At 39.7% G+C, this 144179-nt stretch overlaps 7 protein-coding genes, 2 long non-coding RNA genes and 1 pseudogene across 12 annotated transcripts; all 10 read left to right on the forward strand.

Annotated features, from left to right (window-relative positions):
* Positions 1 to 14502: 14502 nt before the first annotated feature.
* On the forward strand, positions 14503 to 15326 carry LOC117481393. Its single transcript, XR_004555774.1, has 3 exons — positions 14503 to 14585; positions 15014 to 15113; positions 15217 to 15326. It is a non-coding gene; the product is annotated as an uncharacterized LOC117481393 (long non-coding RNA).
* A 3416-nt stretch (positions 15327 to 18742) lies between these two features.
* On the forward strand, positions 18743 to 24965 carry LOC117481390. The gene is made up of 5 exons (XR_004555769.1): positions 18743 to 19009; positions 20252 to 20522; positions 21766 to 22036; positions 23278 to 23543; positions 24787 to 24965. It is a non-coding gene; the product is annotated as an uncharacterized LOC117481390 (long non-coding RNA).
* Positions 24966 to 26536: 1571 nt separating this feature from the next.
* On the forward strand, positions 26537 to 28365 carry LOC117481372 (zinc-binding protein A33-like). The gene has a single exon (XM_034129043.1). The coding sequence runs from the start codon at positions 26607 to 26609 to the stop codon at positions 27786 to 27788; it is 1182 nt and encodes a 393-aa protein (XP_033984934.1). The 5' UTR covers positions 26537 to 26606; the 3' UTR covers positions 27789 to 28365.
* A 1963-nt stretch (positions 28366 to 30328) lies between these two features.
* On the forward strand, positions 30329 to 114259 carry LOC117481369 (nuclear factor 7, ovary-like). 4 transcript variants are annotated; one of them, XM_034129038.1, is made up of 3 exons: positions 30329 to 30508; positions 110381 to 110655; positions 111943 to 114259. In XM_034129038.1, exon 3 carries the CDS (start codon positions 111981 to 111983, stop codon positions 113403 to 113405), a length of 1425 nt encoding a protein of 474 aa, XP_033984929.1. In that variant the 5' UTR covers positions 30329 to 30508; positions 110381 to 110655; positions 111943 to 111980; the 3' UTR covers positions 113406 to 114259. The 4 variants fall into 4 exon arrangements, 3 of the variants coding, with proteins under 3 accessions (XP_033984929.1, XP_033984930.1, XP_033984931.1); XM_034129039.1 differs by lacking the exon at positions 30329 to 30508 and adding an exon at positions 94571 to 94729; XR_004555768.1 differs by lacking the exons at positions 110381 to 110655; positions 111943 to 114259 and adding an exon at positions 31754 to 31942.
* LOC117481373 (zinc-binding protein A33-like) lies at positions 31962 to 33799 on the forward strand. The gene has a single exon (XM_034129044.1). It carries the CDS (start codon positions 32058 to 32060, stop codon positions 33237 to 33239), a length of 1182 nt encoding a protein of 393 aa, XP_033984935.1. The 5' UTR covers positions 31962 to 32057; the 3' UTR covers positions 33240 to 33799.
* LOC117481388 (NXPE family member 3-like) lies at positions 44010 to 51086 on the forward strand. Its single transcript, XM_034129057.1, has 7 exons — positions 44010 to 44076; positions 46976 to 46996; positions 47884 to 48327; positions 48516 to 48818; positions 49501 to 49573; positions 49897 to 50103; positions 50187 to 51086. The coding sequence occupies exons 1-7, from the start codon at positions 44026 to 44028 to the stop codon at positions 50735 to 50737; spliced, it is 1650 nt and encodes a 549-aa protein (XP_033984948.1). The 5' UTR covers positions 44010 to 44025; the 3' UTR covers positions 50738 to 51086.
* LOC117481357 lies at positions 57122 to 76987 on the forward strand (annotated as a pseudogene).
* On the forward strand, positions 57278 to 59726 carry LOC117481368 (zinc-binding protein A33-like). Its single transcript, XM_034129036.1, has one exon. The coding sequence runs from the start codon at positions 57335 to 57337 to the stop codon at positions 58757 to 58759; it is 1425 nt and encodes a 474-aa protein (XP_033984927.1). The 5' UTR covers positions 57278 to 57334; the 3' UTR covers positions 58760 to 59726.
* Positions 94723 to 99874, forward strand: LOC117481370 (tripartite motif-containing protein 35-like). The gene is made up of 2 exons (XM_034129041.1): positions 94723 to 96448; positions 99792 to 99874. The coding sequence occupies exon 1, from the start codon at positions 94764 to 94766 to the stop codon at positions 96162 to 96164; it is 1401 nt and encodes a 466-aa protein (XP_033984932.1). The 5' UTR covers positions 94723 to 94763; the 3' UTR covers positions 96165 to 96448; positions 99792 to 99874.
* Positions 114260 to 124700: 10441 nt separating the features above from the next.
* On the forward strand, positions 124701 to 132818 carry LOC117481389 (NXPE family member 3-like). Its single transcript, XM_034129058.1, has 8 exons — positions 124701 to 124813; positions 127709 to 127729; positions 128618 to 129064; positions 129253 to 129557; positions 130240 to 130310; positions 130634 to 130840; positions 130924 to 131331; positions 132074 to 132818. Exons 1-8 carry the CDS (start codon positions 124733 to 124735, stop codon positions 132223 to 132225), a joined length of 1692 nt encoding a protein of 563 aa, XP_033984949.1. The 5' UTR covers positions 124701 to 124732; the 3' UTR covers positions 132226 to 132818.
* Positions 132819 to 144179: the final 11361 nt, after the last annotated feature.

Raw genomic sequence — 144179 nt, forward strand, 5'->3', positions numbered from 1 at the left:
TAGAAAGTCTTCAGGTTCAAATCAGAGACAGTGATCATACGGTTGTGTTGCCTCTTCAGATAAAGAAGTGTATTGCTTGCCCTGTCTACATTTGGAAAGAGAGAGGCAGTGTTAGTAGTTATACAAATGCCCCTTCAATCACATTAGTATGCATAAAAAGTGACAGGTCACACCTGCTATGTCCCGCCTCCTACTTATGCTAATGAGCCCCTTTGTTCGAGGTGTTATCACGTGTAGGTGTGATTTCACAGATAGGTGTGATATCCTTTGTTGTGAGGGGGTGAGGTGTTGTAGCTTGTAGGTGTGATATTCCCCATTGTAGTAGATCCTTTGTTGTGTAATCTAATTAGCCTTTGATGTCTGACCCTTTGTTGTCTATCCTTTGATGTGAGGTGTTTGTGACATGTAGGTGTGAACTCCCCATTGTAGTAGATCCTTTGTTGTGTAATCTAATTAGCCTTTGATGTCTGACCCCTTGATGTTTATCCTTTGATGTGAGGGGTGAGGTGTTTGTAACATGTAGGTGTGCATTCCCCATTGTAGAAGATCCTTTTGTTGTGTAATCTAATTAGCCTTTGATGTCTGACCCCTTGATGTCTATCCTTTGATGTGAGGGGTGAGGTGTTTGTAACATGTAGGTGTGAATTCCCCCTTGTAGTAGATCCTTTTGTTGTCTATCTAATTAGCCTTTGATGTCTGTCCTTTGATGTAAGGGGGTGAGGTGTTGTAACATGTAGGTGTGATATCGCACCGGCGTGTTATAAGCCTTTGATGTCACTCTAATTAGCCCTTTGATGTATGTCCTTTGATGTGAGGGTGGTGAGGTGTTGTCACATGTCTCGCACCCCATCCCCCTCGCACCCCGTCCCCCCTCTCATCCCTTCCTGTCACCCCATCCCCCTCGCACCCCATCCCCCTCTCACCCCTTCCTGTCACCCCATCCCCCTCGCACCCCGTCCCCCCTCTCACCCCTTCCCCCTTCCTTTTGCTGTGATGTCAGAAGATAGTGAGGGGTGGAGTTAGATAAAAAAAAGAAATCCGTGCAAACTAGATACAAAGCCACTCACCAAGTCACCTAAACTTTCAAAAACGAAAATGGCAAAGAGACGCATCGATATGGGTTTAATCAGCGAGACGCCTGTGACAACTTACCGCCATCCGTCGGGAGCGCCAGTCAAGAAACGGGTGCAGTATCTGTGCCGGGTTCAGACCCTCCGTCTGAGGCTCTTCATGAAAAATGGAGTCTGGATGTGTGAGACTGTCTCCCCTCACAAGGTTAAGTACCTTGTATGGAATTGGGTTTTCTTTAGAGCTGTTTTCAGTGAGACAATGCAGTTTCTGATCATTTTAAGTTTTCAAGTTTCAAGGCTTTATGGCATATGCCCATTAGCTACAGTGTAGATATGTCAATGAAAAACATAGGTCACAGGCTCCTCCAACAGTGCACATAAAACAGATAAAATATTGCAATAGAATGTTTTGATATGACAGATTTGTGCGTAATTCTCTCACAAAGGAAATGTAAGATACACGTTTATGTATGGAAAACTTTATAACTTGGTAAAATATTCATTCATTTGTAATGAATTGAGTTTTCTTCAAGAATCAAACTCTAAATGGAGAGTTTGTGATTTTAACACTGTTTCGATGAAACAATGCAGTTTTGATAACTTGACTTGACTAACATTACTTTTTTTAAATATATGTTTTTAGATGCTTTACTTTTGATTTCTTTCATGTTATTTTAACACATTACTTTTTTCATATTTTTCAACATACTGTGATATTTGTTTTTTTCTCTCCTTTTTTCCATTATATTTTTGAATATACAGACATTCAACGCAATAAGTCCCACCCCAATTAGCAAATCATCCAAAACTAAGGACCCCCACTAAGACGAACAGATTTTCTTTGAGACTGTGACTCTTAAAGGCATTTTGGGATTTTAGTAAAACAATCCAGTTTTCTGGAAATAACTTAAATGATTTTCGTTTTTTCTCCTACAAAGATACTTATAGTTACACTTTAATGGATGCAAAACTTTATAACTTGGTAAAATATTCATTAATTTGTAATGAATTGAGATTCTTAAAGAATCAAACTCTAAATGGAGAGTTTGTGATTTTAACACTGTTTCGATGAAACAATACCGTTTTGATAACTTGACTTGACTAACATTACTTTTTTAAATATATGTTTTGTTAGATGACTTTACTGATTTTTGCTTTTTTCTTCCTTGCTTTTGTTTGTGTTACTAGGATACTTTTAGATACACTTTGAAGTGTGCAACATTTTACAACTGATAGAATAGTACTTTGTAAGGAATTCGTTTTCTTGGTAGAATATAAAGTACTTTTGTAAGGAATTGGGTTTCTTAACAATCCTGCTCCACCATTAAATCACTTAATCTGCTACTTCCAGGCAAAAGCTTTTAAAACTTGCATCGTGTATTAAGTCATGTCTTGGCAAAAATGAGAGTCCTGGGTGCTTTAAAACATTTCTTAGAACATTTTGATATATTCAAACACATAATGAACTGCAATGACTCACTGCTGCATCAAATTTATTTTACACTGTTGGGAGGACAAAACTGTGAGACTCTCAGACCCTTTTGTTGTCAATCTAATTAGCCTGTCCTCATTTTAACTAAAGTAATTTAACCTAAGTGGAGCCAACCTAAGGAGTGGGCCCTACAGTCTGGGACTAGCTTACTTTTTAACATTCTACTCAAAGGGCCCGTAAATATTATCTCCGCCAATATGCTATATTAAAATATCATTTAAAAAATAAAATAAAAAATAAAACTCATTTCATGTCAATGTTGTGTTAACACAAACAAAAGTTCTGTTTTATATGTTGAAATATAATTTAAAAAACAACGATATAGTATTTTCAAGTCTTACTTTAGTATGGTAAAATTAAGAATAAGTCACATTAAAGTTTGTCATGATTTTCCGTAAAATTCAAGTATAGTTTGTCAAAAGAATATGAAAAAATCATTTTGTAGAGTAGTATGTTGAAAATCTCAGTGTTTAACTGAACACACCTACATGTGATAACACCTCGAACAAAGGGGTAATTAGCATACAAAGGGGGGTCACTAGCATCAGTGGGGGAAAGGTGCTACGGAAATGAACTTTGAGGAGGGGGAACTTGTAAGAATTTCCAAGGCGAGAGGGGTCTTTGATAAAAAAATATGAACAGAGTTATACTGACTAATTATTTACGGCGTCCGAACGCATACCTCGTCAACCATCTGTTTACAAACTCAAAGATTATGATGGAGAAGAGATCAAGGGGACTTTTTTTTGAGAAAGAGTTAAGAAAAGTGAAGGTAATACTTTTTTCTGAACAGATTTTCTTTAAGACTGTGACTCTTAAAGGCATTTTCTAGTAAGACAATCCAGTTTTCTGGAAATAACTTGAATGATTTTTGTTTTTTCTCCTACAAAGATACTTATAGTTACACTTTAATGGATGCAAAACTTTATAACTTGGTATTCATTAATTTGTAATGAAATTAGTTTCTTAAAGAATCAAACTCTAAATGGAGAGTTTGTGTTTTTAACACTGTTTCGATGAAACAATGCGGTTTTGATAACTTGACTTGACTAACATAACTTTTTTTTAAATATATGTTTTTAGATGCTTTACTTTGATTTCTTTCATGTTATTTTAACACAACATTACTTTTTTTATATTTTTCAACATACTGTGATATTTGTTTTTCTCTCCTTTTTTCCATTATATTTTTGAAAAACTACACAGTGATTTTTATCAAAATACAACATGCAACTAATACATTATACAATATTACGACTTTTTGCGATATTTTCAACACAATATACTTGTACCTTTTTCTGTAGGGCTTCAGGATATTTGGCATGTCATGCATAAAACCGGTGTCATCTTTCCTGAAACTGACGTGCTGTCCGTTTTACAAACAAGTTATCTTTCTGCTTCTTCACCCTCTGAATTTTCCTCCCCCGTCCCTCTTCCTTCAGCCATCACAACAACAATCAAGTCAGATCTGTGAAATTAAACACCTCTTCCCAAAGCGTGACTTCCCTATTGAGGGGGTGGGGCAGTAGGGCCTAACCCGATTGGCCTAATATACTAACATGCAGAACGTATGGTATGTTTGAAAAAAGACTAACCATCTATCCAGTTCAAGCTGTCTTTAAGATGCGACATCGAGCTCTGACTTTTTCCGTAAAATCGTGACAAACTATTACTTATTCTTAAATTTTGACCTCTTGCTGCTTGGTTGAAAATGATAGATGAAAAAGCTACAACGCTTAAAGAACTTCTAAAAACTCTCAATTCTACAGATGAATCCCCCCACTCAACGCAATAAGTCCACCCCCCACTCAGCAAATCATCTAAAACGAAGGACCCCACTAAGACGACCGTTGAAAACTAGCCAGGGATCTGAGAAAAACCAAGTCTCCCCCCGCGAGTTGCAGCCAGGAACAAACTCCTGTCTCCTATCATCACCACCATTGTGGACACCCACATATTGCAGTACTACTGCTGCTGATGTTACTCCTGGGGCCAAGACGTCTCTGTTTATGAACATAGTGAAATCGGAGTTGGTTGATATTGTGGAGAGGGTGCTGCATCGGTACAGAGAAAAAATCTGCAATGGATGCCGAGTCAGTCACCCCGGCCAGAGGCAACACGATTGTCTGAATGACATTCCAGAATATTTCTTCAGAAACAATTACAACGCGTTAATGAAAAGTATTTGGCTCGCCGACTTCATTACAGTGAATGACCAGAGTCTTAATGATAAAAAAAAAAAAAACATTTACACGGCTGAATGGAGGATCCAAGGCGCTTCGAGGCTTTTCTGTACAATCTCAAAAACTGCAGACGCCTCAAGGAGAGACTTGAAAAGATCCATGCCGAGCTGGATGGATAGGAAGAAGACTAATAACCAGCGGTTGATTGAAGCCGGGGATTTTTTTTTTTTCGATACTTTGACTTTTCTTTAAAGTAAAATAAAAATGGGTAACTACTATGGAAAACAATCTGTATATATCTATCAGAATGCAGTCAATACCTGTTTAATAAGTGTGTTGTTGATGACGATTGAAAACAGAATGAATAGTGATCCCCGTGTAAACAGAACGGCTGTAGTTTGTAAACTAGAAGACATTTTGGATATCGTTCATTCTGGCAGTACTATTCCGGGTCATTGGGAAACGATTGTAAACAAAACTTTTAAAGTGGTACTGGAATCTTCATTTTCCGAAACATTCTGTAACATTACCGAAGAAATGAAACAAACACCAAAAGTGTATCATGTGCTCGCATTGTATGCTCTGTTTGTAGATGTAATGCATCTTTGTGTCAAAAACAGCATACACATGAATACTTTGGCCGAAGTGCAAAAACTCCATTATAATATTTCCCTTCATCTGGGGGATGTTGCAATCAGTATAAATGTATTACTGCTTCCTATGGGGTGAAAACCATAAATTGTAAATATGAAATTCTGCAAATAATAAAAAGTGTTTTTACATTTAAAAAAACTTTTGTCTTCAAATCATAGTATAGTATTTCCTACATATAATTTAAAAAAAAGAGTCACAGTATAGAATGTCTTAACATTTATTTTTAAAAGTACTAGTATATACTATACTGTGACTCTTTTTTAGATTAGATTGACAACAAAAGGGTCTGAGAGTCTCACAGTTTTGTCCTCCCAACAGTGTAAAATAAATTTGATGCAGCAGTGAGTCATTGCAGTTCATTATGTGTTTGAATATATCAAAATGTTCTAAGAAATGTTTTAAAGCACCCAGGACTCTCATTTTTGCCAAGACATGACTTAATACACGATGCAAGTTTTAAAAGCTTTTGCCTGGAAGTAGCAGATTAAGTGATTTAATGGTGGAGCAGGATTGTTAAGAAACCCAATTCCTTACAAAAGTACTTTATATTCTACCAAGAAAACGAATTCCTTACAAAGTACTATTCTATCAGTTGTAAAATGTTGCACACTTCAAAGTGTATCTAAAAGTATCCTAGTAACACAAACAAAAGCAAGGAAGAAAAAAGCAAAAATCAGTAAAGTCATCTAACAAAACATATATTTAAAAAAGTAATGTTAGTCAAGTCAAGTTATCAAAACGGTATTGTTTCATCGAAACAGTGTTAAAATCACAAACTCTCCATTTAGAGTTTGATTCTTTAAGAATCTCAATTCATTACAAATTAATGAATATTTTACCAAGTTATAAAGTTTTGCATCCATTAAAGTGTAACTATAAGTGCCTTTAAGAGTCACAGTCTTAAAGAAAATCTGTTCGTCTTAGTGGGGGCCCTTAGTTTTGGATGATTTGCTAATTGGGGTGGGACTTATTGCGTTGAATGTCTGTATATTCAAAAATATAATGGAAAAAAGGAGAGAAAAAAACAAATATCACAGTATGTTGAAAAATATGAAAAAAGTAATGTGTTAAAATAACATGAAAGAAATTAAAAGTAAAGCATCTAAAAACATATATTTAAGTCAAGTCAAGTTATCAAAACTGCATTGTTTCATCGAAACAGTGTTAAAATCACAAACTCTCCATTTAGAGTTTGATTCTTGAAGAAAACTCAATTCATTACAAATGAATGAATATTTTACCAAGTTATAAAGTTTTCCATACATAAACGTGTATCTTACAGTTCCTTTGTGAGAGAATTACGCACAAAGTGAGGGGAGACAGTCTCACACATCCAGACTCCATTTTTCATGAAGAGCCTCAGACGGAGGGTCTGAACCCGGCACAGATACTGCACCCGTTTCTTGACTGGCGCTCCCGACGGATGGCGGTAAGTTGTCACAGGCGTCTCGCTGATTAAACCCATATCGATGCGTCTCTTTGACATTTTCGTTTTTGAACGTTTAGGTGACTTGGTGAGTGGCTTTTTATCTAGTTTGCACAGATTTCTTTTTTTTATCTAACTCCACCCCTCACTATCTTCTGACATCACAGCAAAAGGAAGGGGGAAGGGGTGAGAGGGGGACGGGGTGAGAGGGGGACGGGGTGCGAGGGGGATGGGGTGACAGGAAGGGTTGAGAGAGGGACGGGGTGCGACGGGGATGGGGTGACAGGAAGGGATGAGAGGGGGGACGGGGTGCGAGGGGGATGGGGTGCGAGACATGTGACAACACCTCACCACCCTCACATCAAAGGACATACATCAAAGGGCTAATTAGAGTGACATCAAAGGCAGGCTTATAACACGCCGGTGCGATATCACACCTACATGTTACAACACCTCACCCCCTTACATCAAAGGACAGACATCAAAGGCTAATTAGATTAGACAACAAAAGGATCTACTACAAGGGGGAATTCACACCTACATGTTACAAACACCTCACCCCTCACATCAAAGGATATACATCAAGGGGTCAGACATCAAAGGCTAATTAGATTACACAACAAAAGGATCTACTACAATGGGGAATTCACACCTACATGTTACAAACACCTCACCCCTCACATCAAAGGATAGACATCAAGGGGTCAGACATCAAAGGCTAATTAGATTACACAACAAAGGATCTACTACAATGGGGAGTTCACACCTACATGTCACAAACACCTCACCCCTCACATCAAAGGATAGACAACAAAGGGTCAGACATCAAAGGCTAATTAGATTACACAACAAAGGATCTACTACAATGGGGAATATCACACCTACAAGCTACAACACCGCACCCCCTCACATCAAAGGATATCACACCTATCTGTGAAATCACACCTACACGTGATAACACCTCGAACAAAGGGGCTCATTAGCATATCAAAGGGGCTCATTAGCATAAGTAGGAGGCGGGACATAGCAGGTGTGACCTGTCACTTTTTATGCATACTAATGTGATTGAAGGTGCATTTGTATAACTACTAGTGTTTCAGCATTGATGATGGAATATAACGTAAATGTTTATTCCCTCTTCTCCTTGTGAAAGATCCAACAATCTTTCAGGGTCAGACATCACGTCGGTTACCTGCAAGTTTCTTTGATTCTTATTACAATGCTCATTAAGATATTCCTTTGCATTGAAGAGAAGACACCACTATGGTCCCCAAGCTCTCAGTAATAATACATCTATTCTCCATAAAGTCCTCAAGACGTTGAAGGGTCAAACTGAAACTTGTAGACAATGTTGGGCATGGAGGGACGAGGGGACCTCAAAGAGAGGTCAGTTCTCATCAACCAAATATCTGCTGCCTGAAGGAACTCTTCACAGTGGACGCTAGGACCAAAGTGACGGGGGACTAATGGTGTAGTGAGGCTCTCTTATATTCATCTCATTCATAAGTCATATCCAGAGGTGGGAGAAGAAGTATTCAAATCTAATACTTAAGTAAAAGTAGAAGTACCAGAGTGTAGGAATACTATGTTACTGTAAAACATTTTTTTAAACTTATATAAATATAGTTAAAGTAGCAAAAGCAAAAGTACTTATGATGCAGATTGGCCTATTTCGGGAGTAATATATATAACATATTTTGAATATAATTTTTGATGCAAAAATTTGTTTATCATTGCATGAAGTCATTTTTATTATTTTATTTACTTTAGTGTAGTTTGTGAATTTAGTCCAGGTCCAGATAAAAATACTTATTTAAGTGTTGATTATGTTCTATATCCTTAATCCAAATCTGCAAGGTAACTTAAAGTAATTAATACATGTAGTGGAGTAAAAGTACAATATTTACCTCTGAATTGTGGTGGGGTAAAAGTACAAAGTAGCAGAAAAAGGAGATACTCTCGTAAAGTACACAAACCTCAGAATTGTAGCTTAGTACATTACTTGAGTAAATGTACTTAGTTACTTTACACCACTGATAATATCAATGCAAAATCAAAATGTCACCTTAACTCATGTCATTAGTCAGTGCATGGTCTGGTAAAGGAACATATACGATGGTGATGGGGAACTGCGATGTCCAACTCCTCTCCATCTTTGAAATATGAAGTTGAAGTGTACGCTCTGACGCAGCTGCAGCATTCTGGTTGTGAAATACTTCATGTTGTTTGCATCAGTTCCAGTAACACGGTGGAGGGGGATTGTAGTGATGGGACTCTGCGATGTAGCAGCTGGTTTCGGTCTGGATCTCTGGGATGTTGTGACCTCTGGAGTGGAGCTGCTGGGTGAAGATCTTCATGTTGACCCAGTGGTTTGACCCAGGAGAGCGGAGCAGCCGGTGTCAGCGGTCTCACCTGGATCATCCTGAGGTGAAGCTGGAACCATGAAACAAGGAGGAGGTTCAGTGGAGACAGGTTTCATCAGGAGGGTTTCATGTTTCCTGTTGATGTTCTGCTGCTGATGCAAAAGAGTTCACTGTATATGTGACGTTCGCGAACAATCCATTTCTTTTGAACGGCTCTTTGGTACGAACGAAGGGAACCGAATCGTTCTTGGTGGGAGCCGTTCTTTTTATCGTTGGTTCCCTGCCTGCCATGAATCCACTCACCTAAAACATGTGCTCTTCCAGACTGTTGTGTTTGTGTGACTCTAAACATAAATACTGTATACTCCAACTATTATGGATGTAGCAGGAACACTGGGTTCAGGTAACTGTCCCACACTCATCTCTACACCCTGAACTCACCATCACCTAAAGTAGGTCAACTCCTCCCCCAGAGCCAACCCCTAATTAACTCAGGGGTATTTAAGGCACCTGTGGCATCATGGCAGCCTTTGTTTCGTTTGCTGTCTGCCTGTTGCCACATGGCCACCTTAATGGTAGGTACATTGTCATGTTTGATCAACAGCTTAATATTACTCATGTGCATCTTATATTAGCACTGAACTACATTCATTTGTATTAGCCTACTGTCAGCTTGTATCCTGGTCCACCTGGTGTTCCTTTGGTTTTTAGTTTGATGGTTGTTTTTACTTTACACGACACTGTTCAACCTGTGTTCAACACATCATTCTGCTTCACTCTTTCACTAAAGAAATGAAGACACCCGCGTTCTTGTAACACGTAGCCTAAATACTACGCTTCCTGTGTTTTGGTGCGGACTGCGTTCACACCAGCAATGAACCGCTCCAGAGTTCGCAAGCAAGCGTTCCGAGACCACCTATGTTAGTGGACCAGAATCCGGTTGTTTAGTTCACTTCAGAGGTCTCGGATTGTGTTCACACCGACCCAAATGAACCACACCAAGCGGCTAAACGTAGCAGGGTTCGATTCGACCGGACTATAAACGGCTGGTGTGAACGCACCAAGTTAAATGTGAAACTTTCTTTTAAAATAATGACAGTAAATAATTGTGCATTGTGAGCACGTGCTTGTGTAGTACATTTGAAATTAAGTCACATGTGCACACCGAAAAAGACACATAGCTAAAATTAACCAAAACAAGGTAAACATTTAACTTTACATTGTGGTGATTGACATTATTCACCCACGGGTTGGGGTATTGTTCCGCACGGACATATTAGTTAGCCGGACTTCCGGTTCCCGGGCTTGAAGCTGTTTACATGTTGTTCAGATGCTAAATAAAATACTAGCTTGTACCTTTGAAACCCCGAGCACTATGTTGTTGTGTTTCTCCTTAGAGTGAAGTGACTGCATCCATGGCTGGACGAGAGGATGGAGCTGCGAATAGCAGTGAAGATCCAATACGTTTGACACTTTTGTCCTCTTGTCAGACAATTGTGTCGGAAATAGGTTCATTTCTCGAAGCTTCAGTTACAGCGACCTCTCCTGGCGAAGTGCAAGGCTGCAGTGGGTTTAATGTTTCTATGGAGCTAATTTCCTGCCATAACTCCACAAACTAAACAGGTTTTTACAAATGCCACATGATTCACTAACAAACACAATGTGGTTTGCAAATACAAAACACCATCTACAAACTAATGCATTTAGTTTTGCAAAGAAAAAACGTATCTATCAAACAAACACATAACATCTCTGCATCTTCCCCTTTATGCAGGCCCCACGTCGTTTCCCTGGGCCCGGTGTGCCTTGGGGCGGTCTCTGGCTAAATGTCCTGGCTGACCACACCCCCAGCAGACCCTGTTACTTGGCCTGCATGAAGAATATGTTTCTCTGTTGTCCACGTTCATAAAGCATAAAACAGCATCAGAGCACGGTGCAGAGTCTCTAGATGAGTTTACAGTAGTCCCTCGTTCTTATTAAACATCCATGTTGTAGTCCGCTGTATAGAAAACTGTAGTTTCCATAGTTCCCCCACAGCAGCAGACGCACATTCATAAACACGTCGGATAGTGAAAGTGCAGTCGGATTCTCTAAAGTACCGCAGTCTCTTCTCCTAAGTCCTTTTGAATTCTCCTATCCACTATCCCGTAACCCCGTGACGTTTCACTCAGAGGTTAAGGAACAGACGATAGGGTTAGACGTTAGGAGCTGATTTTTGGATTATCCAACCGCAACCCTGGTCAGGTGGAAGAGCGCTCTCTCCTGACAGACTGGCTCAGATAACCTCAGCTCAGTGAGGTTAAGGCACACCTTGATATGATCATTATAGTTAAAAAAAAATAAGAGACTAAATGAAAAACAGGTATAAAATACTATATGACAGTAACAAAGAAGTTGTTAAACATAACAAGAATACAGTTTGAAAGGGGAGTGATTTGTAAAATATCCATAAAGAAAAAGAAAATCAGCTTGCAGGTCTGTTTCATATGGGTGTTGAGAGATGTATCCATCCATGTGTTATCAATTTAATATTTGTAAAATGATCCTCTCTGAAATTTCACATTGATTGAGTAAGCTGCAAATATGTTAAAGATGTTCTGCGTATGAAGTCCGATTTTTGGGACTAAAGTCTTTGTTGTGTGTAAATATTGTCCTTATTTATGTGATCAGAATCAGCTGCTCAATGAAGTTCAGAGGATGGTGAACTACAAGGAGGCCCGGTCCCACCTCAACACCTTGCTGGATGACAGAGAGGTGTTGAGGCAGACCATCAACGTCGTGAAACAGCGGATGGAGGCAGATGGAGGCCACCTGCCACCTGACAAAATCAGGGTGAGCTTTATTTCTCTATCATAAAGCTGAGCCCACGTTACTCGTATGAGTTAGACCACGGCATCGTTTGTGTTTACTGTACTTCAGGGACGTGCGCAGACATTTTGGGGGGAGGGAGCTCAAGTGAGAAAAAGGGCACTTCCCATAATCATTTATAAAAAAGTGTTTTAAAACAAAAAGTTAAATATAGTTGCACATCTCTGACTTACTGACCAATTTATTTTAATACCCTCACACTCACGCAATTGTTTAATACTCAACAGATTTCTACAAAATAATCAGCTAACACAGAGACAATGGCCTTCTTTAGTATTCACTACGCACAAGAGCAGACAACAAACAATGAATAGTTATTAAATGAGCAGCCAACAATCAAAATTATGAAGTTACTGTTTAAGGACATTACAGGCAAAAAGATAGTTTTTTCATGTACTTGTTATTTTGGTCTATTTTGCTTCCATGTTTTCGTTCACTCTAATGGAAATAAAACTTCCAAGAAACACATATAAATGGTGTTCGTTTTACTACCATGTCTGAATTCATCTATAGATTTAAAGCTAATCTGCATTTAAACATAACATTTCAGGGGAAAATACTGACTTGATGCGAGTAACTATCTGGGGAAGTTGTGAGGTGATTTGTTTTATCCTTTTCACCTGCAATGCCTTGGTAACTGCATGCAAATTAGCGCATTTTAATTAAGCCTAGTTAACGCCTAATTTGCATATCAATGTGGTGATTGTGATGACGTTATTAGATACACATTTTACTGTATTCACTTTAAGTGTCTGTCTCCCCTTAAGTACAGTACATTAGCCTGTATGCCCATGATAAATTGTCTTAGCTAAACCTTGAGCTAACTTATCCATTAGCTAGTAGCCTACCTTAGTTAACTATATTTGTTCTTGTCTTTTAGCTAATTAGCTGTAAACTCGAGGCACTGGCAGTTTAGTAATTTGTTCATCACCAGTCACCTTCAAACAAGCCAAGAAAAGCCGGCACAGTAAAGTGGGAGGTGCTGCTACCTGTCTGTCTGAAGGGACAGTAAAGTGAGAGGTGCTGCTACCTGTCTGTCTGAAGGGACAGTAAAGTGGGAGGTGCTGCTACCTGTCTGTCTGAAGGGACAGTAAAGTGGGAGGTGCTGCTACCTGTCTGTCTGAAGGCACAGTAAAGTGGGAGGTGCTGCTACCTGTCTGTCTGAAGGCACAGTAAAGTGAGAGGTGCTGCTACCTGTCTGTCTGAAGGGACAGTAAAGTGGGAGGTGCTGCTACCTGTCTGTCTGAAGGGACAGTAAAGTGGGAGGTGCTGCTACCTGTCTGTCTGAAGGGACAGTAAAGTGGGAGGTGCTGCTACCTGTCTGTCTGAAGGGACAGTAAAGTGAGAGGTGCTGCTACCTGTCTGTCTGAAGGGACAGTAAAGTGGGAGGTGCTGCTACCTGTCTGTCTGAAGTGACTGCCGATGTCCGCACCGCTGTGCAGGAGACGTGGAGGGAGGGTAGAGAGAGCATCGGAGCTTCACAGTCTAATCTCCCGACCTGATATTTAAATGTTGTATTCAATCAATATATTTTTGGAAAGGGAAACTGTGCGCAAACAGCAGTAGATATATATTCATTTATAAAAAATAAAAAAAGGGGGACAAAAGGGCACTTTCTCTGGAGGAAGAAAAAGGGCAGGGGCTCAAGCCCACTTTGATGTCTGTGTGCACGTGCCTGCTGTACTTGCTTCACTCAAACTAATCATGCTAGCGAGGAGGTGAGGCTTATCTCCATGTAGATGCCAACAACAACATTAACACATTTTGCCATAATTTATTTGTAATACACATTACATTACTTTTAGCTGAGGCTTTTATCCAAAGCGACTTACAATAAGTGCATTCGACCAAGAAGATACAAACTTGAAGAAAACAGAATCATATAAGTACATCAGGTTTCATAGAGCCAAAACATTTCAATTGCTACTCAACTGGCTTTAGATAATACAAATCAAAATAATACTACATACTGTTACCGGTTAGTAAAAACCATGAATTAAGTGTTCTTAAAAGACTGCAGACAAAAAACAGGTTTCTGATTGGAGATCGAATCGATCTGGCTAGACTAAGCTACCGTTGTATCTAGGGATGCTCCGATCGGCCGCCGAGTTGATCGAGTGTTGGAGACCCCTACAATAGACAGTCCATAGTTTGTACTTTTTATACAAACACTTATTTTTGTCCAGTTTCCCAACATATATATGGAACTCTGTGTGATGTCGCCCGAGCCAATGGCTGGTGTTTTTTTGGTTTTCTGATTCTAAAACGTCATTGACAACAGGCTGAGATTCTCACGGCTGATTGGCTTTTGCGAGAAATCGTCACGCCAGTGTTTCATTTTACAGGCTGCATACTCATTAAAAGAATCCACAAAACTGAGTAATCTACTTAACTGAATCCATTGCATATCAAAGTAAACTGTAAATGTTACAAAGAATCAATGTCTTGTTTTGCAATGTCCTTCCATGCAGCGGACCATCACCTTCATGCCGCTGAACCAACTGTTGGAGAAACGGAGATGGACCGCAGGTGAGTCTGACAACCTGCACTCACTGCATTTCACATATTCCAAACATGTTAAGACCAGCATTCATCCTACTCTGCCTTACACTAGCTTGAATAACCTGCCTATCAATTGTCATTCACACAACATTAAATGATGCCCAATAAAAAGCTGTGCTTTTATTTCCAGTCAGTCCTATACAGATTTTGTGACTAGATTTTTAGACGACTGGTCAGTCACTTTTTTTATTGGTCATTTGTTATGCTATGCTAAAGGATTTCTTTTCAAAATACGTTAGCACAGCATCATTCTTAAAAAAAAGGAGTAGATTAGTTGATTTTGTTGACTAAGAATTTCTTCAGTCAAGACCAGCGCTAAAATGAATAAGAGGAAACAATGAATTGATTATGGAGCTTATTGCAGCGATGGCTCAGAGTGATTCCTCTCTTCACAGGAATGCCGTGATAGCCGGCCTTTAGCAAACAGAAGAGCCGATTGATGGCATCACTACGCTAGCGGGTGCCAAGTGTGCCATTGGGCTCCTCGTGTCTGAGGTGAGCAAGTACTCAAAGATAATTTCAAATCACAACATCGTAATATATTATTCATATGTTGAGTTTGTGTTTCTGAAAAATCAACTGTTCCCTTTTCATTCAGCTGGTGTGTGCGAAGAGAGAACTGAAGCAGGCGAAGGAGAATGCGGCGGTAACACTATTATTTATGTTAACGTTATCGTCTTCCATCTGTTTCCATTATTTTAATGTAAAGTTAAAATATATAAATGTAAAATACAAGGTACTAGACTTAAAATCAACTGGGGGGAAAAAATACTTTTTGCTGTTTGTCACTATGGTGAAAAACACTTTTACATCAGAGTACTACCACACTTTCTACCTTTACTTAAGTACAAGATCTGAGTACTTATCCCACCTTTGATGTAACATTCAATAAAAGATCTTAGCTACACCCCCCTCTAGTCACTATGATATGAAATGGGTATGGGAGTTTAAACAGGGATTTTGATTGGGTGAGAAAGGGGGGATGGGGTAGTAATTTCATCCAATCAGAGTTCTTTGAATAATTAAACTGATCAACTTAATTAGCTCAATTAAGTTGATTTGACCACGGAACATTGCCATATGGCGCAAGGAAACAAAAGAGGGGGGAACTAATTCAAAGTAAAATAATGAGGATTTTAAATTAACTGGTTCCCCAGACGTCAGCAAGCGGGATGTGGAGTTGTAATTAAAACAACCTTCTACGACCCTGAACACATGACTCCCATCTGCACTCTCACAGACACTTTCACTGAGAAACTCTTCCCATATTTTTATATTGGAAAAGCTGGTGATGCTAAAACTGCTGATATCAAAATCTGTCAGAGTGAGATTCCTCTGTGATGCTCAGGAGTGTTGGTTCAGACTTTATTCTGACTTCACTGTCCGTCTACATCTCTTTGGAACAATCAAGAAAAGAATCAACAGATAATGAGATATTAATCTTTGCATGACATTTTTACACATTATAATCAAAGAGTCAGTGAAAAACAAAAACAAACAAAACAACTTGATTGTTTATTGCTATAGTTTATTTTGTATCATACTTTATTACAGTGTGTTTATAGTTTTCATTTAACTCACTGACACTTTATTAAAATCGGAAAATCATTTTAAAATATATTGAGGCATGATTGATGAATGTTCACATTTTGAATCCAAAAATCTTTAAAAGAATGAATTTATTTTCTGTTTTTCTTTGTAATGGATGAAATGAGAAAGTTTGATTAAGTTTTGTGTGAATTCTTGAAGAAATGTAAGAAGTTTGTATATCGTGCTGAAACGTCATGAAATCAACCAAACTAACAAATCAAAGCTGTCAGTTCTCCTTTTATCAACATCTAGTTTCTAGTCAAACATCATGTTATAGCAGGATAAGTTATCAGTTTAACTATTTTATATTTTTGGGTCTTTTGATGAATTATTTTTAGATATGTTGTTTTTCTGCAGGGAGCAAGTCATTTAATACATTTAGTTTAATTAATTATTTCATTCTTACAATGTTCTTTTGTTAGCCTACTGTATGTGACATTTTCAGTCCTATATAGATGGACAATAATATTTATGGTAATTGAAAATATCAATTTCTAATTAACCTAGAGGGAATAACAGCTGTATAATTAAGTGTAGTATTTGTAATGCTGCTTCAGATATCTTGTGATTAAATAACCAGCAGTTTAATTCAGAAATGTGTCTATGAGGTTGATTTCTGTTTCTGTAAATAAATAATCTGAACATCTTAATGATGTAATCTCTTCTTTAATGCATTGCATCCCTTCAAACATATGTTTTAACCTTTACATTCATAGATGCCAAACTCCTGAAATCTCTGTCTCCTTGTGTGAAGTCATGTGACGGATGAACCTGCTGTAAACAAAGAAGCTCCCACCCTGATGAAGGAGACTCAGCAGAAAACATGTGAGGGGTAAAGCATGGCATACTGGAGCTGTGCCACGTGTTTGATTTGATGGAGTTGTTTTGATTCTCTCTTAGAAACTGTCAGGAGTCACATTCACATTCTCCAACTCCACTGCAGCATTATAACAAATACAAAGTAGCTTCAACATTAAAAACAGTAATGCATTATTTATTCACTTTGATCATTTGTCTTCATTCACTTCAAACCCAAATGATCCAGTTGTAGAAAAAGAAGTAAGTAGAAGTACCAGAGTGTAGGAATACTATGTTACAGTAAAAGTCCTGCGTTACAAATGTTCCTCAAGTAAAAGTAGACAAGTATTCTCATCAAATTATACTTAAAGTAGCAAAAGCAAAAGTACTTATTATGCACATTGGCCTATTTCGGGAGTAATATATATAACATATTTTGAATATAATTTTTAATGCAAAAATATGTTTATCCTTGCATGAAGTAATTTGTATTTACTTTAGTGTAGTTTGTGAATTTAGCTTTGTACAGTACTTGAGTAAATTTACTTAGTTACTTTACACCACTGGTAATATCAATGCAAAAACAAAATGTCACCTTAACTCATGTCATTAGTCAGTGCATGGTCTGGTAAAGGAACATATACGATGGTGATGGGGAACTGCGAAGTCCAACTCCTCTCCATCTTTGAAATATGAAGTTGAAGTGTACGCTCTGACGCAGCTGCAGCATTCTGGTTGTGAAATACTTCATGTTGTTTGCATCAGTTCCAGTAACACGGTGGAGGGGGATTGTAGTGATGGGACTCTGCGTTGATGTAGCAGCTGGTTTCGGTCTGGATCTCTGGGAGATTGTGACCTCTGGAGTGGAGCTGCTGGGTGAAGATCTTCATGTTGACCCAGTGGTTTGACCCAGGAGAGCGGAGCAGCCGGTGTCAGCGGTCTCACCTGGATCATCCTGAGGTGAAGCTGGAACCATGAAACAAGGAGGAGGTTCAGTGGAGACAGGTTTCATCAGGAGGGTTTCATGTTTCCTGTTGATGTTCTGCTGCTGATGCAAAAGAGTTCACTGTTAAAGTAGTTCAATGTGAGAGGAGATTAAAGATGGCTGGACCTGTTGGTCTGTTTAAGCTGCTCTTCATGAATCATCCACCAGAGGGCAGAGTGTGAGAGTGACTGCTAGTTTCCTCTGTCCCTTCAAATAACTGGATAAGGTCACATCAGGTGAGGTGAGTTGGTGTCAGGTTGAAAAGTATCTCCATGTTTGTTCCTAATGTTAAATACATGAGTTATTTAAACATCATGTCATCCAGGAATAAAGCAAGATTACACATCTATGATTTCAAGGATATGTTAGATCATGATGAATGGATACCTTTATAATATATGGACACATCTGTTTTATTTCTTGATATCTTTAATAATAACTTGTGTTTATTAATAATGTATTTCTTTAACAATATCAGTAGATTTTATTTGAAAGGAACATGAAGATGTGAGGCAGGATAAAAGTTTAAGGAAAGTCATGTGACAGCGGCTGAAAGAAAATGATGTCAAACTGGTTTGACTGAACAGCCTGTTGATATGTTCCACCCTACTTCGACTCAAACACAACAACCATTTCCTTCTTGAATGCATTTGATGAGCTTTTAGATTTTGACGATATAAAACACCAAGAAAGATGAGCTTTAAAAGAAAAAGAATGTATTTAACCTCTTGTGTTTTTCTCCAACAGATACCTGGACAAAGTCATCATCCTGAACTGAATACCAAAGAACACTTCCCTCTGAAAGACATCCTGACTCCATCTGCTGGTGAATACATGACATAACTGCATTCCTGCTGTTGATCATTCATCCTGTGACGGAGGTGAGAGGAAACCAGAGACTGGATAAAGGAGGGAACCAAAGAAGATTTAGACATTGTTGGAGACGCCATCAGAGGAGGTGAGATCTCTGCTGGGAAACACACACTTGGAGAGAATAAAGAAAAGAAGTGGAGAGACTGTGAGTTGCTGAGTCCTGAACATATCTTTATGTTTCTTTTAACTACATCAACAGATTTGAATTGAAATGAACAATATGATTTCCAGCAGGATGGAAGTTAATCAATTAAACTAAGATAATGAGAAATCTGTATTTTCTTTAAATAGATTGAGGCTAAATACAATTAACTTTCATTTCCTGAAAACCCTGTTTTTTAAAAACCTGTTACTCTCCTATTTATACATTCTAAATATATGTTAGACATTAACTGAACATGCGTTGATGTTTCAAAAACAACTAGATCATTATTTATTTTGCAGGGGTTTGTCTCTAAAAAGGAAATCCAGAAAGTATTGAAATGAACTCATGTGGTGTGATCCTTGATACCAAGGAGAGGGTGAAGATATGATCACATGAATAAATGAGAGTGAGAAAGTGTCAGGAAGAAAAACACATGCACTCGAGTTGATAGACTTTAGACTATATCAGGATTATGATTTCTACATTAACTGAGATAAATGTTAAACATTAAATGAAGTTTGCTCTCATGCTTTGAAGAAATATTCACAAAATGAACTGAACATATTTGAGCCACTTTGACTTTTAATGACCGATAAAACACGATAAACAAATGAAAACTGAGCAACAGCTCTGGTTCCTAACAATTCACATGGAGAGAGATTATCTTTAGTTTCCACCTGTCTCATTTAAGGTCCCGCCCTCCCTAGCAGATAGATCATGTGACTTCATTATGATGTCCTCTAAATCCACACAACTGTAGACTGTGAAGGAAGGAGAAAGCACAAGGCCCATTTTAATTTACTAATCATATTATTAGAATTATTTCAGTTTAAATTGTTGAAAAAACTCGACTCTTTATTGTCATTTTCAAAAGGACATATTATTCTCATTTCAGGTTCATATTTTTTTATATCAAATCCTACAATGTAGCTGAGAAGTTGTGCGTGCATAAGTGAGTCTTGTAAGTGAATAATCTTTGGGGGAAGGAAGGAACATGAAGATGTGAGGCAGGATAAAAGTTTGAGGAAAGTCATGTGACAGCGGCTGAAAGAAAATGATGTCAAACTGGTTTGACTGAACAGCCTGTTGATATGTTCCACCCTACTTCGACTCAAATACAACAACCATTTCCTTCTTGAATGCATTTGATGAGCTTTTAGATTTTGACGATATAAAACACCAAGAAAGATGAGCTTTAAAAGAAAAAGAATGTATTTAACCTCTTGTGTTTTTCTTCAACAGATACCTGGACAAAGTCATCATCCTGAACTGAATACCAAAGAACACTTCCCTCTGAAAGACATCCTGACTCCATCTGCTGGTGAATACATGACATAACTGCATTCCTGCTGTTGATCATTCATCCTGTGACGGAGGTGAGAGGAAACCAGAGACTGGATAAAGGAGGGAACCAAAGAAGATTTAGACATTGTTGGAGACGCCATCAGAGGAGGTGAGATCTCTGCTGGGAAACACACACTTGGAGAGAATAAAGAAAAGAAGTGGAGAGACTGTGAGTTGCTGAGTCCTGAACATATCTTTATGTTTCTTTTAACTACATCAACAGATTTGAATTGAAATAAACAATATGATTTCCAGCAGGATGGAAGTTAATCAATTAAACTAAGATAATGAGAAATCTGTACTTTTTAAAAAGAATATGAGGCTAAATACAATTAACTTTCATTTCCTGAAAACCCTGTTTTTTAAAAACCTGTTACTCTCCTATTTATACATTCTAAATATATGTTAGACATTAACTGAACATGCGTTGTTGTTTCAAAAACAACTAGATCATTATTTATTTTGCAGGGGTTTGTCTCTAAAAAGGAAATCCAGAAAGTATTGAAATGAACTCATGTGGTGTGATCCTTGATACCAAGGAGAGGGTGAAGATATGATCACATGAATAAATGAGAGTGAGAAAGTGTCAGGAAGAAAAACACATACACTCGAGTTGATAGACTTTAGACTATATCAGGATTATGATTTCTACATTAACTGAGATAAATGTTAAACATTAAATGAAGTTTGCTCTCATGCTTTGAAGAAATATTCACAAAATGAACTGAACATATTTGAGCCACTTTGACTTTTAATGACCGATAAAACACGATAAACAAATGAAAACTGAGCAACAGCTCTGGTTCCTAACAATTCACATGGAGAGAGATTATCTTTAGTTTCCACCTGTCTCATTTAAGGTCCCGCCCTCCCTAGCAGATAGATCATGTGACTTCATTATGATGTCCTCTAAATCCACACAACTGTAGACCGTGAAGGAAGGAGAAAGCACAAGGCCCATTTTAATTTACTAATCATATTATTAGAATTATTTCAGTTTAAATTGTTGAAAAAACTCGACTCTTTATTGTAATTTTTAAACGGACATATTATTCTCATTTCAGGTTCATATTTTTTTATATCAAATCCTACAATGTAGCTGAGAAGTTGTGCGTGCATAAGTGAGTCTTGTAAGTGAATAATCTTTGGGGGAAGGAAGGAACATGAAGATGTGAGGCAGGATAAAAGTTTGAGGAAAGTCATGTGACAGCGGCTGAAAGAAAATGATGTCAAACTGGTTTGACTGAACAGCCTGTTGATATGTTCCACCCTACTTCGACTCAAATACAACAACCATTTCCTTCTTGAATGCATTGGATGAGCTTTTAGATTTTGACGATATAAAACACCAAGAAAGATGAGCTTTAAAAGAAAAAGAATGTATTTAACCTCTTGTGTTTGTCTTCCAACAGATACCTGGACAAAGTCATCATCCTGAACTGAATACCAAAGAACACTTCCCTCTGAAAGACATCCTGACTCCATCTGCTGGTGAATACATGACATAACTGCATTCCTGCTGTTGATCATTCATCCTGTGACGGAGGTGAGAGGAAACCAGAGACTGGATAAAGGAGGGAACCAAAGAAGATTTAGAGATTGTTGGAGACGCCATCAGAGGAGGTGAGATCTCTGCTGGGAAACACACACTTGGAGAGAATAAAGAAAAGAAGTGGAGAGACTGTGAGTGGCTGAGTGCTGAACATATCTTTATGTTTCTTTTAACTACATCAACAGATTTGAATTGAAATGAACAATATGATTTCCAGCAGGATGGAAGTTAATCAATTAAACTAAGATAATGAGAAATCTGTATTTTCTTTAAATAGATTGAGGCTAAATACAATTAACTTTCATTTCCTGAAAACCCTGTTTTTTAAAAACCTGTTACTCTCCTATTTATACATTCTAAATATATGTTAGACATTAACTGAACATGCGTTGATGTTTCAAAAACAACTAGATCATTATTTATTTTGCAGGGGTTTGTCTCTAAAAAGGAAATCCAGAAAGTATTGAAATGAACTCATGTGGTGTGATCCTTGATACCAAGGAGAGGGTGAAGATATGATCACATGAATAAATGAGAGTGAGAAAGTGTCAGGAAGAAAAACACATACACTCGAGTTGATAGACTTTAGACTATATCAGGATTATGATTTCTACATTAACTGAGATAAATGTTAAACATTAAATGAAGTTTGCTCTCATGCTTTGAAGAAATATTCACAAAATGAACTGAACATATTTGAGCCACTTTGACTTTTAATGACCGATAAAACACGATAAACAAATGAAAACTGAGCAACAGCTCTGGTTCCTAACAATTCACATGGAGAGAGATCATCTTTAGTTTCCACCTGTCTCATTTAAGGTTCCCGCCCTCCCTAGCAGATAGATCATGTGACTTCATTATGATGTCCTCTAAATCCACACAACTGTAGACCGTGAAGGAAGGAGAAAGCACAAGGCCCATTTAATTTACTAATCATATTATTAGAATTATTTCAGTTTAAATTGTTGAAAAAACTCGACTCTTTATTGTCATTTTCAAAAGGACATATTATTCTCATTTCAGGTTCATATTTTTTATATCAAATCCTACAATGTAGCTGAGAAGTTGTGCGTGCATAAGTGAGTCTTGTAAGTGAATAATCTTTGGGGGAAGGAAGGAACATGAAGATGTGAGGCAGGATAAAAGTTTGAGGAAAGTCATGTGACAGCGGCTGAAAGAAAATGATGTCAAACTGGTTTGACTGAACAGCCTGTTGATATGTTCCACCCTACTTCGACTCAAATACAACAACCATTTCCTTCTTGAATGCATTTGATGAGCTTTTAGATTTTGACGATATAAAACACCAAGAAAGATGAGCTTTAAAAGAAAAAGAATGTATTTAACCTCTTGTGTTTTTCTTCAACAGATACCTGGACAAAGTCATCATCCTGAACTGAATACCAAAGAACACTTCCCTCTGAAAGACATCCTGACTCCATCTGCTGGTGAATACATGACATAATTCCTGCTGTTGATCATTCATCCTGTGACGGAGGTGAGAGGAAACCAGAGACTGGATAAAGGAGGGAACCAAAGAAGATTTAGACATTGTTGGAGACGCCATCAGAGGAGGTGAGATCTCTGCTGGGAAACACACACTTGGAGAGAATAAAGAAAAGAAGTGGAGAGACTGTGAGTTGCTGAGTCCTGAACATATCTTTATGTTTCTTTTAACTACATCAACAGATTTGAATTGAAATAAACAATATGATTTCCAGCAGGATGGAAGTTAATCAATTAAACTAAGATAATGAGAAATCTGTACTTTTTAAAAAGAATATGAGGCTAAATACAATTAACTTTCATTTCCTGAAAACCCTGTTTTTTAAAAACCTGTTACTCTCCTATTTATACATTCTAAATATATGTTAGACATTAACTGAACATGCGTTGATGTTTCAAAAACAACTAGATCATTATTTATTTTGCAGGGGTTTGTCTCTAAAAAGGAAATCCAGAAAGTATTGAAATGAACTCATGTGGTGTGATCCTTGATACCAAGGAGAGGGTGAAGATATGATCACATGAATAAATGAGAGTGAGAAAGTGTCAGGAAGAAAAACACATACACTCGAGTTGATAGACTTTAGACTATATCAGGATTATGATTTCTACATTAACTGAGATAAATGTTAAACATTAAATGAAGTTTGCTCTCATGCTTTGAAGAAATATTCACAAAATGAACTGAACATATTTGAGCCACTTTGACTTTTAATGACCGATAAAACACGATAAACAAATGAAAACTGAGCAACAGCTCTGGTTCCTAACAATTCACATGGAGAGAGATTATCTTTAGTTTCCACCTGTCTCATTTAAGGTCCCGCCCTCCCTAGCAGATAGATCATGTGACTTCATTATGATGTCCTCTAAATCCACACAACTGTAGACCGTGAAGGAAGGAGAAAGCACAAGGCCCATTTTAATTTACTAATCATATTATTAGAATTATTTCAGTTTAAATTGTTGAAAAAACTCGACTCTTTATTGTAATTTTTAAACGGACATATTATTCTCATTTCAGGTTCATATTTTTTTATATCAAATCCTACAATGTAGCTGAGAAGTTGTGCGTGCATAAGTGAGTCTTGTAAGTGAATAATCTTTGGGGGAAGGAAGGAACATGAAGATGTGAGGCAGGATAAAAGTTTGAGGAAAGTCATGTGACAGCGGCTGAAAGAAAATGATGTCAAACTGGTTTGACTGAACAGCCTGTTGATATGTTCCACCCTACTTCGACTCAAATACAACAACCATTTCCTTCTTGAATGCATTGGATGAGCTTTTAGATTTTGACGATATAAAACACCAAGAAAGATGAGCTTTAAAAGAAAAAGAATGTATTTAACCTCTTGTGTTTGTCTTCCAACAGATACCTGGACAAAGTCATCATCCTGAACTGAATACCAAAGAACACTTCCCTCTGAAAGACATCCTGACTCCATCTGCTGGTGAATACATGACATAACTGCATTCCTGCTGTTGATCATTCATCCTGTGACGGAGGTGAGAGGAAACCAGAGACTGGATAAAGGAGGGAACCAAAGAAGATTTAGACATTGTTGGAGACGCCATCAGAGGACGGTGAGATCTCTGCTGGGAAACACACACTTGGAGAGAATAAAGAAAAGAAGTGGAAGAGACTGTGAGTTGCTGAGTCCTGAACATATCTTTATGTTTCTTTTAACTACATCAACAGATTTGAATTGAAATAAACAATATGATTTCCAGCAGGATGGAAGTTAATCAATTAAACTAAGATAATGAGAAATCTGTACTTTTTAAAAAGAATATGAGGCTAAATACAATTAACTTTCATTTCCTGAAAACCCTGTTTTTTAAAAACCTGTTACTCTCCTATTTATACATTCTAAATATATGTTAGACATTAACTGAACATGCGTTGATGTTTAAAAAACAACTAGATCATTATTTATTTTGCAGGGGTTTGTCTCTAAAAAGGAAATCCAGAAAGTATTGAAATGAACTCATGTGGTGTGATCCTTGATACCAAGGAGAGGGTGAAGATATGATCACATGAATAAATGAGAGTGAGAAAGTGTCAGGAAGAAAAAACACATACACTCGAGTTGATAGACTTTAGACTATATCAGGATTATGATTTCTACATTAACTGAGATAAATGTTAAACATTAAATGAAGTTTGCTCTCATGCTTTGAAGAAATATTCACAAAATGAACTGAACATATTTGAGCCACTTTGACTTTTAATGACCGATAAAACACGATAAACAAATGAAAACTGAGCAACAGCTCTGGTTCCTAACAATTCACATGGAGAGAGATCATCTTTAGTTTCCACCTGTCTCATTTAAGGTCCCGCCCTCCCTAGCAGATAGATCATGTGACTTCATTATGATGTCCTCTAAATCCACACAACTGTAGACCGTGAAGGAAGGAGAAAGCACAAGGCCCATTTTAATTTACTAATCATATTATTAGAATTATTTCAGTTTAAATTGTTGAAAAAACTCGACTCTTTATTGTAATTTTTAAAAGGACATATTATTCTCATTTCAGGTTCATATTTTTTTATATCAAATCCTACAATGTAGCTGAGAAGTTGTGCGTGCATAAGTGAGTCTTGTAAGTGAATCATCTTTGGGGGAAGGAAGGAACATGAAGATGTGAGGCAGGATAAAAGTTTGAGGAAAGTCATGTGACAGCGGCTGAAAGAAAATGATGTCAAACTGGTTTGACTGAACAGCCTGTTGATATGTTCCACCCTACTTCGACTCAAACACAACAACCATTTCCTTCTTGAATGCATTGGATGAGCTTTTAGATTTTGACGATATAAAACACCAAGAAAGATGAACTTTAAAAGAAAAAGAAAGTATTTAACCTCTTGTGTTTGTCTTCAACAGATACCTGGACAAAGTCATCATCCTGAACTGAATACCAAAGAACACTTCCCTCTGAAAGACATCCTGACTCCATCTGCTGGTGAATACATGACATAACTGCATTCCTGCTGTTGATCATTCATCCTGTGACGGAGGTGAGAGGAAACCAGAGACTGGATAAAGGAGGGAACCAAAGAAGATTTAGAGATTGTTGAACTGGGTAGCCATCAGAGGAGGTGAGATCTCTGTTGGAAAACACTTATTTGGAGTGAATAAAGAAGAGAAGTTGGTGAGTCCTGCTCTGTAGAAATAACTTTAATACCAAATGGCTGAGGCAGAAAAAGGAGAGAAGAAGGTGGAGGTGGTGTGTAGTAAACATCCAGAAGAGCCTAGATTGTTCTGTATGGATGAAGAGAGAGCTGTGTGTCCTTTCTGTGAGTTTTCTCTCCACCAGAGTCACAAGGTGGTTCCTGTAGAACAAGCAGTCAGTGAGCTGAAGGACCTGCTGAAATCTGACTTAGAGTCTCTGCAGGACAAGAGGGACAAATACAAAGGAGTGGAGACGACATACAATAAAGTGATTCAAGTGTCCAAGAAGCAGCTGCTGTCCACAGAGAGGCAGATCAGAGCAGAGTTCATCAAGCTCCATCAGTTCCTGAAAGAGGAAGAGGAGTCCAGACTGGCAGCTCTGAGGGAGGAAGAGGAGCAGAAAGGGAAGACTATCAGCAGAGAGATGAAGAGCATTCAGGAGCACATCTCCTCTCTGTCACACAGTATCTCTGCTGTTGAAGAAGAGCTGCAGAAACACAACGTGCCCTTCCTCAGCAGTTATAAAGCCACTCAGAGCAGAGCCAGAGTCCAGAGCTCACTGTCAGACCCACAGCTGCTCTCAGGAGCGCTGACAGATGTGGCCAAACACCTGGGCAACCTGTCCTTCAGAGTCTGGGAGAAGATGAAGGACCAGGTCCACTTCAGTCCTGTCCTTCTGGACCCAAACACTGCACACAGCCGGCTCTATCTGTCTGATGATCTGACCAGTGTGAGATTTGGAGACACAGATCAGCAGCTTCCTGATAATCCAGAGAGATGCACTAAGTATGCTGAAGTTCTGGGCTCTGAGGGCTTCAGCTCAGGGAAACACAGCTGGGAGGTGGAGGTGGGAGATCTTCCTTTCTGGCTTATAGGTTTGACTAAAGAGTCAGTTGACAGGAAGGGAGTGAGATTTTCCTCACCAGAAGATGGAATCTGGTGTTTATGGCATGACGATGGAAAATACACTAGTGGTGCTGGTGAGGCTGTCAGAGTGGAGAAGAATCTCCAGAGGATCAGAGTCCAGCTGGACTATGAGAGGGGGGAGGTGTCCTTCTACGACCCTGAACACATGACTCCCATCTGCACTCTCAGAGACACTTTCACTGAGAAACTCTTCCCATATTTTCATATTGGAAAAGCTGGTGATGCTAAAACTGCTGATATCAAAATCTGTCAGAGTGAGATTCCTCTGTGATGCTCAGGAGTGTTGGTTCAGACTTTATTCTGACTTCACTGTCCGTCTACATCTCTTTGGAACAATCAAGAAAAGAATCAACAGATGATGAGATATTAATCTTTGCATGACATTTTTACACATTATAATCAAAGAGTCAGTCAAAAACAAACAAAACAACTTGATTGTTTATTGCTATAGTTTATTTTGTATCATACTTTATTACAGTGTGGGTTAGGGTTAGGGTTTAACTTTTTTATATTTTTGGGTCTTTTGATGAATTATTTTTAGATGTGTTGTTTTTCTGCAGGGAGCAAGTCATTTAATACATTTATTTTAATTAATTATTTCATTCTTACAATGTTCTTTCGTTAGCCTATGTAACATTTTCAGTCCTATATAGATGGACAATAATATTTATGGTAATTGAAAATATCAATTTCTAATTAACCTAGAGGGAATAACAGCTGTATAATTAAGTGTAGTATTTTTGATGCTGCTTCAGATATCTTGTGATTAAATAACCAGCAGTTTAATTCAGAAATGTGTCTATAAGGTTGATTTCTGTTTCTGTAAATAAATAATCTGAATATCTTAATGATGTAATCTCTTCTTTAATTCATTGCATCCCTTCAAACATCTGTTTTAACCTTTACATTCATAGATGCCAAACTCCTGAAATCTCTGTCTCCTTGTGTGAAGTCATGTGACGGATGAACCTGCTGTAAACAAAGAAGCTCCCACCCTGATGAAGGAGACTCAGCAGAAAACATGTGAGGGGTAAAGCATGGCATACTGGAGCTGTGCCACGTGTTTGATTTGATGGAGTTGTTTTGATTCTCTCTTAGAAACTGTCAGGAGTCACATTCACATTCTCCAACTCCACTGCAGCATTATAACAAATACAAAGTAGCTTCAACATTAAAAACAGTAATGCATTATTTATTCACTTTGATCATTTGTCTTCATTCACTTCAAACCCAAATGATCCAGTTGTAGAAAAAGAAGTAAGTAGAAGTACCAGAGTGTAGGAATACTATGTTACAGTAAAAGTCCTGCATTACAAATGTTCCTCAAGTAAAAGTAGACAAGTATTCTCATCAAATTATACTTAAAGTAGCAAAAGCAAAAGTACTTATTATGCACATTGGCCTATTTCGGGAGTAATATATATAACATATTTTGAATATAATTTTTAATGCAAAAATATGTTTATCCTTGCATGAAGTAATTTGTATTTACTTTAGTGTAGTTTGTGAATTTAGCTTTGTACAGTACTTGAGTAAATGTACTTAGTTACTTTACACCACTGGTAATATCAATGCAAAAACAAAATGTCACCTTAACTCATGTCAGTCAGTGCATGGTCTGGTAAAGGAACATATACGATGGTGATGGGGAACTGCGAAGTCCAACTCCTCTCCATCTTTGAAATATGAAGTTGAAGTGTACGCTCTGACGCAGCTGCAGCATTCTGGTTGTGAAATACTTCATGTTGTTTGCATCAGTTCCAGTAACACGGTGGAGGGGGATTGTAGTGATGGGACTCTGCGTTGATGTAGCAGCTGGTTTAGGTCTGGATCTCTGGGAGATTGTGACCTCTGGAGTGGAGCTGCTGGGTGAAGATCTTCATGTTGACCCAGTGGTTTGACCCAGGAGAGCGGAGCAGCCGGTGTCAGCGGTCTCACCTGGATCATCCTGAGGTGAAGCTGGAACCATGAAACAAGGAGGAGGTTCAGTGGAGACAGGTTTCATCAGGAGGGTTTCATGTTTCCTGTTCATGTTCTGCTGCTGATGCAAAAGAGTTCACTGTTAAAGTAGTTCAATGTGAGAGGAGATTAAAGATGGCTGGACCTGTTGGTCTGTTTAAGCTGCTCTTCATGAATCATCCACCAGAGGGCAGAGTGTGAGAGTGACTGCTAGTTTCCTCTGTCCCTTCAAATAACTGGATAAGGTCACATCAGGTGAGGTGAGTTGGTGTCAGGTTGAAAAGTGTCTCCATGTTTGTTCCTAATGTTAAATACATGAGTTATTTAAACATCATGTCATCCAGGAATAAAGCAAGATTACACATCTATGATTTCAAGGATATGTTAGATCATGATGAATGGATACCTTATAATATATGGACACATCTGTTTTATTTCTTGATATCTTTAATAATAACTTGTGTTTATTAATAATGTATTTCTTTAACAATATCAGTAGATTTTATTTGAAAGGAACATGAAGATGTGAGGCAGGATAAAAGTTTAAGGAAAGTCATGTGACAGCGGCTGAAAGAAAATGATGTCAAACTGGTTTGACTGAACAGCCTGTTGATATGTTCCACCCTACTTCGACTCAAACACAACAACCATTTCCTTCTTGAATGCATTTGATGAGCTTTTAGATTTTGACGATATAAAACACCAAGAAAGATGAGCTTTAAAAGAAAAAGAAAGTATTTAACCTCTTGTGTTTGTCTTCCAACAGATACCTGGACAAAGTCATCATCCTGAACTGAATACCAAAGAACACTTCCCTCTGAAAGACATCCTGACTCCATCTGCTGGTGAATACATGACATAATTCCTGCTGTTGATCATTCATCCTGTGACGGAGGTGAGAGGAAACCAGAGACTGGATAAAGGAGGGAACCAAAGAAGATTTAGAGATTGTTGGAGACGCCATCAGAGGAGGTGAGATCTCTGCTGGGAAACACACACTTGGAGAGAATAAAGAAAAGAAGTGGAGAGACTGTGAGTTGCTGAGTCCTGAACATATCTTTATGTTTCTTTTAACTACATCAACAGATTTGAATTGAAATAAACAATATGATTTCCAGCAGGATGGAAGTTAATCAATTAAACTAAGATAATGAGAAATCTGTACTTTTTAAAAAGAATATGAGGCTAAATACAATTAACTTTCATTTCCTGAAAACCCTGTTTTTTTAAAAACCTGTTACTCTCCTATTTATACATTCTAAATATATGTTAGACATTAACTGAACATGCGTTGATGTTTTAAAAAACAACTAGATCATTATTTATTTTGCAGGGGTTTGTCTCTAAAAAGGAATCCAGAAAGTATTGAAATGAACTCATGTGGTGTGATCCTTGATACCAAGGAGAGGGTGAAGATATGATCACATGAATAAATGAGAGTGAGAAAGTGTCAGGAAGAAAAACACATACACTCGAGTTGATAGACTTTAGACTATATCAGGATTATGATTTTCTACATTAACTGAGATAAATGTTAAACATTAAATGAAGTTTGCTCTCATGCTTTGAAGAAATATTCACAAAATGAACTGAACATATTTGAGCCACTTTGACTTTTAATGACCGATAAAACACGATAAACAAATGAAAACTGAGCAACAGCTCTGGTTCCTAACAATTCACATGGAGAGAGATTATCTTTAGTTTCCACCTGTCTCATTTAAGGTCCCGCCCTCCCTAGCAGATAGATCATGTGACTTCATTATGATGTCCTCTAAATCCACACAACTGTAGACCGTGAAGGAAGGAGAAAGCACAAGGCCCATTTTAATTTACTAATCATATTATTAGAATTATTTCAGTTTAAATTGTTGAAAAAACTCGACTCTTTATTGTAATTTTTAAAAGGACATATTATTCTCATTTCAGGTTCATATTTTTTTATATCAAATCCTACAATGTAGCTGAGAAGTTGTGCGTGCATAAGTGAGTCTTGTAAGTGAATAATCTTTGGGGGAAGGAAGGAACATGAAGATGTGAGGCAGGATAAAAGTTTGAGGAAAGTCATGTGACAGCGGCTGAAAGAAAATGATGTCAAACTGGTTTGACTGAACAGCCTGTTGATATGTTCCACCCTACTTCGACTCAAACACAACAACCATTTCCTTCTTGAATGCATTGGATGAGCTTTTAGATTTTGACGATATAAAACACCAAGAAAGATGAACTTTAAAAGAAAAAGAATGTATTTAACCTCTTGTGTTTGTCTTCCAACAGATACCTGGACAAAGTCATCATCCTGAACTGAATACCAAAGAACACTTCCCTCTGAAAGACATCCTGACTCCATCTGCTGGTGAATACATGACATAACTGCATTCCTGCTGTTGATCATTCATCCTGTGACGGAGGTGAGAGGAAACCAGAGACTGGATAAAGGAGGGAACCAAAGAAGATTTAGAGATTGTTGAACTGGGTAGCCATCAGAGGAGGTGAGATCTCTGCTGGGAAACACTTATTTGGAGTGAATAAAGAAGAGAAGTTGGTGAGTCCTGCTCTGTAGAAATAACTTTAATACCAAATGGCTGAGGCAGAAAAAGGAGAGAAGAAGGTGGAGGTGGTGTGTAGTAAACATCCAGAAGAGCCTAGATTGTTCTGTATGGATGAAGAGAGAGCTGTGTGTCCTTTCTGTGAGTTTTCTCTCCATCAGAGTCACAAGGTGGTTCCTGTAGAACAAGCAGTCAGTGAGCTGAAGGACCTGCTGAAATCTGACTTAGAGTCTCTGCAGGACAAGAGGGACACATACAAAGGAGTGGAGACAACATACAATGTAGTGATTCAAGTGTCCAAGAAGCAGCTGCTGTCCACAGAGAGGCAGATCAGAGCAGAGTTCATCAAGCTCCATCAGTTCCTGAAAGAGGAAGAGGAGTCCAGACTGGCAGCTCTGAGGGAGGAAGAGGAGCTGAAAGGGAAGACTATCAGCAGAGAGATGAAGAGCATTCAGGAGCACATCTCCTCTCTGTCACACAGTATCTCTGCTGTTGAAGAAGAGCTGCAGAAACACAACGTGCCCTTCCTCAGCAGTTATAAAGCCACTCAGAGCAGAGCCAGAGTCCAGAGCTCACTGTCAGACCCACAGCTGCTCTCAGGAGCGCTGACAGATGTGGCCAAACACCTGGGCAACCTGTCCTTCAGAGTCTGGGAGAAGATGAAGGACCAGGTCCACTTCAGTCCTGTCCTTCTGGACCCAAACACTGCACACAGCCGGCTCTATCTGTCTGATGATCTGACCAGTGTGAGATTTGGAGACACAGATCAGCAGCTTCCTGATAATCCAGAGAGATGCACTCAGTATGCTGAAGTTCTGGGCTCTGAGGGCTTCAGCTCAGGGAAACACAGCTGGGAGGTGGAGGTGGGAGATCATCCTTTCTGGCTTATAGGTTTGACTAAAGAGTCAGTTGACAGGAAGGGAGTGAGATTTGCCTCACCAGAAGATGGAATCTGGTGTTTATGGCATGACGATGGAAAATACACTAATGGTGCTGGTGAGACTGTCAGAGTGGAGAAGAATCTCCAGAGGATCAGAGTCCAGCTGGACTATGACAGGGGGGAGGTGTCCTTCTACGACCCTGAACACATGACTCCCATCTGCACTCTCAGAGACACTTTCACTGAGAAACTCTTCCCATATTTTCATATTGGAAAAGCTGGTGATGCTAAAACTGCTGATATCAAAATCTGTCAGAGTGAGATTCCTCTGTGATGCTCAGGAGTGTTGGTTCATACTTTATTCTGACTTCACTGTCCGTCTACATCTCTTTGGAACAATCAAGAAAAGAATCAACAGATGATGAGATATTAATCTTTGCATGACATTTTTACACATTATAATCAAAGAGTCAGTCAAAAACAAAAACAAACAAAGCAACTTGATTGTTTATTGCTATAGTTTATTTTGTATCATACTTTATTACAGTGTGTTTATAGTTTTTATTTAACTCACTGACACTTTATTAAAATCGGAAAATCATTTTAAAATATATTGAGGCATGATTGATGAATGTTCACATTTTGAATCCAAAAATCTTTAAAAGAATGCATTTATTTTCTGTTTTTCTTTGTAATGGATGAAATGAGAAAGTTTGATTAAGTTTTGTGTGAATTCTTGAAGAAATGTAAGAAGTTTGTATTTCGTGCTGAAACGTCATGAAATCAACCAAACTAACAAATCAAAGCTGTCAGTTCTCCTTTTATCAACATCTAGTTTCTAGTCAAACATCATGTTATAGCAGGATAAGTTATCAGTTTAACTTTTTTATATTTTTGGATGAATTATTTTGAGATATGTTGTTTTTCTGCAGGGAGCAAGTCATTTAATACATTTAGTTTAATTAATGATTTCATTCTTACAATGTTCTTTCGTTAGCCTGTGTGACATTTTCAGTCCTATAAAGATGGACAATAACATTTATGGTCATTGAAAATATCAATTTCTAATTAACCTAGAGGGAATAACAGCTGTATAATTAAGTGTAGTATTTTTGATGCTGCTTCAGATATCTTGTGATTAAATAACCAGCAGTTTAATTCAGAAATGTGTCTCTGAGGTTGATTTCTGTTTCTGTGAATAAATAATCTGAATATCTTAATGATGTAATCTCTTCTTTAATGCATTGCATCCCTTCAAACATCTGTTTTAACCTTTACATTCATAGATGCCAAACTCCTGAAATCTCTGTCTCCTTGTGTGAAGTCATGTGACGGATGAACCTGCTGTAAACAAAGAAGCTCCCACCCTGATGAAGGAGACTCAGCAGAAAACATGTGAGGGGTAAAGCATGGCATACTGGAGCTGTGCCACGTGTTTGATTTGATGGAGTTGTTTTGATTCTCTCTTAGAAACTGTCAGGAGTCACATTCACATTCTCCAACTCCACTGCAGCATTATAACAAATACAAAGTAGCTTCAACATTAAAAACAGTAATGCATTATTTATTCACTTTGATCATTTGTCTTCATTGACTTCAAACCCAAATGATCCAGTTGTTGATCAGCTGTGTTATTTAAGGTGTAATAAAACAGCCTCATTGAAGAGGACATACTGAGGGGTTATACACACAGAGCATGACTGTCTGAATGATTTGCTCTGTAGGAGAGTCTTCACTCAAGATGTACTACTTTCACTACAACATGTATTCATTGTGTAACCTACAGTCTTCAAGGAGAACATATACAAATGTGCAAAATGTGCTCCACATCATAATATGTGATTGCATGGTCACGTTTCACTTCCCGTAAACACCACAAGATGAAGACAAAGTCAAGATGTGTTTAACAGCTGGATCATTTTGAACACTGAACATGTCATTTCTTTCACTTATTCACATGAATATTATTGTTTCATGCACAGGTTGATCAATAGCCATTTTTATTGTAATACATATCCTTCACAGAAACACCATCCTGTTTGACAGACATACTGTATGTCCAGGGAATGTAAGAGATGAATCTCTGCTGTGGCTCTCGTTGTGGCTTCATCAGGCACAAAGTGGTCCAATCATCTCAAACACATTCTTCAGATTGCATTATATCTTAGACATGAGTCTTTCAGCTCTTCACAGTCCAACTGTTGTTTTGAGCTGCTATCATGAAACCTGGTTGTACAAATTATTAACAGAACACTTTAAAAATACTTTTTGCGACAATCTTTTCATTTTCTGTTATCTCATTCCTTCCTTTGTTAACCGGAGTTAGAGAACAACTCAGCTGCTACAAACCTACTTACAGGGCAACATAAGTATCTGTATGAGTGCAGTTTGTCTTTCCTCATGCCAAACACTTTACACCACAAACATTTACTGTTCAAATACAAATCAGTGTCAGCTCCTGCACGTTCTCTTGAAGCCCCGCCTCCAGGAAGTAGTCTCTGTTTAATGAGCCAATTAGGCTTTCCCCTCTCATCCTGAACAGGTCACCCTCCTGGTCAAACGTCAGAGGAAGGCTGAAGATGGGAACTCCCTGGTAGATGGCCTCTTGAAGTGTGTTGGTGACCTTCTGATGTGACCACTCAAGCTCTGCTATCTCCTCAGTGTCAAATAATTGTTGATCTAATTCCTTTATTCATCTCTATAAACATACAAATATAATACATTAGAGTCTATACATTTTGATCTTAATCTCTTCATGTTAGGACACATTTAAGTACGCCTATATTTACATATATCTCCCTGTGTCACATTTTTCTCTCCAAAACATAGTCACGTGACGTAGACGTGAAGAAGTGTGGGCCCACAGCTGAGAGGAGTTACAGTAAGACTGGCCCAGTGTCCTCTGCCATGACAGGGAGATAGAAAGTCTTCAGGTTCAAATCAGAGACAGTGATCATACGGCTGTCTTGCCTCTTCAGATAAAGAAGTGTATTGCTTGCCCTGTCTACATTTGGAAAGAGAGAGGCAGTGTTTCAGCATTGATGATGGAATATAACGTAAATGTTTATTCCCTCTTCTCCTTGTGAAAGATCCAACAATCTTTCAGGGTCAGACATCACGTTGGTTACCTGCAAGTTTCTTTGATTCTTATTACAATGCTCATTAAGATATTCCTTTGCATTGAGGAGAAGACACCACTATGGTCCCCAAGCTCTCAGAAATAATACATCTATTCTCCATAAAGTCCTCAAGACGTTGAAGGGTCAAACTGAAACTTGTAGACAATGTTGGGCATGGAGGGACGAGGGGACCTCAAAGAGAGGTCAGTTCTCATCAACCAAATATCTGCTGCCTGAAGGAACTCTTCACAGTGGACGCTAGGACCAAAGTGACGTGGGACTAATGGTGTAGTGAGGCTCTCTTATATTCATCTCATTCATAAGTCATATCCAGAGGTGGGAGAAGAAGTATTAAAATCTAATACTTAAGTAAAAGTAGAAGTACCAGAGTGTAGGAATACTATGTTACAGTAAAAGTCCTGCATTACAAATGTTACTCAAGTAAAAGTAGAAAAGTATTAGCATCAAAATATAGTTAACCTGTTAAGCCCGAGAGACCCCGGTACCGGGGCACTCCCGCAACATCTTGCAGGAAACAGTGTATGAGGGCATGTTCATTTAATAAACTATGAATGTTTTATATCCATGTAACGGAAAGAAACTCATCTAACTGATCTTTTTTTTAATTTTTTTTTAAATAAAACCCACAATGCTAACGCTGAGCCTCTGAATTAGCAACGAGCGAAAAATGCTAACAGATTACTGCACCGAAAATCACTCACAAAACCTTATTATTTATCTTTTCTGCACATCCATGACATCGTTTCACATCGTGAGGTGACAGAATCGAAGGGTACCCTCATTATCACTCAATTATACGAACTCGCGACTTTATAAACAAAAACAGACATCAAAACATGTGGCGCTAGGTAGCTAAAAATGCTAACATGGTTTACCTTGAAACTGAGCAATCTCATTCCTCTGCATGTTTTTAAAGCTAGGCTAAATGAAATGCTCGTTGATACTTGTAAATGTCTATAACTATGTAAATGTATCCTGTAAATATAATGTATGATGTCCTTTATTGTTTTATGTTTCATGTGGAACCTATATGCTGCAGGTCTCCCTTGAAAAAGAGATCTATGATCTCAATAGGTGCGTTCACACCGGAGTACTTTGGTGTACTTTTCCCACAATAGTTAATCAGAACTACGATATATTTGCGTTCACACCAAAAAGCCCCAGGAACTAAAGTAGCTCAAATGAGTTCGTCCGACCCGCTTTTCAGTCCCTGCTACAGAGCAGGGACTGTCGTGGGAGAAAACAGTTCGTACGTCTGATTGGCTGTGCGGAATGCAAACCACGCCCATTTGACTCTGATTTTTTTTTTGGAAGCGGCCATTGTATTTGCTCGTTTACCCGAAGAGATTACTTTTGTGAAAGCAGTTATTATAGCAACACTAAATAAATCATCGGAGCGGTGGAATTGATGAGGATGTCTCGGCGCTTCTGGCGATTTACTCGGAGGACGCGAAGTGCATTCAGAAGCTTCTACTGCATGCAGTTTCAGTGGATCAGCAAAGTTAGCAGACCTGGCAAAGTCATGTCGTGACGACTACGAAGGTAAAATAAAATACATGCACTGCACTGTTTTAATCTGCACAATACTGGTCTTAGATGTACTTTTATTTGCTCAGTAGATCGAGCTAGCCATGCTAGAACTTGCTAACGTTAGGTCCAAGCTGGCTAACAACATCTAGCTAGCTAGCTATTCTCAGCCGTGCCCGCTATGAACACGTATTGACTTGTGAATAAGTGTGCAATGTTCTGTAATTTGCTTCACTAACTCATGGCACTAATCGTGTGTTTCAGGCGAGGTGTTTCTCTCAGGATTAGAAACTAGTTTTCCCCTCCGGGATAAAACGATAATATAACGTTAGCAATTAGCATGCTAGCTGGACCTCTGTGGCTACACTGAGGTAAACAATAGATTGTAGTTGCTATAATTTCAAGTAATTTGCAACATTCATTCTACATGTTAATGGTAAAAGCTTAAACAGTTGATTACCTGCATGCCACAAAGACTGATGTTCTAATATTTTTGCACATTTAAGTAGAAATGTAATTGAAATTCTATTTACTGCCTAAACATTGTTCCTTGTATTATCCTAAATAGTTTGACCTTGTTTCCTCAGAAGGCTTCTCAGACTACATGGAGGATCCCTCAGAGAAACACAGTTTCCACGTTCAGTCCCCCCCGCTGAGAGTAGGCAGTAGGCTACCATCCTGACCGCTGCTGCCATACTGCAGCAAACAGGAGGGAACGGAGGTGAAAACACACTTTATACATTTAGATATGTGGAGCACAAAGCATTGCTAAAAAACATTTAGCAGCTAAACTGTGGATAACAAGTAAACCACATTGGTTTGTTATTCAATATTCAAAAGCTTTTTGAATCATTACATGTCACTTGTTAGACGCTTTTATCCAAAGCTTACATACTCAATACTGTGGGGAATCCCCACAGGAGCACTTTGGGGTGAAGTGTCTCAGGGACACAACGACATGCTGACTGCAGTGGGGTTTGAACCTGTGCTCCCCTGATCCGAACACCAATGCACTTAACCACTGCGCCACACGCCTCCCTATCATGTCCTGAGAGCCCTCCATCCCCCAATTGCTAGTGCCTTCACCATTTAAAATGTTAATAGTCAAATCAAAGGTGTTCCCCGTGTTCCTCCTGTTGTGTGCCTGCAGAGACAGATTTGGACAATGTTGTCTCGTTGTTGCGATTAAACTGATCTTGTATCTTGCATATTTCAACTTAGGAAAGTGGGCACGCAATGACAGCTTCCTTGACACCATCATGGCGATGGACCGCCGTGCCATGGTCAGCAAGGAGAATGAGGACCTGCGTGCCAAGGAGATGCACGACGAACGGCTGCTGCATTCACACAAGGCCCAGGAATCGAGGTGGAGCAACAAAATACCTTTCTGGCTGGGCTTCTGGCAGTGCTAAGCGAGCTGATTAGATCCAACAGGCCTTCAATACAAAAATTAAGAAAAACTTGTCGTTGATAAACTGTACAATGACTTGTTGGGAGGCGTGTGGTGCAGTGGTCTGGTGCGTTGGTGTTCGGATCAGGGGAGCACAGGTTCAAACCCCACTGCAGTCAGGATGTCGTTGTGTCCCTGGGCAAAACACTTCACCCCAAATTGCCTACACCTGTGACAGTTAATTTTGTATTATTGTGATTATATATATATGCCACTGTTATTAATACTGACACCTAACTTTGCACTAAGGTGTGTCTGCTGCTGAGCCTACCTATTGTTATTATATATATATATATATATATATATATATATTGCCACTGTTATTATATTGTTTTGATACTACTGACACTTATTGATCTGCTGCTGATAAATAAAAGAGAACCTACATGCACGGCACTAGCATCATGACTGTCTTTGTTTAAACCAGCAGCAGTGCAGCGGTACACAGACTAACCTGTGTGTGTGTAACGTAGTTCTTCAGGTGTGCATGCTTAACATGTATGTTAACATGTATGTATACAAAAGCTTTTAAAGAGCTTTCAACCTCATCCCATTGTCTTTAACACACATTTAACATAATATACTCATTAATATACAAATATACAGTATGAGTACTGTTTTGATACTGACATTTAATCTTTGCACTAAGGTGTGTCTGCACTATTGTAATTGTGTCTGTTGACTGGTAAATAAAAGAGAACCAAATGCACTGTACAAAATATCAGCTTTATTGTCAATTTACAATTCCATGCTGTTCAGATGCCTCTCCACAACGTTGCTTCCAGGCGAATACAGAGGAGTTGAAAAGAGCCCTTGGACATTCGGAAATCTTCGATCCACTGCACATGTTGGCAACCACCTCCCACCAGGCCGACGTTCTATTGTTCACCCAGAGTTCCGTAGTATTCGCATATCTGGAACACATACAAAGACACAAATTAGCCCTACATAACTCCATAAATCCTACATTAGATAGTATTAATGTGATTTAATGAACGTACCATTGCTGTTCTTTGGGCGTGATAACGGCCATCATCCTCGGCTGTACAACGGCGAAACATGTCCATCGCGTGTGATTTCGTCGTCTAATCCTTTTGTTAAGGCTTCTTAACCGCCTTCGCCTCCGACTCAGCATTTCTATTGCATTTGAATGGTCGATCTGTATTTGTATTTGTGGCTGAGTTATTGGCTTAAATAACTCAGTTACGAAGCTGTATAACACGACCATCAAAACGTCAACTCCATACCGTGTCTGAGGTCGGAAGGTAAACAGAAGCATACAGCGGAAGCGGAAGTTTTTTTTCTTCTTCTCTCGGTTTTTTGGCGAATTGCAACTTTAAGGTGCATACCGCCACCTACTGTACTCGCCGTGAAGTTGTTTGCGGCCTGCCAGGAAAACCAAAGCAGAAGAAGAAGAAGTGACGTCAGCGGCTCATTTGCCTAATCCACCCCCAGGAACTCATTTTGGTGTGAACGCGATCTGCTTTAGTTCGTCAGAACTAAAAGAACTCTCATGAACTAAAGTTCTCATGAACTACTGTGGGAAAAGTACTTGGTGTGAACGCGCCTATTGGGACCAATCTGGTTAAATAAAGGTTTGAAATTAAATGAAATGAGGTTCGCTCTGATGCAAAACTGCATGCGCGAAGCCCCCACCTTTTTGTTGTACCATGTTAGTGAGTGGGGAGATTCCCCTTCGATTCTATTGGCTCTAACGGTCAGAAAGAGATGTCAATCACCAAAATTGACCAATGGGTTCCAGAGAAACGGTAAAACCCCCATTTCCACCCAAATCACCTCAGAGGTGGAGTTTTTTTTGCTAAACCTCTCTAAAAAGGTCAAATGTCACTTGTTTTGCATCAATCTTGATACAGGGTACTTATTATATGTTGTACTTTGGATTCCTAAAGCTTTTAGTCTACCTTACCATCATCCAAGGGTAGTTTTCACTATAAGTAAAAATGAATTTTTGGACGGACACTATAATTTACAGTTTTTTACTATATAAAATCTGAATTTTCTTTAAAATAAAAAACATCTATATTGATTCTGACTTTTCTACATCCAACTCACAGGTTTATCATTACTTTGAGAAAAAAGATTATTAATTTAACCCTTTTAGAAGGGAAGATATGGTCATTTGTTCTGGGAATGTCATTTTCGAGCCTGAGACCTGAAAAACAGGCTCAGGGCTAAACAGGTTAAAGGTGGGTTAGGTAATTTTGGAGAAACCAGAGGCCTGTACGACGAAGCCGGTTCAACATAACCTGGATATGTTTGAGTTAGCCGGTTGGCCTAATTCAAAACATACGCGCTCTCGCTAAGCGGTCCTACGACGCTGGTTATCAAGTGGATCACTCAAGCCAGCCGTGTCCTATCTAGTTAGGTGCGCGCTCACATGAAAGGGGTGGTATTTGGAGCATTCGACCAATCACAAACATGGACAAGCGTACTGACAGCGCAGCGTCATACTTCCTGAATGAAAAGTGAACTATAATATTAGTCAAATATGAAGAAGTTAAACTTTAAACATCCATGACTTAAACACTTTATCCAGGATAAAAGCCACATAGCTGCACTTGCAAGGTGAATACAGCTGGTAAAAGAAAAAGCGTTTGAATGCGTACATTAACAGGTTTATGAAATCACTGCCCCGTCTAAGACACGAGTGGATCTGACTTTAATTAGGAGAATTTGACTCGAGTGTTTCGTCAACTTAATGTGTTGCTTAAAATAATACTTCTGCATACAGTATGTGACACTGTGAGTGTTGCACGGCCAGATACGGCTCAAGAAGCTGACTCAGATAAGGAAATATATGATACATTATGATGTGATATGATATGAATGATAATGGGACACATCGACGTCTGCACTCACAGTGCCGCGGACTGTACTTAATGTTACTCTGATCCGGTTACTTATGTTGTGGCAGATATTTAAGTAAGCTTTCTTAACGCTAATGTTATAATAGTCAGATTGCTCTGAAGATGGGAGGGGATATTCTATTAATTTTCACGTTCACGCAGTCAGTTGATTTTTTGCCGGCCGTCTTTCCTGCAACGGCAGTTTTTCTGTATTTCCTCTATCCTGTAATATGACTTGATAGCTTTAAACTCTGCACACGGAGCTCTGATTGGTCAGCAGGCAGTGCTTTCACTGAGTTGATCTCTTAGCCTGCAACCTAACCTGCTCCCGAGGAGGTTAGCCGCTCAGCATAAGTTACCATGGAGATCTAGCCCGCTAAGAAGAGAACCAGCGTCGTAGGACCGGAAACCCCGAGTTTTCCCTGAAGTTAGCTCGCTAAGCAAAAATCCTGCCACTTCCTTACAGAGCCCCTCCTCCAACACACACGAACTGTCAGGGTGAGTGAAGCAGGCAGGACCCAAATGCAGATTTCACAGAAAATACCTTTATTTAAAGGTTAAAAAGAACAAACAGAACACTTCCCCGTGAACACAGTCAAGGACAAACAAGGATCTAACAATGACAGACAGAAAACCAGAACTTAAATACACACAAGACTAATCAAAGAAACAAGAGACATGAGGAGGGAGGAGAAAACACAGGGGCACAAGGTGAACACAATCGGGTAATCAGGCAGGAGGGAACACAGACAGAAAGCAACAGGCAAGACAGGGGGGTGAACACTTTTCAAAATAAAACAGGAAACCAAAGACAAGACAAAACACAACGCAGACAGATCGTGACACAAACGCGCACATGACCAATGAGGGCACGAGATAAGTTTGTGCACAGATGGAAGGCTGACAGGCAGGTAGGCCATCCAGTTATTTTAGCCGGGCCGGCTAAAATGATTGGTCGTACTTTTTACAGTACTACGGCTTCCACAGATGACATTTTTTTATGGATTCTTTGTCAAAGCATTTAAGATATTCATTGCTATTGGGATGTTAAGAGCATTCCATGGAATATAACAAGTGTATCTCGAGCCGGTTTCTCAAACTTACCTACCCCACCTTTAAAATTACAAAGTAATATCTTAAAGTCTTATAATAGTAATACACTTTTATATTACGAGTTACATATTTAATTACATATAATTAAAAAAATTACCTACTTCTGCATGTATTGAAAAGTGCAAAAATACTGTAAATATTATATAGTAAATTTACTTTAAAAAAAATGAAATAAACGTTATTTGTTGTTATTGTCAAAATACTTAAAATAATGTTTTGGGTTGTTAATTTATAGTTAATATCTGTAATTTTACAGGATTTTGCAAGTTATTTAAAAAAACATGATAATTACTATAAAAACGTAGTTATTTCCTGTAAAATTAGGATCTTTTTTTTACAGTGCAGGATAGTTACATAACAGTGCGAATGCAGGCATGTGCGCATTTTTTGTTGGCTTGGTCAGAGTCCAGGGGCCGTTTTTCAGTCCCAGTCCCTCCCTGATAGATCAACCCATACTAAAGTGTAGGATCACACTAAGACTTTCTTTCCATAATCTCCCAAACTACGCTAAGGTAAGGCCATACTCTCTAATACAGTAGGCCTATTTGGGGTTTCATTGTATTGGTAACATAACACTAAATGTTGCCTTTAACCTAATATCAATGTGTATTATTTTTAGGTACTTGCATTTATTTGGACTATTTCAATTGTTATGCTACTTTAAAGTTCTCGAGAAGATTGACAAATAAACAGTTTTTTAAATCATGCATTCAAAACTGCAAATAAGTGCAATAAAATATACATTAAGTACCAAAAGTAAAAAGTAATTATTATGTAGAAATTTGAGTTTATATTCAACTATAGAATTATTCTTGTAAAAATAAAAGACATGTTTCTAATGCTGCAGGTAAGAGTGGCTCTAATAAAATTATCTTTTTTCTAATTATAATTTATTTTATGATTACATGTTGTATTAACCTGGCATACATGTTTTATCATTTAATCCTGTACCAAAGGAAGTGGTCACCGTGTCAGGCTGGAGCTGGACAATATCATGAAGGAATCATCTTTTAAAGGAAGAAGATGTTTCACATCTTTCTCCTTCTGCTCACGGCTTTCTTAATATTCTTCCAGGTGAGAACTGTTATCTGGGATCACTATCAAATACTTATTTCCCACAGTTAAATGCATATCAATTTGTATCTTTTATATAATTTCAATTTCTGGATTTTCTTTTTTGATATTACTCTCACTGATAAAATAAACCTAGCATTAAAATGATAGACTGTTCATTTATTTGCATTGAAGACAAGAATGCTTAACTGTTCTCCTTCCTGGCAACCAGTGTGACAGCCCTCAACACCGGCAAACAAATAATCCGTATTTGCACCATGCACACATGGGGAGGCTTATAACTGCATCCTACTGCACCTAGGAGATGCTGTGAAGGAAGGGTATAGCAAGGTGTCAATACGTGTGGGGGGAAACTTCTGAAGCAATTGGAGTCAGGACTCAGAGAGACACGAGGAGAGCTGGAGCTTTGATGGCAAACACTGATGGGTTTATTTAGGAGCCTCGGCCGGAGAATTCACAAAATAAGTCAAAAAGTCAGAGGTTCTGACTTCACGGTAGAGTTGCCACGTCAATTCTGAAGAACTCTACCCCACACCTATGTATTTAGCTAGTTCAGAGAGAATAATCAACATTGTGCGTAACAAGATAGAATCATAACACCTCTATGAGCTGACGCCAACAGACAGGAACAGGGAGACAAAACACTGAGAGCACAGCAGCCAAGGTCACAGGTGCGTGTGCTCAGTCAGGACAGTATGAACTGATAAACTGGGTCACAGTTATGGGTCTTGGAAAATATTTCCCCAACAATACGCACAGTTGACACGGATGTGGTAGTACTGGCAGTCACAGCAGCCCAATCCCTCAACATCACTGCTGTGGGTTGCCTTTGGAGCTTGGAAGAGTTTTCGGCATTTAGCAGCTCATGAGATGGCGAGATCACTAGGTCCAGATCGATGCATAGCCTTACCAATGTTCCATGCATTTACTGGATGTGACACTGTGCCATATTTTGGTGGCAGGGGCAAGAAGACGGCGTGGGATACATGGATGACGTTTGATGATGTGAAAGAGGGGTGGAAGCAGGCCCGCCCATCCCTACACGCAGATCACGCAGACTGGGTGGGGCCTAACCTCGCGGAGAGGGCCTCACCCGTTCATAAAGTCAAGTACCCCTCGAAAGGTCCGGTTTATTTCATTTTAAGGATTCGCACCAAGCAACATCTCCAGGTGCTCCTTTGAGAACCAGGGCAAAAAAGTTATGTGCACCCCTGAATATTACATACATATTATGTAACAAGTATTACTTCACCATAATCAGAATCAGAAGAACCAGAATCAGAAACGGGTTTATTGCCAGGTAGGTTCACACGTACGAGGAATTTGACTTGATGTCATGGTGCATACATAAATATAAAACAATAATAATATGTTAATGGTTTTACTGTGTATTTTGTTCCCTGAATACCAGATACATGGAGTTAGCTACATTCTAGCATGTTGTAAATAGTACCACTGCATTCCTCATCCTTGAAAATGTAGGATTAGCCACCAGAATCAAGATCCTAGGTGGTCTAGAATAGATCCTAAGCTACCGGTAAAATAACAACCAATGGCGGCCATTTTCAAAATGGGGGCACACAGTTAGTGTAAAAGAAACAGATTATGTCTAAATTATGCTACACGTATACTTCAACGACAACAACAGCGCATAAATATGAGAGGATACATTTTTCGGAAATATAGGTACGAATTATTTGCAAAATACATTCAGGCAGTGGCGGCCGGCCCATAGGGGCGCTAGGGGCGCCGCCCCCCCTCTTCCCACATTAAAAATTAAAAAAATTAAAAAATATATATTTAAAAAATATATTTTTTATTTTTATTTTTAATAAACAAGGTAAATATTATATAATTGGTATCAGTAAAATGTATAATCTACAATAAAATCTCGTTTAAAATTGTGTTACGATGTCTAAAGTTACTGATAAGTCACATGTTTCCTGCCTGGCCTTGCCCGTGTATCATTACTCCCTCTCGTCTGGGCGCTGTTGTGCAGCAAGTGCAGCAGAAGCCAACTGTTGCTATCTTTAAACTATGCCGCCGAAACATAATTTCAGCCAATCTGCGTCGTCAAATCTGATGGTCACAGGGCTCCTACGTGAGCGCCCGGTGCAGTCTGTGAGTTGTTTGGACTCGTATCCAAGGAGACAAAACAGGAAGCTGTCATACACTCTGGAAGCTACCATTAGCAGCTAATGAAAACTCCGTTTTTGACATAAAAATGGAATTATGGATCATCAATCATTTTTTCAAAGTGACAGACACATTGGATTAACCTTCAGCTGCGTTTTTCTCGTTTTTGATCAGAATTGTTATTCTGCAAAAGGTGAGCATATCTCCGTGTTTTGCTACCTAAAGCTACGTCGTGTGATGTCTGTATTTGCTTCCCCTGTCGCAAGTTCTGATCGCTCAGTGATGATACTTATATTTTCTAGAATCTGTGGAATCTCAGCTTGTTAGCACAGTTTATGCTGTAGAAACTATGTCCAGGACAAGGTGTTTGGAAGATTTGGAAGATTCATAGCTAACCACACTGAAGTTATGGAGGTATTGATCAGTCTTCTCATATTTTTAAGCCTCAAATTGTCCTTCCCCCCCCCCCCCCCTAACATCACCAGAAGTCATAATTTAGGGGTCTTTTCTCAAAAAAATGCCCCCTAGTATTGTTTGATCACCATTTCCACAGCCCCACCTAAAATATTTTCCACCAGCCGCAGGTATTTATTCTTTACATATGCTTTTATTCAATTGGAATAAAAAGCATATTGTTTAATAAATAGATAATATAAAATAATAGAAATAAGGGTATCCATCAATTCCAATTTCTGAACTGCAGGAATGAATTGAATTCCAGAAATGTTTTATATTTGGCTAAAACGAATGTTTCCTTTTTCAGCTTAACATATGGGACACATTGGTGAGTTATTTTTGGATTTGTGTTGTGCATGAGCCATCCACAGTGTATGTTATATGTTTGAGTGTAATGTGTTAGCACAAGTGTTGCTGATTAGAAAAAAGTATCAGATTGTCTGCTCAAACGGAGAACATCAGATCATTTATCTATAATCACAGTCGAGTTAATGGCAATGGCACGAGGCATTACAGGGGATAGAAGAGATGCAAATCCAAAGGATTATTCTTTGTTCAGATTTAAGTTCAGCAATAATGCCACTTCATTACATCCCATCGTAGGCAGGATATTGTGAATGACATTTATGAAACACCATAAAGATTAAGAAATATCGAGATAACATTTATGTGGATAACATCATACAGAGGAATGAAGGGAAATGAACATGTGACACATTAGACAAGCAGTCTCTTAAACATGAGTAAATAATCAACATTGGACTCAGTAAATCTAAGGCAAATAACATAGTGAAATAGAACATCATGAAGGAGTGGCAACACAATTGGGACAAAAGAAACACAAGAAGACACCTATATGCACTGCAGCCAAAAACCAGTCAGGACAGTTAAAAGAACCATCAATTTGGATAATGTGTTAAGGCTTAGATTAGAACATACGTACTAGACTGAACACAACATTACATTATTCATAAGGAAAACATCTATCTGGATTAAATGAACACTGCCAGGTTGAGGAATCCGTAGAACATGTAATTCTGCAGTTTGCCAAATACAAAAAAGAGAAACTTTAAAGACAGAAATCAGGAAGCCTGGAATGGAGCAAACATTACACAACAACAGTTCTTATCAACCCCCTTAACAAATATTCATACATTTGCTGCATTTGTTTGACGTATCTACGTAAACTTCTCTCTGTCTCTCAACCCCTTCAAGTTTCAGCCTAAAATGAGCTCCACCATCGTCTACCCGAAAGCTACTACTGAACCTCCCAAAGTCCGCAGCATCTGCAACTTCCCACCATTGTCCCCTAAGGATGCTCTGGAGGAACGCCTGCTACTAGAATCTGTTGCTTGGCCTGAAACTCCTGCATTGCCATCTCCTCTTTCCCTGCAGCTGACCAGTGATCCAGCTCACAGCTCTTTCACCATTCTCCCAGCGAGAGGAGGAGGACAGTGGCACATAGGGGATCAGCTGGAAGTTAGCATCGCCATCTCTGACTTCAAGGGACAACCCAAGAAGTCTGGGGGGGACTTTTTATTAGCCCGGCTGCACAACCTAACGCTTGGTGCAGGTGTAGCTGGGAAAGTGGTGGACCATCTCAATGGGAGCTACTCTGCTGTCTTTCCTTTACTCTGGGAAGGAGCAGCTCAGGTTGAGGTGATGCTTAATACTATCTTTTTCTATGTGATTTTGCTGTAGGTGTGTCATTTGTCTTCCAGCTGATTACTCACAAAGCCCCACCCTCTTTTAACTAATGTTGATACGCATTTTTATTTCAGACAAAAGCAGAGTCTAGTCACCAATTGTACATTTTCAACAAAAACTCTTGTTTTCTACCCAATCAGGTGACGCTAGTTCATCCCAGTGAAGCTATCACAGTGCTGAACAGGTTGACGAGTGAACAACCTGACAGGATATTTTTCAAAAGCGTCTTGAGCTTAGGCTCACGCTCTCAAACCACCATCTGTAACATGTGCCTGCGTCAAACCATGGAGCCAATCTGCGACTTCACCGACCCTCGAACCGGCGATCCTTGGTTCTGCTACAATCCAAAGAACATGAGCTGTGATGCAAGGATCGCCCACAGCATGGCAGGATACAAACAAACTCCTGCACTGCTCAAGGCCAAGGAGGATAAGCTCTTTCAAGGGTAAGGAAGCAAAGAGACTGGTCATTTGTGTGACTTCTTATAAATACATACATCATTTTTCAGAAGTTTCAGAAGTTTGTCAGTACAGGCAGTTTAGATTAAAAGATAATATAAATGTAACCACTCAGTCTGAATCATAGTTGACCTTCATTCAAAAAAAAGTTTGATAGGATATAAATCTGGATTTTCTGTTTTAATTTTATAATGTTGTTTATTTGTACACATAACATCTACACATGTCTGTACCTCCTCAGAGAAGTAACCTTTCTCTCATTCTCCCCGAGGTTCTTCTATTTTTTCCCTTTAATCCCTCAATTGTGGGGTTTCTTTTAGTACATTTTTCCTTGTGCGCTGCGAGTGTGTGAGGACAGAGGGCGTTGTGTGCTCCAGAATACACTCTGTAAAGCAAATGAGACAAATGTGTGATATTTGGATTATTTTATCAATTCATAGTACTTCACTTCCGGACAGCTTTGGTCAAATACACTTTTATTATCTTTTGCAAAATGTTGTGCCATAAGGCTTAGTTCTAAGGTTTGAACCTTCCAAGTTCACACAAGGAAAAGTAGACCTTCTAAACTGTTTACCCCAGGTAAACCTCCATGCCATTCCACAACCACATGTAAGAAAAGCTGCATTTTGGATATTAATGTTTATTGTAGTATTGTGTGCTTTTCTTCAATCGTGTCAACTTGAAAGTCTGCATTCCGGCTTCAGGACCTGCTGGTGTCACTGTTTTACCAAAAAAGGAAGGTGAGGAATGCATTTATCACTGATGTCACGATCTAATGTGCTCCATGTACAGATGACGAAAGTATAGGGGCAGAACAAAACAACAACTCTTTCTTTTGGGTATCATTCTTCTGTTGAGAGATGTATTTAGCAGGCCAATTTGACAGGAGCAAAGGGAGCATGGAGCTCTCAGCTCAAACTTTGTCAACACGGCCCAGCTGCAGTGTCTAGTCTCTCAGGAGTAAGGCCATACAATGTTCATACATTCAGTCTATACCTTGATTTGGTTAAGGTCAGTAACAGACGTAAAACAACCCCCCTATTATCCTTCAACTTTCTCTCAGGTCAACCAGAAGTGGAGAGCAGCATTGTGAACTTTCAAGCCTCTGGCTATTACTACCAGGGTTTATGGCGAGCACTAGATGGCACCAAAGTTCGCCAATTGACCGGCGCATCTGCCATCACTCAGTGTCTAAAAGGCAAAGTGGTCCACCTGTATGGAGACTCTACCATCAGGCAGTGGTTTGAGTTCCTCAACGCAGCACTACCAGGTAACTAATCCACAGGGATTTCCGGCAACAGTTTCATTATGTTCACACTGCATCTTAATCTGTTCCCTCTGTAATACCTTTAGATCTTAAGGAGTTTAACCTGGGCAGCTCGAGGACAAATGGACCTTTCATGGCGTTAGACTATGAAAACAAAATCATGGTGACTTTCCGCCTCCATGGTCCTCCTCTCCGTTTTGTCGGCTCAATTGAAGAAATTCGTTACATTGCCAATGAACTAGATGACTTAATCGCGGGTCCCAACATTGTCGTCGTTTTTGGCATCTGGGCTCACTTTGGCTCTTTCCCCATCGAGCTTTACATCCGGCGGCTACAAAGGATCCGCAGTGCGGTGGTGCGGCTGTTGGACAGGGCTCCAAAAACGGTGATCATCATCAGGACTGCAAACTCCAAAGCTTTGTTGCTTGATGTGGCGATAAACAACAGCGACTGGTTCTCGGTGCAGTTTGATAAGGTGCTAAGAGCCATATTTAAAGGACTGAATGTTCATCTGATTGATGCCTGGGAGATGGTCCTCGCTCACCACCTGCCAAACAGCCTCCATCCACAACCTCCTATTATTACGAATATGATGGATGTTCTCTTCTCCTACACATGTCCTCAAAAGGGCGGCTAGATAATAATAATAATAATAATACATTTTATTTATCAAGCGCTTTATCAAGTGCTGAAAGACACAGAGGTAAGAAAAAAGATAATATAAAAAGTATATTTAAAATCGAGCAATAAAACCACAGTTGTCACAAGGACTTGTCATCAATCACACATTAAAAGCTAGTCTAAAAAGATGTGTGTTCGTTGCGGGGGAGGAGTGGAGATTTAAGTCCATACTGAGATTAAATGTTTCTATGTGTTTCTATCAAGTGCTGCATCTTTCGAACAGTCCATACAATAGATTGATGTTTTCAAATGTTTTTTCAATAACTCAAGTTGAGCGATATAACAAATTATAATACCAGCCTTAATATTAAATGACATCCAACATAACTTCAAAAGTGATACTGTATATTCATAAAAATATAGCTCAGAAGATTTGAATGTTTTTTTGAAGGAACAGAAACCGGTTATTTTGATTGTTAATGTATTACACATATCAAACAAGATGCTGTTTTGTCATCAGAATTTCTCCTCCCTCCTCACCTGTGTCTTGTTTGTGTGATTAGTCTTGTGTGCATTTAAGTTCTGTTTTTCTGTCTGTCATTGTTAGATCCTTGTTTGTCTTTGACTGTGTTCACGGGGAAGAGTTCTGTTTGTTACTATTTAGCCTTGAAATAAAGTTATTTTCTGTGAAATCTGCATTTGGGTCCTGCCTGCTTCGCTCAACCCTGACGGCCGGGGTCAAGTTGTGTTCCCTGGATGAACTGAGCAGGCAGAGTCCCTGTAGCTTCACGGAGCAGCTAGCAGAGAGACAAGAAGCTAACAGCAGCAGTCACTTGACAGAGCTGTCACTCAATGTGACCAAGCCCTAATTTATGCAAAAACTTTAAGACCTAATATAAATAAAAGGGATTCATAATCATGAAGGTGGAATCTAACTATATCCATAATAATATGTATTGCATCCAGGGGTAGAAACATGTTTTTTCTGCTGTAAAATTGGGCATTTTAACATGGGGGTCTATGGAAATTGCTCCTTTCTGCAGTCATCGCCTATCGGCCAATATATGAACTGCAGTTTGTGGCACTTCCGTATTGGCGTCCCGGCTCTTCCCCAGAGTTTGCCGCTTGGTTCAGAGTCCGGCGCACTTCCTGGGGGCTTGGTTGTACCCCCGTTTTTAGAGATTTGGGTACGGAGGAAAAGAGAGAGGGTTTTATTTTCTGACGCTGCGTGAGTTCCCTGACACACCGGGGACACATGTTATATGTATAAAAGACATCAAAAAGTGCATTTTTCATGATAGGTCCCCTTTAATATCTGTAATTCTACAGGATTTTGCAAGTTATTTAAAAAAACATGATAATTACTATAAAAATGTACAGTTGTTTCCTGTAAAGTTAGGATATTTTTTTACAAATAAATCAAACTTTAATGCAGATGATAATAAATGATATTGTTAGGCAGCACATGAAATGAAGCATTGTGCAGAAGATGACAGGGTAGCACAGCACTGCAACAGCAGCAAACAGATACATAATATGTCGCCCCCTACAGATAGTTCTATTTAATCACAAGTAAATAGAAAGAAAAACTCTTTATGACTGAATAGAAGTCTCATTTACTGTCTGGATTTTATTTTATTGACCGAAGGGACATACATGATCAGTGATCAAGTTTGTACCAGATTAAAGGTACAAGGTACGATCCCCTTGTTACTGAATCATGTTCACCAGGCTTCCACAAAAAGCCTTTCCTCTTGTTCACTTCTGCAGTCAAGCTCAGATTGCAGATGTGAATGTGTGTTTGATTTAAATCAATTCAGAAGGGATCTGCGGCTCCCACCACAGGTTTGCAATATTACATTGAAACAGGGTCGTTGGAAAATATAAGTGTTCCCTGATCCATGTCAGTGCTGGCAAAGTGAAGCTGAAGGTTTTTCAAATTCATCTTCACAATTTATTTAAAGCAATGTTTATGTATGACCTCCGAATGCAGGAGGGGGAAAAAGGCAAAAGAAATATGACCTTGACGTGCGGTTAAACCATTGACCAGGAGTGCTTTAGATATGTCCTGAAATGCAATGTTTAATATTCTCTCTGCTGCCATTGAATAAGCGTAACAGTAAACAGCAGAACATATTCAACTGTTCATGATATACAAAATACTTTGTATTCAATGAGACGTATAAATACTGAGGGAGAACCTCAGGTAAAGGTAATCAGGTCAATCTAAACACGTACTTGTTATACACACACACACTTCATCATATTTCTCTCTTGGGAGGTCAGGGAGGACTCTGTCTGACTGCAGTGTGTTATATACCTGGGAGCCATGGAGACCCTCAAGGCCCCTCCACCACATCAAAAATACAGCACACAGGGCCGGAGAGGAGCCAATCAAATATTCATTCATGGCCCCTCCTCTCTCCGTTTCTCTCAGCTCCGGTTCACTCCAGATAGTGAAAACACACACAGTCTCTGTTCACACCTTCCCCTCAGTGGAGAGGCTTTGCGTGTGTGTTCAGTTCCTGGGGGAGAGTTTGAGTAAAGTGTTACAGGGAACGAGAGCTCTGTTTAGGGTCAAATGCAGAACTGGGCAAGTCTGTCTGGTTCTGCAGTGTAATCGTGCACGTTCTAACCTGCACATGCACATAATAGATGAAGACATCAGATCTTTTTAAAAAGGAAAGGAAGCTAAATCAAAAAATACTGTTCCAACAAATGTCATGTATGCAGAGTAAAAATACCGACGTTTAAGCAAGAAATAGAACTTAAATATAAAAAATAAAAGTACTATCTAAAGCACATGTGTCAAACTCAAGGCCCGGGGGCCAAATCAGGCCCGTGGTGGATTTAATTTCGGTCCGCAGGATAATTTCTAATTACTTTTAGATCTGGCCCGCCGGTATATTGCACGCACACCTTCACTCAATCCTGAGGGTTTCCTCAGCTCAGAGCCTGAGCCCAAACATTGATGAACTTGCACCCAAGATGAGATGCCAAGTATCTGAACTAGCACCACAGAGCAGCACACTGAGTTTACATGGATGTTTCCTTCTGCACTTTGTTTCTTGAGACAACAGGGCATGTTTGGTTTTTTCTTTGAGGGGAATAGTTTTGTTGAAGCTGTTGTTGGCCTGTCTGTGGAAAAATGTAATCATAAGAAATGACTCCGTAAAAATTCAAGATAGAGCCATAAGAAATGAATGCAACTGATTATTTAATGTTTAATGTTGTTTTTATAGGCAATAATGTAAGCTTTGTTAGTCCCAGGTTTAATATGTGCAATAAGTTCATTTCAATACGTTTTTTTATTTATTTTTATTTAACCTTTATTTAACCAGATAAAAAACATTGAGATAAAATCTCATTTTCAATGCTGACCTGGCCAAGAAGGCAGCAACGTTACACATAACACATAACACAAACATATAAAATACAGAGAACATAAAGAAAACAAAAGACGAAAAAGCAGTCACTACATTGTGCACATTAGGACAATAAAAAAAGTACACTACTTGTTACTGCAAGAGCAGCTGGTGGTGAGGACTTCAGACAACTTCAATTTAAAACATGAAATAGAGACAATGCCCTCAGTTTAAGGCGTGATTGAAGGTCATTCCAAGACCAAGGACCATAATAAGAAAGACTCCTTTTTCCAGCCTCAGTCCGTACAGTAGGTACCTGGAACCGTATCCAGGCACTGGATCTGAGTTTGTAAGAGTCACAAACTGGGGCAAATCTGACACATATGTAGAGTGGAAGCTTACCTAAAATGGCTTTATACATTAATAAAAACCAGTGCTGCATCCTACGCATAGTAAGTGAGGACCATCCAGTTAGGCTATACAGTGTGCAATGATGAGTCCTATAGGGTGCATTTGATATATAACGCAGTGCAGCATGGTAAAGTGGGTCAGGTTTGGCCAAAACAGTGGGACAGGCAAATCTATAAATGGTATCACCGTAGTCCAGCTGGGACAGGAATAAGCCAGAGACCAACCTTTTACGGGATGAAATTGAAAAACAACATTTAAATCTGAAAAGGAAGCCAAGAGTGAATTTCAATTTCTTTGTTAAAACTTCAATATGGTGTTTAAAGTTCAGATTACTGTCCAACCAAAAGCCCAGATATTTGTAGGTATCAACAAATTCAACAGAAACGCCATCAAGGGTGTCAATGGAGAGGCAAGAGGAGGACGCTGACTTGGGAGCAAAAAGCATTGCTTTGGTTTTCTTACCGTTCAATAGCAGTTTAGAATCAAGAAGCGCATGCTGCAGCGTGATAAAATCTGATTTTAAATTGGAAACGGCCATATCCAGAGAAGGAGCACACGAGTATACAATAGTGTCATCAGCATACATATGATAGGTAGAAAATTGCATCTGATTACAAATATTGTTTACATATAATAAAAAGAGCAAGGGCCCCAAGATAGAGCCCTGTGGAACTCCCTTCTCCAAGGTGACAGGGTCAGAGACAGTACTACCCAACCTGACGCATTGAGTACGGTCGGTTAGATAACTCTGAAACCAGCAAATGGCATTGTGACCGAAACGAGACACCAACATAACATTAGACATAATGTGGTGATCTACAGTGTCAAATGCTTTGGCTAGGTCAATAAACAATGCAACACAAACTGATTTCTTATCCAAAGCAGCCTTAATATCGTCTAAGACTTTCAGACTGGCAGTCACAGTACTGTGCTTTGATCTGAATCCAGATTGCATAGGGTTAAGGATGTTGTGTGAATTTAAAAAAGGTTTTAGCTGAGTAGAAACAAGGGACTCAAGAATCTTTGATAACACAGAAAGATTTGAGATAGGACGATAGTTATTCAACTCCGTGGGATCACCAGCTTTCAAGAGGGGCGATACCAGAGCTTGCTTCCACACAGCTGGCAGTGTGTGAGTGGACAGGGAGAGATTAAAAATATCAGTTACTGGTTGTGCTATCATCTGAGCTGCAATTTTTAAAAAGAACGGGTCAAGGCCGTCAGGCCCGGCAGACTTTTAGGATCAATCGAGTGCAAACCCTGTAAGACTTCAGAGACCGAGAAATAAGCGAAATCAAAAACAGGGGAGTTCAACTCTTGACTATGGCTGTGAGTACGACCATTTAGAGAGTCATGACTTTGCTCATCAAAAATGTGACCAGCCTTTTTGAAGTGAGCATTAAAGGCATTAGACATACCATCTGAATCTGAAATAAAAGAATCATTGACCTTCAGTTTTTGTGGGAAACTAGAAACCTTCTTGTTCTGAAGTGATTTAATTGTTTTCCAGAATTTGGAATGGTCATTAAAACAATCAGTGGTTAAGCTCAGATAGTAATCAGCTTTAGCTTTTTTAATAAGGGCAGAACATTTATTTCTGCAGTTTTGCAATAAACATTGAACCAGTCCGGCCCTCGACTAGTACCCATTTTTTTATTTTGGCCCACTGTGTATTTGAGTTTGACACCCCTGATCTAAAGTGTTTACATTAAAATCATCTATACACATTTATATTGTATACACTGATCATAAATATGACATATAGATCTCAAATGAATGATAGCAGTAATATAAGATGCACTGTAGTAAAACAACAACAATACATAACAGGTAAATACCTCAATCCTTCAAATGTGTACTTAAGTGCAGTACTTCCTCCACTGTAACTACATCATGTGTCATGTTGGGTAGTATATGAAGACTGATGGTAAATAAACTCTTGTATATTTAAAGTGTATTTAATAAATTGTTTTAAGGTTTTTAAAGAGAAGCTTTACAGCAGGTAAGAATCTTGTTCTTGTTGACCTTCAGTGAGAAAGTTGATGGATAAGTGGATAGATCATGTGACTTCATTATGATGTCCTCTAAATCCACACAACTGTAGACCGTGAAGGAAGGAGAAAGCACAAGGCCCATTTTAATTTACTAATCATATTATTATAATTATTTCAGTTTAAATTGTTGATAAAAGCTCGACTCTTTATTGTAATTTTAAAGAGGACATATTATTCTCATTTCACGTTCATATTTGGATTTTGTGCTTTTACTGTGACATGTTTAAATGCTTTAATGTTCAATAAGTGCTATATTTGTCTCACTGCCATAGATTCTCCTTCCAGTGGAATGAAGATATAACGAAGTGAGTTTTTTTTGTGTCTCTGAGCTGCAACCACAGCTTCTGTTCGAGCTGCCTGCAGACATTCTGGGAACAAAGAACAAAAACTGTCCACTTCAAACTTTTATATATGAGCATTTTCCTTTTTATCCTACGTTGTTTTTTTTTTAAACGTGTTAAATTGTATGTGTTTTTCTTCAACAGATACCTGGACAAAGACACTGTCCTGAACTGAATACCAAAGGACACTTCCCTCTGAAAGACATCCTGACTCCATCTGCTGGTGAATAAATGACATAGCAGCATTTCCTGATGTTGATCATTCACCCTGTGACGGAGGTCAGAGAAAACGAAAGTGGATTTTGACATTGTTGAACAGCGCTGAGACGCCATTACAGGGTGTGAGATTTCTGCTCGGAGACACACGTTTGGAGTATATTTGGGGAGAAGTGGAGAGACTGTAAGTTGGTGAGTCCTGCTCTAGAAATAACTTTAATACAAAATGGCTGAGAAAATCGCTCTTGTTGAAAGTTTCCTGAGCTGCCATGTGTGTTCAGAGACTTTCAGAGATCCCGTGTCTCTGGGCTGTAACCACAGCTTCTGTTCGAGCTGCCTGCAGACATTCTGGGAACAAAGTAAGAACAAAAACTGTCCCATTTGTAAAAGAAAGTCCTCCAAAGATCCTGTGGGGAACTTTGCACTGAAGGAACTGTCTGACTCCTTTGCTGAGAGACAGAAAGCTGGATCATCTGAGACAGAAAAAGGAGAGAAGAAGGTGGAGGTGGTGTGTAGTAAACATCCAGAAGAGCCTAGATTGTTCTGTATGGATGAAGAGAGAGCTGTGTGTCGTGTCTGTGAGTTTTCTCTCCACCAGAGTCACAAGGTGGTTCCTGTAGAACAAGCAGTCAGTGAGCTGAAGGACCTGCTGAAATCTGACTTAGAGTCTCTGCAGGACAAGAGGGACAAATACAAAGGAGTGGAGACAACATACAATGAAGTGATTCAAGTGTCCAAGAAGCAGCTGCTGTCCACAGAGAGGAAGATCAGAGCAGAGTTCATCAAGCTCCATCAGTTCCTGAAAGAGGAAGAGGAGTCCAGACTGGCAGCTCTGAGGGAGGAAGAGGAGCAGAAAGGGAAGACTATCAGCAGAGAGATGAAGAGCATTCAGGAGCACATCTCCTCTCTGTCACACAGTATCTCTGCTGTTGAAGAAGAGCTGCAGAAACACAACGTGCCCTTCCTCAGCAGTTATAAAGCCACTCAGAGCAGAGCCAGAGTCCAGAGCTCACTGTCAGACCCACAGCTGCTCTCAGGAGCGCTGACAGATGTGGCCAAACACCTGGGCAACCTGTCCTTCAGAGTCTGGGAGAAGATGAAGGACCAGGTCCACTTCAGTCCTGTCCTTCTGGACCCAAACACTGCAAACCGCTGGCTCTATCTGTCTGATGATCTGACCAGTGTGAGACATGGAGACACAGATCAGCAGCTTCCTGATAATCCAGAGAGATTCACTAAGTATGCTAATGTTCTGGGCTCTGAGGGCTTCAGCTCAGGGAAACACAGCTGGGAGGTGGAGGTGGGAGATCATCCTGTCTGGGTTATAGGTTTGACTAAAGAGTCAGTTGACAGGAAGGGAAAGATATTTGTCTCACCAAAATATGGAATCTGGTGTTTAACACATAGCAGTGGAAAATACACTAATGGTGCTGGTAAGACTGTCAGAGTGGAGAAGAATCTCCAGAGGTTCAGAGTCCAGCTGGACTATGACAGGGGGGAGGTGTCCTTCTACGACCCTGAACACATGACTCCCATCTGCACTCACAGAGACACTTTCACTGAGAAACTCTTCCCATATTTCAGTATTGGAAAAGCTGGTGATGCTAAAACTGCTGATATCAAAATCTGTCAGAGTGAGATTCCTCTGTGATGCTCAGGAGTGTTGGTTCAGACTTTATTCTGACTTCACTGTCCGTCTACATCTCTTTGGAACAATCAAGAAAAGAATCAACAGATAATGAGATATTAATCTTTGCATGACATTTTTACACATTATAATCAAAGAGTCAGTCAAAAACAAAAACAAACAAAACAACTTGATTGTTTATTGCTATAGTTTATTTTGTATCATACTTTATTACAGTGTGTTTATAGTTTTCATTTAACTCACTGACACTTTATTAAAATCGGAAAATCATTAAAAAATATATTGAGGCATGATTGATGAATGTTCACATTTTGAATCCAAAAATCTTTAAAAGAATGAATTTATTTTCTGTTTTTCTTTGTAATGGATGAAATGAGAAAGTTTGATTAAGTTTTGTGTGAATTCTTGAAGAAATGTAAGAAGTTTGTATATCGTGCTGAAACGTCATGAAATCAACAAACTAACAAATCAAAGCTGTCAGTTCTCCTTTTATCAACATCTAGTTTCTAGTCAAACATCATGTTATAGCAGGATAAGTTATCAGTTTAACTTTTTTATGTTTTTGGGTCTTTTGATGAATTATTTTGAGATATGTTGTTTTTCTGCAGGGAGCAAGTCATTTAATACATTTAGTTTAATTAATTATTTCATTCTTACAATGTTCTTTCGTTAGCATATGTGACATTTTCAGTCCTATATAGATGGACAATAACATTTATGGTAATTGAAAATATCAATTTCTAATTAACCTAGAGGGAATAACAGCTGTATAATTAAGTGTAGTATTTTTGATGCTGCTTCAGATATCTTGTGATTAAATAAGCAGCAGTTTAATTCAGAAATGTGTCTATAAGGTTGATTTCTGTTTCTTTGGCTACATCTGTCAAATAGTCATGTGACAAATTACAGAGAATATAAATGATGAAAGACAATTGTACAAAAATATAAATAAATAATCTGAACATCTTAATGATGTAATCTCTTCTTTAATTCATTGCATCCCTTCAAACATCTGTTTTAACCTTTACATTCATAGATGCCAAACTCATGAACTCTCTGTCTCCTTGTGTGAAGTCATGTGACGGATGAACCTGCTGTAAACAAAGAAGCTCCCACCCTGATGAAGGAGACTCAGCAGAAAACATGTGAGGGGTAAAGCATGGCATACTGGAGCTGTGCCACGTGTTTGATTTGATGGAGTTGTTTTGATTCTCTCTTAGAAACTGTCAGGAGTCACATTCACATTCTCCAACTCCACTGCAGCATTATAACAAATACAAAGTAGCTTCAACATTAAAAACAGTAATGCATTATTTATGCACTTTGATCATTTGTCTTCATTGACTTCAAACCCAAATGATCCAGTTGTTGATCAGCTGTGTTATTTAAGGTGTAATAAAACAGCCTCATTGAAGAGGACATACTGAGGGGTTATACACACAGAGCATGACTGTCTGAATGATTTGCTCTGTAGGAGAGTCTTCACTCAAGATGTACTACTTTCACTACAACATGTATTCATTGTGTAACCTAGTCTTCAAGGAGAACATATACAAATGTGCAAAATGTGCTCCACATCATAATATGTGATTGCATGGTCACGTTTCACTTCCCGTAAACACCACAAGATGAAGACAAAGTCAAGATGTGTTTAACTGCTGGATCATGAAACTTGTAGACAATGTTGGGCATGGAGGGACGAGGGGACCTCAAAGAGAGGTCAGTTCTCATCAACCAAATATCTGCTGCCTGAAGGAACTCTTCACAGTGGACGCTAGGACCAAAGTGACGGGGGACTAATGGTGTAGTGAGGCTCTCTTATATTCATCTCATTCATAAGTCATATCCAGAGGTGGGAGAAGAAGTATTCAAATCTAATACTTAAGTAAAAGTAGAAGTACCAGAGTGTAGGAATACTATGTTACAGTAAAACATTTTTTTAAACTTATATAAATATAGTTAAAGTAGCAAAAGCAAAAGTACTTATGATGCAGATTGGCCTATTTCGGGAGTAATATATATAACATATTTTGAAAAATATGTTTATCATTGCATGAAGTCATTTTTATTATTTTATTTACTTTAGTGTAGTTTGTGAATTTAGTCCAGGTCCAGATAAAAATACTTATTTAAGTGTTGATTATGTTCTATATCAGGGGTACTCAAACTTTTTTATTAAAGGTCCAGTTGTGAACTTTATACAAGGTCACTGGTCCGGATCAATGCCCGACATGTCGTTGCAGTAAATTAAAGGGTGTTTCATGTTGTCGTTGCTGTGGACCTTATTAATCTACCTTCTTTGGGGGCCCCCTTCTGGTCCAAGCACTTGCCTGCCTTGCCTGCCTTGCCTGTCGGTAAACGGCGCCCCTGTATACACACACACCTTCAATACATACATACAGTATGTCAAGGTAAACTTGCGGTTAACTTGCAGTCTGCTATGCGTGTCACGCTCGCGCACACAAGTAAATATATATATGCACGTTCATTCTCACAACGCGTCAGACACAAGACGCACGTACATGATGATGTACATTAATTTATCAGAATCAGAATTCTTTTTTTTTTTTTTTTTTTTATGATTTTTTTTTTTTTTATAATGGGACACAGGGTTCGGTCCGGATTGATTTGCAGTTCGGTCCGGATCCAGACCTTGGTCCGGAGTTTGAGAAGCCCTGTTCTATATCCTTAATCCAAATCTGCAAGGTAACTTAAAGTAATTAATACATGTAGTGGAGTAAAAGTACAATATTTACCTCTGAATTGTGGTGGGGTAAAAGTACAAAGTAGCAGAAAATGGATATACTCTCGTAAAGTACACAAACCTCAGAATTGTAGCTTAGTAAAGTACTTGAGTAAATGTACTTAGTTACTTTACACCAGTGGTAATATCAATGCAAAAACAAAATGTCCCCTTAACTCATGTCATTAGTCAGTGCATGGTCTGGTAAAGGAACATATACGATGGTGATGGGGAACTGCGAAGTCCAACTCTTCTCCATCTTTGAAATATGAAGTTGAAGTGTACGCTCTGACGCAGCTGCAGCATTCTGGTTGTGAAATACTTCATGTTGTTTGCGCATCAGTTCCAGTAACACGGTGGAGGGCGATTGTAGTGATGGGACTCTGCGTTGATGTAGCAGCTGGTTTCGGTCCGGATCTCTGGGATGTTGTGACCTCTAGAGTGGAGCTGCTGGGTGAAGATCTTCATGTTGACCCAGGAGAGCGGAGCAGCCGGTGTCAGCGGTCTCACCTGGATCATCCTGAGGTGAAGCTGGAACCATGAAACAAGGAGGAGGTTCAGTGGAGACAGGTTTCATCAGGAGGGTTTCATGTTTCCTGTTGATGTTCTGCTGCTGATGCAAAAGAGTTCACTGTATATGTGACGTTCGCGAACGATCCGATTCTTTTGAACGGCTCTTTGGTACGAACGAAGGGAACCGAGTCGTTCTTGGTGAGAGCCGTTCTTTTTATCGTTGGTTCCCTGCCTGCCATAAATCCACTCGCCTTTAAAGGAACTTGCTGAATGCACATTTTCCATAGATGATGGCATAACGCGTGCTGCTTGACTAGTAGTTTGGCTGGCTGAGCAAGTTATACATTTTCTGTGAGTAAAAGTAGATTTCTGGCAAAACAGTCAATCATTATCCTGGTGATTATTTAGCAGATAAACCTAGTAACCCCGCCCCCTTAAAAAAAACAAGATCCAGCTCCCTTCAAAGAGCCGTAATTCCCATCACTACGAACATCTTTTTATTTTATATTTGAAGAAATGCACAATGTAAAAATATACAAAAGTCAGAAAACACTATAGTTATCTTACATACTAAAATCCAGCTTTGATAACACTTTATATAATTATAAAACATATCATATATATTATTCTGAAATGGACAAATCTGCACAATGACTACTTTTACTGTCGTTACTTTAACTATATTTTGATGATAATGCTTTTCTACTTTTGCTTGAGTAACATTTTGAATGCAGGACTTTTACTGTAACAGAGTATTCCTACACTCTGAGTACTTCTACTTTTACTCAAGTGCAAGATCAGAGTACTTTTACTCAAGTACAAGATCTGACTACTTGTCCCCCCTCTGCTTCCTACAGATGAGGAAAGTCTTCAGACTCTGAGCCGACTCTCAGCTTCAGAGGACATTGAGCTGCAGAAGACAGCGGCCATGTTTTATCTACAGCTCATTCATCACTGTGAGTAAAGAATCCAAACAGATTTGTATGTTGCTTCACTCTCTTCTTCTTTATAGCAATGGTTTACAGATAAGTGGAGCAGGTAATGAGACGTGTGTTTGCTCTCCTCTGCAGAGATAAGCTCTAACGGACTGCACAGTTATTATGCAAATTATCAACTGTAATTTTCTTTCTAGGGTTGGCAGATAATTCCCTGCATGTGTGGGCTGAAGTGCCGTTATTCACAGTACTAGTATCCCAAAAACTCTGCTTCTTCACCCACAATAACCAGTGTTTCCTGCTCTGTGTGTTTCAGTGAAGTCTCCTCTACCAGACGCAGTGTTGGAGCCGGTCATGAACTTACTGCTATCATCTGACCTGGATGTTCAGAAGACCATCTCTCTGTCTTTAGTCAATCTGTTAGTGAAGAACAACGGTGAGAGATAAGAAATCACAAGGTGTTTTAAAGAGTCCTCTCTACTTTAAAGAGTCCTCTCCTGCTGATGTTCAGGTGTATATCATTATGTAGTGTCTCTACTTTAAAGAGTCCTCTCCTGCTGATGTTCAGGTGTATATCAGTATGTAGTGTCTCTACTTTAAAGAGTCCTCTCCTGCTGATGTTCAGGTGTATATCAGTATGTAGTGTCTCTACTTTAAAGAGTCCTCTCCTGCTGAAGTTCAGGTGTATATCAGTATGTAGTGTCTCTACTTTAAAGAGTCCTCTCCTGCTGAAGTTCAGGTGTATATCAGTATGTAGTGTCTCTACTTTAAAGAGTCCTCTCCTGTTGATGTTCAGGTGTATATCAGTAAGTAGTGTCTCTACTTTAAAGAGTCCTCTCCTGCTGATGTTCATGTGTATATCAGTAAGTAGTGTCTCTACTTTAAAGAGTCCTCTCCTGTTGATGTTCAGGTGTATATCAGTAAGTAGTGTCTCTACTTTAAAGAGTCCTCTCCTGCTGATGTTCAGGTGTATATCAGTATGTAGTGTCTCTACTTTAAAGAGTCCTCTCCTGCTGATGTCCAGGTGTATATCAGTGTGTAGTGTCTCTACTGCAGTGGTTCTCAAAGTGGGGGGCGCGCCCCCCCTGGGGGGTGCAGAGGCATGACAGGGGGGGGGCGCGAGAGACCAGGAGGAAAAATTGTTATTAAAAAAAAAAAAGAAAATCATAATTAAAAAAATTAGTGATTCGAAAATAATATGATACAGTACTATTACGTCTGGGTCTCTGTGTTTCATTAAAGCTCGGCTCTGTGTGTGTGTGGAACGAGCCATTTTGTGTGCGTGCGCGAGCGAGAGAGAGAGAGCGCACCGGTACCGGAGGTCGTTGTTGTTAGCTTCTGGTGCTAGCGAGTTAGTGGCCGGGTCTCAAGCGTTTTGGTCACGATTAATGTAAACAATTATTTCCGAGGCACACGTTTATATGGTCATTATAGTTATAAAGAAATAAGAGAATAAATGAAAAACAGGTATGAAATGCTATATGACAGTAAAACAAGAATACAGTTTAAAAGGGTGATTTGTAAAATATCTATAAAGAAAAAGTAAATCTGTTTACAGTTCTGTTTCATATGGGTGTTGAGAGATGTATCCATAGATCTCTTCATTTTGCTCTCAAAGTGCACCAGATTGATGCTTTTAACTTAAATATTTAAAAATAAATCTTGCCGGGGGAGCATGCCCCCGGACCCCCCTATGTGAGGTCCACACACCACCTATAAAAATAGCACTTTACCCCTGCTTACACCTATATGCCGTGAGCTGATTATGGAGCCTTCATTGTAACAGTCGCGGGTACATTGTGTATTTGCGTGGGGATTGTTGCAGTAGAAAATTCCACTGTAGCGACCGGTACATTAATGGGAAACCCTAAATGTTTGAGCACCCTCTATGAAACGTCAAGCTACCCCACAGCACCCCCAAAATAAATCGCTGGTGCCGCCACTGAGCCTGACTATTTGTGTTGGAGGGGCCCGACTTTTTTTTTTCTCCAAAGGGGTGGCCTGACAGAAAAAGTTTGAGAACCACTGCTCTACTGTGACATGTCTGCTCTGATTGGTTAGCTGGCTGGCTCTGTTGTTATTGGTCAACATCTTAGAGATGTCCCTCTAATGTTCATCACATCTTAAATTGACCAGATTAATAGGGTCATAATAACCGTGCATTAACTCTGGTGTCAGTGTGCAGAGCCTCTGTGGTTGAGATGGGGATGCTGGTTCCGCTCCTGGATCTGATCCGGTCCGGAGACTCCAGCGCTCAGAGCCACTCCTGCGCCTGCGTCTGCCTCCTCGCCTCCTCAGGTGGGTGCAGAAGGATTTAAGGTCTTTAAATTGTTCAATAATAATTATTCTCTCGGTGTCTGGCTGTTACATATTTTTATATATATTTGTTTTTGTATTCGGGATTGTGGGAAACGGGATTTCGATCTCTCTGTCTGTACACACAAACTGAAAGATTGACAATAAAGTTCACTTTGACTTTTGAAAGTTTAACATGTATTTCCGTGCAGAGTCGAACCGAGAGGCTGTCATGTTGGAGGGAGTGAAGCCTCTGCTGGCTTTAGCCAAATCCTACGACCCTCGAGAGCAGCAGGTGGCCTCCTGGGCTCTGCTGCACCTCACACACTCAGGTGGGTCACTTCCTCTAAACACTCACATATTTAACAGAAGCAGAGGCTGTTGCTGCTTGCACTATTTGTATTTTCGTATTTTATTATATATGTTGCATTGTTGGAGGAGCTCAGGTCAGAAGAATTTCATTGCCATTTCTCGTAGCTTATGTGCATATGACAATAAAACCTTTCAACCTTTGAATCTTGAATCTTCATGTTTTTCTGTTGTTATGTCCTCTCTCTTCCTCCAGATTGGTCCAGGAGGCTGCTGGGTGAGGCGGGGGGTTTCCCGGTTCTGGTTCTGCTGCTGCAGGGCTCAGACTCAGAGGTCCAGTTCTACAGCTGCTCCGCCCTCTGCAACATCTCTTCTGCTCGGGAGCTCCACCCGAAGCTGCTGAGCATCGGGAGTCCCTTCCTGTTGAAGTCCCTGCTGACGCTCGTCTCCTCCTCCGTGCAAAAGGTAACGTTGAGTTTCTCCTTCCTCAAGATTCAAGGCTTTATTGTCATGTGTACATAGCTACAGTGTAGATATGACAATGAAAATCTGAGGTCACAGGCTCCTCCAACAGTGCAACACAATAAAACAGATAAAATAGAATTTCATTGCCATTTCTACACTGTAGCTTTGTACATATGATAATAAAACCTTTGAATCTATCTTATGTATATACAGTATATTATAAGCCTATGTTCATGCTACTGCAGTATTTGTTTACCTTTTTTAAAGAACATTTTAATTTTGTATATTGTTTATAGTGATTGATATACTATTTTTCATTTTCATTTTCATTTGAATTGTTAACTCTTTTCCACTTTTGAGTATTTGCATTTTAATGTTGAGCACACTGGTCCTGTAACAAAAATAATTTCCCAATTTGGGATTAATAAAGTACCTACCTACCTGTTAAGGAATAATTCTTCTAGGTATCTAACCTTTTGCTCTGTGACGTTTTATGATCTACTCTGACATCTGTTATCTCCTTTAAGGAAAGGCCTTGGTGCCATATGTGTTGTTGTCACCAGTTTGTGACCGGTCAACTTGTCTTAACCTACCTAACTATCTATCTATCGACTGTAGAGGTGAGTTTGAAGGTCAGTTCACAAAAATGTATGATTCAAAATTCAGTTTTGTTGTTGTTTAGAACTAGATGCAGGCGTGCAGATGCCTACATACTCTCTCACAGAATGGTAAATATTTTGCTGATGCTTTTATCCATTTAAATAACAATAAGTGCATGTAACCATGACGATGCAAACTCAAAAAGTGTCTATACTAGATGTGAGAAAATGAATATAAATACATTTTTACCACTGAAGATAGTACTTGTGTATTTTTAACTAAAGTAACTTTTTAGATTTCCCATAATATTTGTATTTTGCGTGGACTGTGACATGTTGTGTGGAGTGTTTTTCGAGCAAGGCAAGTTTATTTATATTGCACCTTTCAACACAAGGCAATTCAAAGTGCTCTCCAAAAAACCAAAACAAGCTAATATAGAATAACACAGATATAAAATACATGAATAAAAGTTACAGTGCAGTGTAAGAGATGAATAGTTCATTTAAAAACAGCGTCAAAAAGAAAAGTCTTCAGGCTGGATTTAAAAGTAGTCAGAGTTGCAGCGGACCTGCAGGTTTCTGGGAGTTTGTTCCAGATACTTGGAGCATAATAACTGAACTTCTCCATGTTTAGTTCTGACTCTGGGGACAGAAAAGTGCACCGTACTTTAACAACAAACTCCTCCTAGGGATTTTATCCAATCATCTTCAAATCTTGACAGTAGCATCTCAAGACCTGGCAGATGCAAAGTTAGTGGCGCCCATTTTGACTCTTGCCTGATAGCTATGTGATCCCTTTCCATGGAAGGTGATTATCTCCTAACGCCAGCTGACAGGCTCCAAACGGCCCCAAACGTCACATGATGGTTAATGCTTCGGCCCTGAACAGCTCATCTCCAAATCTGAGGTGCCGAAACACGATATTGCTGTGACACCAATGGACACGGTCCGATCGCTACCAAATTTCACATGTAATATCACCGGTCCATGCCTCAAAACATCTACATTACAACAGAATTGTGTCGAAGTCTTTACGTTTGGTGTCTATCATGATGAAGTCCAAGCTATGTAACATGAATGGCATGTCCCCCAAAGAGTTTATGGAAATCAAAAATAGTCATAATTGTCTATGATAAACTGTGTAGCCGTAATATAGAAACTCAGAGTCCCCTTTAAACCCACCATATGTAATCCCACAGCCGTTACGGCATACAATAATGTACTGTATTATAAACGCTTTGTAATCTAGAGCCTTTGCTATAAATCATAATATTATAATATCATATTTTCCAGTGTTCCCCAAGTGATAAACTTAAGTATAAAATAAAAGTACTTAAGTATTTCCATCTTATTCATCTTTATACTTTTCTAAATCACTTCATCTCTCAGGTAACTATTTTACTTTTTACTCAGTTACGTTTTTCTTACATTACATTGCATTCTTTTAGATATACTGAACAATTTGTACTAACACTAACCCTAAACCCTATCCATACCATAATTAGGTAATTTTAAATGTGAGTTTTCATTAACTTGTGTCTGTTAAAGGTGGGGTAGGTCATTTTGTTTACGTTGTACGTCATTACGCCGAACACGTAAACACTCCTCTAAGTGTGTTTGCCCTGTTCTGATTGAAATCAAGTACCTGCCTCCTGCAAACTGTTCAAACAAACGCTTCAACTTGTACCATTTTGAATCTGTGTGTTTGAATATGGATCTTAAAGGTGGGGTAGGTAATTTTGGAGAAACCAGCTCGAGATCGCTAGAATTTGAAAATACACAGCTGGAAGAAATCTGCCACTTCCTTACAGAGCCCCTCCTCCAACACACACGAACGCGCACATGACCAATGAGGGCACGAGATAAGTTTGTGCACAGATGGAAGGCTGACAGGCAGGTAGGCCATCCAGTTATTTTAGCCGGGCCGGCTCAGATGATTGGTCGTGCTTTTTACAGTACTACGGCTTCCACAGATGAAATTCTTGTATGGATTTTTTGTCAAAGCACTTAAGATATTCATTGCTATCGGGATGTTAAGAGCATTCCATGGAATATAACAAAAAGTGTATCTCGAGCCGGTTTCTCAAACTTACCTACCCCACCTTTAATGGGTTTAGAAATCTTCCTACTTCTCAAGATAAATAAACTATTTGTTAGTGAAACCCTGACAGCGATGATTTTTTTACCAAAGTTTTGCAGATAATAATTACGCATTTCTATTTAAGTGAGGTTTTAAATGTTTGTGTTGTTGAATCAAAAGCACATCACATAAGGCATATATACATTTTCAGTTTTTATTTGACTCTATTGAGGTGAGTGACTCCATGTTTCAGTCAATACAATTACATGTTCCGCTCTTCACCTCAACATTTGGAGTATTAAAGTCCCAGAATATTTGACCAGCTTCTATGAACACATTTAAAAAATATATACATATATAATGGAATTGAATGTGTACAGTGAGACAAATATAAAAACACTTTTATATTTCATACCATGGGTTGTTTTATTTATGAAAGTGTTGATTAAACATACAATGAATAAAAAGAAGTACTTTAGTAACCAAAATGTATACAGTAAATAATGTATACTGTATATGTTTACACAGTGAGGCACATGCGTACAAAGATAGATTTGAATTTGTATTTTATTTTTAAATCAAATCCTAATTGTATTGGGCGAACCTGAGCTCCAGGAGAAAACCCAAAAGTGGATCAGATAGGGTTTTCTGGAGCTCAGGTTTTCCAGAAATCCATATTAATAAGGATTAAAAAAAACATCAGCAAAAAGTCCCTCCTCCATTTACCTCACCTCACTCCACCCTCCAAAGTGTCTTTGAGTTCAAGAAAAGCGCTATATAAATATAATGTATTGTTGTGTCTTCCCCCTCATACGGTGTTCCTGAAGTGCAAGTCAAAACAACATTTCAGAAAACACTTAAACATTTCACATTTTACGGAAAGGGTATTCCTTTAGGGAAAACACTTCTTGTTTGTGATTGGACAGAGCCAGCCAGAGAAGTTGCTGTGATTGGTTGTTTTTGCTGCCAGTCAAGAAATTATGCTTTGTGATTGGTCTGCACCCGGCCAACAGCACCACGTATTTCCTGTTTGGTACTGTTCAGCTGTTTCTTCACGAATTGTAAACTGAGTTGGAAAGAATGGAAGAAGAGATGGAACGAAGGATATACATACGATGTTATCCTCGACATGCTGTCAACCCATCACGACATCTACATGTCCCTTAGAACCAGGGGTGTAGTGCTGCCGGAGCGCCGCTCCGGTTGTTAGCATCTGGTTAGCTAGCTATGCTAACGTACATAAGGAGTTGTTTCTACAACAAGGTGGAGGAGAGTCCTCTCCTTTCAGACTGAGAGGATCTTATAACTACAGCTCAGTAATAATAATAATAATAATAATAATAATAATAATAATAATACATTTGATTTATATAGCACACTTTAAACATAAAAGGTTAAAATAAAATAAATAAATAAAGTGAGGTCTCAGTCCAAACTCTTTAAACTGCGCTTTCAGGGTTCTAAGCAGGGGTGTAGTGCTATTTTTATAAGTGCAGGAGCGCACTTATGACCAACAAAACAGCAACATATGGACATAGGTTACTATATCAAAAGTGTGCAAATGTATTTAGAATCCTATCCATGTGACCCTTTTTATAGTGGGTGGTGGACCTCACCTCCTCTAGGGGGGTCCGGGGACTTGCTCCCCCGGGAAGATGATTTTTTAAAAGTTGAAGTTAAATTCAATCTGGTGCACTTTGAGAGCAAAGTTAGGGACTAAATCTATGGATACATCTCTCAACAACACCCATGTGAAACGGTACTGTAAACAGATTTACTTTTTCTTTATGCTTGTCTTACTAATCACTCCCCTTTTAAACTGTATTTTAGTTTTACTGTCCTATAGTATGAGTTGGAATTATTTCATACCTGTTTTTAATTTATTCTCTTATTTTTATAACTATAATGATCATATAAAAAGGTGTGCTTTGGAAATACTTGTTTACATAAATGGTGACCAAACCGTTTGAGACCCACTGAGATAGCTTAGACTAAAGTTAACTATCTAAACACTCAGAGTCCTTTAGCTCACTGAGCTGTAGTTATAAGATCCTCTCAGTCTGACAGGAGAGGACTCTCCTCCACCTTGTTGTAGAAACAACTCCTTATGTACGTTAGCATAGCTAGCTAACCAGATGCTAACAGCTGTGACTATCCGATTTGCATCTCTGCCCGATTTGCATTGCGCAAGCGCGAGATGGTCCGCCATATTGGACAGCTACATACGGCAAGAAAAAGAAAAAATCAAAAAACCCGACAACATTAATCTGAACGAGAGAGAGAGAGTTATTGTTATTACAACGTGACTTCACTATTATTTAACAAATACTTTTATTGGGTCAATTACATTCTTAGAATAAGTGAGAAATTGATTTAACTTCTGTTAGACAGTTATCATACTGAAGAAATATTTACTGTGAATGTATGCAAAAATGTATGGCATTAATAATTTATATGTAATTACATTAACTATGAATGTCTTTCATTTTATTTCAAATTAAATACATGTATAAAAAGATTTTCCATAAAAAAGTTGATTCAAGAACACATCTCTGTTATTAGATCAGTAGTTTTCTTATATGACAATTATTGCTACATTTGAAAGGTCTTTACCAGCTTTGGAATTATATATATATATATATCGTTCAGATTAATGTTGTCAGGTTTTTTTAGTTTTCTTTTTCTGCTTTGCCAAACGCCACTGTATCAAGTGTCCTATTTGGGTTGCCGTATGTAGCTGTCCAATATGACGGACCATCTCGCGCTTGCACAATGCAAATCGGGCAAAGATGCAAATCGGGCAGTCACAAGCACTACACCCCTGGTTCTAAGGGACATGTAGATGTCGTGATGGGTTGACAGCATGTCGAGGATAACATCGTATGTATATCCTTCGTTCCATCTCTTCTTCCATTCTTTACAACTCAGTTTACAATTCGTGAAGAAACAGCTGAACAGTACCAAACAGGAAATACGTGGTGCTGTCGGCCGGGTGCGGACCAATCACAAAGCATAATTTCTTAACTGGCAGCAAAAACAACCAATCACAGCAGTGCTCCTCTGGCTGGCTCTGTCCAATCACAAACAAGAAGTGTTCTCCTTAAAGGAATACCCTTTCCGTAAAATGTGAAATGCTGTAGTGTTTTCTGAAATGTTGTTTTGACTTGCACTTCAGGAACACCGTATGAGGGGGAAGACACAACAATACATTATATTTATATAGCGCTTTTCTTGAACTCAAAACGCTTTGGAGGGTGGAGTGAGGTGAGGTAAATGGAGGAGGGACTTATTGTTGATGTTTTTTGAATCCTTATTAATATGGATTTCTGGAAAACCTGAGCTCCAGGAGAAAACCCTATCTGAGCAAAAAGTGAAGGAGGGAGGGGGTGAGGTAGGAGGAAGGAGGTGAGGTAGGAAGGAGCTGAGGGAAATGGAGTTACTGTTGTCCAGCTGGAGCTGAATCACCAGAAGTTTCCTCCATCTTCTCTGAGGAGGTGTTTCTCGCGTCTTTGGCTTTCTTCCTCATCTCCTTCTCTTGCATCTTGCTTATCATTTTCTGCAAGGCAACGTCTCGATCCTCAGTCTCCCCCCTCCTGCGAGAGAAGAAGCCTCTGCTCTTATTCTTCATGTGAAGACAGAGGTCTTCCAGAAGTTTAATTTCCTCCTCCATCTTTTTCGCAGTTGTTGCCCAGCTCAGTCTTCTCTGAGCCAGGTTGTCCCTCTGCTCCTCCACCTGTTTCAGTTGTGTCTCCATCAGATGAAGCTTGGTCTCCATGCTCTGGTGTTTCTGGTCCAGGTCGTCCTTCTTCTGAGTTACCTCCTTTAATTTGGTCTCTACCAAATTAACCTTGGACTCCCAGCTCTCCTGGTTCTGGGCCAGGTCTTTGGAGAGCTTATTCTTCTGCTCTTCCAATTGGTTTTCCAACTGCTTGACATCTGTCTCCTTGCGTTGGACAAACTGCTCCCAGTTCAGCTGTTTTTCAGCCAGGTCTTTGGAGAGCTTCTCCTCCTGCTCTCTCATCTGTTCTTTCAGCTGTTTGACGTCCGTCTCCCAGCTCAGGTTATTCTCGGCCAGGCGATCTTTCTCTTTTTCCACCTGCTTTAATTTAGCCTCCACCTGTTTGAACTCAGTCTCCAAGGTCAGGGTTACCTTGGCCATGTCGTTCTTTTCCTGAGTCACCTCATTTAGTGTTGTCTCCATCTGTTGCTTCTCAGTCTCCCAGGTGTGATTCTTATCGGCCAGGTCTTTAGAGAACTTTTCCTCTTGCCTTTTCAACTGGGCCTCCATCTGTAGGAATTCCGTCTCCAAGGTCTTGTTTCTACTGGCCCAGTAATTGTTCTTCTTCTCCACCTCTTTCAATTTCATCTCCAGCTCTTGCTTCTCACTCTCCCAGGTGAGAGTATTTTCGGCCAGGCTCTTGGTGAACTTTTCCTCGCATTGAAGGAGTTGTTCCTCTCTTCTCTGCAGCAGGTTTAAAGTCACCAGGTTGGCCTCGTTGTGTTGGTCTGAGAGCTTCTGTTGCTGTGTCTCATACCGTGCCACTGTGTCTTCCAGCTGCTCTTTGTGTTGAAGCTCTGCAGCTTCCATGTTCTCCTCCAGATCGCTGTTTCTATCCTCCAAGATTGTCACACACTCAAGGAGTGCTTCCCCTTTTCTTATCAGCTCTTTCATGGTCTCCCCTTTCCTCATCCTCAGTTTGATGATCTCTGGGTCACACTGCAGGGGAACATCATTGTTCTCGCTGTCAGAAGTCGCCTGGTCCTTCTCGTCTGAGACATTTCCTTTCTCTGCCTCATGCGTTGCCACAATTTGGTCCAGCTGCCTCTTGTGTTGGCATTCTGCATCTTCCATATTCTTATTCAGACGTGATATTTCTGCCTCATGCTCCATGATGGTGTCAACCAGCCTTTTGTTCTCTTGTTGGTACCCTGAGTCCTTGTAGCTCAGCAGCTCCTCAAGACGTTTGACCTTGTCTTTTTGTTTGCGCATACTGTGGCAAAATGTCGTCCTCTCGTCCTGAAATGCCCCACGATACTCATCCAGGCCGTTTATCTGGCCATTTCTGCAGTGGACCTGCCTGTAAGCTCGATCCGCTTCTGCTCCATGGTCGAATGGCCTGGGGTTTCCCCTGTTGTTCTGGGGGCTTCTTCTATCCATGGCACCGTCTGTAGACTTGTGTTGTGCGTAGGTAGAATAATCTATTTCTCTTTGGAAGAAGTGTTCTGTGTAGAAGTCTGCGAAGGTTGTCTGAATGCGTCTAACCACTTACAGCTCTGGAGTGAAGAGTGACGAGTGAATGCACATCACAGCCCTTGCAATCTACCTTCAGACTCCTGTGACATCACCATGACATCACAGATCTCTTTGATCTTCTGTGACGGAACACTCATCAAAGCCAATGATGTCATCGCTTCAGTGTGTCAGGATGTCACTGAAATAGTTTGGTTTAGATTTATGGTGTTGCCATGGAAACACAAACTCGCAATAATAATAATACAAATTATAATAATACATTTAATTTTGATGGCGCTTTTCCTAGTGCTCAAAGACGCTTTAAATAAAATCAGAAATAGAAACGGTACAAACAAAACAAAACAACAATAAACAACAATAAAACAACAATACTACCCGATGTTGTCAAAAATACATAGTCCAAACGGCACCAAACGTCACATGATAGTTAATGCTCCGGCCTTGAACAGCTCTACGTCAAATCTGATCATCTCATCATATGCTGTTGCCATGGAAACACGAACTCGCCATAAAACACGATGTCGACTTAACTCAATGGTAAATGGTCCAAACATCACCAAACTTCAGATGACCGTTAATGGTAGAGCCCTCAACTCGTCTCTGATAACGAGGCAGCCCTCCAGACATCTGAGCCAATTGTGAGTCTTCACCGCACGCCGTCATGTGGCGCCCATTTTGAGGCTCGCTTGATGGCTATGTGATGGAGCTGGACTTTGTGTTGTGTGTAGATCTGATCCAGGAGCAGCTGATGGAGCTGGACTTTTTGTTGTTGTGTGTAGATCTGATCCAGGAGCAGCTGATGGATCTGGACTGCTTGTTGCCTCTGCAGTCGCTGCTGAAGACATCCTCTGCTGAGTGGAGAGAGTCGGCCGTAATATTAACTTTATTTAATACAACATTTACGGTACAAGATTTAATCATACAGCCCATGTAGTATAATATTTTACAAATGATGAATTACAGCAAACATGTGCAATATATCCATTATTACAGCTCCGTGGGCTGGCAGTAAGGCGATATGGGTCCGTTCTTATTGTACATCCATGGGTAAAGATAAACGCATGTAGTGCTGAACACGTAACATGAACGTGCCGGGCGGCGCGGTCCCGTGGGTTAGATGCGCGTTCATAATGCAGAGGGAAATAACTCACAGAATAACGTTATTAGCACATTTTTACAACTTGAGGAACGAATGTTTTTAATAAGGGCTATACAAGTGTTCATACTGGGTAGTTTATTTAGTTTAAAAAAAAATTATCCAACGATTTACAGACCACTCTTTCCCCATGTAAGTCAATGGGAAAAAGTGTTTCCGGGCCTGGCAACCAAAAGGAAGTGTAGTACCGCCGTTTGGCCAGCACGAATATTTTCATCTGAGTCCGGCGCACTTCCTGGGGGCTTGGTTTGCTCCTGCTGTAAATCTCTCCGGTAGTCCACCAGCAGATGAAAAACACCCACCTCTCCGCCTCTTCCAAGGGACGAGGGGACCGTGCGTCAGAGTTTCAGTTAGATTTTTTTTTTCGCTGGTCAACATGTCCGTTAAAGTTGAAATCTTCCGGACAAAATTAGAAAAGTGCCGGTCAAAGGTCTTCTTTGTTATTTATTGAGCTTTAAAACAAATTGATAACGACTCTATATAATAATATAAGAATAATAAACGAAGCCTCTCTTTTCCTCCCCCTCTTCTGACAGCCGAGAGGAGAGGTGGGAGAGGCGGGGCTATTGCTTCAACGTTATCAGGAAATGATCGTATAGGGCGTAGACACAGAGCCGTTTGCCCCCCCAGAGCGTTTCGTCCGCAGATCTACCCACCTAGGGACCCGTTATCGTTTTATGCGTTTCCGTCTATATGATAGAGAACTGTAGCGGATACGACCGTTATCGTCCTCGTGTGGCTGGGGCCTAAAAGCGTCCTCATTATTTAGTGAGCATTTCTTGATCCATTTTAAACGGTAGTGGGGACAAGATCCACCAAAAGCAACTCAAAGTACTGCAGCCATTTACACCATCTTATCATAGTAGATATTCTTAACAAATGAATCACTATCAGGCCTTGAGATCCAGGAGGTTTGAGTCTTCTGTGTGTTTCCCCTGCAGATGGAGACTTCTCCTCTCTGTTGTCTGGCGGTGAGGTGGAGGATCAGCTCCGGACGGTTCATGATCAGACGGAGGAAACCAGACGGCTGCTGCAGACGATCCAGCCTCTCTCTCTCTCCATCTCCTGTTCACCCTTTACTGCCTCGACACAAACACTGAGAGACGAGCACTGAGAGCAGCACTCATGCACTGAAGAAGCAGCTTTTCTCCATCATGTTTTAAAGTGTTTATTTATTAGTTTTTATGCTTACAGTCAACAACAAATTAAGTGAAAAACAAGGCAGAGAAGCGGCATAGTATCAACTCTTAACACGTGATAGTTACAAGCAATCGGATATTTAGGATTGGATACATTTGTTTTTTATATATGCTTTTCTTATAATAAACTCACTTAAACTCTACGCCTCCTAACGTTGCTTTGTAAAGCGATTGCGCGCAATATCAAACAGAGAAGACTGTGAGTGCAATAAAGTCTCTGTGCATCGAATTCTCTTAAACAACACTCACTAAAACTGAAGCAAAGTCTTTGGAAACTAAGTTCCTTAGCAGCTTTGAAATATGTGATTGCTATACGTCACAAAATCAACAGGTAGGAGAGGAATTTACACAGGTACAATTGAACTCTTGTGTGCTAACTTCATAGCGCTAATCTAAAAGTGGCAAACTGAGGAAGGAAAAGTACTTAGACACATCAGGAATAAGCAAAAAGCATATGGCTAACATGATTGTAAGAAGAGCTATTCCTATTACTTCACACACTCTCCATCATCTCCACTGTCTACATCTACTGTACTGGTTTTTGGATAGTGGTTATTACTGTATATGTTCTGTACTGAAAGGAAGCAGTAAATAACTTGCCCAGTATTTGTGCCACTGGTTACACACACAGAGAAAAAGTGATGCTGACGTCTCAGTGAGAGGCGAGGCTGGAATCTTGCATGCTCACGCTTATATTTCAGTGTGCAGAAACATGGCCTAGCTGCAGGAACTCACGGAGAAAACACAGCTCTCCAATAAAGTGTGTGAACGTCTGTGCAGCTGCTCAGATGACCTCTGCAGGGACACACAAAAAAAGATATTCAATAAAATGATTCCGAGCATCTTGAGAGATAAGAACATGTACGATCCACGTTGAGACTTTCCTTTAGGAGGGTCAGGATATACAGGGAAAGGAGAGGCTGTCCACACACCATGGAGCTTTATTACTTTGAATACTGTCAGGTGTTGTGTGACGAAGACTTGGTAAGATAACATTTTGCATTAATAATAACTTGTAACAATTTTGGAAGAAAACGTACTGACATTTTTTGTCTCGTTTTGTCCCTATTTTTGGTCATTTAGCATCTTGTAGACGTTTTGAATCTCTTCTTTGTGTCTCTTTGAGGTTAAAACGTACTCCATTACGTTCATTTGACAAGAGTTGTTACCAGTTACTTAACTACGGAAGAGCATAAGGGTCACGTGTGAATATTTCTATAAGATCTGACCAATAGTGAACTTTTTGTTTGAGGTCTGATAGAAATAAAATCACATGTTGCCCTAATCCTCTAATTAATGATGGTGTTGTAACAAATGGACAACTGTTTGAATCAAGTCATTAGTGGACCGGTTGAGAGGCAATTTGGATGGAAATAACCTGCCATGATGCTGTAATTTACTCTCAATAAACCCTTGTTCAAGTTGTACATGTCCCTGGGGGTCTTCACTAAGTTTTATGGAGTCAGAACCAAAATATCCTGCAGACTGCAAGTGTCCTAGGATCTTTGTACGTTGGATAAATTCTGACATTACATGCTTTTGGCCAGGGGGGTCAAACTCTATTTCACCGCTGGCCACATTAGCATTATGGTTGCACTCAATGGGCCGGTTGTTACTTTAAGACGATATAAATATATATAAAATAATATATTATATTACATTATTGCCTCTGCATTGGATTATTATCGAATAGGGTAATAATAACTTCATAATTAACTACATCTGAAAGCAGAAGTCTAGGGCAGATAATTGCAAGTCTCTTCAGTGCGCATGTCACAAAATGAGATGCATTGTGGGACATGTAGTTTATGGGCAACGTGCTTCTGTAAAGCAGCATGTAACTGTATAATAAACGTATTATATTCTTTCAGAGCTCTTACAGGCCGCATCAAATGGGCTTTGAGTTTGACACCCCTGCTTCTGGCTGACAATCACCAGTGTGTTTGTTTCCAATGCTTTATATTCTAATGAGTGTTAAGGTCCAGTAGGATCTCACCTGCTCGTTGGTGGGTCTGGATCTCCTCGAGGCCGCTGAGGGTCCGGAGGGAGCGTCGTTCTTTGAAGGCGACCACAGGAACCACGTCCTCCTCGTTGTTCAGGCCGGAGCTCTTGGTTCCCACCGGCAGCTTCACAGCCGCCTCGATAGAACCACGGAGAACCGGCTCTGTGTTCTCCTTTGGTTGGGCTTCATCTGGCAGAATCCTCGCAGGAACAGATTTCTGTGTTCAGAAGGATTCATCATCAGAGAGAAGACCCCTTAAAGGTCACCTATTATGCAAAATCCACTTCTTCATGTCTTTTCTACATCAACATGTGTCCCCTCTTCTTCATGTCTCTTCTACATCAACATGTGTCCCCTCTTCTTCATGTCTCTTCTACATCAACATGTGTCCCCTCTTCTTCATGTCTCTTCTACATCAACATGTGTCCCCTCTTCTTCATGTCTCTTCTACATCAACATGTGTCCCCTCTTCTTCATGTCTCTTCTACATCAACATGTGTCCCCTCTTCTTCATGTCTTTTCTACATCAACATGTGTCCCCTCTTCTTCATGTCTCTTCTACATCAACATGTGTCCCCTCTTCTTCATGTATCTTCTACATCAACATGTGTCCCCTCTTCTTCATGTCTCTTCTACATCAACCTGTCTGAAAATGAGCTGATCAGATTTTGGCCACTTTATGATGTCATAACGATTTGTTGTCTTGTGTAACCATTAGCCAATCACCAACCAAGGTAACCCCCCCCCCCCACCTTATCACCTGAATCTCCTCCTAGAGCACCAATAGGCGCTTTCACACCAAGTACTTTGCCGTACTTAGTCCTCATCAGAACTAAAGAGCAGATCGCGTTCACACCGGAATAAGTTCCCTGAGGGAGGATTAGGCAACTGAAGCCGCTGACGTCACTTCTTCTTCTTCTGCTTTGGGTTTACTGGCAGGCCGCAAACAACTTCACGGCGTATACTGCCACCCGAAGTCCCCGGCCGGAAGTCCCCGGAGTTGGGGACTGGCTTCAGTAGAAGCTGCTGGGACTCCCAGCAGCTTCCACAGTCTTGTTTAGTCCCTCGCGGCACTTTGTTTGAAAGTTTACTGCCGCAATATTAAGTCAACAAAAAGACTTGTACCACAGCGTGGATCTACGGAAATCGAGGATATATACGGGGATTCCTAGGATCGAGCTGGAACGCTGTGGAATTAAAAGGAAACATTGAAACGCCGTTATCGCCGCTGTATTGGAGAGCGGCTTAAGGAAACTAACTTCAGCGTGCTGCCGCGGGAGGATAAAGACTGACGGACAATCCACACAGCAAGGAGCGAGCGTTATGTAACTTCTTCATTCATGCTGTGTAAATGTTTGTTTGAACACAGTGTGAATAAGTTACTGCTGCGTGTCCATTGGGGACTGACTTGCTTGCGTGTGGTGGTTTGTGCCGCTAGAGGTTGTCTATTGTCGGCAGCAGTGATTTATTGAGCGTTTGGCTGTGTGGATTGGAGCATTTGTTGTTCACTCATTAAAACATTAAAGGGATATGTCAATAAGTGGATCAAATTCAGATGTCAATGTGGCAAAAATGGATGAACAGAAGAGAGAGTCGATACTCACTGCCAAGGCTTTGGCAAATAAAATGGAAAAGCTCCAAAAGGAACGTCAATCAAAGGTTCACAAAATGAAAAGTGTGATTAAGACAATGAAGGATCTCATGCAAAAGGATGACAACGCCTCACAAATACAAACTCAACTTGAGCATTTCATTCAACTGGTTAAAGAAACCACCCTGTTACACAAGTCTGTAATTCCTCTTCTTCCTGCAGACGAACAGGAAAAACAAAATGTATGGTTTGCCAAGACACTGAAATACAATAATGGATTTATCGACGATGTCAAGCAATGGCTTTCTGAAACTGGGAAACAACCGAGCAGCACCATTGCACATGTTCCCTCAATTGAGATATCTGATGAACACCAACAAAGTATGTCTCATGTTTCAAAACACTCTGGGATTTTGCTGGAGCAAAAACATTTGTGCCTGACACAAACAGGCCTACAGGTGGTCAGTCTGACGTACAGTTTTTGCACAGAGAACATGAAGCAGAATATGGACATCTGCAACATCAAGCCACAAGAAGCTCAGAGGCCAATATACATCAAAGTTCATCACAATCACATCCACAGTTACAGCAACAAAGCAATCACCCTGCAGCACCGGCACCAAGCAGCAGTGCTCAGAATCCTTTAATTAATGTCTTGGAAAGACAAAATGAAATAACATCCATGTTGGTTCAGCAACAGTCTCTTTCTTTTCTGCCTAAAAGAGAAATTCAGATTTTTGATGGCTCTCCATTTCAATATCAAGCATTCATAAGAGCTTTTGAGCACAGCATTGAGGAGAAGACTCACAACCCTAAAGACTGCCTGTATTTTCTCGAACAGTACACCAGGGGGCAGCCTTTGGAGCTTGTCAGAAGCTGTCAGCATATGGCCCATGACAGAGGATATGCCAAAGCAAAGGCTTTGCTACAGGAGCATTTTGGTAATGCACAGAAAATTGTTTCGGCCTACATGGAAAAGGCTCTTTCATGGCAGCCAATAAAAGTAGAAGATGTGCGGGCTCTGCAAGCTTACGGTCTCTTTCTGAGAGGATGCTGCAACGTCATGGAAGAGTTTGAATACATGTGTGAGTTGAACATGCCTAGCAATATGCTAGCCATCATAAAAAAGTTGCCCTACAAATATAGGGACAAATGGAGAACTCTGGCCTATGACTTACAGAAAAGGCAGGGCCGGAGAGCTACATTCATGGATATTGTTAATTTCATTGAAAGACAGGTGGATATTGTGAGCGATCCACTGTTTGGAGATATACAGGATACTCCACCAGCAGCCAACAAAGATGTGAGGAAAGCTAAGTTTGAACCTCATTCAAGGATGAGGGGAAGCAGCTTTGCTACTACTATTACGACAGCGGAAAATAAAGTGGAACCTGAAATAAGAATGAAGGAGAGAGGCTCACTAGGTACAAGTGTTTGCCTGTTTTGTGGAGGTAGACATATACTGGATCTGTGTTTTCAACTGGAAAGAAAGGCTCATAGTGAGAAAATCGCTTTCTTAAGGGAACACGGTGTGTGTTTTGGATGCTTGTGTATTGGGCACATGAGTAAAGACTGTAGGAAACGCCTCTCGTGCAAAGTATGCAGTCTGAAGCACCCAAGCATACTTCATATCTATCAGAAAGAGAAAGAAACTGACACAATGCAAGCTAAAGGAAAAGCTATAAGCAGTGCTCTTATCTCCGTTCAGTCCAGTGGTCTTACAGGGGCCGGTGAGCCAGATTGTACTCTCTCCATAGTGCCTATTCAAGTAAAGTCTAAGAAGGGACATGAAACATTCCTAACATATGCCTTCCTGGATCCTGGGAGCTCAGCATCATTCTGCACGGAGCGGCTGATGAACAAACTGAATCTCAGGGGAAGAAGAACAGACATTCTCCTTCGGACAATGGGTCAGGAGAAAATAGTTGGAAGTCACATTGTTTCTGACCTGCATGTGGCTGGATTAGACAGCAGTCATTATTGTGAGCTGCCTGACACCTACACCCAGAAAACTATGCCAGTTCATCGAGGCAACATTCCTCGGCAGAAAGACCTTCAGAGATGGCCTCACCTGAAACATGTAATGATTACTGAGATTGATTCAGATGTGGACCTGTTGATTGGGACTAATGTTCCTGAGGCACTGGAGCCATGGGAAGTTATTCGGAGTGTAGACGGGGGCCCATATGCAGTCAAAACTATGCTGGGTTGGACTGTCAATGGACCTCTCAGAGGAGACAGGAGTAGTGAAATTACTTGTGGACAGCCAGATGTCACTGTCAATAGGATATCTGTTGCAAACCTTGAAGATCTGTGGAAGCAGCAGCTAAAGGCTGATTTCCCTGAATGCAGTCAGGATGAGCAGATGGGACCGTCAAGAGAGGACTGTCACTTTATGGAGTACGTCACAAACTCTGCTAAGTTGATGGATGGCCATTACTGTATTGGCTTACCTTTAAGGAAAAGGGATGTTAGTATGCCAAACAACAGGAGAGTAGCAGAACAACGTACACTGAGCCTCAAGAGAAGGTTTGATAAAGATGCTTCATTTCATGCTGATTACACCGCTTTCATGAATGACATCCTTTCAAAGGGCTATGCAGAGAAAGTGCAAGTTGTAGATCTGGAACGCAATGACGGCAGGGTATGGTATATACCACACCATGGTGTATACCACCTAAAGAAGAAAAAGATCAGGGTCGTATTTGACTGTGCAGCTACGTTCCAGGGAACATCGCTGAATGCGCAGCTCCTACAGGGACCAGATCTTACCAGCACACTGGTTGGAGTCATGACAAGATTCAGAAAGGAACCTGTTGTACTCATGGCAGACATTGAAGCCATGTTTCATCAGGTTCGAGTACCAGCTGAGGATTCAGATCTGTTGAGGTTTCTCTGGTGGCCAAATGGAGATCATCATCAGAACTTAGAAGAGCACAGAATGGTTGCACATCTGTTTGGAGCTACATCGTCGCCAAGTTGTGCTAGTTTTGCCCTTAGAAAGTGTGCAGAGGACCATCGGGAGCAGTTCAGCCCCAAAGTAATCAACACTGTCCTGCACAATTTCTATGTTGATGATTGTCTAACATCTGTGGTCTCAGAGGAGGATGCAGTGGCACTCTATCATGACCTTTGTGCACTTTGTGCTCAAGGGGGTTTTCATCTCACAAAGTGGATTAGCAACAGACGTACCGTGCTTGCTGCTATACCTTCGATGGAGAGAGCGAAAGAAGTTAAGGATCTGTACTTGGATAATGACACACTCCCTGTGGAAAGAGCATTGGGCGTACAGTGGTGTGTTGAGTCAGATGTCTTTAAGTTCAAGATCATGATCAAGGACAAACCCATAACCAGAAGAGGGATCCTTTCCATGGTCAGCTCAATCTTTGACCCATTAGGAATATTGGCACCTGTGGTCCTATCAGCCAAGATGATTCTTCAAGACTTGTGCAGAAGGGAACTTGGTTGGGATGATATTATACCAGCCTCAGCTGCACAAGAGTGGAAAAGTTGGCTGAAGGAGCTCTGCAATCTCGAAGAGTTTAAAGTTGACAGATGCCTAATACCGGTGGATTTTGGGGAAGTGACCTCTGCTCAGCTACACCACTTTGCAGATGCAAGTGAAGACGGCTATGGAACAGTGACTTACCTGTTATTACATAACATCAAAGGACAAGTGCACTGTGTCTTCATTATGGGAAAAGCTAGAGTGGCCCCATTGAAACCAATAACCATCCCTCAAATGGAATTGACGGCTGCCGTGGTTGCAAGTCGTATGGACAAGATGTGTAGGAAGGAGCTGCAAATGCAACTTAAAGACTCCATCTTTTGGACTGATAGTACTTCCGTATTAAAGTACATCTGTAATGAGACCTTAAGGTTTCGTACATTCGTCGCAAACAGGGTTTCAAAAATACGCAGCGTATCAAATCCATCTCAGTGGAGATATGTTCCCACCGCAAGCAATCCTGCCGACTGGGCTTCCAGGGGAGTCAAAGTGGAAACGCTCCTGAAAGATGACACATGGGTGTCTGGACCTCAGTTTCTCACTGGACCTGAAGAACAGTGGCCTGTGAACCCTGATGGCTCTGAAATGGCACCAGAAGACCCTGAGGTCAAGATAAGTCTGAATGTGAACGCTGTGCAGGTTGAAAAAGAGATGGATGCTGTAACCCGATTGATCAATTACTTCTCTTCTTGGATCCACCTGAAGAAGACGGTTGGTTGGATCCTTAGGTTGAAAAACCTGCTGCTGTGCTCATAGTCGATGACTCAGCACCTCGCAACTCATGGCTTACAGGAAGGATTGTACAAACCATTCCAGACAGAAGAGGACTTGTACGTCAGGTGCGAGTGAAGACAAAAACTAGCTATCTGGACAGGCCTATCACAAAGATCTGCCTTCTACAGGAAGCAGAAGAGCTGTGAGGAAATTAGTGGGTTATTGAACTTCATAGACCTTGACATTGACGTTTTTTCCGACTTTTTACCAAGTGATAGTAAAGATCACTCCTTCATAGGCTAACAAACTATATCTTTTTCTTTTTCTATTTTTTTTTTTGCCTAAAGAAGAAAAGGACACTTTAACAAAGGACGTTTTTATTCTTAAAAGTTTTTTCCTTGATTGTCTCCTACATCATTTTTCAGTTGTGTAATTATTATGTTGATATAATTAGGGGCCGGAATGTAGGAGCCACATTTGAAGTAGTAGTTTCTGTGTTTATTACGGTACATGTTTTTGAGTCACTTTAGGTGGTGGGCGTGTCAAAGGATTTGTGTGGTGACGTTTGTGGTTATATCCGGTTGCTTTTACCTGCACATTTTGTGATAGATGGAGGGGGAGTGAACTGGAGAAGGACAATTTTTGTTGACCGCACGCACGCACGCATGCACACATGCACGCATAAAAGAATATATGGATATGGACTATTGAACTTTTGCTAAGAAAATAAAAGGTCAAACGCATACTGTTTGGAAAGACTGAGTTTTTTGCGCGTCCACAGTGTTTTTTCTCTTGTTTAGTCCCTCGCGGCACTTTGTTTGAAAGTTTACTGCCGCAATACTACCTACGCTGTAAAACGTATTATCTCTTCGATTTACACACGGCATCTATTGCACTTCTGTCCATCCTGGGAGAGGGATCCCTCCTCTGTTGCTCTCCCTGAGGTTTCTCCCATTTTTCCCTTTGAAATGTGGGTTTTTCTCTGGAAATGTTTCCTTGTACGATGTGAGGGTCTAAGGACAGAGGGTGTCGTTTTCTCATACTGATATTCTGCACAAACTGTGCTGTTGTATTTGCTGTAAAGTGTCTTTACTGTAGGGTATTTTTTATTATATGTACAGCACTTTGGCTCGACCAAAAATCGTTTAAAAATGTGCTATATAAATAAAACTTGATTTGATTAGTTAATCCAACACATTTTAATTGTTTTTTAGTTAACTTGTACTTATTTTTCTTGTTTAAATGTCAATTTAATCAATAATTTTTAATCAAAGTTGTTGAACTTAAATTCTACTAATTATATTAATTGTCACTTTGTTGCCTCAATTTTATTAAGTAACCAATGGTCTTATTTTTTAGGGCCAGTGTGAAAGTGAAACGGCGCTGCATTGCTCGGTGACCCCGCGACCCCCCTTCTGTGCCACCTCCACCCCGAGCACCAGTAATGCTCTCTCAACGGGGGAGTCGGGGTACCAGGGAGCCATCGGCCATCAATCAACACTCAGCCAATACAAATATTTTTAAAAAAAATAAAAAAAAAATTTCTTTTTATTTCGGGGAGTTTTAAAAAGAAATGTTAAATAAACAAAGTCTTGGCTTTCAGAATATGAAACTTTTATTTCCAAAATCACACGATAAATACATGTTTGAAGCTTGTAAAGGGAAGAAGACAGCTCTCCCTCGCCACTCTGCTGTTCCACAGCGCCGCTTCCCCTCCCTCTGCTGAAATGATGAATGTAAGGGTAACACGGCAGGGTCCGTTACAGGTTGTTTTCATCTGATTTTAAATAAACAAAGTCTTGGCTTTCAGAATATTAAACTTGTTTTGGCCAATTCAGATGATAAATACAACTTTGAAGCTTGTACCGGCATAATTACAAGCGGAGAACGGAGTAACTTGACGTCACTGCAGGCATAACAACAGCCGGTGTTTCTCGTGAGTGTTTTCCCCGGGAAACAAACACAATACACACAAACTCAAAAATACACAAACACACACACGTATGCACACACACACTCTCGTGAGCTTCCCCCAGACCAGTAATCCAAACGAAAATATCTTCCCTCCGTACTATTTTGATCATTTGCTCCGCTAATCAATCAGATCGATGGATTCCAGAGAGTTTTCTCAAAAATGATGACTCCGTAACAGTCAGTGGGCACCACTTAACAGCCAATCAGAATGAGAATGTTTAACATGTGACTTATTCAAATTGCGAGTGATTGAGTGACAGATGAAGGTTGTTTAGCAGAAAATGTCGGAGAAGAAAAAGTTTGAGAGTGGCGCTCGGAAAAGGAAATTGTTGAGGGAAAAGGAGTTTCGAGACAAGCAGCTATTACAAAAAATGCCGAAGCTTACAGGTTATTTTAAACCTGTAGGCCAGGATGAGGAGGAAGGACAGATTAGTTATGTTCCGAGCAGCAGCGGTGCCGGCCGCGGGGCCTCGGAGCCAAGTAGGCCGTCTGGTTCTGATAGCGATGGAGTAGCGGGAGAGGAAAAACAGACAGGAGGGACATTATCTGTTGGAGGAGATGGAGAGGACGACGAGGACTTGCTACGTGGAGGGGAGCCAACGGCAACCCGAAAAATACATGAGGGAGGCCCGATACGTCACTCATCTGGAGGAGAGGACCAGGCGCGCGTAGAGCAGAGTGGAGAAGTGCGATCACAGAGCCTGCCGAGGCTATAAATGACTTTGATTTGTTGTTTAAATAGGGGGCCTACAAAACCCCAGGGCCTGATGGCAGGTTAAGGCGGGCTTGCCAGTGAGTACTTACGAGAAGTGGTAGCTAACCTTTTTATGAGCCACGGTACATTTTTTTAATTTAAAGAGTCCTCTCCTGCTGATATTCAGGTGTATATCAGTGTGTCTACTTTAAAGAGTCCTCTCCTGCTGATGTTCAGGTGTATATCAGTGTGTAGTGTCTACTTTAAAGAGTCCTCTCCTGCTGATGTTCAGGTGTATATCAGTATGTAGTGTCTCTACTTTAAAGAGTCCTCTCCTGCTGATGTTCAGGTGTATATCAGTATGTAGTGTCTCTACTTTAAAGAGTCCTCTCCTGCTGATGTTCAGGTGTATATCAGTATGTAGTGTCTCTACTTTAAAGAGTCCTCTCCTGCTGATGTTCAGGTGTATATCAGTATGTAGTGTCTCTACTTTAAAGAGTCCTCTCCTGCTGATGTTCAGGTGTATATCAGTATGTAGTGTCTCTACTTTAAAGAGTCCTCTCCTGCTGATGTTCAGGTGTATATCAGTATGTAGCAGAGGTGGGGACTCGAGTCACATGACTTGACTCGAGTCAGACTCGAGTCGCATATTTTTTGACTTGAGACTTGCTTGACTAACATTGATAAAAGACTTGACTTGACTTTGACTTGGTATTCATGACTTGAGACTTGACTTAAGCTTGAGACAGATGACTTGAAAGGACTTGACTGTTTAAAATTAAATATTTGCGTTTGTTTTTGTAGTGAGATATTACGTTTAGTTTTTTCGAAAAATGTGATTGGGTGATTATAGCGCCGTGCGCGCAAACCTGGCAACCCACTAGACCGCAGGAGCGTCAGTTAACATGGCAGCGGCTAGCGTTACTCCACAAATAGTGAAGTTTGGATTCAAGGATTATGTTGTGGATGACGCTAATAAGAAGAGAACAGCGGTATGCAGGGTCTGCAGCATAAAGATCAGTGACACGACCACCACAACATCCAACTTCATTCGTCACTACAAAAAAACCCACAGAGAAAGGTGCGTGAATGTGTTGTGTTAGCTAGAAAGCTAACGTTAAGTTTAAGCTACGTTAGACTTGGTTTCAAATCGATTAAGCATTGCAAAGAAAAGACAAAACGGTAAATGAACACTAGAACCGCCAAGGGATTCATTTTGACTAACCCTGATACTGACGGGCTGTCAGGAGAGGGAGAGAGGGAGAGAGAGAGGGAAAGAGATGCCTCGTTTATTTCCCCTGTGTTATTATCAGAAGTTACTGTAAACTGTTTGAATCATGTAGTTCATCTACTTTTAGTAGTTTGTTTAAATGTTTTAATTATGTTGTTTTTGTTTGTAGAAGTGCATCATTCCTTGATTTATTGTAAAATGAATCTGAAGTTTTTGATCTGTTATGATGATAAACTGAAGCAATTTCAAAATTAACCCAATGAACTGAGTTTTAAATCCTAGCTATATTGTCTGCAGTTCTAGGGTTAATATTAATCTAATATGATTGTCATCGGTCTAAATTAGATTTCAAATGATTAACTGTGTATGTAATGAAGATCATAGTGTGGGTTAAATCCATTTTCATAACCACTGTCTTTTAACTGATTTAAATGCGGAAACTGGCCTTATTCATCAGAATTTCGTATGACTTGACTTGACTTGACCTGAGCAATGACTTGACTTGACTTGCTTGACTCTCACCACAGTGACTTGGGACTTGCTTGATACTTGTAGGTCAAAACTTGAGACTTGCTCATGACTTGCACATGTAGGACTTACTCCCACCTCTGGTATGTAGTGTCTCTACTTTAAAGAGTCCTCTCCTACTGATGTTCAGTTGTATATCAGTATGTAGTGTCTCTACTTTAAAGAGTCTTCTCCTGCTGATGTTCAGGTGTATATCAGTATGTAGTGTCTCTACTTTAAAGAGTCCTCTCCTGCTGATGTTCAGGTGTATATCAGTATGTAGTGTCTCTACTTTAAAGAGTCCTCTCCTGCTGATGTTCAGGTGTATATCAGTATGTAGTGTCTCTACTTTAAAGAGTCCTCTCCTGCTGATGTTCAGGTGTATATCAGTATGTAGTGTCTCTACTTTAAAGAGTCCTCTCCTGCTGATGTTCAGGTGTATATCAGTATGTAGTGTCTCTACTTTAAAGAGTCCTCTCCTGCTGATGTTCAGGTGTATATCAGTATGTAGTGTCTCTACTTTAAAGAGTCCTCTCCTGCTGATGTTCAGGTGTATATCAGTATGTAGTGTCTCTACTTTAAAGAGTCTTCACCTGCTGATGTTCAGTTGTATATCAGTATGTAGTGTCTCTACTTTAAAGAGTCTTCTCCTGCTGATGTTCAGGTGTATATCAGTATGTAGTGTCTCTACTTTAAAGAGTCCTCTCCTGCTGATGTTCAGGTGTATATCAGTATGTAGTGTCTCTACTTTAAAGAGTCCTCTCCTGCTGATGTTCAGGTGTATATCAGTATGTAGTGTCTCTACTTTAAAGAGTCCTCTCCTGCTGATGTTCAGGTGTATATCAGTATGTAGTGTCTCTACTTTAAAGAGTCCTCTCCTGCTGATGTTCAGGTGTATATCAGTATGTAGTGTCTCTACTTTAAAGAGTCCTCTCCTGCTGATGTTCAGGTGTATATCAGTATGTAGTGTCTCTACTTTAAAGAGTCCTCTCCTGCTGATGTTCATGTGTATATCAGTATGTAGTGTCTCTACTTTAAAGAGTCCTCTCCTGCTGATGTTCAGGTGTATATCAGTATGTAGTGTCTCTACTTTAAAGAGTCCTCTCCTGCTGATGTTCATGTGTATATCAGTATGTAGTGACTCTACTTTAAAGAGTCCTCTCCTGCTGATGTTCATGTGTATATCAGTATGTAGTGTCTCTACTTTAAAGAGTCCTCTCCTGCTGATGTTCAGGTGTATATCAGTATGTAGTGTCTCTACTTTAAAGAGTCCTCTCCTGCTGATGTTCAGGTGTATATCAGTATGTAGTGTCTCTACTTTAAAGAGTCCTCTCCTGCTGATGTTCATGTGTATATCAGTATGTAGTGTCTCTACTTTAAAAGTCCTCTCCTGCTGATGTTCAGGTGTATATCAGTATGTAGTGTCTCTACTTTAAAGAGTCCTCTCCTGCTGATGTTCAGGTGTATATCAGTATGTAGTGTCTCTACTTTAAAGAGTCCTCTCCTGCTGATGTTCATGTGTATATCAGTATGTAGTGTCTCTACTTTAAAGAGTCCTCTCCTGCTGATGTTCATGTGTATATCAGTATGTAGTGTCTCTACTTTAAAGAGTCCTCTCCTGCTGATGTTCAGGTGTATATCAGTATGTAGTGTCTCTACTTTAAAGAGTCCTCTCCTGCTGATGTTCAGGTGTATACCAGTATTTAGTGTCTCTACTGTGACATGTCTCCATGCTTTAATGTTCAAAAAGCTCAGAATTGTTCTCATACTGCCCGTGCTGCAGCACCTCTTTTCACCCTCTGTCTGAAACCAGAGCCCAGTCTGCTCTGATTGGTGAGCTGGCTGGCTCTGTTGTGATTGGTCAACCACTTAGAGATGTCCCGCCCCTTAGCCTATCACGTACAATGTGTTGGAGCGCTAGCCAATAGAAGCGCAAGTTTTACATAGGGATGTCACTATGTTCAGGAAGTAAAAAGGAGTCCAATGGAGATGTTTCAGGCAGGGGGGGGGGGGGGGGGGAGAGAACAGGTATTTAAGCCTTTGCAGACCATTTACATGCACTAAAACCTATAGAACACACTACAGGAGAGGGAAAAACACAAGAAGCATAATAGGGCCTCTTTAAGTTATTAATTTAGTTGAGTTTGCAGGAATATGAAGTATAGAAAACACGAGTGTCTCTGAATCCTGTGGTATAAATAAACCGACTAACTCTCCTTCTTGCGTCTCCGTGGAAACGCACTTAACTCACATTAGCCACTAGCTTCCGTTAGCCTGTTGTCACGGTTACCGAGCTCATTCGTTCTAAACACACAACACAAGGTCAGCCGTATAAAAACATGGCCTCCGATTGGCCGCTGAAGCATGGCAGGTAAATTGGCTATACAATAACTTCTAACAAGTTTCCATGACAACAGTAGATTCCACATCCTCCACTCACACTTTCAGGACAACAACAACATGTGTTATTTACACATTTAGTAGTATTATAGATTCCTCCAGAGCTGTTTTGCCGTACTAATAAAGGGGTGGCGAACACAATAAAAGAGAGGTGCAGGAATGAGTCCTAAAACCTAGAAAGGAGTCGAGAAAAAGCCAAGACTCAGTCCTCAAACACTCCGAAAACACATTATAAATCAAGCCTTTAAACTATTCAGTAAACCTGATATACATTATTTTACACGTTTAAAGCTTAATATGTGATACGACTCATAACTGACACACACTGAGGTTCAGTTCAACTGAGAACAGCGTGTGTGTGTGTGTGTGTGTGTGTGTGTGTGTGTGTGTGTGTGTGTGTGTGTGTGTGTGTGTGTGTGTGTGTGTGTGTGTGTGTGTGTGTGTGTGTGTGTGTGTGTGTGTGTGTGTGTGTGTGTGTGTGTGTGTGTGTGTGTGTGTGTGTGTGTGTGTGTGTGTGTGTGTGTGTGTGTGTGTGTGTGTGTGTGTGTGTGTGTGTGTGTGTGTGTGTGTGTGTGTGTGTGTGTGTGTGTGTGTGTGTGTGTGTGTGTGTGTGTGTAAAGTAAACACTGACACACATCACTGCCTGTTGTTTCAGTAAAGGATATATATATATGTGTGTGTGTGTGTGTGTGTGTGTGTGTGTGTGTGTGTGTGTGTGTGTGTGTGTGTGTGTGTGTGTGTGTGTGTGTGTGTGTGTGTGGTGTGTGTGTGTGTGTGTGTGTGTGTGTGTAGTGTGTGTGTGTGTGTGTGTGTGTGTGTGTGTGTGTGTGTGTGTGTGTGTGTGTGTGTGTGTGTGTGTGTGTGTGTGTGTGTGTGTGTGTGTGTGTGTGTGTGTGTGTGTGTGTGTGTGTGTGTGTGTGTGTGTGTTTCTACAGCAGCTAAATATTTTAACCATCATTTCATATTCATTATTGTGTTGATAGTGTTCCTGCTGTCTTAATTTTTAGTTAGTAAAATATAAATGAATGTTTTATTCAGCAGTGGAGACACAGCGCCCTCTGGTGGTCAGGCTGCAGCTTACAGTCCAAACACTGTGATGTAAAAAGTAATTATTAATATAAAATAAAATACACAACCCTTTAAAATTAGATTTTTCCTGCGTGTTCATTGTTGTGATTAATATAGGAGTTTAATTTAAAACACTGGGACACCTTACATGGACGTAACTGAGGGAAAAAACAATATATGTAGGCTATAACTGTTATATTAGTAATATATATTAAACACTAGTAACCAGTGTAAATCCAAGGATTAGAGACGGTTGGATGCTGCTGTTTTGAGCATTGCAATATATTTATTTTCACTATGTTATTTATTTATGATTATCTTTAGGCTCAGCAAAGATTTGATGTCAGCTGTTGCTGTCTTTTATTCTTTAGTTAATACTGAAATAAAGCCCTGCTGTTTTGTTAGGGATTTTTCTTTGAATACACTTTTAAAATGTCGATACAGTAGCTGTCCTTTTTTTAAGATGTCTATGCTTAAGTTGTTATACAGTAGGTGTTGCTATCTGCTTTGTGTAGCGTGGTTCTACAAGCAAGTCTATGCATTCATTGGGTGGTATCAGAGAGATACAAGGGTCTGTAAAATTAATGCAATGAAAGCAATTGGCCACAGCAAATAATTGATATTAAACATGTCATTTTTACTTTTGAATACTTCAGTACAAAGGATGTATTGAATAATGTAAGTGATATATGTGTACACATATGAATCATTAGTCAAAACAGGGCTACATTTGACTGAATTATAAAAGGTGGTAAAATGAAGAGCCGTTTGGGAGCCGAAAGAGCCGGCTCTTCTTGGTGAGCCGAGCCAAATGATCCGGCTCACTACAAAGAGCCGGAATTCCCATCACTAAGAGATCAAACTTTAATGCAGATGATAATAAATGATATTGTTAGGCAGCACATGGAATGAAGCATTGTGCAGAATATGACACAGGGTAGCACAGCACTGCAACAGCAGCAAACAGATACATAATATGTCGCCCCCCTACAGATAGTTCTATTGAATCACAAGTAACAAGAAAGAAGAACTCTATGACTGAATAGAAGTCTTAAGGAAGTGTTTGCAAATACTGTAAAATTAATTACAGTAAGCAACTTGTCAATTGTTGCCAGTTAAATACTGTAAAATTAATTGCAGTAAGTAACTTGTCAATTGATGCCAGTTAAATACTGTAAAAGTAATCACAGTATTTACAAGTTTTTATTTACAGTAACAGTGTAAAATGAAACACAGTAACTTCCAAGTACTCTATTTACGGTAATAGTGTTTTATCTGTAAAATGAAACACAGTAAATAGCATTTACTTTATTTGGTATTACAGTAGTAGTATTATAGAATATGGAGGGAAGAAACCCTCTTTAATGGTCACACATGCAGAGCACACAGTGAAATGTGTTCTCTGCTTTTAACCCATCCTAGTACCAGGAGTCTAGTACTAGGAGCAGTGGGCAGCTATTGCACAGCGCCCGGGGAGCAAGGGGGGAAGGGGGGTGTCCGGTGCCTTGCTCAAGGGCACCACGGCAGGGCAGGAGGTGAACTGGAACCTCTCCAAGTCCACACTCAATATTTTAGGTCTGGTCGGGGACTTGAACCGGCGACCCTACAGCTCCTAGTCCAAGCCCCTACTGACTGAGCCACTGCCATTTTATAGCTGTAAAATGAAACACAGTAACTTCCAAGTACTGTATTTGTGTTTACGGTAATAGTATTTTAACTATAAAATAAAACACTGCCATTTAAAAAGTACTGTATTTTTGTTTATGGTAATAGCCGGTTTCTCAAACTTACCTACCCTACCTTTAAGCAAGAAATAGAACTTAAATATAAAAAATAAAAGTACTATCTAAAGTGTTTACATGCAAATCATCAATACAAATATATATTTTATACACTGATCATAAATATGACATATAGATCTCAAATGAATGATAGCAGTCATATAAGATGCACTGTAGTAAAACAACAACAATACATAACAGGTAAATACCTCAATCCTTCAAATGTGTACTTGAGTGCAGTACTTCCTCCACTGTAACTACATCATGTGTCATGTTGGGTAGTATATGAAGACTGATGGTTAATAAACTCTTTTATATTTAAAGTGTATTTAATAAATTGTTTTAAGGTTTTTAATGCAGAATGAAAGAGAAGCTTTACAGCAGGTAAGAATCTTGTTCTTGTTGACCTTCAGTGAGAAAGTTGATGGATAAGCGGATAGATCATGTGACTTCATTATGATGTCCTCTAAATCCACACAACTGTAGACCGTGAAGGAAGGAGAAAGCACAAGGCCCATTTGAATTTACTAATCATATTATTAGAAATATTTCAGTTTAAATTGTTGAAAAAGCTCGACTCTTTATTGTAATTTTAAAAAGGACATATTATTCTCATTTTCATACAGTATATCTGAATTTTGTGCTTTTACTGTGACATGTTTAAATGCTTTAATATTCAATAAGTGCTATATTTGTCTCACTGCCATAGATTCTCCTTCCATTGGAATGAAGATATAACGAAGTGATTTTTTTTTGTGTCTCTGAGCTGCATGTGAATACATGACATAGCAGCATTTCCTGATGTTGATAATTCACCCTGTGACGGAGGTCAGAGAAAACGAAAGTGGATTTTGACATTGTTGAACAGCGCTGAGACGCCATTACAGGGTGTGAGATTTCTGCTCGGAGACACGTTTGGAGTATATTTGGGGAGAAGTGGAGAGACTGTAAGTTGGTGAGTCCTGCTCTAGAAATCACTTTAATACCAAATGGCTGAGAAAATCGCTCTTGTTGAAAGTTTCCTGAGCTGCCATGTGTGTTCAGAGACTTTCAGAGATCCCGTGTCTCTGGGCTGTAACCACAGCTTCTGTTCGAGCTGCCTGCAGACATTCTGGGAACAAAGTAAGAACAAAAACTGTCCCATTTGTAAAAGAAAGTCCTCCAAAGGTTCTCTTGGGGTGCACTTTGCACTGAAGGAACTGTCTGACTCCTTTGCTGAGAGACAGAAAGCTGGATCATCTGAGACAGAAAAAGGAGAGAAGAAGGTGGAGGTGGTGTGTAGTAAACATCAAGAAGAACCTAGATTGTTCTGTATGGATGAAGAGAGAGCTGTGTGTCACAAGGTGGTTCCTGTAGAACAAGCAGTCAGTGAGCTGAAGGACCTGCTGAAATCTGACTTAGAGTCTCTGCAGGACAAGAGGGACACATACAAAGGAGTGGAGACAACATACAATGAAGTGATTCAAGTGTCCAAGAAGCAGCTGCTGTCCACAGAGAGGCAGATCAGAGCAGAGTTCATCAAGCTCCATCAGTTCCTGAAAGAGGAAGAGGAGTCCAGACTGGCAGCTCTGAGGGAGGAAGAGGAGCAGAAAGGGAAGACTATCAGCAGAGAGATGAAGAGCATTCAGGAGCACATCTCCTCTCTGTCACACAGTATCTCTGCTGTAGAAGAAGAGCTGCAGAAACACAACGTGCCCTTCCTCAGCAGTTACAAAGCCACTCAGAGCAGAGCCAGAGTCCAGAGCTCACTGTCAGACCCACAGCTGCTCTCAGGAGCGCTGACAGATGTGGCCAAACACCTGGGCAACCTGTCCTTCAGAGTCTGGGAGAAGATGAAGGACCAGGTCCACTTCAGTCCTGTCCTTCTGGACCCAAACACTGCAAACCGCTGGCTCTATCTGTCTGATGATCTGACCAGTGTGAGAAATGGAGACACAGATCAGCAGCTTCCTGATAATCAAGAGAGATGCACTAAGTATGCTAATGTTCTGGGCTCTGAGGGCTTCAGCTCAGGGAAACACAGCTGGGAGGTGGAGGTGGGAGATCATCCTGACTGGGTTATAGGTTTGACTAAAGAGTCAGTTGACAGGAAGGGAGAGAGACAATATGTCTCACCAGAATATGGAATCTGGTGTTTAGCACATTGCAGTGGAAAATACACTAGTGGTGCTGGTGAGACTGTCAGAGTGGAGAAGAATCTCCAGAGGTTCAGAGTCCAGCTGGACTACTACAGAGGGGAGGTGTCCTTCTACGACCCTGAACACATGACTCCCATCTACACTCTCAGAGACACTTTCACTGAGAAACTCTTCCCATATTTTAATATTGGAGAAGCTGGTGATGCTAAAACTGCTGATATCAACATCTGTCAAAGTGAGATTCCTCTGTGATGCTCAGGAGTGTTGGTTCAGACTTTATTCTGACTTCACTGTCCGTCTACATCTCTTTGGAACAATCAAGAAAAGAATCAACAGATGATGAGATATTAATCTTTGCATGACATTTTAACACATTATAATCAAAGAGTCAGTCAAAAACAAAAACAAACAAAACAACTTGATTGTTTATTGCTATAGTTTATTTTGCATCATACTTTATTACAGTGTGTTTATAGTTTTCATTTAACTCACTGACACTTTATTAAAATCGGAAAATCATTTTAAAATATATTGAGGTGTTACGTTCCCTCCAAAATCTAGGGGTACGAAGGGGAGTAACAAAACACAGAACGACCAGCACGAGAAAGAGAGGAAACTGATCTCTTTGTTCACACATGAGATTTAATTCAACAATAATGGACAACCAGGTCCCACACAGAGACCCAAGACGACGTGCTGCACCCATGCAGCCAGAGGAGAAAAAGAGGCCCACTGCAGACTTCCTCAGGTCCTTTAATGAAGACCCTGATTGGGGATTGGGAGCACCTGGGAGAGAGGCTGCACCTGGAGACAATCAGGCTGCACCTGGAGAATCAGAGGGAGAGAGAGAGAAAGACACACACACCCACACACACACACTACGGCACGTAACACCCCCCCCCCCATAAAACCAAACAAGTGTTTGGCCACAGTTACCAAAAACACTCAGACCACTGGACATGAATCGTGACCCACTGCAATCGCAATCTCACCCACAGCACCGTACATCGGCCACCACCTTATCTGCTCCCCTCTTGTGCTTGATGACGATATTGTATTCTGGGTGCTGGTCTTTTGACTTTTCCGTAGACTGCTTGGAAGCTGCCACCTGCTGCTTCCAAGCTACACACCCTGCCACTAGATGACCAGGATCAAGACAAAAGAAACATAATCTCTTGGGACCTCGAGTTCTGGTCAAAACACAACCTGCAAACACCTTCGGATGAGTCTGAGCTAGGTCACCACCTGCAGCACCAGGAACTGAAACGTCTACAACCTCAGCAGTAGGATACACTTTACCCCCGGCTATATCGTTACCCATTATGAAATCCACTCCGTCGACAGGAAACTTGGGCAGCACAGCAACTGGAAAGAAACCAGTAGCCAGTTTAGACTGTACCTGGATCTTGTGAAGAGGTGCAGGCACACAACCCATCCCAATACCTCTTACCACCGCACTTGCATCACAGGCAGACTCAGCACTCAAGGGCAGAACACTGGCAAGAATGAACGACTGTGAGCCACCACTGTCTCGTAACACCGTGACCTGCCGCTGGTCCTCCACTTTTCCTGACAGAGAGACAAAAGCAGTAGAGATGAACGGTTTCAAACACTCATCAGGCCCTTTGTTAACAGTGGCCCGTCCACTATGACACACTGCTGTAACCAATCCCACCCCTTCTGGGTGCTTGCCAGCCGCTGTCTGCTCTCGCTTCCAACCTGCACAGTCTGCCATCACATGACCTGGGTCATGACAAAAAAAACACACTCTGTTTAGCCTGGGATCTAACACTGGAGCACTGACACAGGGAACGTAATTGTCAGGAGCTCTACGATAAGTGTCTCGCTGAGGAGGATCACGCTGAAAAAAAACGCTCTTGTGTATCAGTGCAAACTCGTCTGCCAGAGTGGCAGCCTGCTGAAGGGTAGTTACCTTCTGCTCGTTCAGGTAGACTACCGTACGCTCAGGCACACAGTTCTTAAACTCCTCTAACATCATTAGCTCACACTGAAGTAATGTCGTCAGCTTTACAAGCTCTACACCACCTGTCAAAGAGGACTTTCTTCTCCCTTGCGAAGTCCACGTAAGTTTGGCCAGAAGTTTTCATCAGGCCGCGAAAACGCTGCCTGTAGGCCTCAGGCACAAGCTCATATGCCCTGAGAACAGCACTTTTAACATTCTCATACACTAAACTATCCTCGACAGAAAGAGAAGAGCAAGCTTCTTGAGCCTTGCCGACTAGCTTACACTGTAAAAGAATAGCCCACACGTCTTCTGGCCAGCGCAGAGCAGCAGCAATGCGCTCAAATGCACCAAAATAGATCTCCACCTCTGATTCACGAAACACAGGGACCAAAGAAATATGCCTACTTACGTCGAAGGAGGCAGCAGGACCAGAAGATGTAACGGCAGAATCACCCCCCCCAGCTGCCTGAAGCTCTAACTGACGCATCCGGACAGCAGTGTCTGCCTCCACTTTCCTGATCTCCAGCTCCGACTTCCTGATCTCCAGCTCCCTCCTGACATCAGTGTCTGCCTCCAACTTCCTGATCTCCAGCTCCGACTTCCTGATCTCCAGCTCCCTCCTGACATCAGTGTCTGCCTCCAACTTCTTGATCTCCAGCTCCCTCCTGACATCAGTGTCTGCCTCCAACTTCTTGATCTCCAGCTCCGACTTCCTGATCTCCAGCTCCCTCCTGAACTGAAAATCCCTATCACGCTCCTCCTTCTCCCACTGTAGACGAGCCATACGCACTTTTACCCTGGCATCTAATTTAGACCCCGTAGGTGAGGACCCTGCCGAAAACGAGTCCAACTGAGGCATGTTGAAAAGTTTTCCCTGTTCCGTAGCACTCTGAACACCTGGAGTAACACCAACGCGGCCTCCACCAGGAGACTCTGCTGCTACAGCCCCGGCCACCGTTCCAGGAGATTCCACTGAAGTAGGCAGACTCAAAACCCCCTGTTCAACTAGTCCAGTTAGCACCGTAGCCTTGAGTTCACTCTTAACAAGAGCAGAGGAGACAGAAACGTGATAATGGTCAGCAACTAACTGCAAATCAATCTTCCTACACCAGTCTAGCTGACCCACAGTAGGACTGGCCACAAACTGCTCCAAAACAAAAGCCATCCTTATCAACGGCGAATTACAATTCTTTTTTTTTTTTGTTTTTTTTAACAAACTTCCCCAGATCCTGCCTACCAAACTTACCTAACTATCTTCTGGAGCGTGCCGGGCTCGAGGCGACTTTAAAGGCAAACATCAGCGGCCGAAACCCTGAAACGCCTGCCCCCAACAGGGAATAAATCCACACCCAGGATTACCCCGAAAATAAAAAAGGCAAAATAAAAAATGAGTGCCTGAAGGAAAGACTGATTCAGCCCAGCTAGACACTCCCCTATCTAAACTGAGGAAGCTTTTAAACAGCAAGAGACTTCACAGCCAATGCTACACAATATCAACGCTAAACCACAAACAGATACTCACTCTTTGTCTCAAAGATCGGACGAGCCCCCATTTGTTACGTTCCCTCCAAAGTCTAGGGGTACGAAGGGGAGTAACAAAACACAGAACGACCAGCACGAGAAAAAAGAGAGGAAACTGATCTCTTTGTTCACACATGAGATTTAATTCAACAATAATGGACAACCAGGTCCCACACAGAGACCCAAGACGACGTGCTGCACCCATGCAGCCAGAGGAGAAAAAGAGGCCCACTGCAGACTTCCTCAGGTCCTTTAAGGAAGACCCTGATTGGGGATTGGGAGCACCTGGGAGAGAGGCTGCACCTGGAGACAATCAGGCTGCACCTGGAGAATCAGAGGGAGAGAGAGAGAAAGACACACACACACACACACACTACGGCACGTAACATGAGGCATGATTGATGAATGTTCACATTTTGAATCCAAACATCTTTAAAAGAAAGAATTTATTTTCTGTTTTTCTTTGTAATGGATGAAATTAGAAAGTTTGATTAAGTTTTGCGTGAATTCTTGAAGAAATGTAAGAAGTTTGTATATCGTGCTGAAACGTCATGAAATCAACCAAACTAACAAATCAAAGCTGTCAGTTCTCCTTTTATCAACATCTAGTTTCTAGTCAAACATCATGTTATAGCAGGATAAGTTATCAGTTTAACTTTTTTATATTTTTGGGTCTTTTGATGAATTATTTTTAAATATGTTGTTTTACTGCAGGGAGCAAGTCATTTAATACATTTATTTTAATTAATTATTTCATTCTTACAATGTTCTTTCGTTAGCCTATGTGACATTTTCAGTCCTATATAGATGGACAATAATATTTATGGTAATTGAAAATATCAATGTCATCCTTGACTCCACCCTTTCCTTCCATTCCCACATCAAATCTGTGACCAAATCTGCCTTTTTCCACCTGACTCCGACCGTCACTCTCGGAGTCGGTTGCCGAAACCCTCGTGCATGCGTTTGTCACCACCCGCTTGGACTACTGCAATGGTGTCCTGTTCGGGGTTCCAAAAAAAACCCTGGACAGGCTCCAGTATGTCCAAAACTGTGCTGCTCGGGCACTCACACACACACAGCCATGGCAGCACATCACTCCCACCCTCATCCACCTACACTGGTTGCCGGTCAAGTCCCGTATATCGTACAAAGTACTCCTCCTTACCTACAAGTCCCTCCATGCCCTTGCCCCCCAGTACCTATCGGACATCCTTCACCCACATGCCCCACCCCGGAACCTGCGGTCCTCAGACTCTGGCCTGCTTACCATCCCCCGCACCAAACTGCGAACCTTCGGGGACAGAGCCTACAGTGTGGCAGCCCCCACCCTCTGGAACGCTCTCCCTGCGGAGATTCGCAACATCCCCACACTCAACGCCTTCAAAAGGGCCCTCAAGACCCATCTGTTTGCCAAGGCTTTCGGCCCCTAATCGATCTGTTGTTTTGTCTGTCTGACTTTTGTTTTGTTATGTTTGTTTTTGCCCTATTACTTGTAAAGCGACCTTGGGTGGGCAAGGCGCTATATAAATGCAAGCTATTATTATTATTATCAATTTCTAATTAACCTAGAGGGAATAACAGCTGTATAATTAAGTGTATTTGATGCTGCTTCAGATATCTTGTGATTTAAATAAGCAGCAGTTTAATTCAGAAATGTGTCTATGAGGTTGATTTCTGTTTCTTTGGTACTTCTGTCAAATAGTCATGTGATAAATTACAGAGAATACAAATGTTGAAAGAATATTGTACGAAAATATAAATAAATAATCTGAACATCTTAATGATCTAATCTCTTCTTATTTAATGTATTGCATCCCTTCAAACATCTGTTTTAACCTTTACATTCATAGATGCCAAACTCCTGAAATCTCTGTCTCCTTGTGTGAAGTCATGTGACGGATGAACCTCCTGTAAACAAAGAAGCTCCCACCCTGATGAAGGAGACTCAGCAGAAAACATGTGAGGGGTAAAGCATGGCATACTGGAGCTGTGCCACGTGTTTGATTTGATGGAGTTGTTTTGATTCTCTCTTAGAAACTGTCAGGAGTCACATTCACATTAGTAGTAGTACTGATGCCACTTCAATCACATTAGTATACATAAAAAGTGACAGGTGCTGTGAGAGGTCCCGCCCCCCCTACATTATGCAAATGAGCCCCTTTGATATGCTAATGAGCCCCTTTGTTTGAGGTGTTATCGCGTGTAGGTGTGATATCACAGATAGGTGTGATATCCTTTGATGTGAGGGGTGAGGTGTTGTAACATGTAGGTGTGATATTCCCCATTGTAGTAGATCCTTTGTTGTGTAATCTAATTAGCCTTTGATGTCTGACCCTTTGATGTCTATCCTTTGATGTGAGGGGTGAGGTGTTTGTAACATGTAGGTGTGAACTCCCCCTTGTAGTAGATCCTTTGTTGTCTAATCTAATTAGCCTTTGATGTCTGCCCCTTTGATGTCTATCCTTTGATGTGAGGGGTGAGGTGTTGTAACATGTAGGTGTGAATTCCCCCTTGTAGTAGATCCTTTGTTGTCTTATCTAATTAGCCTTTGATGTCTGTCCTTTGAAGTAAGGGGGTGAGGTGTTGTAACATGTAGGTGTGATATTGCACCGGCGTGTTATAAGCCTTTGATGTCACTCTAATTAGCCCTTTGATGTATGTCCTTTGATCAGTGTTTGTAATTAGTGTTAAGGTAGTCTCTTTGAAGTTGTGTGAGACTGTCTCGCACCCTGTCCTCCTCCCACCCCGTCCCCCTCCCACCCCTTCCCCCTTCCTTTTGCTGTGATGTCAGAAGATAGAGGTGGGGGTGGAGTTAGATAAAAAAGAAATCCGTGCAAACTAGATAAAAAGCCACTCACCAAGTCACCTAAACTTTCAAAAACGAAAATGGCAAAGAGACGCATCGATATGGGTTTAATCAGCGAGACGCCTGTGACAACTTACCGCCATCCGTCGGGAGCGCCAATCAAGAAACGGATGCAGTATCTGTACCGTGTTCAAACCCCTCCGTCTGAGGCTCTTCATGAAAAATGGAGTCTGGATGTGTGAGACTGTCTCCCCTCACACCCCCTCCCACCCCTCCCCTCCCCCCTGCCCGTCACCTCCTGATTTTGCTATCAGCCATTAATTTTCACTCACTAAGTCACCTAAAACATTTATTGTCCTCTCTAAATTAGATTTGTTTTTAATATGATTTGTGTTAACTAAGGATGTTCTCTTAAGTTGTATGGCTTGTGAACTAATGTTTAATTACTTTACTAACTACAACAAAGTCTCTGAGAGGAAAATAATAATTTAAAATATGTTAATGACCCCCTGATATTGTATTTTGTAATGTTTAATTACTTCACACAACTATTAATGAATCCCTATATGAAGTTACATGAGGCTACATTTACTGGTGTTGAGCCCTGGATGATGAAAATAATCTAAGTGTCATGTTAGGGGGACATTACGGAACTCAGGAGTCCGCCCTTGGAGGCTTGGAGAGCGGATAAAGAGAGGTGTATTTACTGGTGTTGAGCCCTGGATGATGTAAATAGTCCAAGTGCCATGGTAGGGGGGCATTACGGAACTCAGGAGTCCGCCCTTTGAGGCGTTGTTAACATTAATGCTTTTGTTTTTGTTACTAAGATACTTTTTAGATACACTTTTGAAGTGAGCAACACTTTACAACTGGTAGAAAGTTAAGTACTTTGTATGGAATTGGGTTTTCTTTAGAGCTGTTTTCAGTGAGACAATGCAGTTTCTGATCATTTTAAGTTTCAAGTTTCAAGGCTTTATGGCATATGCCCATTAGCTACAGTGTAGATATGTCAATGAAAAACATAGGTCACAGGCTCCTCCAACAGTGCACATAAAACAGATAAAATACTGCAATAGAATGTTTTGATATGACAGATTTGTGCGTAATTCTCTCACAAAGGAACTGTAAGATACACGTTTATGTATGGAAAACTTTATAACTTGGTAAAATATTCATTCATTTGTAATGAATTGAGTTTTCTTCAAGAATCAAACTCTAAATGGAGAGTTTGTGATTTTAACACTGTTTCGATGAAACAATGCAGTTTTGATAACTTGACTTGACTAACATTACTTTTTTTAAATATATGTTTTTAGATGCTTTACTTTTGATTTCTTTCATGTTATTTTAACACATTACTTTTTTCATATTTTTCAACATACTGTGATATTTGTTTTTTGCTCTCCTTTTTCCATTACATTTTTGAATATACAGACATTCAACGCAATATGTACAACCCCAATCAGCAAATCATCCAAAACTAAGGACCCCCACTAAGACGAACAGATTTTCTTTAAGACTGTGACTCTTAAAGGCACTTTGGGATTTTAGTAAGACAATCCAGTTTTCTGGAAATAACTTAAATGATTTTCGTTTTTTTTCCTACAAAGATACTTATAGTTACACTTTAATGGATGCAAAACTTTATAACTTGGTAAAATATTCATTAATTTGTAATGAATTGAGATTCTTAAAGAATCAAACTCTAAATGGAGAGTTTGTGATTTTAACACTGTTTCGATGAAACAATGCCGTTTTGATAACTTGACTTCACTAACATTACTTTTTTAAATATATGTTTTGTTAGATGACTTTACTGATTTTTGCTTTTTTCTTCCTTGCTTTTGTTTGTGTTACTAGGATACTTTTAGATACACTTTGAAGTGTGCAACAGCAGTGCAAACAAACAAAAAAACAGGCTTGTGTGCATCAGACAACTCAAATTACTCCACTTTAACCATATTTAGAATGTCCTCATTTTAACTAAAGTAATTTAACTTAAGTGGAGCCAACCTAAGGAGTGGGCCCTACGGTCTGGGACTAGCTTACTTTTTAACATTCTACTCAAAGGGCCCGTAAATATTATCTCCGCCAATATGCTATATTAAAATATCATTAAAAAAAAAAATTAAAAAAAATCATTTCATGTTGAAATGATCAAGGAAAAGCCAGTCAATGTTATGTTAACACAAACAAAAGTTCTGTTTTATATGTTGAAATATAATTTAAAAAAAAACGATATAGTATTTTCAAGTCTTACTTTAGTATGGCAAATTTAAGAATAAGTCACATTAAAGTTTGTCATGATTTTCCGTAAAAAAGTCAAGTATAGTTTGTCAAAAGAATATGAAAAAATCATTTTAAAGAGTAGTATGTTGAAAATCTCAGTGTTTAACTGAACACACCTACATGTGATAACACCTCGAACAAAGGGGTAATTAGCATACAAAGGGGGGTCACTAGCATCAGTGGGGGAAAGGTGCTACAAAAATGAACTTTGAGGAGGGGGAACTTGTAAGAATTTCCAAGGCGAGAGAGGTCTTTGATAAAAAATATGAACAGAGTTATACCCAGGGCTCGAGCTTAAGGACCTCCCGTCGTCCCGGGGCCGAAAAAAATCGGGTCGGGGAGGATACAAATTAATTTTGGGACGAATTTGGGACGAGAGTTAAAATAAAAATACCCTGCTAACTCTACTACGAACGGCGATGAAAATGAAACTGACTGCACGTTTTGTGTAGCACACAGTTATTAAACCTCCTTGTCAACATAAACACACACAAAGCATTTAGCAACCCGCGAAATACACACACACACAGTACGTAGCTACAGCTGTCAGCCAGCCGCACAGCTGTGATGTAACTACAATTTTTTTACCCCGGAGCGGTGCGGAGAAACGAAACTTAACTTATGAAGCAGCTTTTGACGACGCGCTATGCATGGGGCACCCTAGAGGGGGTTTCCAGACATGTCATTGCAGCTGAGATGAGAACTCTCCATCGCATTTAGTCCTTAGCAATATGCTGCGCCTCTCCCCATGTAGGGATGGGTACCGAGCCCCGGTATTAAACGGGCCCCGGGCCGGAATTATTAAAGACAGTGGTACCAACAGTGGTCTTTTTATCGGTACTGGAGACATTTAAAACATACATGTCATATGTATTATTGCTACATGAACATTACATTGCAGTTTTAGTTTCGCCAACTCCTTTTCTAATATGCAATAAGACTACAAAATGCGTCTATGATGTATTTTCCAATCCAGACGAGAGAGCTCTCTCCCCCGTCTGTGTGCGAGGGGGCAGGGCAGTTTGTAAAGGTCTCCTGACTGTGTTACAGACTGTCATCCTGGTTAGTGGTTACTCTTGGTTCTGTCTTCTGTCTTCAGGACAGAGTGTTGGATTTTTTTGTTAATCGGATGGGACTTGATTGGATTCAATATTAGAGTAACTTTCTCGCTTGTGTTTTTTTTAAATATATTTGGCCTTTGTTTCTGTGTTTGACTGATTTACTCAAATAAAAAGGTTGATGAATTATCATCTAATGATTTGTATGATGTTTTATTTATGTTAAAGGTCACTTTGAATGATTTTAACTAATGATAATGTAGAAAAACAAATATTTTAAATTCGGGACGGTCCACATTAATTTCGGGACGGCTTAGATTGTATTTCGGGACGGTTCCGGGAGGATGGTGAAAAAAGTTAGTCGAGAGCCCTGGTTATACCGACGAATTATTTACGGCGTCCGAACGCATACCTCGTCAACCATCTGTTTACAAACTCAAAGATTATGATGGAGAAGAGATCAAGGGGACTTTTTTATGAGAAAGAGTTTAAAAAAGTGAAGGTAGTACTTTTTTCTGAACAGATTTTCTTTAAGACTGTGACTCTTAAAGGCATTTTCTAGTAAGACAATCCAGTTTTCTGGAAATAACTTAAATGATTTTTGTTTTTTCTCCTACAAAGATACTTATAGTTACACTTTAATGGATGCAAAACTTTATAACTTGGTAAAATATTCATTAATTTGTAATGAAATGAGTTTCTTAAAGAATCAAACTCTAAATGGAGAGTTTGTGATTTTAACACTGTTTCGATGAAACAATGCGGTTTTGATAACTTGACTTGACTAACATAACTTTTTTTAAATATATGTTTTTAGATGCTTTACTTTGATTTCTTTCATGTTATTTTAACACAACATAACTTTTTTTCATATTTTTCAACATACTGTGATATTTATTTTTCTCTCCTTTTTCCATTATATTTTTGAAAAACTACACAGTGATTTTTATCAAAATACAACATGCAACTAATACATTATACAATGTTACGACTTTTTGCGATATTTTCAACACAATATACTTGTACCTTTTTCTGTAGGGCTTCAGGATATTTGGCATGTCATGCATAAAACCGGTGTCATCTTTCCTGAAACTGACGTGCTGTCCGTTTTACAAACAAGTTATCTTTCTGCTTCTTCACCCTCTGAATTTTCCTCCCCCGTCCCTCTTCCTTCAGCCATCACAACAACAATCAAGTCAGATCTGTGAAATTAAACACCTCTTCCCAAAGAGTGACTTCCCTATTGAGGGAGTGTGGCAGTAGGGCCTAACCCGATTGGCCTAATATACTAACATGCAGAATGTATGGTATGTTTGAAAAAAGACTAACCATCTATCCAGTTCAAGCTGTCTTTAAGATGCGACATCGTGCTCTGACTTTTTCTGTAAAATCGTGACAAACTATTACTTATTCTTACATTTGACCTCTTGCTGCTTGTTTGAAAATGATAGATGAAAAAGCTACAACGCTTAAAGAACTTTCTAAAAACTCTCAATTCTACAGATGAATCCCCCCACTCAACGCAATAAGTCCACCCCCCACTCAGCAAATCATCTAAAACGAAGGACCCCACTAAGACGACCGTTGAAAACTAGCCAGGGATCTGAGAAAAACCAAGTCTCCCCCCGCGAGTTGCAGCCAGGAACAAACTCCTGGACTACCATCATCACCACCATTGTGGACACCCAAATATTGCAGTACTACAGCTGCTGATGTTACTCCTGGGGCCAAGACGTCTCTGTTTATGAACATAGTGAAATCGGAGTTGGTTGATATTCTGGAGAGGGTGCTGCATCGGTACAGAGAAAAAATCTGCAATGGATGCCGAGTCAGTCACCCCGGCCAGAGGCAACACGATTGTCTGAATGACATTCCAGAATATTTCTTCAGAAACAATTACAACGCGTTAATGAAAAGACTTTGGCTCGCCGACTTCATTACAGTGATTGACCAGAGTCTTAATGATAAAAAAACAAACATTTACACGGCTGAATGGAGGATCCAAGGCGCTTTTGAAGCTTTTCTGTACAATCTCAAAAACTGCAGATGCCTCAAGGAGAGACTTGAAAAGATCCATGCCGAGCTGGATGGAGAAGAAGAAGACTAATAACCAGCGGTTCATTGAAGCCAGGGATTTTTTTTTTTTTTTTTTTTCCGATACTTTGACTTTTCTTTAAAGTAAAATAAAAAAATGGGTAACTACTATGGAAAACAATCTGTATATATTTATCAGAATGCAGTCAATACCTGTTTAATAAGTGTGTTGTTGATGACGATTGAAAACAGAATGAGTAGTGATCCCTGTGTAAACAGAATGGCTGAAGTTTGTAAACTAGAAGACATTTTGGATATCGTTCATTCTGGCAGTACTATTCCGGGTCATTGGGAAACGATTATAAACGAAACATTTAAAGTGGTACTGGAATCTTCATTTTCCGAAACATTCTGTAACATTACCGAAGAAATGAAACAAACACCAAAAGTGTATCATGTGCTCGCATTGTATGCTCTGTTTGTAGATGTAATGCATCTTTGTGTCAAAAACAGCATACACATGAATACTTTGGCCGAAGTGCAAAAACTCCATTATAATATTTCATCTGGGGGATTCTGTGCTGGAGAAGATCCTGGGGATGTTGCAATCAGTATAAATGTATTATTGATTCCTATGGGGTGAAAACAATAAATTGTAAATATGAAATTCTGCAAAAAAAAAAAAAAAAGTGTTTTTACATTTAAAAAAACTGTTGTCTTCAAATCATCATTTCCTACATATCATTTAAAAAAAGAGTCACAGTGTAGAATGTCCGAACATTTATTTTAAAAGTACTAGTATAGTATGTTAAAAGTATCTTGAAAAAAGTCCAAGTATAGTATGTAGTTAAGAATTATATGATATAGTTTGTCTGCAATGTCAGTATAGGATCTCTAAAAAAATAAAATGAGAGAAAGTCATAGTATAGTTTGACCAAAAGATCTTGACAAAGTCATGACATTGTGTGTTGAAATGGTTTTGAATAAACACATCAGTATTTAAAAAAGTAAAATTGTATCAAGTGCATCAGACAACTCAAATTACTCCATTTGAATCATATTATAAATAAGTAAAGAATGGTCATAGTATATAGCAGGGCTGTTTAATAGTTTTCGGTGTTTCTGTGTGTCGTTGTTTCAGTGTTTTGTGCTTCTGTGTTTTTTGTGTGTCAGTGTTTTCAGTGTTTCAGTGTTTCAGTGTTTCAGTATTTCAGTGTTTAGGGTACAAAGTAGCTTCAACATTAAAAACAGTAATGCATTATTTATTCACTTTGATAATTTGTCTTCATTTACTTCAAACCCAAATGATCCAGTTGTAGAAAAAGAAGTAGAAGTACCAGAGTGTAGGAATACTATGTTACAGTAAAAGTCCTGCATTACAAATGTTCCTCAAGTAAAAGTAGAAAAGTATTAGCATCAAATTATACTTAAAGTAGCAAAAGCAAAAGTACTTATGATGCAGATGGGCCTATTTTGGGAGTAATATATATAACATATTTTGAATATAATCTTTGATGCAAAAATATGTTTATCCTTGCATGAAGTAATTTGTATTTACTTTAGTGTAGTTTGTGAATTTGTACAGTACTTGAGTAAATGTACTTAGTTACTTTACACCACTGATAATATCAATGCAAAAACAAAATGTCACCTTAACTCATGTCATTAGTCAATGCATGGTCTGGTAAAGGAACATATACGATGGTGATGGGGAACTGCGATGTCCAACTCTTCTCCATCTTTGAAATATGAAGTTGAAGTGTACGCTCTGACGCAGCTGCAGCATTCTGGTTGTGATATACTTCATGTTGTTTGCATCAGTTCCAGTAACACGGTGGAGGGGGATTGTAGTGATGGGACTCTGCGTTGATGTAGCAGCTGGTTTAGGTCTGGATCTCTGGGATGTTCTGACCTCTGGAGTGGAGCTGCTGGGTGAAGATCTTCATGTTGACCCAGTGGTTTGACCCAGGAGAGTGGAGCAGCCGGTGTCAGCGGTCTCACCTGGATCATCCTGAGGTGAAGCTGGAACCATGAAACAAGGAGGAGGTTCAGTGGAGACAGGTTTCATCAGGAGGGTTTCATGTTTCCTGTTGATGTTCTGCTGCTGATGCAAAAGAGTTCACTGTTAAAGTAGTTCAATGTGAGAGGAGATTAAAGATGGCTGGACCTGTTGGTCTGTTTAAGCTGCTCTTCACGAATCATCCACCAGAGGGCAGAGTGTGAGAGTGACTGCTAGTTTCCTCTGTCACTTCAAATAACTGGATAAGGTCACATCAGGTGAGGTGAGTTGGTGTCAGGTTGAAAAACGTCTCCATGTTTGTTCCTAATGTTAAATACATGAGTTATTTAAACATCATGTCATCCAGGAATAAAGCAAGATTACACATCTATGATTTCAAGGATATGTTAGATCATGATGAATGGATACCTTTATAATATATGGACACATCTGTTTTATTTCTTGATATCTTTAATAATAACTTATGTTTATTAATAATGTATTTCTTTAACAATATCAGTAGATTTTATTTGAAAGGAACATGAAGATGTGAGGCAGGATAAAAGTTTGAGGAAACTCATGTGACAGCGGCTGAAAGAAAATGATGTCAAACTGGTTTGACTGAACAGCCTGTTGATATGTTCCACCCTACTTCGACTCAAACACAACAACCATTTCCTTCTTGAATGCATTTGATGAGCTTTTAGATTTTGACGATATATAAAACACCAAGAAAGATGAGCTTTAAAAGAAAAAGAATGTATTTAACCTCTTGTGTTTGTCTTCCAACAGATACCTGGACAAAGTCATCGTCCTGAACTGAATACCAAAGAACACTTCCCTCTGAAAGACATCCTGACTCCATCTGCTGGTGAATACATGACATAACTGCATTCCTGCTGTTGATCATTCATCCTGTGACGGAGGTGAGAGGAAACCAGAGACTGGATAAAGGAGGGAACCAAAGAAGATTTAGAGATTGTTGGAGACGCCATCAGAGGAGGTGAGATCTCTGCTGGGAAACACACACTTGGAGAGAATAAAGAAAAGAAGTGGAGAGACTGTGAGTGGCTGAGTCCTGAACATATCTTTATGTTTATCAACAGATTTTAATTGAAATTAGACAAACTTGTTTCCTCCAGTAATCTGTTATGAAAGAGATAGATAGATAGATAGACAGATAGATAGATAGATAGAATGGGAGGGATGAACCCCTCATATAGCATGACTTTTTATTTTGGGAGGAAAATGTTTCACCATGTGTTTTAGGAGCTTAGGGGTCCCTGATATTATATCAATAGTAAAATGTGACCACACCCCTCAACCAGGGGTTGGTTTGTTGCCATCAGGGCAACAATGTGCTACGAGGGTATTGACACACCAAGGATGTCTACAATTCAGAAGAAATAGAAAAAACAACTCTTTGAATTCAAAAGGTATATGCTGAGTGAGTGACAGGCCGTGCACTGACTGTTGTGCAGTGTGTCGATCAAGGACAAAGGTCACTCAGTGGTTCAGAGGTATTTGATCTGAGCATTTGATTGGAGCTCCTCATCACGTTGAAGGGTTATGGAAAGTGTTCCTGTCTAACAGCTTCAGCATGTCTGATACTCTCTCTCAGTGCTCTGGCTCTGTGTCGAATATTGTGTCACTTTGTTTTGTGTGCACTCAAGTTACTGCTACAATAATACTACATAAAGTGATTTAATAGTATTTTCAGGAGACATGTTATTTATTTTTAGAGGCTGAAAACACAAACTAAAATATTGAGAAATCTGTATTTTCTTTAAAGAATTTGAGGCTAAATACATTTAACTTTTATTTCCTGAAAACCCTGTTTTTTAAAAACCTGTTACTCTCCTATTTATACATTCTAAATATATGTAAGACATTAACTGAACATGCGTTGTTGTTTTAAAAACAACTAGATCATTATTTATTTTGCAGGGGTTTGTCTCTAAAAAGGAAATCCAGAAAGTGTTGAAATGAACTCATGTGGTGTGATCCTTGATACCAAGGAGAAGGTGAAGATATGATCACATGGATAAATGAGAGTGAGAACTTTTATATATATTTTTTCAACGTATTAAATCTTATGTGTTTTTCTTCAACAGATACCTGGACAAAGTCATCGCCCTGAACTGAATACCAAAGAACATTTCCCTCTGAAAGACATCCTGACTCCATCTGCTGGTGAATACATGACATAGCAGCATTCCTGCTGTTGATAATTCACCCTGTGACGGAGGTCAGAGAAAACCAGAGAAGATTTTGACATTGTTGAACTGGGACGCCATCAGAGGGTTTGAGATCTCTGCTGGGAAACACTTATTTGGAGTGAATAAAGAAGAGAAGTTGGTGAGTCCTGCTCTAGAAATAACTTTAATACAAAATGGCTGAGAAAATCGCTCTTGTTGAAAGTTATCTGAGCTGCCATGTGTGTTCAGAGACTTTCAGAGATCCCGTGTCTCTGGGCTGTAACCACAGCTTCTGTTCGAGCTGCCTGCAGACATTCTGGGAACAAAGTAAGAACAAAAACTGTCCCATTTGTAAAAGAAAATCCTCCAAAGATCCTGTGGGGAACTTTGCACTGAAGGAACTGTCTGACTCCTTTGCTGAGAGACAGAAAGCTGGATCATCTGAGACAGAAAAAGGAGAGAAGAAGGTGGAGGTGGTGTGTAGTAAACATCCAGAAGAGCCTAGATTGTTCTGTATGGATGAAGAGAGAGCTGTGTGTCCCGTCTGTGACTTTTCTCTCCACCAGAGTCACAAGGTGGTTCCTGTAGAACAAGCAGTCAGTGAGCTGAAGGACCTGCTGAAATCTGACTTAGAGTCTCTGCAGGACAAGAGGGACAAATACAAAGGAGTGGAGACAACATACAATGAAGTGATTCAAGTGTCCGAGAAGCAGCTGCTGTCCACAGAGAGTCAGATCAGAGCAGAGTTCATCAAGCTCCATCAGTTCCTGAAAGAGGAAGAGGAGTCCAGACTGGCAGCTCTGAGCGAGGAAGAGGAGCAGAAAGGGAAGACTATCAGCAGAGAGATGAAGAGCATTCAGGAGCACATCTCCTCTCTGTCACACAGTATCTCTGCTGTTGAAGAAGAGCTACAGAAACACAACGCGCCCTTCCTCAGCAGTTATAAAGCCACTCAGAGCAGAGCCAGAGTCCAGAGCTCACTGTCAGACCCACAGCTGCTCTCAGGATCGCTGACAGATGTGGCCAAACACCTGGGCAACCTGTCCTTCAGAGTCTGGGAGAAGATGAAGGGCCAGGTCCACTTCAGTCCTGTCATTCTGGACCCAAACACTGCACGCAGCTGTCTCTCTCTGTCTGATGATCTGACCAGTGTGAGATTTGGAGACACAGATCAGGAGCTTCCTGATAATCCAGAGAGATTCACTAAGTATGTTAATGTTCTGGGCTCTGAGGGCTTCAGCTCAGGGAAACACAGCTGGGAGGTGGAGGTGGGAGATCATCCTCGATGGCTTATAGGTTTGTCTAAAGAGTCAGTTGACAGGAAGGGAGAGATAGGTGTCTCACCAGAATATGGAATCTGGTGTTTAGCACATCGCAGTGGAAAATACTCTAATGGTGATGGTGAGACTGTCAGAGTGGAGAAGAATCTCCAGAGGATCAGAGTCCAGCTGGACTATGAGAGGGGGGAGGTGTCCTTCTACGACCCTGAACACATGACTCCCATCTGCACTCTCAGAGACACTTTCACTGAGAAACTCTTCCCATATTTTTATATTGGAAAAGCTGGTGATGCTAAAACTGCTGATATCAAAATCTGTCAGAGTGAGATTCCTCTGTGATGCTCAGGAGTGTTGGTTCAGACTTTATTCTGACTTCACTGTCCGTCTACATCTCTTTGGAACAATCAAGAAAAGAATCAACAGATGATGAGATATTAATCTTTGCATGACATTTTTACACATTATAATCAAAGAGTCAGTCAAAAACAAAAACAAACAAAACAACTTGATTGTTTATTGCTATAGTTTATTTTGCATCATACTTTATTACAGTGTGTTTATAGTTTTCATTTAACTCACTGACACTTTATTAAAATCGGAAAATCATTTTAAAATATATTGAGGCATGATTGATGAATGTTCACATTTTGATTCCAAAAATCTTTAAAAGAATGAATTTATTTTCTGTTTTTCTTTGTAATGGATGAAATGAGAAAGTTTGATTAAGTTTTGTGTGAATTCTTGAAGAAATGTAAGAAGTTTGTATTTCGTGCTGAAACGTCATGAAATCAACAAACTAACAAATCAAAGCTGTCAGTTCTCCTTTTATCAACATCTAGTTTCTAGTCAAACATCATGTTATAGCAGGATAAGTTATCAGTTTAACTTTTTTATATTTGTGGGTCTTTTGATGAATTATTTTTAGATATGTTGTTTTTCTGCAGGGAGCAAGTCATTTAATACATTTAGTTTAATTAATGATTTCATTCTTACAATGTTCTTTCGTTAGCCTATGTGACATTTTCAGTCCTATATAGATGGACAATAACATTTATGGTCATTGAAAATATCAATTTCTAATTAACCTAGAGGCAATAACAGCTGTATAATTAAGTGTAGTATTTTTGATGCTGCTTCAGATATCTTGTGATTTAAATAAGCAGCAGTTTAATTCAGAAATGTGTCTATGACGCTGATTTGTGTCTTCACGTACATCTGTCAAATAGCCATGTGACAAATTACAGAGAATACAAATGTTGAAAGAATATTGTACAAAAATATAAATAAATAATCTGAACTTCTTAATGATGTAATCTCTTCTTTAATTCATTGCATCCCTTCATACATCTGTTTTAACCTTTACATTCATGGATGCCAAACTCATGAACTCTCTGTCTCCTTGTGTGAAGTCATGTGACGGATGAACCTGCTGTAAACAAAGAAGCTCCCACCCTGATGAAGGAGACTCAGCAGAAAACATGTGAGGGGTAAAGCATGGCATACTGGAGCTGTGCCACGTGTTTGATTTGATGGAGTTGTTTTGATTCTCTCTTAGAAACTGTCAGGAGTCACATTCACATTCTCCAACTCCACTGCAGCATTATAACAAATACAAAGTAGCTTCAACATTAAAAACAGTAATGCATTACAATAATTCCTGCAAAATACATATTTAACCCTTGTGTTGTGTTCGAAAGCTGTTACCGTTCATGGTGTTCGCTGGTCCATTTTGACCCATGATTTATCTCAGTCCAAAACACACACAAAAAATGACTATCATCCAATATTGTTTTAACTACATCATAACTAACTTATAATGCATTCATAACCGTACAATCCTGTTGTCATTTAATATTATGGCCCAAAACACATTACACCACATATTGCACACGTGCATGTGTGAGTTCAGGTTCAAGTGTTAGTGTACATATTCTTTGAGAAAGGTGGAGTTCCCGTGGGGGGAGGGGGGCAGAGGGAGGGGAGACCAGGTGCATGTTGCGAACAATTATTGTTACAGTGTATGAAGGGGGGGGGGTGTCTAAAGTCAAAGATGAATCTTGATTGGGCCAAATTTGACCCCGAGTGACCCAAAACAATTCTGCCGGGTCTCCCCAGACCCCAACACCAAATTATACACTTTTTTTTTTAGAGACCTTCAGACTTGGCAAAAATGGTCAAAATGAGTTTTGTAGTGTTTATATATCTGTAGTGGAGGATATCATGAAGCCTTGTTCAGATACAATAAACTAGAGCGTAGTTATTATATCATTCTAACTTGAAACGGGTCACGGGAGACCCCAACCCAACATAAGGGTTAATCACTTTGATCATTTGTCTTCATTCACTTCAAACCCAAATGATCCAGTTGTTGATCAGCTGTGTTATTTAAGGTGTAATAAAACAGCCTCATTGAAGAGGACATACTGAGGGGTTATACACACAGAGCATGACTGTCTGAATGATTTGCTCTGTAGGAGAGTCTTCACTCAAGATGTACTACTTTCACTATAACATGTATTCATTGTGTAACCTACAGTCTTCAAGGAGAACATATACAAATGTGCAAAATGTGCTCCACATCATAATATGTGATTGCATGGTCACGTTTCACTTCCCGTAAACACCACAAGATGAAGACAAAGTCAAGATGTGTTTAACAGCTGGATCATTTTGAACACTGAACATGTCATTTCTTTCACTTATTCACATGGATATTATTGTTTCATGCACAGGTTGATCAATAGCCATTTTTATTGTAATACATATCCTTCACAGAAACACCATCCTGTTTGACAGACATACTGTATGTCCAGGGAATGTAAGAGATGAATCTCTGCTGTGGCTCTCGTTGTGGCTTCATCAGGCACAAAGTGGTCCAATCATCTCAAACACATTCTTCAGATTGCATTATATCTTAGACATGAGTCTTTCAGCTCTTCACAGTCCAACTGTTGTTTTGAGCTGCTATCATGAAACCTGGTTGTACAAATTATTAACAGAACACTTTAAAAATACTTTTTGCGACAATCTTTTCATTTTCTGTTATCTCATTCCTTCCTTTGTTAACCGGAGTTAGAGAACAACTCAGCTGCTACAAACCTACTTACAGGGCAACATAAGTATCTGTATGAGTGCAGTTTGTCTTTCCTCATGCCAAACACTTTACACCACAAACATTTACTGTTCAAATACAAATCAGTGTCAGCTCCTGCACGTTCTCTTGAAGCCCCGCCTCCAGGAAGTAGTCTCTGTTTAATGAGCCAATTAGGCTTTCCCCTCTCATCCTGAACAGGTCACCCTCCTGGTCAAAGGTCAGAGGAAGGCTGAAGATGGGAACTCCCTGGTAGATGGCCTCTTGAAGTGTGTTGGTGACCTTCTGATGTGACCACTCAAGCTCTGCTATCTCCTCAGTGTCAAATAATTGTTGATCTAATTCCTTTATTCATCACTATAACATAAAAGTATATTCAAACATTAGAGTCTATACATGTTCTGATCTTAATCTCTTCATGTTAGGACACATTTAAGTACGCCTATATTTACATATCTCTCCCTGTGTCACATTTTTCTCTCCAAAACATAGTCACGTGACGTAGACGTGAAGAAGTGTGGGCCCACAGCTGAGAGGAGTTACAGTAAGATTGGAGATAGAAAGTCTTCAGGTTCAAATCAGAGACAGTGATCATACGGCTGTCTTGCCCCTTCAGATAAAGAAGTGTATTGCTTGCCCTGTCTACATTTGGAAAGAGAGAGGCAGTGTTTCAGCATTGATGATGGAATATAACGTAAATGTTTATCCCCTCTTCTCCTTGTGAAAGATCCAACAATCTTTCAGGGTCAGACATCACGTCGGTTACCTGCAAGTTTCTTTGATTCTTATTACAATGCTCATTAAGATATTCCTTTACATTGAGGAGAAGACACCACTATGGTCCCCAAGCTCTCAGTAATAATACATCTATTCTCCATAAAGTCATATCCAGAGGTGGGAGAAGAAGTATTAAAATCTAATACTTAAGTAAAAGTAGAAGTACCAGAGTGTAGGAATACTATGTTACAGTAAAAGTCCTGCATTACAAATGTTACTCAAGTAAAAGTAGAAAAGTATTAGCATCAAAATATAGTTAACCTGTTAAGCCCGAGAGACCCCGGTACCGGGGCACTCCCGCAACATCTTGCAGGAAACAGTGTATGAGGGCATGTTCATTTAATAAACTATGAATGTTTTATATCCATGTAACGGAAAGAAACTCATCTAACTGATCTTTTTTTAAAAAAAAATTTAAATAAAACCCACAATGCTAACGCTGAGCCTCTGAATTAGCAACGAGCGAAAAATGCTAACAGATTACTGCACCGAAAATCACTCACAAAACCTTATTATTTATCTTTTCTGCACATCCATGACATCGTTTCACATCGTGAGGTGACAGAATCGAAGGGTACCCTCATTATCACTCAATTATACGAACTCGCGACTTTATAAACAGACATCAAAACATGTGGCGCTAGGTAGCTAAAAATGCTAACATGGTTTACCTTGAAACTGAGCAATCTCATTCCTCTGCATGTTTTTAAAGCTAGGCTAAATGAAATGCTCGTTGATACTTGTAAATGTCTATAACTATGTAAATGTATCCTGTAAATATAATGTATGATGTCCTTTATTGTTTTATGTTTCATGTGGAACCTATATGCTGCAGGTCTCCCTTGAAAAAGAGATCTATGATCTCAATAGGTGCGTTCACACCGGAGTACTTTGGTGTACTTTTCCCACAATAGTTCATCAGAACTACGATATATTTGCGTTCACACCAAAAAGCCCCAGGAACTAAAGTAGCTCAAATGAGTTCGTCCGACCCGCTTTTCAGTCCCTGCTACAGAGCAGGGACTGTTGTGGGAGAAAACAGTTCGTACGTCTGATTGGCTGTGCGGAATGCAAACCACGCCCATTTGACTCTGATTTTTTTTTTGGAAGCGGCCATTGTATTTGCTCGTTTACCCGAAGAGATTACTTTTGTGAAAGCAGTTATTATAGCAACACTAAATAAATCATCGGAGCGGTGGAATTGATGAGGATGTCTCGGCGCTTCTGGCGATTTACTCGGAGGACGCGAAGTGCATTCAGAAGCTTCTACTGCATGCAGTTTCAGTGGATCAGCAAAGTTAGCAGACCTGGCAAAGTCATGTCGTGACGACTACGAAGGTAAAATAAAATACATGCACTGCACTGTTTTAATCTGCACAATACTGGTCTTAGATGTACTTTTATTTGCTCAGTAGATCGAGCTAGCCATGCTAGAACTTGCTAACGTTAGGTCTAAGCTGGCTAACAACATCTAGCTAGCTAGCTATTCTCAGCCGTGCCCGCTATGAACACGTATTGACTTGTGAATAAGTGTGCAATGTTCTGTAATTTGCTTCACTAACTCATGGCACTAATCGTGTGTTTCAGGCGAGGTGTTTCTCTCAGGATTAGAAACTAGTTTTCCCCTCCGGGATAAAACGATAATATAACGTTAGCAATTAGCATGCTAGCTGGACCTCTGTGGCTACACTGAGGTAAACAATAGATTGTAGTTGCTATAATTTCAAGTAATTTGCAACATTCATTCTACATGTTAATGGTAAAAGCTTAAACAGTTGATTACCTGCATGCCACAAAGACTGATGTTCTAATATTTTTGCACATTTAAGTAGAAATGTAATTGAAATTCTATTTACTGCCTAAACATTGTTCCTTGTATTATCCTAAATAGTTTGACCTTGTTTCCTCAGAAGGCTTCTCAGACTACATGGAGGATCCCTCAGAGAAACACAGTTTCCACGTTCAGTTCCCCCCGCTGAGAGTAGGCAGCTCCACACCCTGTGCCCGGTCAGCGGACACCATCAGGACTACCATCCTGACCACTGCTGCCATACTGCAGCAAACAGGAGGGAACGGAGGTGAAAACACACTTTATACATTTAGATATGTGGAGCACAAAGAAAAGCATTGCTAAAAAACATTTAGCAGCTAAACTGTGGATAACAAGTAAACCACATTGGTTTGTTATTCAATATTCAAAAGCTTTTTGAATCATTACATGTCACTTGTTAGACGCTTTTATCCAAAGCTTACATACTCAATACTGTGGGGAATCCCCACAGGAGCACTTTGGGGTGAAGTGTCTCAGGGACACAACGACATGCTGACTGCAGTGGGGTTTGAACCTGTGCTCCCCTGATCCGAACACCAATGCACTTAACCACTGCGCAACACGCCTCCCTATCATGTCCTGAGAGCCCTCCATCCCCCAATTGCTAGTGCCTTCACCATTTAAAATGTTAATAGTCAAATCAAAGGTGTTCCCCGTGTTCCTCCTGTTGTGTGCCTGCAGAGACAGATTTGGACAATGTTGTCTCGTTGTTGCGATTAAACTGATCTTGTATCTTGCATATTTCAACTTAGGAAAGTGGGCACGCGATGACAGCTTCCTTGACACCATCATGGCGATGGACCGCCGTGCCATGGTCAGCAAGGAGAATGAGGACCTGCGTGCCAAGGAGATGCACGACGAACGGCTGCTGCATTCACACAAGGCCCAGGAATCGAGGTGGAGCAACAAAATACCTTTCAGGCTGGGCTTCTGGCAGTGCTAAGCGAGCTGATTAAATCCAACAGGCCTTCAATACAAAAATTAAGAAAAACTTGTCGTTGATAAACTGTACAATGACTTGTTGGGAGGCGTGTGGTGCAGTGGTCTGGTGCGTTGGTGTTCGGATCAGGGGAGCACAGGTTCAAACCCCACTGCAGTCAGGATGTCGTTGTGTCCCTGGGCAAAACACTTCACCCCAAATTGCCTACACCTGTGACAGTTAATTTTGTATTATTGTGATTATATATATATGCCACTGTTATTAATACTGACACCTAACTTTGCACTAAGGTGTGTCTGCTGCTGAGCCTACCTATTGTTATTATATATATATATATATATATATATATATATATATATATATATATATATATATTGCCACTGTTATTATATTGTTTTGATACTACTGACACTTATTGATCTGCTGCTGATAAATAAAAGAGAACCTACATGCACGGCACTAGCATCATGACTGTCTTTGTTTAAACCAGCAGCAGTGCAGCGGTACACAGACTAACCTGTGTGTGTGTAACGTAGTTCTTCAGGTGTGCATGCTTAACATGTATGTTAACATGTATGTATACAAAAGTTTTTAAAGAGCTTTCAACCTCATCCCATTGTCTTTAACACACATTTAACATAATATACTCATTAATATACAAATATACAGTATGAGTACTGTTTTGATACTGACATTTAATCTTTGCACTAAGGTGTGTCTGCACTATTGTAATTGTGTCTGTTGACTGGTAAATAAAAGAGAACCAAATGCACTGTACAAAATATCAGCTTTATTGTCAATTTACAATTTCCATGCTGTTCAGATGCCTCTCCACAACGTTGCTTCCAGGCGAATACAGAGGAGTTGAAAAGAGCCCTTGGACATTCGGAAATCTTCGATCCACTGCACATGTTGGCACCACCTCCCACCAGGCCGACGTTCTATTGTTCACCCAGAGTTCCGTAGTATTCGCATATCTGGAACACATACAAAGACACAAATTAGCCCTACATAACTCCATAAATCCTACATTAGATAGTATTAATGTGATTTAATGAACGTACCATTGCTGTTCTTTGGGCGTGATAACGGCCATCATCCTCGGCTGTACAACGGCGAAACATGTCCATCGCGTGTGATTTCGTCGTCTAATCCTTTTGTTAAGGCTTCTTAACCGCCTTCGCCTCCGACTCAGCATTTCTATTGCATTTGAATGGTCGATCTGTATTTGTATTTGTGGCTGAGTTATTGGCTTAAATAACTCCGTTACGAAGCTGTATAACACGACCACCAAAACGTCAACTCCATACCGTGTCTGAGGTCGGAAGGTAAACAGAAGCATACAGCGGAAGCGGAAGTTTTTTTTCTTCTTCTCTCGGTTTTTTGGCGAATTGCAACTTTAAGGTGCATACCGCCACCTACTGTACTCGCCGTGAAGTTGTTTGCGGCCTGCCAGGAAAACCAAAGCAGAAGAAGAAGAAGTGACGTCAGCGGCTCATTTGCCTAATCCACCCCCAGGAACTCATTTTGGTGTGAACGCGATCTGCTTTAGTTCGTCAGAACTAAAAGAACTCTCATGAACTAAAGTTCTCATGAACTACTGTGGGAAAAGTACTTGGTGTGAACGCGCCTATTGGGACCAATCTGGTTAAATAAAGGTTTGAAATTAAATGAAATGAGGTTCGCTCTGATGCAAAACTGCATGCGCGAAGCCCCCACCTTTTTGTTGTACCATGTTAGTGAGTGGGGAGATTCCCCTTCGATTCTATTGGCTCTAACGGTCAGAAAGAGATGTCAATCACCAAAATCGACCAATGGGTTCCAGAGAAACGGTAAAACCCCCATTTCCACCCAAATCACCTCAGAGGTGGAGTTTCTTTTGCTAAACCTCTCTAAAAAGGTCAAATGTCACTTGTTTTGCATCAATCTTGATACAGGGTACTTATTATATGTTGTACTTTGGATTCCTAAAGCTTTTAGTCTACCTTACCATCATCCAAGGGTAGTTTTCACTATAAGTAAAAATGAATTTTTGGACGGACACTATAATTTACAGTTTTTTACTATATAAAATCTGAATTTTCTTTAAAATAAAAAACATCTATATTGATTCTGACTTTTCTACATCCAACTCACAGGTTTATCATTACTTTGAGAAAAAAGATTATTAATTTAACCCTTTTAGAAGGGAAGATATGGTCATTTGTTCTGGGAATGTCATTTTCGAGCCTGAGACCTGAAAAACAGGCTCAGGGCTAAACAGGTTAAAGGTGGGTTAGGTAATTTTGGAGAAACCAGAGGCCTGTACGACAAAGCCGGTTCAACATAACCTGGATATGTTTGAGTTAGCCGGTTGGCCTAATTCAAAACATACGCGCTCTCGCTAAGCGGTCCTACGACACTGGTTATCAAGTGGATCACTCAAGCCAGCCGTGTCCTATCTAGTTAGGTGCGCGCTCACATGAAAGGGGTGGTATTTGGAGCATTCGACCAATCACAAACATGGACAAGCGTACTGACAGCGCAGCGTCATACTTCCTGAATGAAAAGTGAACTATAATATTAGTCAAATATGAAGAAGTTAAACTTTAAACATCCATGACTTAAACACTTTATCCAGGATAAAAGCCACATAGCTGCACCTGCAAGGTGAATACAGCTGGTAAAAGAAAAAGCGTTTGAATGCGTACATTAACAGGTTTATGAAATCACTGCCCCGTCCAAGACACGAGTGGATCTGACTTTAATTAGGAGAATTTGACTCGAGTGTTTCGTCAACTTAATGTGTTGCTTAAAATAATACTTCTGCATACAGTATGTGACACTGTGAGTGTTGCACGGCCAGATACGGCTCAAGAAGCTGACTCAGATAAGGAGATATATGATACATTATGATGTGATATGATATGAATGATAATGGGACACATCGACGTCTGCACTCACAGTGCCGCGGACTGTACTTAATGTTACTCTGATCCGGTTACTTATGTTGTGGCAGATATTTAAGTAAGCTTTCTTAACGCTAATGTTATAATAGTCAGATTGCTCTGAAGATGGGAGGGGATATTCTATTAATTTTCACGTTCACGCAGTCAGTTGATTTTTGCCGGCCGTCTTTCCTGCAACGGCAGTTTTTCTGTATTTCCTCTACCCTGTAATATGACTTGATAGCTTTAAACTCTGCACACGGAGCTCTGATTGGTCAGCAGGCAGTGCTTTCACTGAGTTGATCTCTTAGCCTGCAACCTAACCTGCTCCCGAGGAGGTTAGCCGCTCAGCATAAGTTACCATGGAGATCTAGCCCGCTAAGAAGAGAACCAGCGTCGTAGGACCGGAAACCCCGAGTTTTCCCTGAAGTTAGCTCGCTAAGCGAAAATCCTGCCACTTCCTTACAGAGCCCCTCCTCCAACACACACGAACTGTCAGGGTGAGTGAAGCAGGCAGGACCCAAATGCAGATTTCACAGAAAATACCTTTATTTAAAGGTTAAAAAGAACAAACAGAACACTTCCCCGTGAACACAGTCAAGACAAACAAGGATCTAACAATGACAGACAGAAAAACCAGAACTTAAATACACACAAGACTAATCAAAGAAACAAGAGACATGAGGAGGGAGGAGAAAACACAGGGGCACAAGGTGAACACAATCGGGTAATCAGGCAGGAGGGAACACAGACAGAAAGCAACAGGCAAGACAGGGGGGTGAACACTTTTCAAAATAAAACAGGAAACCAAAGACAAGACAAAACACAACGCAGACAGATCGTGACACTAACGCGCACATGACCAATGAGGGCACGAGATAAGTTTGTGCACAGATGGAAGGCTGACAGGCAGGTAGGCCATCCAGTTATTTTAGCCGGGCCGGCTAAAATGATTGGTCGTACTTTTTACAGTACTACGGCTTCCACAGATGACATTTCTTTATGGATTCTTTGTCAAAGCATTTAAGATATTCATTGCTATCGGGATGTTAAGAGCATTCCATGGAATATAACAAGTGTATCTCGAGCCGGTTTCTCAAACTTACCTACCCCACCTTTAAAATTACAAAGTAATATCTTAAAGTCTTATAATAGTAATACACTTTTATATTACGAGTTACATATTTAATTACATATAATAAAAAAAATTACCTACTTCTGCATGTATTGAAAAGTGCAAAAATACTGTAAATATTATATAGTAAATTTACTTTAAAAAAAATGAAATAAACGTTATTTGTTGTTATTGTCAAAATACTTAAAATAATGTTTTGGGTTGTTAATTTATAGTTAATATCTGTAATTTTACAGGATTTTGCAAGTTATTTAAAAAAACATGATAATTACTATAAAAACGTAGTTATTTCCTGTAAAATTAGGATCTTTTTTTTACAGTGCAGGATAGTTACATAACAGTGCGAATGCAGGCATGTGCGCATTTTTTGTTGGCTTGGTCAGAGTCCAGGGGCCGTTTTTCAGTCCCAGTCCCTCCCTGATAGATCAACCCATACTAAAGTGTAGGATCACACTCAGACTTTCATCTCCCAAACTACGCTAAGGTAAGGCCATACTCTCTAATACAGTAGGCCTATTTGGGGTTTCATTGTATTGGTAACATAACACTAAATGTTGCCTTTAACCTAATATCAATGTGTATTATTTTTAGGTACTTGCATTTATTTGGACTATTTCAATTGTTATGCTACTTTAAAGTTCTCGAGAAGATTGACAAATAAACAGTTTTTTAAATCATGCATTCAAAACTGCAAATAAGTGCAATAAAATATACATTAAGTACCAAAAGTAAAAAGTAATTATTATGTAGAAATTTGAGTTTATATTCAACTATAGAATTATTCTTGTAAAAATAAAAGACATGTTTCTAATGCTGCAGGTAAGAGTGGCTCTAATAAAATTATCTTTTTCTAATTATAATTTATTTTATGATTACATGTTGTATTAACCTGGCATACATGTTTTATCATTTAATCCTGTACCAAAGGAAGTGGTCACCGTGTCAGGCTGGAGCTGGACAATATCATGAAGGAATCATCTTTTAAAGGAAGAAGATGTTTCACCATCTTTCTCCTTCTGCTCACGGCTTTCTTAATATTCTTCCAGGTGAGAACTGTTATCTGGGATCACTATCAAATACTTATTTCCCACAGTTAAATGCATATCAATTTGTATCTTTTATATAATTTCAATTTCTGGATTTTCTTTTTTGATATTACTCTCACTGATAAAATAAACCTAGCATTAAAATGATAGACTGTTCATTTATTTGCATTGAAGACAAGAATGCTTAACTGTTCTCCTTCCTGGCAACCAGTGTGACAGCCCTCAACACCGGCAAACAAATAATCCATATTTGCACCATGCACACATGGGGAGGCTTATAACTGCATCCTACTGCACCTAGGAGATGCTGTGAAGGAAGGGTATAGCAAGGTGTCAATACGTGTGGGGGAAACTTCTGAAGCAATTGGAGTCAGGACTCAGAGAGACACGAGGAGAGCTGGAGCTTTGATGGCAAACACTGATGGGTTTATTTAGGAGCCTCGGCCGGAGAATTCACAAAACAAGTCAAAGAGTCAGAGGTTCTGACTTCACGGAAGAGTTGCTACATCAATTCTGAAGAACTTTACCCCAGACCCGTGTATTTAGCTAGTTCAGAGAGAATAATCAACATTGTGCGTAACAAGATAGAATCATAACACCTCTATGAGCTGACGCCAACAGGCAGGAACAGGGAGACAAAACACTGAGAGCACAGCAGCCAAGGTTACAGGTGCGTGTGCTCAGTCAGGACAGTATGAACTGATAAACTGGGTCACAGTTATGGGTCTTGGAAAATATTTCCCCAACAATACGCACAGTTGACACGGATGTGGTAGTACTGGCACTCACAGCAGCCCAATCCCTCAACATCACTGCTGTGGGTTGCCTTTGGAGCTTGGAAGAGTTTTCGCCATTTAGCAGCTCATGAGATGGCGAGATCACTAGGTCCAGATCGATGCATAGCCTTACCAATGTTCCATGCATTTACTGGATGTGACACTGTGCCATATTTTGGTGGCAGGGGCAAGAAGACGGCGTGGGATACATGGATGACGTTTGATGATGTGGAAGAGGGGTGGAAGCAGGCCCGCCCATCCCTACACGCAGATCACGCAGACTGGGTGGGGCCTAACCTCGCGGAGAGGGCCTCACCCGTTCATAAAGTCAAGTACCCCTCAAAAGGTCCGGTTTATTTCATTTTAAGGATTCGCACCAAGCAACATCTCCAGGTGCTCCTTTGAGGGCAAAAAAGTTATGTGCACCCCTGAATATTACATACATATTATGTAACAAGTATTACTTCACCATAATCAGAATCAGAAGAACCAGAATCAGAAACGGGTTTATTGCCAGGTAGGTTCACACGTACGAGGAATTTGACTTGATGTCATGGTGCATACATCAAATATAAAACAATAATAAATATGTTAATGGTTTTACTGTGTATTTTGTTCCCTGAATACCAGATACATGGAGTTAGCTACATTCTAGCATGTTGTAAATAGTACCACTGCATTCCTCATCCTTGAAAATGTAGGATTAGCCACCAGAATCAAGATCCTAGGTGGTCTAGAATAGATCCTAAGCTACCGGTAAAATAACAACCAATGGCGGCCATTTTCAAAATGGGGGCACACAGTTAGTGTAAAAGAAACAGATTATGTCTAAATTATGCTACACGTATACTTCAACGACAACAACAGCGCATAAATATGAGAGGATAAATTTTTCGGAAATATAGGTACGAATTATTTGCTAAATACATTCAGGCAGTGGCGGCCGGCCCATAGGGGCGCTAGGGGCGCCGCCCCCCCTCTTCCCACATTAAAAATTAAAAAAATTAAAAAATATATATTTAAAAGATATATTTTTTATTTTTATTTTTAATAAACAAGGTAAATATTATATAATTGGTATCAGTAAAATGTATAATCTACAATAAAATCTCGTTTAAAATTGTGTTACGATGTCTAAAGTTACTGATAAGTCACATGTTTCCTGCCTGGCCTTGCCCGTGTATCATTACTCCCTCTCGTCTGGGCGCTGTTGTGCAGCAAGTGCAGCAGAAGCCAACTGTTGCTATCTTTAAACTATGCCGCCGAAACATAATTTCAGCCAATCTGCGTCGTCAAATCTGATGGTCACAGGGCTCCTACGTGAGCGCCCGGTGCAGTCTGTGAGTTGTTTGGACTCGTATCCAAGGAGACAAAACAGGAAGCTGTCATACACTCTGGAAGCTACCATTAGCAGCTAATGAAAACTCCGTTTTTGACATAAAAATGTAATTATGGATCATCAATCATTTTTTCAAAGTGACAGACACATTGGATTAACCTTCAGCTGCGTTTTTCTCGTTTTTGATCAGAATTGTTATTCTGCAAAAGGTGAGCATATCTCCGTGTTTTGCTACCTAAAGCTACGTCGTGTGATGTCTGTATTTGCTTCCCCTGTCGCAAGTTCTGATCGCTCAGTGATGATACTTATATTTCTAGAATCTGTGGAATCTCAGCTTGTTAGCACAGTTTATGCTGTAGAAACTATGTCCAGGACAAGGTGTTTGGAAGATTTGGAAGATTCATAGCTAACCACACTGAAGTTATGGAGGTATTGATCAGTCTTCTCATATTTTTAAGCCTCAAATTGTCCTTCCCCCCCCCCCCCTCTAACATCACCAGAAGTCATAATTTAGGGGTCTTTTCTCAAAAAAATGCCCCCTAGTATTGTTTGATCACCATTTCCACAGCCCCACCTAAAATATTTTCCACCAGCCGCAGGTATTTATTCTTTACATATGCTTTTATTCAATTGGAATAAAAAAGCATATTGTTTAATAAATAGATAATATAAAATAATAGAAATAAGGGTATCCATCAAATTCCAATTTCTGAACTGCAGGAATGAATTGAATTCCAGAAATGTTTTATATTTGGCTAAAACGAATGTTTCCTTTTTCAGCTTAACATATGGGACACATTGGTGAGTTATTTTTGGATTTGTGTTGTGCATGAGCCATCCACAGTGTATGTTATATGTTTGAGTGTAATGTGTTAGCACAAGTGTTGCTGATTAGAAAAAAAGTATCAGATTGTCTGCTCAAACGGAGAACATCAGATCATTTATCTATAATCACAGTCGAGTTAATGGCAATGGCACGAGGCATTACAGGGGATAGAAGAGATGCAAATCCAAAGGATTATTCTTTGTTCAGATTTAAGTTCAGCAATAATGCCACTTCATTACATCCCATCGTAGGCAGGATATTGTGAATGACATTTATGAAACACCATAAAGATTAAGAAATATCGAGATAACATTTATGTGGATAACATCATACAGAGGAATGAAGGGAAATGAACATGTGACACATTAGACAAGCAGTCTCTTAAACATGAGTAAATAATCAACATTGGACTCAGTAAATCTAAGGCAAATAACATAGTGAAATAGAACATCATGAAGGAGTGGCAACACAATTGGGACAAAAGAAACACAAGAAGACACCTATATGCACTGCAGCCAAAAACCAGTCAGGACAGTTAAAAGAACCATCAATTTGGATAATGTGTTAAGGCTTAGATTAGAACATACGTACTAGACTGAACACAACATTACATTATTCATAAGGAAAACATCTATCTGGATGATATGAACACTGCCAGGTTGAGGAATCCGTAGAACATGTAATTCTGCAGTTTGCCAAATACAAAAAAGAGAAACTTTAAAGACAGAAATCAGGAAGCCTGGAATGGAGCAAACATTACACAACAACAGTTCTTATCAACCCCCTTAACAAATATTCATACATTTGCTGCATTTGTTTGACGTATCTATGTAAACTTCTCTCTGTCTCTCAACCCCTTCAAGTTTCAGCCTAAAATGAGCTCCACCATCGTCTACCCGAAAGCTACTACTGAACCTCCCAAAGTCCGCAGCATCTGCAACTTCCCACCATTGTCCCCTAAGGATGCTCTGGAGGAACGCCTGCTACTAGAATCTGTTGCTTGGCCTGAAACTCCTGCATTGCCATCTCCTCTTTCCCTGGAGCTGACCAGTGATCCAGCTCACAGCACTTTCACCATTCTCCCAGCGAGAGGAGGAGGAGGACAGTGGCACGTAGGGGATCAGCTGGAAGTTAGCATCGCCATCTCTGACTTCAAGGGACAACCCAAGAAGTCTGGGGGGGACTTTTTATTAGCCCGGCTGCACAACCTAACGCTTGGTGCAGGTGTAGCTGGGAAAGTGGTGGACCATCTCAATGGGAGCTACTCTGCTGTCTTTCCTTTACTCTGGGAAGGAGCAGCTCAGGTTGAGGTGATGCTTAAAACTATCTTTTTCTATGTGATTTTGCTGTAGGTGTGTCATTTGTCTTCCAGCTGATTACTCACAAAGCCCCACCCTCTTTTAACTAATGTTGATACGACTTTTTATTTCAGACAAAAGCAGAGTCTAGTCACCAATTGTACATTTTCAACAAAAACTCTTGTTGTCTACCCAATCAGGTGACGCTAGTTCATCCCAGTGAAGCTATCACAGTGCTGAACAGGTTGACGAGTGAACAACCTGACAGGATATTTTTCAAAAGCGTCTTGAGCTTAGGCTCACGCTCTCAAACCACCATCTGTAACATGTGCCTGCGTCAAACCAAGCAGCCAATCTGCGACTTCACCGACCCTCGAACCGGCGATCCTTGGTTCTGCTACAATCCAAAGAACATGAGCTGTGATGCAAGGATCGCCCACAGCATGGCAGGATACAAACAAACTCCTGCACTGCTCAAGGCCAAGGAGGATAAGCTCTTTCAAGGGTAAGGAAGCAAAGAGACTGGTCATTTGTGTGACTTCTTATAAATACATACATCATTTTTCAGAAGTTTCAGAAGTTTGTCAGTAAAGGCAGTTTAGATTAAAAGATAATATAAATGTAACCACTCAGTCTGAATCATAGTTGACCTTCATTCAAAAAAATGTTTGATAGGATATAAATCTGGATTTTCTGTTTTAATTTTATAATGTTGTTTATTTGTACACATAACATCTACACATGTCTGTACCTCCTCAGAGAAGTAACCTTTCTCTCATTCTCCCCGAGGTTCTTCTATTTTTTCCCTTTAATCCCTCAATTGTGGGGTTTCTTTTAGTACATTTTTCCTTGTGCGCTGCGAGTGTGTGAGGACAGAGGGCGTTGTGTGCTTCAGAATACACTCTGTAAAGCAAATGAGACAAATGTGTGATATTTGGATTATTTGATCAATTCATAGTACTTCACTTCCGGACAGCTTTGGTCAAATACACTTTTATTATCTTTTGCAAAATGTTGTGCCATAAGGCTTAGTTCTAAGGTTTGAACCTTCCAAGTTCACACGAGGAAAAGTAGACCTTCTAAACTGTTTACCCCAGGTAAACCTCCATGCCATTCCACAACCACATGTAAGAAAAGCTGCATTTGGGATATTAATGTTTATTGTAGTATTGTGTGCTTTTCTTCAGTCGTGTCAACTTGAAAGTCCGCATTCCGGCTTCAGGACCTGCCGGTGTCACTGTTTTACCAAAAAAGGAAGGTAAGGAATGCATTTATTACTGATTTCACGATCTAATGTGCTCCATGTACAGATGACGAAAGTATAGGGGCAGAACAAAACAACAACTCTTTCTTTTGGGTATCATTCTTCTGTTGAGAGATGTATTTAGCAGGCCAATTTGACAGGAGCAAAGGGAGCATGGAGCTCTCAGCTCAAACGTTGTCAACACGGCACAGCTGCAGTGTCTAGTCTCTCAGGAGTAAGGCCATACAATGTTCATACATTCAGTCTATACCTTGATTTGGTTAAGGTCAGTAACAGACGTAAAACAACCCCCCTATTATCCTTCAACTTTCTCTCAGGTCAACCAGAGGTGGAGAGCAGCATTGTGAACTTTCAAGCCTCTGGCTATTACTACCAGGGTTTATGGCGAGCACTAGATGGCACCAAAGTTCGCCAATTCACCGGCGCATCTGCCATCACTCAGTGTCTAAAAGGCAAAGTGGTCCACCTGTATGGAGACTCTACCATCAGGCAGTGGTTTGAGTTCCTCAACGCAGCACTACCAGGTAACTAATCCACAGGGATTTCCGGCAACAGTTTCATTATGTTCACACTGCATCTTAATCTGTTCCCTCTGTAATACCTTTAGATCTTAAGGAGTTTAACCTGGGCAGCTCGAGGACAAATGGACCTTTCATGGCCTTAGACTATGAAAACAAAATCATGGTGACTTTCCGCCTCCATGGTCCTCCTCTCCGTTTTGTCGGCTCAATTGAAGAAATTCGTTACATTGCCAATGAACTAGATGACTTAATCGCGGGTCCCAACATTGTCGTCGTTTTTGGCATCTGGGCTCACTTTGGCTCTTTCCCCATCGAGCTTTACATCCGGCGGCTACAAAGGATCCGCAGTGCGGTGGTGCGGCTGTTGGACAGGGCTCCAAAAACGGTGATCATCATCAGGACTGCAAACCCCAAAGCTTTGTTGCTTGATGTGGCGATAAACAACAGCGACTGGTTCTCGGTGCAGTTTGATAAGGTGCTAAGAGCAGTGGCGAGCCGTCAGGGCCCTCTAGGCCCTCTGTGAGGGCCTAAGATATTCCAAAAAATAATATTTAAAAACATTAAAAAAACTATATTTTTTAAAAATATATATTTTTTTTATATTATTTTTGTTATATTTTTCATTAGTTTTACGGAAAAAAAACTTGATTTAATAAAATAAAATTTCCAAAGAAATAAATCCTTCGAATCTGCCTGTTCGGTCTCTGTTTGAATGTGAAGGGTTACATGAAAGAAGGTCTGGCCCTCTCTGCGATTCACAGAGGGCCCGCTATAGTAACTGAACGAGAGAGTAATGTCAAATGACAGTACAATTGACCAATCATATCTTCCCTCTAAATGGGTGGGTTTCATTATCGCGGACTTTATGACAACTTCCGCCCGCTGTGAAACTTTTCTTGTTTCCATAGGAACAACAACTTCCTGTCAACAGCGTGAACTCGCCTTCAAAATAAAAGCATGCCAAATTACACGTAAGACATACAACTGTAACGAAAGTAACAAACACAATGCAATATCATTTTCAATGTCAAAGAACACAAATTGGGTTCACAGGTGTTGTTTTGTGTGGTAGAGGGTCGCTGTCATTGATGCGTTTTGCACCCTGGGCCGTTGTTTTGATATTCCGCTGAAGTATACGCTGAGACGTAATAACTATTTTTTTTCCTTTTTTTCGAGGGAAGGGGTGGGGGTCAGAGGGCCTAGGTATAAAGCTCACGGCTCGCCACTGGCTAAGAGCCATATTTAAAGGACTGAATGTTCATCTGATTGATGCCTGGGAGATGGTCCTCGCTCACCACCTGCCAAACAGCCTCCATCCACAACCTCCTATTATTACGAATATGATGGATGTTCTCTTCTCCTACACATGTCCTCAAAAGGGCGGCTAGATAATAATAATAATAATAATACATTTTATTTATCAAGTGCTTTATCAAGTGCTGAAAGACACAGAGGTAAGGAAAAAGATAATATAAAAAGTATATTTAAAATCGAGCAATAAAACCACAGTTGTCACAAGGACTTGTCATCAATCACACATTAAAAGCTAGTCTAAAAAGATGTGTGTTCGTTGCGGGGGAGGAGTGGAGATTTAAGTCCATACTGAGATTAAATGTTTCTATGTGTTTCTATCAAGTGCTGCATCTTTCGAACAGTCCATACAATAGATTGATGTTTTCAAATGTTTTTTCAATAACTCAAGTTGAGCGATATAACAAATTATAATACCAGCCTTAATATTAAATTACATCCAACATAACTTCAAAAGTGATACTGTATATTCATAAAAATATAGCTCAGAAGATTTGAATGTTTTTTGAAGGAACAGAAACCGGTTATTTTGATTGTTAATGTATTACACATATCAAACAAGATGCTGTTTTGTCATCAGAATTTCTCCTCCCTCCTCACCTGTGTCTTGTTTGTGTGATTAGTCTTGTGTGCATTTAAGTTTAAGTATTTAGGTTTTTCTGTCTGTCATTGTTAGATCCTTGTTTGTCTTTGACTGTGTTCACGGGGAAGAGTTCTGTTTGTTACTATTTAGCCTTGAAATAAAGTTATTTTCTGTGAAATCTGCATTTGGGTCCTGCCTGCTTCGCTCAACCCTGACGGCCGGGGTCAAGTTGTGTTCCCTGGATGAACTGAGCAGGCAGAGTCCCTGTAGCTTCACGGAGCAGCTAGCAGAGAGACAAGAAGCTAACAGCAGCAGTCACTTGACAGAGCTGTCACTCAATGTGACCAAGCCCTAATTTATGCAAAAACTTTAAGACCTAATATAAATAAAAGGGATTCATAATCATGAAGGTGGAATCTAACTATATCCATAATAATATTTATTGCATCCAGGGGTAGAAACATGTTTTTTTCTGCTGTAAAATTGGCCATTTTAACACGTTTTGTTCCGCTCACCGCTGCAGGGGATCATGCAGAGATGCGTGTCGACTCGTCAGCAGCAGCTGGTCTCTCCCGTCAGATTAGACTTTACTCGCGTTTATGTCCATATCGATCAGATCTAGCTAGTTCTAGCTAATGATATGACTACCTGCTTATTAAAAGACACCTAAACAATAAGCGTCGCTATGCAACGGGGTGAGGCCACAAAGTATAGCACAGCATTTGTTTACATGCCCACCGGAACCCCGAGGCATTACCAACAGATCAACGCGCAATCAACCCATACAGGACATCTCTTTCTCCACATTATGTGTAGACATTATAATTGACTATTCTTGTCTGTCACATACTCTTTTGTCTGTCACATACTATTCTTGTCTGTCACATAAGTGGCGCAACTGATGCGGTATTGCGCTAAGGGGATATCATTTTGACCGGACATTCTGACCGGAGAGATTTAGATTTGCCGGTCTTCAGCATATTTTACCGGTCATAGTCCGGTAATTACCGGCTAACGGGAACTCTGGGGTGGAGACAATGAGGCTTGATTTGGATCTGATCTGGAAAAACTCTGGTAAGTACTTTTATCATTATAATATCGGGTCATTATTTAATGTTGTTTTGTGTGTGTGTGTACAACGAAGTCTCTTTGAGAGGAAAATTATAATTTAAAGATCTTAATACCCCCTTATTGTTTAATTACTTCACACAACTATTAAAGAATCCCTATATGAAGTTACATGAGGCTACATCTACTGGAGTGCTTTTGTTTTTGTTACTAAGATACTTTTTAGATACACTTTTGAAGTGAGCAACACTTTACAACTGGTAGAAAGTTAAGTACTTTGTATGGAATTGGGTTTTCTTTAGAGCTGTTTTCAGTGAGACAATGCAGTTTCTGATCATTTTAAATTTCAAGTTTCAAGGCTTTATGGCATATGCCCATTAGCTACAGTGTAGATATGTCAATGAAAAACATAGGTCACAGGCTCCTCCAACAGTGCAACAATATATATATATATATATATATATATATATATACATATATATACATATAGAGCACATAAAACAGATAAAATACTGCAATAGAATGTTTTGATATGACAGATTTGTGCGTAATTATCTCACAAAGGAACTGTAAGATACACGTTTATGTATGGAAAACTTTATAACTTGGTAAAATATTCATTCATTTGTAATGAATTACTTGACTAACATTACGTTTTTAAATATATGTTTTTTAGATGCTTTACTTTGATTTCTTTCATGTTATTTTAACACAACATTACTTTTTTCATATTTTTCAACATACTGTGATATTTGTTTTTTCTCTCCTTTTTCCATTATATTTTTGAATATACAGTGATTTTTATCAAAATACAACATGCAACTATTACATTATACAATATTACGACTTTTTGCGATATTTTCAACACAATATACTTGTACCTTTTTTTTTTTTTTGTAGGGCTTCAGGATATTTGGCATGTCATGCATAAAACCGGTGTCATCTTTCCTGAAACTGACGTGCTGTCCGTTTTACAAACAAGTTATCTTTCTGCTTCTTCACCCTCTGAATTTTCCTCCCCCGTCCCTCTTCCTTCAGCCATCACAACAACAATCAAGTCAGATCTGTGAAATTAAACACCTCTTCCCAAAGCGTGACTTCCCTATTGAGGGAGTGTGGCAGTAGGGCCTAACCCGATTGGCCTAATATACTAACATGCAGAACGTATGGTATGTTTGAAAAAGACTAACCATCATCAAGTTCAAGCTGTCTTTAAGATGTGACATTGCGCTCTGACTTTTTCCCGTAAAATCGTGACAAACTATTACTTATTATTAAATTTGACCTCATGCTGCTTGGTTGAAAATGATAGATGAAAAATAACTTTTTAAAAAGAGTCAAACAGTGAGGGACATTATACGGGTGAAAGAAACTCTCATTTCTACAGATGACTCCCCCCCACTCAACGCAATAAGTCCCACCCCACTCAGCAAATCATCCAAAACTAAGGACCCCACTAAGACGACCGTTGAAAACTAGCCATGGATCTGAGAAAAACCAAGTCTGATGTAGCCTACCCTTATTATCACCAGGATAACGGATATGGGCTTAATGACTGGATGTTACAAAGTAAGGGAGAGGATGTTCCCGAAGAAGAGCTTTCCTCTATATCATATCCATGTAAGGTCTTTAGGACAAAAGAGGACCATGATAAAATGACATATGAAGAATATCTTTCTTTAAACGATGGTATTATAGATAACCTTTATAGAAACAATATATCTCATACAACTCGCCAAGATCGCAAACGACAAATAGCAGAAAAGAAAAGCAAAAGTAAAGAAAACCGAAGAAAAAGAAAAAGAAAAATGAAAAGGAGAAGAAAAATGAAAAGCAAACGCAGAATGCGAATGAAAAGAAAAGGGACAATAGGACGGAAAAAGACAAAAAGAAGGAAGGTGAAAAGAAAAAGGAACAAAGTGAAGAAATTTCAACTAACTATAGAGGATGCTGATAGTGTTGTAGAGCCATTACCGGATCATAATAATCTTATAGATCATCTACCGCTAACCGACTGCTGCGAATGTGTTGAACAAATGCCAAAAGCAATGGCAGAGCTTTTGCTTCAATATAATGAGAGAAAAAGCACGATACTATGGAATTGCCCAAATTGGCGACAGTGCCAGAACATGTATTAAAAGACTGTTGGAGGATCTCTATTCTAGTATCGGTTGTCATTACAGCGAAGGATATGCCAAAACGTGTGACGACATAGACAAAGCTTTTGAAGACAATTATATGGTACCCGTCCTTACAGCTAAACAAATCCTATGCCAGGTATTCAACAGACCACAAGAAGCACAAGAAGCCCCAGAAAGGATTACATTCAGAGCTAATAATGGTGAAACCGAAGAAGAAGCAAAGCAGATTATAATCGTTGCGGGTGAAAGGATAGAGAATTTGCAAGTGATGTTAATGCACTTATCTGATATAAAAAATGCATTCATTTACTTCCAAGAGACCCCTAAACATCTACTTGGGCAATGTGAATTGAACGATAAACCGATCACTGTAAATGAAACGCGGAGAGAAGCAGCAGTGCAAATCGTTAAGTCTATTACCTTGTATGCACTACGACATTAACTTGGTCAAATGTAATATGTCTTTCTGAAGATGTGGCGAATGGTGTGTTTTTCAATTAAACAACCATAACAAATGAAAATGTGTTTTATTTTTGCTTTCATATATAGTAATAGTATTAACTCCTCTGACTAGACTGTACTAAAATAAGACGTTTCACTGTTAAATAAAAATGGAAGTAGAAAATCGAGATAATGATGAGGTTCGTTATGTATCCAGTAACTATGAACAGCAGTTTGAAAATGTTATTTAACCCTTTAACTCTAATTGACAAATCTAAAATAGCCTCTAGCTTATCTATAAGTTTGTGATTTTAACACTTATTCACTGACACAAGGCAGATTATTGCTTTTTTTCTCTTGCCAAGATACTTTTAGACACACTTTGAGGTATGCAAAACCTTAAAACTAGAAAATGAAGTACATTGTCTGATTAGATTTTTTCTTAAAGACTGTTTCTCTAAAAGGCAAGTTTGTGATTTTTAACACTTATTTTACTGACACAAGGCAGATTTTGACTTTTTTCTCTTTTCTTGTGTTACCAATATACTTTTAGATACACTTTGATGTATGCAACACTTAACAAAAGGGTATAATATGAAGTACTTTGTAAGGAATGGGGGTTTCTTTAATACCCCGTTTTTTATTTTTAAAAACACTTGTACAGTTAAATAATGTAGGTTTTCTCTGATATTTTAGTTATTTTCAGCTACCAAGATACTTTTTTGATACACTTTTATGTAGGAACATTTGGCAACTGGTAGAATGTCAATTACTTTGTAACAAATGTATTTTCTTAAAGACTGTGACTCTAAAAGGGAAGTTGGTGATTTTAACACTATTTATTTTTTTCTCCCGTTGTCTTCATTACTGCGATTGACCAGAGTCTTAATGATAAAAACATTTACACGGCTGAATGGAGGATCCAAGGCGCTTCGGAGGCTTTTCTGCACAATCTCAAAAACTGCAGACGCCTCAAGGAGAGACTTGAAAAGATCCATGCCGAGCTGGATGGAGAGGAAGAAGACTAATAACCAGCGGTTGATTGAAGCCAGGGATTTTTTTTTCGATACTTTGACTTTTCTTTAAAGTAAAATAAAAATGGGTAACTACTACGGAAAACAATCTGTATATATCTATCAGAATGCAGTCAATACCTGTTTAATAAGTGTGTTGTTGATGACGAGTGAAAACAGAATGAATAGTGATCCCCGTGTAAACAGAACGGCTGAAGTTTGTAAACTAGAAGACATTTTGGATATCGTTCATTCTGGCAGTACTATTCCGGGTCATTGGGAAACGAATGTAAACTAAACATTTAAAGTGGTACTGGAATCTTCATTTTCCGAAACATTCTGTAACATTACCGAAGAAATGAAACAAACACCAAAAGTGTATCATGTGCTCGCATTGTATGCTCTGTTTGTAGATGTAATGCATCTTTGTGTCAAAAACAGCATACACATGAATACTTTGGCCGAAGTGCAAAAACTCCATTATAATATTTCCCTTCATCTGGGGGATTCTGTGCTGGAGAAGATCCTGGGGATGTTGCAATCAGTATCATTTATCATTAAGACTCTGGTCAATCGCAGTAATGAAGTCGGCGAGCCAAAGTCTTTTCATTAACGCGTTGTAATTGTTTCTGAAGAAATATTCTGGAATGTCATTCAGACAATCGTGTTGCCTCTGGCCGGGGTGACTGACTCGGCATCCATTGCAGATTTCTTCTCTGTACCGATGCAGCACCCTCTCCAGAATATCAACCAACTCCGATTTCACTATGTTCAAAAACAGAGACGTCTTGGCCCAAGGAGTAACATCAGCAGCAGTAGTACTGCAAGATTTGGGTGTCCACAATGGTGGTGACGATAGTAGTCCAGGAGTTTGTTCCTGGCTGCAACTCGCGGGAGGAGACTTGGTTTTTCTCAGATCCCTAGCTAGTTTTCAACGGTCGTCTTAGTGGGGTCCTTCATTTTAGATGATTTGCTGAGTGGGGGGTGGACTTATTGCGTTGAGTGGGGGGAGTCATCTGTAGAATTGAGAGTTTTTAGAAAAGTTCTTTAAGCTTTGTAGCTTTTTCATCTATCATTTCCAACCAAGCAGCAAGAGGTCAAATTTAAGCATAAGTAATAGTTTGTCACGATTTTACGGAAAAAGTCAAAGTATAGTTTGTCAGAAAAAAAAAAAATATATATATATATGGAAAAGTCATTGTGTACAGTAGTATGTTGAAAAACAAAAACAAAAAATAAAACTCAATTCATTACAAAATAATGAATATTTTACCAAGTTATAAAGTTTTGCATCCATTAAAGTGTAACTATAAGTATCTTTGTAGGAGAAAAAACAAAAATAATTTAAGTTACTTCCATAAAACTGGATTGTCTTGCCTTTAAGAGTAACAGCCTCAAAGAAAATCTGTTCAGAAAAAGTACTTAACTTTCTACCAGTTGTAAAGTTGTCATACATAAAACTGTATCCAAAAAGTAAGTGAAAGACAACGGGAGAAAAAAAATAAAAGTGTTAAAATCACCAACTTCCCTTTTAGAGTCACAGTCTTTAAGAAAATACATTTGTTACAAAGTAATTGACATTCTACCAGTTGCCAAATGTTCCTACATAAAAGTGTATCAAAAAAGTATCTTGGTAGCTGAAAATAACTAAAATATCAGAGAAAACCTACATTATTTAACTGTACAAGTGTTTTTAAAAATAAAAAACGGGGTATTAAAGAAACCCCCATTCCTTACAAAGTACTTCATATTATACCCTTTTGTTAAGTGTTGCATACATCAAAGTGTATCTAAAAGTATCTTGGTAACACAAGAAAAGAGAAAAAAGTCAAAATCTGCCTTGTGTCAGTAAAATAAGTGTTAAAAATCACAAACTTGCCTTTTAGAGAAACAGTCTTTAAGAAAAAATCTAATCAGACAATGTACTTCATTTTCTAGTTTTAAGGTTTTGCATACCTCAAAGTGTGTCTAAAAGTATCTTGGCAAGAGAAAAAAGCAATAATCTGCCTTGTGTCAGTGAATAAGTGTTAAAATCACAAACTTATAGATAAGCTAGAGGCTATTTTAGATTTGTCAATTAGAGTTAAAGGGTTAAATAACATTTTCAAACTGCTGTTCATAGTTACTGGATACATAACGAACCTCATCATTATCTCGATTTTCTACTTCCATTTTTATTTAACAGTGAAACGTCTTATTTTAGTACAGTCTAGTCAGAGGAGTTAATACTATTACTATATATGAAAGCAAAAATAAAACACATTTTCATTTGTTATGGTTGTTTAATTGAAAAACACACCATTCGCCACATTTTCAGAAAGACATATTACATTTGACCAAGTTAATGTCGTAGTGCATACAAGGTAATAGACTTAACGATTTGCACTGCTGCTTCTCTCCGCGTTTCATTTACAGTGATCGGTTTATCGTTCAATTCACATTGCCCAAGTAGATGTTTAGGGGTCTCTTGGAAGTAAATGAATGCATTTTTTATATCAGATAAGTGCATTAACATCACTTGCAAATTCTCTATCCTTTCACCCGCAACGATTATAATCTGCTTTGCTTCTTCTTCGGTTTCACCATTATTAGCTCTGAATGTAATCCTTTCTGGGGCTTCTTGTGCTTCTTGTGGTCTGTTGAATACCTGGCATAGGATTTGTTTAGCTGTAAGGACGGGTACCATATAATTGTCTTCAAAAGCTTTGTCTATGTCGTCACACGTTTTGGCATATCCTTCGCTGTAATGACAACCGATACTAGAATAGAGATCCTCCAACAGTCTTTTAATACATGTTCTGGCACTGTCGCCAATTTGGGCAATTCCATAGTATCGTGCTTTTTCTCTCATTATATTGAAGCAAAAGCTCTGCCATTGCTTTTGGCATTTGTTCAACACATTCGCAGCAGTCGGTTAGCGGTAGATGATCTATAAGATTATTATGATCCGGTAATGGCTCTACAACACTATCAGCATCCTCTATAGTTAGTTGAAATTTCTTCACTTTGTTCCTTTTTCTTTTCACCTTCCTTCTTTTTGTCTTTTTCCGTCCTATTGTCCCTAAGCCCATATCCGTTATCCTGGTGATAATAAGGGTAGGCTACAGCAGACTTGGTTTTTCTCAGATCCATGGCTAGTTTTCAACGGCCGTCTTAGCGGGGTCCTTAGTTTTGGATGATTTGCTGAGTGGGGTAGGACTTATTGCGTTGGGTGGGGGGAGTCATCTGTAGAAATGAGAGTTTCTTTCACCCGTATAATGTCCCTCGCTGTTTGACTCTTTTTAAAAAGTTATTTTTCATCTATCATTTTCAACCAAGCAGCAAGAGGTCAAATTTAAGAATAAGTAATAGTTTGTCATGATTTTACGGGGAAAAAGTCAGAGCGCAATGTCACATCTTAAAGACAGCTTGAACTGGATAGATGGTTAGTCTTTTTTCAAACATACCATATGTTCTGCATGTTAGTATATTTGGCCAATCGGGTTAGGCCCTACTGCCCCACTCCCTCAATAGGGAAGTTACGCTTTGGGAAGAGGTGTTTAATTTCACAGATCTGACTTAATTGTTGTTGTGATGGCTGAAGGAAGAGGGACGGGGGAGGAAAATTCAGAGGGTGAAGAAGCAGAAAGATAACTTGTTTGTAAAACGGACAGCACGTCAGTTTCAGGAAAGATGACACCGGTTTTATGCATGACATGCCAAATATCCTGAAGCCCTACAAAAAAGTATATTGTGTTGAAAATATCGCAAAAAGTCGTAATATTGTATAATGTAATAGTTGCATGTTGTATTTTGATAAAAATCACTGTATATTCAAAAATATAATGGAGAGAAGAAAAAAAAAATATCACAGTATGTTGAAAAATATGAAAAAAGTAATGTTGTGTTAAAATAACATGAAAGAAATCAAAAGTAAAGCATCTAAAAACATATATTTAAAAAAAGTAATGTTAGTCAAGTTATCAAAACTGCATTGTTTCATCGAAACAGTGTTAAAATCACAAACTCTCCATTTAGAGTTTGATTCTTGAAGAAAAACTCAATTCATTACAAATGAATGAATATTTTACCAAGTTATAAAGTTTTCCATACATAAACGTGTATCTTACTGTTCCTTTGTGAGAGAATTACGCACAAATTGCAGTATTTTATCTGTTTTATGTGCACTGTTGGAGGAGCCTGTGACCTATGTTTTTCATTGACATACAGTATCTACACTGTAGCTAATGGGCATATGCCATAAAGCCTTGAAACTTGAAACTTAAAATGATCAGAAACTGCATTGTCTCACTGAAAACAGCTCTAAAGAAAACCCAATTCCATACAAAGTACTTAATTTTCTACCAGTTGTAAAGTGTTGCTCACTTCAAAAGTGTATCTAAAAAGTATCTTAGTAACAAAAACAAAAGCACTCCAGTAGATGTAGCCTCATGTAACTTCATATAGGGATTCTTTAATAGTTGTGTGAAGTAATTAAACAATAAGGGGGTATTAAGATCTTTAAATTATAATTTTCCTCTCAAAGAGACTTCGTTGTACCCACACACACAAAACAACATTAAATAATGACATGATATTATAATGATAAAAGTACTTACCAGAGATTTTCCAGATCAGATCCAAATCAAGCCTCATTGTCTCCACCCCAGAGTTCCCGTTAGCCGGTAATTACCGGACTATGACCGGTAAAATATGCTGAAGACCGGCAAATCTAAATCTCTCCGGTCAGAATGTCCGGTCAAAATGATATCCCCTTAGCGCAATACCGCATCAGTTGCGCCACTTATGTGACAGACAAGAATAGTGTGTGACAGACAAAAGAGTATGTGACAGACAAGAATAGTCAATTATAATGTCTACACATAATGTGGAGAAAGAGATGTCCTGTATGGGTTGATTGCGCGTTGATCTGTTGGTAATGCCTCGGGGTTCCGGTGGGCATGTAAACAATGCATAATGCTGTGCTATACTTTGTGGCCTTACCCCGTTGCATAGCGACGCTTATTGTTTAGGTGTCTTTTAATAAGCAGGTAGTCATATCATTAGCTAGAACTAGCTAGATCTGATCGATATGGACATAAACGCGAGTAAAGTCTAATCTGAAGGGAGAGACCAGCTGCTGCTGACGAGTCGACACGCAGCTCTGCTTGCGGTGAGCGGAACAAAACACACACTTCAGGTTAGAATATCACACGTAGCTATTTTAATTACCTCTCAAACTACCTAAACTAGTTATAGATATGTTTAGTTTTACTGTCGGGTCACTCATTATTGGATCCGCGAGCTGCATGATACTGGCGTGTTGTCAGGAGAGGGGGGAGAGCGCTCCGTTTATTATTCCCGTGTTATTGTAAATTACTGTACACGTTTGAATAGTTAATTAATCTACTATAATTAGTTGGTTTAATATCGAATCATATCAATTTGTTTCAAAGCTCAATAAATAACATAGAAGACCTTTAACCGGCACTTTTCTAATTTTGTCCGGAAGATTTAAACTGTAACGGACATGTTGACCGGACAGGAGGGGGGAGGAGGAGGGTGGTGGGTTGAGAGGGGTGGGGGCTGAGAGGGGTGGGGGCGACAGGGCGGATGTGACACCTGTATGTGAGGGGGTGGGCTGAGAGGGGTGGGGGCTACAGGGAGGATGTGACACCTGTACGTCATAAGGATATAACGGACAGGTGCGATATCGCACCTGCATGTTATAACACCTCGAACAAAGGAGTCCATTAGCATATCAAAGGGGCTCATTCGCATAAGTAGGGGGCGGGACTTAGCAGGTGTGACCTGTCACTTTTTATGCATACTAATGAGACGAAAGGGGTATTTGTATAACTACTAGTTTAAAAGGGGAGTGATTAGTAAAATATCCTTAAAGAAAAAGTACATCTGTTTACAGTTCTGCTTCATATGGGTGTTGAGAGAGGTATCCATAGATCTCTTCATTTTGCTCTCAAAGTGCACCAGATTGATGCATTTAACTTCAATATTTAAGAAAAAATCTTCCCGGGGGAGCATCCCCCCGGACCCCCCTAGAGAAGGTGAGGTCCGCCCCCCACTCATAAAAAATACCACTTTACCCCTGCCTATATGCCGTGAGCTGATTATCGAGCCTTCATTGTAACAGTCGCGGGTGTATTGTGTGCGTGTGGGGAGTGTTGCAGTAAAAACACACTGTACTACACCACACACACACACCTACAGCTCCTAAAGCATAATCAGGCTACAGCCGTTGTGTATTTTATTTTGTGAAGCACTAAATGGTTTTAGAAAAATCTGGACTCTTAGTTTGTAGATATCTACTAAACTAAAGCAAATAAAGAGAGTAGGCCTGTTAGACTGAGTGATATATATTATACACACTGCTCTGCTTTCTGCACGGACCTCACAGCTGTTCTCACTGTAAACATTGCGTCTGATGAAAGCAGTTAATAAAATAATATCCAGTGGATGTATGCAGAGCTGTCATTGGCTGAGATCAGTCCGGCCGTGCGTCTCGACTCTTTGAAACATCTCTGTTCCCAGAAATGCATCCACGAAGGAGCCGTGGAGGACTGTGGAGGACCCATCAGTGTATCCTCGGTTATAGCTCCTCCAGAGAGGAGTCGAGGAGGGGGATTTGATGAAATGAGAACGGCCCATCATCTCTGAGGGTGGTGTCCTCCCAAACATCTTGTCCCCAAGAAGAAGACCAAGGCGCCCAGGGATGAGAGTCCAGCTTAAGATGTTCAGTCTCAAGAGTTTTAATAATATACATGTTTTGCTAATATTATAATAAAATG

The sequence above is a fragment of the Trematomus bernacchii genome, unplaced genomic scaffold (genome assembly GCF_902827165.1).
Source record: "Trematomus bernacchii unplaced genomic scaffold, fTreBer1.1, whole genome shotgun sequence".
Taxonomy (NCBI): Eukaryota; Metazoa; Chordata; class Actinopteri; order Perciformes; family Nototheniidae; genus Trematomus; species Trematomus bernacchii.

Excerpts from the sequence above, each read along its gene's own strand:
- LOC117481389 (XM_034129058.1), top strand. The coding sequence starts at position 124,733 with ATGAAGGAATCATCTTTTAAAGGAAGAAGATGTTTCACCATCTTTCTC. Across the intron at positions 124,814-127,708 it reads CTTTCTTAATATTCTTCCAG|CTTAACATATGGGACACATT; the intron begins GTGAGAACTGTT and ends TTCCTTTTTCAG. Across the intron at positions 129,065-129,252 it reads AAGGAGCAGCTCAGGTTGAG|GTGACGCTAGTTCATCCCAG; the intron begins GTGATGCTTAAA and ends CTACCCAATCAG.
- LOC117481368 (XM_034129036.1), top strand. The coding sequence starts at position 57,335 with ATGGCTGAGAAAATCGCTCTTGTTGAAAGTTTCCTGAGCTGCCATGTG.
- LOC117481388 (XM_034129057.1), top strand. The coding sequence starts at position 44,026 with ATGTTTCACATCTTTCTCCTTCTGCTCACGGCTTTCTTAATATTCTTC. Across the intron at positions 44,077-46,975 it reads CTTTCTTAATATTCTTCCAG|CTTAACATATGGGACACATT; the intron begins GTGAGAACTGTT and ends TTCCTTTTTCAG. Across the intron at positions 46,997-47,883 it reads TTAACATATGGGACACATTG|TTTCAGCCTAAAATGAGCTC; the intron begins GTGAGTTATTTT and ends AACCCCTTCAAG.
- LOC117481369 (XM_034129038.1), top strand. The coding sequence starts at position 111,981 with ATGGCTGAGAAAATCGCTCTTGTTGAAAGTTATCTGAGCTGCCATGTG.
- LOC117481372 (XM_034129043.1), top strand. The coding sequence starts at position 26,607 with ATGGCTGAGGCAGAAAAAGGAGAGAAGAAGGTGGAGGTGGTGTGTAGT.
- LOC117481370 (XM_034129041.1), top strand. The coding sequence starts at position 94,764 with ATGGCTGAGAAAATCGCTCTTGTTGAAAGTTTCCTGAGCTGCCATGTG.
- LOC117481373 (XM_034129044.1), top strand. The coding sequence starts at position 32,058 with ATGGCTGAGGCAGAAAAAGGAGAGAAGAAGGTGGAGGTGGTGTGTAGT.